The sequence below is a fragment of the Rhopalosiphum maidis genome, chromosome 2 (genome assembly GCF_003676215.2).
Source record: "Rhopalosiphum maidis isolate BTI-1 chromosome 2, ASM367621v3, whole genome shotgun sequence".
Taxonomy (NCBI): Eukaryota; Metazoa; Arthropoda; class Insecta; order Hemiptera; family Aphididae; genus Rhopalosiphum; species Rhopalosiphum maidis.
In genome coordinates this window covers 68,118,000-68,249,793 of record NC_040878.1, presented here as the reverse complement: position 1 = coordinate 68,249,793, position 131,794 = coordinate 68,118,000, and the positions used below count along the sequence as shown (strand labels likewise).

Here is a 131,794-nt window from a genome sequence, read left to right as displayed (position 1 = left end):
TATCAAATCACATTTACAAGCATTAAGCGATGAGAGTATTCCATTAGAATTAGCAATGAAACCATTTGTGATATTTGATGAAGGGCATACTGCAATACAAGAATTAACTTCAACACAAACTATGATCACTTCATTAATCACTGATGATAGTGATCAATCACAAACTAAGGCAATCAAAGAACTGAAAATATATTTAGAACAATATGAAAATCTTTTGACAGAATTAGAAATTAATGAGGATAAAGACGTAAGTATAATAATGAATTTTTATACAAGGTGATTCTTTTACCATTGTACACTCATTATTTCAAAAAGTATTCATGTTTTTGAAAACATTTTTTTAAGTTTTTTACTTTTTTGAATGACAACATAGTTTTAATTTCATATTCCAAAGCAAAATAATTTTCTGAGTATTTTGATACATAAAAATCGAATTTTGGACGAGTAGTTTATGAGCTATACGTATTTAAAGTTTTGACAAGTGGAGTAGTGGACAAACATTTTTCGTAGTAACCCCGTACCACTCCACTCCACGCATCTAAACTTTAAATACGTATAGCTCATAAACTACTCGTCCTAAATTCGATTTTTATGTATCAAAATACTCAGAAAATTATTCTGCTTTGGAATACAAAATTCAAACTTTATGTTGTCATTCAAGAAAGTAAAAAACTTAAAAAAATATATGGATACAAAATATTTAAAAATATAGTTTTTTAATAAAAACGTTGTTTTTTTTAACAACTTGGATGGAACTATGTAAAAAAATGTTTTCAAAAACATAATACTTTTTGAAACAATGAGTGTACAATGATAAAAGAATTACCCTGTATACCTATTTACTTAAATTTCACATAATATGCAATAATGTATATTATAATTAAACTATTAAAGAAATACATATATATTAAATATAATGTAGGTGTATAATTTTATGTTTTTTTCAGGAATTATATGATTTAAGTAATAAAATTATAAAACTAAAAGAAATCATTATTAAATACAAATTCTATGAAAAAATAGAAGAATTTCAAATACTAATTGTTCGTCTTGGAACCATCGTTGAGAAACTTGAGAATTTAGAAGAGATAAACAGAAATAACATGGTCACTCAGGTAAATCAAATAATTTTAATAAGGTATTTTTTATTATATACATTTATGGTATTGCTGGTATTTATTAAATAAGGTGCAATAAAAACAATATTTTCAATGCTACATTCTATGGTGTTTGTGAATTTTGTTATTTATAAATAATAACTACTGTGATTGAGGTTGTAATACATGTGTAACAAGCTATAATATAATATGCATGTATTGAAATCGTTGTCAATGGTATCGCCGACTACAAATCAAAAGCATGATCTTTTGTTCAAAATATTATTTTTCGTAAAAATCATTCACATTTGATTTAATTTTTTTTTTTTTCGTTAAATAGACGATATTTTTGTATGAAGCTCATTACAGTTTGATTCTTGAATTTTTGATTATATTACTAAACAAATATATTTTTAATAAACAAAATTTTGTAAAAATTGGCTACCTAAATTTTAAATTGTATTACATAACTTGGAATTATTTTTAAAATCAAAGTAAAATGTACTCTGTAAGAATAAGTGTTTCTTTTTTATCCATGTTATGAGGACAAGGCAATGAACGTTTATTTTGTAAGAAATATTTTTGAGCAAAATAGTAGATCATTTGCAAACCTTTAAACTACATGCAATATTTGAAAATAAAACAAATTTTTCTTGCATTCAGTTTTTATACTAGAAAAAAAAAAATATATATATACAAATTGGTTAATACTAATAATATTTGATTATTAATCTTATAAAGTGTTTATTAATATTAATTTGTTTAGAAGAAATTAAAAGATGCTGATGATATCATATGTTATTATGAAAATTGGTTATTATCAACTGAAAACGATGGCCCCAAATATGTGGTAATAATATTATTAAATTTGATAGATTAGCATTTTATTTATCTTTAATTATTCTTTCAACATTCTAGGATAATATTGGAGAAAAAATTATTCAATTAAAAGATAAACTACATCAATTGAAAACATATAAAGAAAATGTTGAATATGAGACACGTATATTAAAACTTCAATATATAATTGAAAAACTTGAAATTATTCAAAATGACTTTACAAAGTTGAATCAAAAGGTATGTTTTTATAATTATTTCATATATTTATTTTATTCATTAATAATTTTAATAAGTGTAAGTGAGTGATATTATACTGTAGATAGATTTTGTATCACAATTTTTTAAAAATGCACGGTATTATTTAGTTGATAACTAGATAAATGTAGTTGATTTATTTAATTATATTAAACATATTAATATATTTTTTATTACTCTACTACTTTTGTGTAATTATGTTGAATACTGAGAATACAAAAATATCTATAAATGTAAAAATATACAAACAAAAATGTTAAGCATTAATTTAAAGACCATAATATTGATAATTTTTAATTTTTAACTATGATATAATTAATCTTAAATGATCTAATATTGTCTACTATTATAAGGCTGAAACTAGTATAATGAAATTCTATAAGCAAACTATATCTAAAAAAGGATGAAAAACTTAAATTAATATATATATATATATATATATTGTTTAAATGTTAAAAATTTTTGAGTAGGTACCAACTGAGTTCAGTAAGTTAAGATGAAATGGATTTTATAAAAATTCAGTGAAGAGCCATTAAAAGATATTTGTAAAAACTGGTTTTTTTAGGATTTAATATATAATATTAAAATATAAATTTTAACTAATAGATATTTGTTGATACTATAACATATTTAATAGGTAAAACTAAAGTTATTGTTTCCATTTTTGTGTGGAAAATTTAATTCTCAAACTTTTTTCAATAAATATTTTTTTTTTGTGTAAAATATTTAGCTCATTATCTCCAGACATATTATTTATGGTATACAATTGCATAATTTTATAGAAAAAATATATTCAAAATATTTTAATTTTGTTTATGTGTATCTTTTTAAAGTATAATTAGCTATGCATTTTTAAGATCATATATTTAGAAATTTATCGGTAAAAAAATAATTAAAGTTAAATAATATATTATACTCAACATAATATTAATCTATAATTTTATTGCGCCAATTACATTTTAAATAATGAAAATAAAAAGTATAAATATTTATGTAGATTAAAAATGCTTTATTTTCAGGACACAAAATACAATGTTGAAAGCACGATTATATCAACTGAATTATCTTGCATGAATTCACCTAAAGATTTATATAATACTAGTATAGATAGCATGATAATTCCAAAATTAAATTATTCATTAAATTACCCAAAAATAGAATCACAGACACAAGAAAAATATTGTGTAACTGTCCCGAGTATAATAAAAAACATTGAAAGAGAGAATGAAATAAACACAATAAATATGCTAAAAGACAGTGACGTTTTGAGAAGTCCAAAGTTAGTGAGGAAAATAAATCAAGCATTTCGAGATGATCGTAAGAATGATAAGACTGAAATAAATGTTGATAGTAGCAAAATATTAGGCTCTTTAAAACAAACTGAATTAGATGCAAATAATCGTTTTGAAAGTGATAAGCCATTAGAGAAAAAGAAACCAATAGATGTAAACACACAATTTCAATCTGAAAAAACTCATTATGATACACAAAAATCAGAATCACCAGAAAAAAAAGAAGACAAAAAATCTAAAGGTTTTCTTCGTTTTAAAATGCCAAATGTGTTTATCAAAAAATCAAAACAAGGTGAAATTGATGATGAAAGTGTATTAAGTAATTTACCGGAAAAAAGTACAGACATTGAAAATGATAATGTCAAACTATTAATGTATAAAAGAATGAGTAGTATAAGTAATGAAACCAATATTTTACAACAAAATGAAAACCAATTGAATGATGAAAATAATAAAAATTATAGAAAAGATAATAATCAAAGAATCCAGGATAAAGAATCATCACATATAAGGGAAGATAATAGTACTACACTTACAAGTATCAATGATAAAGTGGCACGGATAATAGAACAAAACAAATTAAAATACCCAAGTGATAAAATAATTCAACAAGTTCAAGTATTAAAAAAGAATCAACTAGATACTCAAAATCCTGATTTTTCGATCGCATCTGATACACAAATTATAAAAAATGATCCCGCTATAATAATTAACTCCCGCAGAACAGTTAGGCGCATTATGGTGATTGACGGTAAAGAAATCATAGTAGAAGATATTATTGATGAACCTATACCTGGTGAATCTATAAAAAGTATTTTAAGAAAAATAACTAAGGATGGTAAAGAAGAAATTGAAAATATAAGTGATCCAGAAGAAATTGAAAATATATTACGGTTGTCTAGAACAAACGATAATGTACAAAATACTTCTGTAACTATCACAAAAACACATAAAACAATTTTAAGCGGTATAAATGTCGATGAAAAAGAATCTGTTGTTGGAGAGAAAGTAGATAAGCCAATCATTAATGATATGACTAAAACGTTTATTAAAAAAACTTTGAAAGACGGCAATGAAATAACCGAAGTGGTAAAAAATCCAGTTGAAATAAAAAACGATTCTATAACTGATAGTAAAGTAACAAAAACTAAAATCCGAAAAATAATAAAGCGAAGAATAGTCGTCGATGGAAAAGAAACGTTGGTGGAAGAAGTGATGAACAAGACAGAAAACGAAGGAACGTTAGAAAAAGATATCAAAATAATAATGGATAACAAACAAAAAAATGAACCCATAGAAGAAGGTTTTGAGATAATTTCAGCATTAGAATTTGAAGAAAATGTTAAATCATTCAACAGTAATATGGATCGTGACAAACCCTGGGATGATGATAAACCATTGCCAGAGGAACAAGTATCTGTTGAAAATATGGAAATTAATAAATCATCTAAAGAAATTGAAAACTCGCCTTCTTTCTTGAGTAAATTAATGCGTAAAGGTTTTAAAATATCAACATCGAAAAGTAATAAAAAATGTAGGGATACCAATATTGATGAAAACTTGGAAAAAGATGATAAAATTAAATCAGACTTAAAAAATTTCCTTGAAAAAGAAAGGGAAAACAATACTCTGCAATATTCGTCTCAATCAAATAAACCGTCATATGATTTAGACATAAATGTATCAAATATTGAAATACAAGAGAATAAATATCAACTACCAGCCATCACAGAAATTAATAATTTAGACTTTAATGAGAAAACAGAAATTAAAATTGAAGATGTTAACACCCGAGAGAATAAACATGACATAAAAACAAAAAAAATAATGGAAACCGAAAAATTAATCAGTGATACTCAAAAAGAAGATAGTAAAGAAGTAATAAAAACCAAGTTACAAGACTACACTAAACAAGAAACACTAATGGAAGCCGGTACTGAACAAAATGAAAAAATAGGCAAAACACAGCAACATTCAATTAGTGATAATGATAACCAAAAACAAAAAAATAAAAACAATGCTGATCTTGATATTTCAAAACCTATAGAGGATACAAGATTCCAAGAAATTAGAAAAACAGCAAAAGACACAGGTGAAACAATAGCTGAAAACATAATTGAAGTGTGCGAAATACCAATGAAACATACAGAATCTTCAAAAAAACTACAAGAATTAACTGATATTGCTGTTAAAAAAAGTATCAACGAAAAAGAAAACCCGATCATCAAAAATGTAAACACCAAAAATAAAATTAAGAAAAAACGAATAATAAGAAAAGTAATTATATCTAACGGAAAAGAAAAACAAGTTGAAGAAACTATAGAAGAACCTCAAGAAAAAGATCGATCGGATACGACAATACAAGAAATAAATTTAGAAGTGAAAGAATCTAAGTTTGAAAAGGATGAAGATCGATTAGCTACACAAAATGTTAATTCACCTTCATTTCTAAGTAAATTACGTAAAGGTCTAAAAATATCTACATCAAAAACGAATAAAAACTTAAAAGAAAAGGGTGATTCGGAAATCGCTGAATCGGACGATACTACCAAATCGCTATTAAGCGATTTTATTGAAAAGGAGAGAGAGAGCACAGTTATACATTATTTACCGGCCACCGTCGAAAATTCTAGTTCTGAATATCCCGGCTACGACAAACGTCCGAAAACTCCTGTCGAAGGAGACAAATTGATCGTACTACGAAATGAAGAAGAACTCGATATTACTGGAAACGTTGAACCTTTAAAATCTTTTCTTCAGATCAATCGAACCGGGATTGTCACTACGTTGAAATCTCGAAGAGTTTTAAGACGCACAATTATCATCGATGGTATCAAATGCGAAGTGGAGGAAATAATAGATGAACCGGAAGATGGTTCACCAGTTAAGAGTATTACAAGAAAAACCATCAAGAACGGCCAGGAAGTAGTCGAGAATATTATCGACCCGAAAGAGATTGAAAAGATCCTAGGGGTATCCATGCTCAACGATAACGTAAGGAATACCAGTGAAAGAGTTACGACTACGAGTACACGTAAAATAATTAGGAGAAAAATTGTTGTCGATGGAAAAGAGTCTGTAGTAGAAGAGGAAGTTGATGTTTCTGATGGTGATGAAACCACGGATAAAGTGATACTTAAGTCTTCGAATGAGGGTGTAGAAGAAGTATGTCAACCAGAAAATCTAGATAAAACTCAAAAACAATTTACTATCCAAACAACAATCAGTGAATTACCTACTGATTCTAATATAATCACAAAATCTTTTACTAGAAAAGTTATTAGGCGTACAGTGGTGGTAGATGGTAAAGAAAAGGTTGAAGAGGAGGTGGTGGAAGAACCGAAAGGTTTTGGTTTTACTGAATCGTTCCATAGAGAAATTCAAAACGTTGGTGATAAAAGTTATGAATTAACAACGATTCCCCAGGAACCCCAATTAAAAAGAGACTCCGAATTCATAAATGAAACTCAAACCGATCGTACCATTTTCACGACCATAAAAACTCGTAAATTAATTCGTAGAATAGTTATCGTAGATGGTAAAGAAACAGTTGTAGAAGAGGAAATTGATGTGCCCGAGACAAGTGATAACACAGATGTGCTCACGAGTAACAGGGACAACCAGAGACCAATCGGACTAGTTGAAAAACCATTGAAATTGGATAACGTTGAAGTTGATAAATCCCAAACAATATCGACTCGTACTATTAAAAAGATACGAAAAATAATAAAACGAATAACAACAGTTGACGGAAAAGAAAAAGTGGTAGAGGAAATTGTAGATGAACCGGTGGATGATAACACGATAGAAATAGTAAAAAAATCAAAAGACTCCAACGATTTCCAACTTGATAATTCAGCTGATTATAATACAACTATTATCGATAATGACAAACATTCATCTGAAGTATCATCCGAGACCGATTGTACAACTGACAAAACATCGAAACAAAAGGATTCGGTAGATCTTCCAACCTTAAGCATTCCGAGCGTTGATATCAAAACTCCCTCGGTCACGAAAGCGGAAGTTCCAAGTAAGACGAAGGAAATCGACTTACCATCCGTCGATATACACGAAGTGAAATCACCAAAACTTGAAATCAAGGATCCCAAAGTCGATATTAAAACAACCAAGTTCGACTTGTCCGATGTTAAGATTCCGGGATTCAAAACTAAAAAAGATAAAAAATCGAAATCTCCGACGGAATCGGCCACTAACGTTGGTGAAACCATTTCGGTTGACATTCCATCTGTAACTGAACCCATTGTAAAAGTGTCAACTCCAGAAATCGGTAAGACCGATATATCTAAGATTGGCGTTTCTACAAACATCGAAACTCCAGACGTTAAGATAAAGAAAGGAAAATCGCCGAAAGGATCCACCGATATTAATATCGACATCAAAGAAAAGGTTTCGGTAGATCTTCCAACCGTAAGCATTCCGAGCGTTGATATCAAAACTCCCTCGGTCACGAAAGCGGAAGTTCCAAGTAAGACGAAGGAAACCGACTTACCATCCGTCGATATACACGAAGTGAAATCACCAAAACTTGAAATCAAGGATCCCAAAGTCGATATTAAAACAACCAAGTTCGACTTGTCCGATGTTAAGATTCCGGGATTCAAAACTAAAAAAGATAAAAAATCCAAATCTCCTACGGAATCGGCCACTAACGTTGGTGAAAGCATTTCGGTAGACATTCCATCTGTAACTGAACCCATTGTAAAAGTGTCAACTCCAGAAATCGGTAAGACCGATATATCTAAGATTGGCGTTTCTACAAACATCGAAACTCCAGACGTTAAGATAAAGAAAGGAAAATCGCCGAAAGGATCCACCGATATTAATATCGACATCAAAGAAAAGGTTTCGGTAGATCTTCTAACCGTAAGCATTCCGAGCGTTGATATCAAAACTACCTCGGTCACGAAAGCGGAAGTTCCAAGTAAGACGAAGGAAACCGACTTACCATCCGTCGATATACACGAAGTGAAATCACCAAAACTTGAAATCAAGGATCCCAAAGTCGATATTAAAACAACCAAGTTCGACTTGTCCGATGTTAAGATTCCGGGATTCAAAACTAAAAAAGATAAAAAATCGAAATCTCCTACGGAATCGGCCACTAACGTTGGTGAAAGCATTTCGGTTGACATTCCATCTGTAACTGAACCCATTGTAAAAGTGTCAACTCCAGAAATCGGTAAGACCGATATATCTAAGATTGGCGTTTCTACAAACATCGAAACTCCAGACGTTAAGATAAAGAAAGGAAAATCGCCGAAAGGATCCACCGATATTAATATCGACATCAAAGAAAAGGTTTCGGTAGATCTTCTAACCGTAAGCATTCCGAGCGTTGATATCAAAACTACCTCGGTCACGAAAGCGGAAGTTCCAAGTAAGACGAAGGAAACCGACTTACCATCCGTCGATATACACGAAGTGAAATCACCAAAACTTGAAATCAAGGATCCCAAAGTCGATATTAAAACAACCAAGTTCGACTTGTCCGATGTTAAGATTCCGGGATTCAAAACTAAAAAAGATAAAAAATCGAAATCTCCTACGGAATCGGCCACTAACGTTGGTGAAAGCATTTCGGTTGACATTCCATCTGTAACTGAACCCATTGTAAAAGTGTCAACTCCAGAAATCGGTAAGACCGATATATCTAAGATTGGCGTTTCTACAAACATCGAAACTCCAGACGTTAAGATAAAGAAAGGAAAATCGCCGAAAGGATCCACCGATATTAATATCGACATCAAAGAAAAGGTTTCGGTAGATCTTCCAACCGTAAGCATTCCGAGCGTTGATATCAAAACTCCCTCGGTCACGAAAGCGGAAGTTCCAAGTAAGACGAAGGAAACCGACTTACCATCCGTCGATATACACGAAGTGAAATCACCAAAACTTGAAATCAAGGATCCCAAAGTCGATATTAAAACAACCAAGTTCGACTTGTCCGATGTTAAGATTCCGGGATTCAAAACTAAAAAAGATAAAAAATCGAAATCCCCTACGGAATCGGCCACTAACGTTGGTGAAAGCATTTCGGTTGACATTCCATCTGTAACTGAACCCATTGTAAAAGTGTCAACTCCAGAAATCGGTAAGACGGATATATCTAAGATTGGCGTTTCTACAAACATCGAAACTCCAGACGTTAAGATAAAGAAAGGAAAATCGCCGAAAGGATCCACCGATATTAATATCGACATCAAAGAAAAGGTTTCGGTAGATCTTCCAACCGTAAGCATTCCGAGCGTTGATATCAAAACTCCCTCGGTCACGAAAGCGGAAGTTCCAAGTAAGACGAAGGAAATCGACTTACCATCCGTCGATATACACGAAGTGAAATCACCAAAACTTGAAATCAAGGATCCCAAAGTCGATATTAAAACAACCAAGTTCGACTTGTCCGATGTTAAGATTCCGGGATTCAAAACTAAAAAAGATAAAAAATCGAAATCTCCTACGGAATCGGCCACTAACGTTGGTGAAAGCATTTCGGTTGACATTCCATCTGTAACTGAACCCATTGTAAAAGTGTCAACTCCAGAAATCGGTAAGACCGATATATCTAAGATTGGCGTTTCTACAAACATCGAAACTCCAGACGTTAAGATAAAGAAAGGAAAATCGCCGAAAGGATCCACCGATATTAATATCGACATCAAAGAAAAGGTTTCGGTAGATCTTCCAACCGTAAGCATTCCGAGCGTTGATATCAAAACTCCCTCGGTCACGAAAGCGGAAGTTCCAAGTAAGACGAAGGAAATCGACTTACCATCCGTCGATATACACGAAGTGAAATCACCAAAACTTGAAATCAAGGATCCCAAAGTCGATATTAAAACAACCAAGTTCGACTTGTCCGATGTTAAGATTCCGGGATTCAAAACTAAAAAAGATAAAAAATCCAAATCTCCTACGGAATCGGCCACTAACGTTGGTGAAACCATTTCGGTTGACATTCCATCTGTAACTGAACCCATTGTAAAAGTGTCAACTCCAGAAATCGGTAAGACCGATATATCTAAGATTGGCGTTTCTACAAACTTCGAAACTCCAGATATTAAGACTAAGATAGATAAATTACCTGCTGTCTCCATTCCACTTGCAAGTATCATGTCTACATCGACTCCTAATGTAGATGACTTAACAAAAGATAAAGTTATTGATGTCCCATCTTCGAGTGCTTCAGTCGACATTATTCCAGATATTGGTGATGTTGATCCGAAACAAATTCAAGATTTTGAAAAAGACATCAATACAAAGAATATTAAATCCAATAATCAAAACGTAAATTCTCCTTCCTTCCTTAGTAAAATACGTAAAGGTCTAAAAATATCTACATCAAAAACGAATAAAAACTTAAAAGAAAAGGGTGATTCGGAAATCGCTGAATCGGACGACACTACCAAATCGCTATTAAGCGATTTTATTGAAAAGGAGAGAGAGAGCACAGTCATACATTATTTACCGGCCACCGTCGAAAATTCTAGTTCTGAATATCCCGGCTACGACAAACGTCCGAAAACTCCTGTCGAAGGAGACAAATTGATCGTACTACGAAATGAAGAAGAACTCGATATTACTGGAAACGTTGAACCTTCAACATCTTTTCTTCAGATCAATCGAACCGGGATTGTCACTACGTTGAAATCTCGAAGAGTTTTAAGACGCACAATTATCATCGATGGTATCAAATGCGAAGTGGAGGAAATAATAGATGAACCGGAAGATGGTTCACCAGTTAAGAGTATTACAAGAAAAACCATCAAGAACGGCCAGGAAGTAGTCGAGAATATTATCGACCCGAAAGAGATTGAAAAGATCCTAGGGGTATCCATGCTCAACGATAACGTAAGGAATACCAGTGAAAGAGTTACGACTACGAGTACACGTAAAATAATTAGGAGAAAAATTGTTGTCGATGGAAAAGAGTCTGTAGTAGAAGAGGAAGTTGATGTTTCTGATGGTGATGAAACCACGGATAAAGTGATACTTAAGTCTTCGAATGAGGGTGTAGAAGAAGTATGTCAACCAGAAAATCTAGATAAAACTCAAAAACAATTTACTATCCAAACAACAATCAGTGAATTACCTACTGATTCTAATATAATCACAAAATCTTTTACTAGAAAAGTTATTAGGCGTACAGTGGTGGTAGATGGTAAAGAAAAGGTTGAAGAGGAGGTGGTGGAAGAACCGAAAGGTTTTGGTTTTACTGAATCGTTCCATAGAGAAATTCAAAACGTTGGTGATAAAAGTTATGAATTAACAACGATTCCCCAGGAACCCCAATTAAAAAGAGACTCCGAATTCATAAATGAAACTCAAACCGATCGTACCATTTTCACGACCATAAAAACTCGTAAATTAATTCGTAGAATAGTTATCGTAGATGGTAAAGAAACAGTTGTAGAAGAGGAAATTGATGTGCCCGAGACAAGTGATAACACAGATGTGCTCACGAGTAACAGGGACAACCAGAGACCAATCGGACTAGTTGAAAAACCATTGAAATTGGATAACGTTGAAGTTGATAAATCCCAAACAATATCAACTCGTACTATTAAAAAGATACGAAAAATAATAAAACGAATAACAACAGTTGACGGAAAAGAAAAAGTGGTAGAGGAAATTGTAGATGAACCGGTGGATGATAACACGATAGAAATAGTAAAAAAATCAAAAGACTCCAACGATTTCCAACTTGATAATTCAGCTGATTATAATACAACTATTATCGATAATGACAAACATTCATCTGAAGTATCATCCGAGACCGATTGTACAACTGACAAAACATCGAAACAAAAGGATTCGGTAGATCTTCCAACCTTAAGCATTCCGAGCGTTGATATCAAAACTCCCTCGGTCACGAAAGCGGAAGTTCCAAGTAAGACGAAGGAAATCGACTTACCATCCGTCGATATACACGAAGTGAAATCACCAAAACTTGAAATCAAGGATCCCAAAGTCGATATTAAAACAACCAAGTTCGACTTGTCCGATGTTAAGATTCCGGGATTCAAAACTAAAAAAGATAAAAAATCCAAATCTCCTACGGAATCGGCCACTAACGTTGGTGAAAGCATTTCGGTTGACATTCCATCTGTAACTGAACCCATTGTAAAAGTGTCAACTCCAGAAATCGGTAAGACCGATATATCTAAGATTGGCGTTTCTACAAACATCGAAACTCCAGACGTTAAGATAAAGAAAGGAAAATCGCCGAAAGGATCCACCGATATTAATATCGACATCAAAGAAAAGGTTTCGGTAGATCTTCCAACCGTAAGCATTCCGAGCGTTGATATCAAAACTCCCTCGGTCACGAAAGCGGAAGTTCCAAGTAAGACGAAGGAAACCGACTTACCATCCGTCGATATACACGAAGTGAAATCACCAAAACTTGAAATCAAGGATCCCAAAGTCGATATTAAAACAACCAAGTTCGACTTGTCCGATGTTAAGATTCCGGGATTCAAAACTAAAAAAGATAAAAAATCGAAATCTCCTACGGAATCGGCCACTAACGTTGGTGAAAGCATTTCGGTTGACATTCCATCTGTAACTGAACCCATTGTAAAAGTGTCAACTCCAGAAATCGGTAAGACCGATATATCTAAGATTGGCGTTTCTACAAACATCGAAACTCCAGACGTTAAGATAAAGAAAGGAAAATCGCCGAAAGGATCCACCGATATTAATATCGACATCAAAGAAAAGGTTTCGGTAGATCTTCCAACCGTAAGCATTCCGAGCGTTGATATCAAAACTCCCTCGGTCACGAAAGCGGAAGTTCCAAGTAAGACGAAGGAAATCGACTTACCATCCGTCGATATACACGAAGTGAAATCACCAAAACTTGAAATCAAGGATCCCAAAGTCGATATTAAAACAACCAAGTTCGACTTGTCCGATGTTAAGATTCCGGGATTCAAAACTAAAAAAGATAAAAAATCGAAATCTCCTACGGAATCGGCCACTAACGTTGGTGAAAGCATTTCGGTTGACATTCCATCTGTAACTGAACCCATTGTAAAATTGTCAACTCCAGAAATCGGTAAGACCGATATATCTAAGATTGGCGTTTCTACAAACATCGAAACTCCAGACGTTAAGATAAAGAAAGGAAAATCGCCGAAAGGATCCACCGATATTAATATCGACATCAAAGAAAAGGTTTCGGTAGATCTTCCAACCGTAAGCATTCCGAGCGTTGATATCAAAACTCCCTCGGTCACGAAAGCGGAAGTTCCAAGTAAGACGAAGGAAATCGACTTACCATCCGTCGATATACACGAAGTGAAATCACCAAAACTTGAAATCAAGGATCCCAAAGTCGATATTAAAACAACCAAGTTCGACTTGTCCGATGTTAAGATTCCGGGATTCAAAACTAAAAAAGATAAAAAATCCAAATCTCCTACGGAATCGGCCACTAACGTTGGTGAAAGCATTTCGGTTGACATTCCATCTGTAACTGAACCCATTGTAAAAGTGTCAACTCCAGAAATCGGTAAGACCGATATATCTAAGATTGGCGTTTCTACAAACATCGAAACTCCAGACGTTAAGATAAAGAAAGGAAAATCGCCGAAAGGATCCACCGATATTAATATCGACATCAAAGAAAAGGTTTCGGTAGATCTTCCAACCGTAAGCATTCCGAGCGTTGATATCAAAACTCCCTCGGTCACGAAAGCGGAAGTTCCAAGTAAGACGAAGGAAACCGACTTACCATCCGTCGATATACACGAAGTGAAATCACCAAAACTTGAAATCAAGGATCCCAAAGTCGATATTAAAACAACCAAGTTCGACTTGTCCGATGTTAAGATTCCGGGATTCAAAACTAAAAAAGATAAAAAATCGAAATCTCCTACGGAATCGGCCACTAACGTTGGTGAAAGCATTTCGGTTGACATTCCATCTGTAACTGAACCCATTGTAAAAGTGTCAACTCCAGAAATCGGTAAGACCGATGTATCTAAGATTGGCGTTTCTACAAACATCGAAACTCCAGATATTAAGACTAAGATAGATAAATTACCTGCTGTCTCCATTCCACTTGCAAGTATCATGTCTACATCGACTCCTAATGTAGATGACTTAACAAAAGATAAAGTTATTGATGTCCCATCTTCGAGTGCTTCAGTCGACATTATTCCAGATATTGGTGATGTTGATCCGAAACAAATTCAAGATTTTGAAAAAGACATCAATACAAAGAATATTAAATCCAATAATCAAAACGTAAATTCTCCTTCCTTCCTTAGTAAAATACGTAAAGGTCTAAAAATATCTACATCAAAAACGAATAAAAACTTAAAAGAAAAGGGTGATTCGGAAATCGCTGAATCGGACGATACTACCAAATCGCTATTAAGCGATTTTATTGAAAAGGAGAGAGAGAGCACAGTTATACATTATTTACCGGCCACCGTCGAAAATTCTAGTTCTGAATATCCCGGCTACGACAAACGTCCGAAAACTCCTGTCGAAGGAGACAAATTGATCGTACTACGAAATGAAGAAGAACTCGATATTACTGGAAACGTTGAACCTTTAAAATCTTTTCTTCAGATCAATCGAACCGGGATTGTCACTACGTTGAAATCTCGAAGAGTTTTAAGACGCACAATTATCATCGATGGTATCAAATGCGAAGTGGAGGAAATAATAGATGAACCGGAAGATGGTTCACCAGTTAAGAGTATTACAAGAAAAACCATCAAGAACGGCCAGGAAGTAGTCGAGAATATTATCGACCCGAAAGAGATTGAAAAGATCCTAGGGCTATCCATGCTCAACGATAACGTAAGGAATACCAGTGAAAGAGTTACGACTACGAGTACACGTAAAATAATTAGGAGAAAAATTGTTGTCGATGGAAAAGAGTCTGTAGTAGAAGAGGAAGTTGATGTTTCTGATGGTGATGAAACCACGGATAAAGTGATACTTAAGTCTTCGAATGAGGGTGTAGAAGAAGTATGTCAACCAGAAAATCTAGATAAAACTCAAAAACAATTTACTATCCAAACAACAATCAGTGAATTACCTACTGATTCTAATATAATCACAAAATCTTTTACTAGAAAAGTTATTAGGCGTACAGTGGTGGTAGATGGTAAAGAAAAGGTTGAAGAGGAGGTGGTGGAAGAACCGAAAGGTTTTGGTTTTACTGAATCGTTCCATAGAGAAATTCAAAACGTTGGTGATAAAAGTTATGAATTAACAACGATTCCCCAGGAACCCCAATTAAAAAGAGACTCCGAATTCATAAATGAAACTCAAACCGATCGTACCATTTTCACGACCATAAAAACTCGTAAATTAATTCGTAGAATAGTTATCGTAGATGGTAAAGAAACAGTTGTAGAAGAGGAAATTGATGTGCCCGAGACAAGTGATAACACAGATGTGCTCACGAGTAACAGGGACAACCAGAGACCAATCGGACTAGTTGAAAAACCATTGAAATTGGATAACGTTGAAGTTGATAAATCCCAAACAATATCAACTCGTACTATTAAAAAGATACGAAAAATAATAAAACGAATAACAACAGTTGACGGAAAAGAAAAAGTGGTAGAGGAAATTGTAGATGAACCGGTGGATGATAACACGATAGAAATAGTAAAAAAATCAAAAGACTCCAACGATTTCCAACTTGATAATTCAGCTGATTATAATACAACTATTATCGATAATGACAAACATTCATCTGAAGTATCATCCGAGACCGATTGTACAACTGACAAAACATCGAAACAAAAGGATTCGGTAGATCTTCCAACCTTAAGCATTCCGAGCGTTGATATCAAAACTCCCTCGGTCACGAAAGCGGAAGTTCCAAGTAAGACGAAGGAAATCGACTTACCATCCGTCGATATACACGAAGTGAAATCACCAAAACTTGAAATCAAGGATCCCAAAGTCGATATTAAAACAACCAAGTTCGACTTGTCCGATGTTAAGATTCCGGGATTCAAAACTAAAAAAGATAAAAAATCGAAATCTCCGACGGAATCGGCCACTAACGTTGGTGAAACCATTTCGGTTGACATTCCATCTGTAACTGAACCCATTGTAAAAGTGTCAACTCCAGAAATCGGTAAGACCGATATATCTAAGATTGGCGTTTCTACAAACATCGAAACTCCAGACGTTAAGATAAAGAAAGGAAAATCGCCGAAAGGATCCACCGATATTAATATCGACATCAAAGAAAAGGTTTCGGTAGATCTTCCAACCGTAAGCATTCCGAGCGTTGATATCAAAACTCCCTCGGTCACGAAAGCGGAAGTTCCAAGTAAGACGAAGGAAACCGACTTACCATCCGTCGATATACACGAAGTGAAATCACCAAAACTTGAAATCAAGGATCCCAAAGTCGATATTAAAACAACCAAGTTCGACTTGTCCGATGTTAAGATTCCGGGATTCAAAACTAAAAAAGATAAAAAATCCAAATCTCCTACGGAATCGGCCACTAACGTTGGTGAAACCATTTCGGTTGACATTCCATCTGTAACTGAACCCATTGTAAAAGTGTCAACTCCAGAAATCGGTAAGACCGATATATCTAAGATTGGCGTTTCTACAAACATCGAAACTCCAGACGTTAAGATAAAGAAAGGAAAATCGCCGAAAGGATCCACCGATATTAATATCGACATCAAAGAAAAGGTTTCGGTAGATCTTCCAACCGTAAGCATTCCGAGCGTTGATATCAAAACTCCCTCGGTCACGAAAGCGGAAGTTCCAAGTAAGACGAAGGAAATCGACTTACCATCCGTCGATATACACGAAGTGAAATCACCAAAACTTGAAATCAAGGATCCCAAAGTCGATATTAAAACAACCAAGTTCGACTTGTCCGATGTTAAGATTCCGGGATTCAAAACTAAAAAAGATAAAAAATCGAAATCTCCGACGGAATCGGCCACTAACGTTGGTGAAACCATTTCGGTTGACATTCCATCTGTAACTGAACCCATTGTAAAAGTGTCAACTCCAGAAATCGGTAAGACCGATATATCTAAGATTGGCGTTTCTACAAACATCGAAACTCCAGACGTTAAGATAAAGAAAGGAAAATCGCCGAAAGGATCCACCGATATTAATATCGACATCAAAGAAAAGGTTTCGGTAGATCTTCCAACCGTAAGCATTCCGAGCGTTGATATCAAAACTCCCTCGGTCACGAAAGCGGAAGTTCCAAGTAAGACGAAGGAAACCGACTTACCATCCGTCGATATACACGAAGTGAAATCACCAAAACTTGAAATCAAGGATCCCAAAGTAGATATTAAAACAACCAAGTTCGACTTGTCCGATGTTAAGATTCCGGGATTCAAAACTAAAAAAGATAAAAAATCCAAATCTCCTACGGAATCGGCCACTAACGTTGGTGAAAGCATTTCGGTTGACATTCCATCTGTAACTGAACCCATTGTAAAAGTGTCAACTCCAGAAATCGGTAAGACCGATATATCTAAGATTGGCGTTTCTACAAACATCGAAACTCCAGACGTTAAGATAAAGAAAGGAAAATCGCCGAAAGGATCCACCGATATTAATATCGACATCAAAGAAAAGGTTTCGGTAGATCTTCCAACCGTAAGCATTCCGAGCGTTGATATCAAAACTCCCTCGGTCACGAAAGCGGAAGTTCCAAGTAAGACGAAGGAAACCGACTTACCATCCGTCGATATACACGAAGTGAAATCACCAAAACTTGAAATCAAGGATCCCAAAGTCGATATTAAAACAACCAAGTTCGACTTGTCCGATGTTAAGATTCCGGGATTCAAAACTAAAAAAGATAAAAAATCGAAATCTCCTACGGAATCGGCCACTAACGTTGGTGAAAGCATTTCGGTTGACATTCCATCTGTAACTGAACCCATTGTAAAAGTGTCAACTCCAGAAATCGGTAAGACCGATGTATCTAAGATTGGCGTTTCTACAAACATCGAAACTCCAGATATTAAGACTAAGATAGATAAATTACCTGCTGTCTCCATTCCACTTGCAAGTATCATGTCTACATCGACTCCTAATGTAGATGACTTAACAAAAGATAAAGTTATTGATGTCCCATCTTCGAGTGCTTCAGTCGACATTATTCCAGATATTGGTGATGTTGATCCGAAACAAATTCAAGATTTTGAAAAAGACATCAATACAAAGAATATTAAATCCAATAATCAAAACGTAAATTCTCCTTCCTTCCTTAGTAAAATACGTAAAGGTCTAAAAATATCTACATCAAAAACGAATAAAAACTTAAAAGAAAAGGGTGATTCGGAAATCGCTGAATCGGACGATACTACCAAATCGCTATTAAGCGATTTTATTGAAAAGGAGAGAGAGAGCACAGTTATACATTATTTACCGGCCACCGTCGAAAATTCTAGTTCTGAATATCCCGGCTACGACAAACGTCCGAAAACTCCTGTCGAAGGAGACAAATTGATCGTACTACGAAATGAAGAAGAACTCGATATTACTGGAAACGTTGAACCTTTAAAATCTTTTCTTCAGATCAATCGAACCGGGATTGTCACTACGTTGAAATCTCGAAGAGTTTTAAGACGCACAATTATCATCGATGGTATCAAATGCGAAGTGGAGGAAATAATAGATGAACCGGAAGATGGTTCACCAGTTAAGAGTATTACAAGAAAAACCATCAAGAACGGCCAGGAAGTAGTCGAGAATATTATCGACCCGAAAGAGATTGAAAAGATCCTAGGGGTATCCATGCTCAACGATAACGTAAGGAATACCAGTGAAAGAGTTACGACTACGAGTACACGTAAAATAATTAGGAGAAAAATTGTTGTCGATGGAAAAGAGTCTGTAGTAGAAGAGGAAGTTGATGTTTCTGATGGTGATGAAACCACGGATAAAGTGATACTTAAGTCTTCGAATGAGGGTGTAGAAGAAGTATGTCAACCAGAAAATCTAGATAAAACTCAAAAACAATTTACTATCCAAACAACAATCAGTGAATTACCTACTGATTCTAATATAATCACAAAATCTTTTACTAGAAAAGTTATTAGGCGTACAGTGGTGGTAGATGGTAAAGAAAAGGTTGAAGAGGAGGTGGTGGAAGAACCGAAAGGTTTTGGTTTTACTGAATCGTTCCATAGAGAAATTCAAAACGTTGGTGATAAAAGTTATGAATTAACAACGATTCCCCAGGAACCCCAATTAAAAAGAGACTCCGAATTCATAAATGAAACTCAAACCGATCGTACCATTTTCACGACCATAAAAACTCGTAAATTAATTCGTAGAATAGTTATCGTAGATGGTAAAGAAACAGTTGTAGAAGAGGAAATTGATGTGCCCGAGACAAGTGATAACACAGATGTGCTCACGAGTAACAGGGACAACCAGAGACCAATCGGACTAGTTGAAAAACCATTGAAATTGGATAACGTTGAAGTTGATAAATCCCAAACAATATCGACTCGTACTATTAAAAAGATACGAAAAATAATAAAACGAATAACAACAGTTGACGGAAAAGAAAAAGTGGTAGAGGAAATTGTAGATGAACCGGTGGATGATAACACGATAGAAATAGTAAAAAAATCAAAAGACTCCAACGATTTCCAACTTGATAATTCAGCTGATTATAATACAACTATTATCGATAATGACAAACATTCATCTGAAGTATCATCCGAGACCGATTGTACAACTGACAAAACATCGAAACAAAAGGATTCGGTAGATCTTCCAACCTTAAGCATTCCGAGCGTTGATATCAAAACTCCCTCGGTCACGAAAGCGGAAGTTCCAAGTAAGACGAAGGAAATCGACTTACCATCCGTCGATATACACGAAGTGAAATCACCAAAACTTGAAATCAAGGATCCCAAAGTCGATATTAAAACAACCAAGTTCGACTTGTCCGATGTTAAGATTCCGGGATTCAAAACTAAAAAAGATAAAAAATCGAAATCTCCGACGGAATCGGCCACTAACGTTGGTGAAACCATTTCGGTTGACATTCCATCTGTAACTGAACCCATTGTAAAAGTGTCAACTCCAGAAATCGGTAAGACCGATATATCTAAGATTGGCGTTTCTACAAACATCGAAACTCCAGACGTTAAGATAAAGAAAGGAAAATCGCCGAAAGGATCCACCGATATTAATATCGACATCAAAGAAAAGGTTTCGGTAGATCTTCCAACCGTAAGCATTCCGAGCGTTGATATCAAAACTCCCTCGGTCACGAAAGCGGAAGTTCCAAGTAAGACGAAGGAAACCGACTTACCATCCGTCGATATACACGAAGTGAAATCACCAAAACTTGAAATCAAGGATCCCAAAGTCGATATTAAAACAACCAAGTTCGACTTGTCCGATGTTAAGATTCCGGGATTCAAAACTAAAAAAGATAAAAAATCCAAATCTCCTACGGAATCGGCCACTAACGTTGGTGAAACCATTTCGGTTGACATTCCATCTGTAACTGAACCCATTGTAAAAGTGTCAACTCCAGAAATCGGTAAGACCGATATATCTAAGATTGGCGTTTCTACAAACATCGAAACTCCAGACGTTAAGATAAAGAAAGGAAAATCGCCGAAAGGATCCACCGATATTAATATCGACATCAAAGAAAAGGTTTCGGTAGATCTTCCAACCGTAAGCATTCCGAGCGTTGATATCAAAACTCCCTCGGTCACGAAAGCGGAAGTTCCAAGTAAGACGAAGGAAACCGACTTACCATCCGTCGATATACACGAAGTGAAATCACCAAAACTTGAAATCAAGGATCCCAAAGTCGATATTAAAACAACCAAGTTCGACTTGTCCGATGTTAAGATTCCGGGATTCAAAACTAAAAAAGATAAAAAATCCAAATCTCCTACGGAATCGGCCACTAACGTTGGTGAAAGCATTTCGGTAGACATTCCATCTGTAACTGAACCCATTGTAAAAGTGTCAACTCCAGAAATCGGTAAGACCGATATATCTAAGATTGGCGTTTCTACAAACATCGAAACTCCAGACGTTAAGATAAAGAAAGGAAAATCGCCGAAAGGATCCACCGATATTAATATCGACATCAAAGAAAAGGTTTCGGTAGATCTTCCAACCGTAAGCATTCCGAGCGTTGATATCAAAACTACCTCGGTCACGAAAGCGGAAGTTCCAAGTAAGACGAAGGAAACCGACTTACCATCCGTCGATATACACGAAGTGAAATCACCAAAACTTGAAATCAAGGATCCCAAAGTCGATATTAAAACAACCAAGTTCGACTTGTCCGATGTTAAGATTCCGGGATTCAAAACTAAAAAAGATAAAAAATCGAAATCTCCTACGGAATCGGCCACTAACGTTGGTGAAAGCATTTCGGTTGACATTCCATCTGTAACTGAACCCATTGTAAAAGTGTCAACTCCAGAAATCGGTAAGACCGATATATCTAAGATTGGCGTTTCTACAAACATCGAAACTCCAGACGTTAAGATAAAGAAAGGAAAATCGCCGAAAGGATCCACCGATATTAATATCGACATCAAAGAAAAGGTTTCGGTAGATCTTCCAACCGTAAGCATTCCGAGCGTTGATATCAAAACTCCCTCGGTCACGAAAGCGGAAGTTCCAAGTAAGACGAAGGAAACCGACTTACCATCCGTCGATATACACGAAGTGAAATCACCAAAACTTGAAATCAAGGATCCCAAAGTCGATATTAAAACAACCAAGTTCGACTTGTCCGATGTTAAGATTCCGGGATTCAAAACTAAAAAAGATAAAAAATCGAAATCTCCTACGGAATCGGCCACTAACGTTGGTGAAAGCATTTCGGTTGACATTCCATCTGTAACTGAACCCATTGTAAAAGTGTCAACTCCAGAAATCGGTAAGACCGATGTATCTAAGATTGGCGTTTCTACAAACATCGAAACTCCAGATATTAAGACTAAGATAGATAAATTACCTGCTGTCTCCATTCCACTTGCAAGTATCATGTCTACATCGACTCCTAATGTAGATGACTTAACAAAAGATAAAGTTATTGATGTCCCATCTTCGAGTGCTTCAGTCGACATTATTCCAGATATTGGTGATGTTGATCCGAAACAAATTCAAGATTTTGAAAAAGACATCAATACAAAGAATATTAAATCCAATAATCAAAACGTAAATTCTCCTTCCTTCCTTAGTAAAATACGTAAAGGTCTAAAAATATCTACATCAAAAACGAATAAAAACTTAAAAGAAAAGGGTGATTCGGAAATCGCTGAATCGGACGATACTACCAAATCGCTATTAAGCGATTTTATTGAAAAGGAGAGAGAGAGCACAGTTATACATTATTTACCGGCCACCGTCGAAAATTCTAGTTCTGAATATCCCGGCTACGACAAACGTCCGAAAACTCCTGTCGAAGGAGACAAATTGATCGTACTACGAAATGAAGAAGAACTCGATATTACTGGAAACGTTGAACCTTCAACATCTTTTCTTCAGATCAATCGAACCGGGATTGTCACTACGTTGAAATCTCGAAGAGTTTTAAGACGCACAATTATCATCGATGGTATCAAATGCGAAGTGGAGGAAATAATAGATGAACCGGAAGATGGTTCACCAGTTAAGAGTATTACAAGAAAAACCATCAAGAACGGCCAGGAAGTAGTCGAGAATATTATCGACCCGAAAGAGATTGAAAAGATCCTAGGGCTATCCATGCTCAACGATAACGTAAGGAATACCAGTGAAAGAGTTACGACTACGAGTACACGTAAAATAATTAGGAGAAAAATTGTTGTCGATGGAAAAGAGTCTGTAGTAGAAGAGGAAGTTGATGTTTCTGATGGTGATGAAACCACGGATAAAGTGATACTTAAGTCTTCGAATGAGGGTGTAGAAGAAGTATGTCAACCAGAAAATCTAGATAAAACTCAAAAACAATTTACTATCCAAACAACAATCAGTGAATTACCTACTGATTCTAATATAATCACAAAATCTTTTACTAGAAAAGTTATTAGGCGTACAGTGGTGGTAGATGGTAAAGAAAAGGTTGAAGAGGAGGTGGTGGAAGAACCGAAAGGTTTTGGTTTTACTGAATCGTTCCATAGAGAAATTCAAAACGTTGGTGATAAAAGTTATGAATTAACAACGGTTCCCCAGGAACCCCATTTAAAAAGAGACTCCGAATTCATAAATGAAACTCAAACCGATCGTACCATTTTCACGACCATAAAAACTCGTAAATTAATTCGTAGAATAGTTATCGTAGATGGTAAAGAAACAGTTGTAGAAGAGGAAATTGATGTGCCCGAGACAAGTGATAACACAGAAGTGCTCACGAGTAACAGGGACAACCAGAGACCAATCGGACTAGTTGAAAAACCATTGAAATTGGATAACGTTGAAGTTGATAAATCCCAAACAATATCAACTCGTACTATTAAAAAGATACGAAAAATAATAAAACGAATAACAACAGTTGACGGAAAAGAAAAAGTGGTAGAGGAAATTGTAGATGAACCGGTGGATGATAACACGATAGAAATAGTAAAAAAATCAAAAGACTCCAACGATTTCCAACTTGATAATTCAGCTGATTATAATACAACTATTATCGATAATGACAAACATTCATCTGAAGTATCATCCGAGACCGATTGTACAACTGACAAAACATCGAAACAAAAGGATTCGGTAGATCTTCCAACCTTAAGCATTCCGAGCGTTGATATCAAAACTCCCTCGGTCACGAAAGCGGAAGTTCCAAGTAAGACGAAGGAAACCGACTTACCATCCGTCGATATACACGAAGTGAAATCACCAAAACTTGAAATCAAGGATCCCAAAGTCGATATTAAAACAACCAAGTTCGACTTGTCCGATGTTAAGATTCCGGGATTCAAAACTAAAAAAGATAAAAAATCGAAATCTCCTACGGAATCGGCCACTTACGTTGGTGAAACCATTTCGGTTGACATTCCATCTGTAACTGAACCCATTGTAAAAGTGTCAACTCCAGAAATCGGTAAGACCGATATATCTAAGATTGGCGTTTCTACAAACATCGAAACTCCAGACGTTAAGATAAAGAAAGGAAAATCGCCGAAAGGATCCACCGATATTAATATCGACATCAAAGAAAAGGTTTCGGTAGATCTTCCAACCGTAAGCATTCCGAGCGTTGATATCAAAACTCCCTCGGTCACGAAAGCGGAAGTTCCAAGTAAGACGAAGGAAACCGACTTACCATCCGTCGATATACACGAAGTGAAATCACCAAAACTTGAAATCAAGGATCCCAAAGTCGATATTAAAACAACCAAGTTCGACTTGTCCGATGTTAAGATTCCGGGATTCAAAACTAAAAAAGATAAAAAATCGAAATCTCCTACGGAATCGGCCACTTACGTTGGTGAAACCATTTCGGTTGACATTCCATCTGTAACTGAACCCATTGTAAAAGTGTCAACTCCACAGATCGGTAAGACCGATGTATCTAAGATTGGCGTTTCCACAAACTTCGAAACTCCAGATATTAAGACTAAGATAGATAAAATACCTGCTGTCTCCATCCCACTTGCAAGTATCATGTCTACATCGACTCCTAATGTAGATGACTTAACAAAAGATAAAGTTATTGATGTCCCATCTTCGAGTGCTTCAGTCGACATTATTCCAGATATTGGTGATGTTGATCCGAAACAAATTCAAGATTTTGAAAAAGACATCAATACAAAGAATATTAAATCCAATAATCAAAACGTAAATTCTCCTTCCTTCCTTAGTAAAATACGTAAAGGTCTAAAAATATCTACATCAAAAACGAATAAAAACTTAAAAGAAAAGGGTGATTCGGAAATCGCTGAATCGGACGACACTACCAAATCGCTATTAAGCGATTTTATTGAAAAGGAGAGAGAGAGCACAGTCATACATTATTTACCGGCCACCGTCGAAAATTCTAGTTCTGAATATCCCGGCTACGACAAACGTCCGAAAACTCCTGTCGAAGGAGACAAATTGATCGTACTACGAAATGAAGAAGAACTCGATATTACTGGAAACGTTGAACCTTCAACATCTTTTCTTCAGATCAATCGAACCGGGATTGTCACTACGTTGAAATCTCGAAGAGTTTTAAGACGCACAATTATCATCGATGGTATCAAATGCGAAGTGGAGGAAATAATAGATGAACCGGAAGATGGTTCACCAGTTAAGAGTATTACAAGAAAAACCATCAAGAACGGCCAGGAAGTAGTCGAGAATATTATCGACCCGAAAGAGATTGAAAAGATCCTAGGGCTATCCATGCTCAACGATAACGTAAGGAATACCAGCGAAAGAGTTACGACTACGAGTACACGTAAAATAATTAGGAGAAAAATTGTTGTCGATGGAAAAGAGTCTGTAGTAGAAGAGGAAGTTGATGTTTCTGATGGTGATGAAACCACGGATAAAGTGATACTTAAGTCTTCGAATGAGGGTGTAGAAGAAGTATGTCAACCAGAAAATCTAGATAAAACTCAAAAACAATTTACTATCCAAACAACAATCAGTGAATTACCTACTGATTCTAATATAATCACAAAATCTTTTACTAGAAAAGTTATTAGGCGTACAGTGGTGGTAGATGGAAAAGAAAAGATTATAGTAGAACTCGATGATCCTGAATCTGATGTTTCAATAGGAACTGATTTTCATATTTTTGAAAGAGATTCATGTAAATTGGGTTCTAAAAGTACGTCTAATAGACTAGAGAGTTTGGATTCAGTTGAAAATTCAACACTTGATTCAGGTTCAATGAAAATGGTAGTTAAGAAGGTAATTGGTGATAGAGTTAGAATGAAATGTATGTTGGATAAGGTTGATGATAAATTAATTAATATAATACCTATTAATCTAAGTGATTTATCTATTTCTTCTACCTATATTAATGGCCTTAAAAATAATATTATTAAATCAGACATTAAAAACAAATATACTATGTACCTTACATTCTATGAGGAGATTGGGGAGTTGTTGGATATTATCACATTCTACATCTCAAAACAAAAAGTAAGTGCTCCTTTTATTACTTAGTTTGTTTTTTTTCTTCGTTTATTATATAGCTAACCTTATTATAGTTTTTGTTGGGATATTCTTTAGTGAATTAGTTGTTTAGTTTTGCACATTTCGTTCTAATTTTCTTAAATTGTGTTCTTGCCGAATCTTCCTTTTTATCCACAACTATAATATTAATTAATTATATACCTTTTACATAGTTTAATAAATGAGATAACAAAGTTTTTACCATTTAAATTATTTTTCCAAATTATTTGATATATAAACACATATATAATATATATAACATAAATGTTAGCGGGATATCATGTTATACTTTTATAACTTATTTATTTTACTAAATTTTAATAATTTGTTTTCTTCAATCGTTTAATGATTTATAATATAATGTTTATTTATTTAAAATAAATATATATATTTTTTAATATTATTCTTTTAGTTAGTCTTTAAAATTTTTTTTTATTATTTTCAAAATTATAATTACATTTTTTTTTTAATTATTTTTTTAATTACTTACTTATTGATCTATTTTTAGTTTCTCATTTTATTCTAATTTAATACTGTAACTATTTTATTATTGATGATATTAATTATAAAATAACTCTAATGGATATAAATTAATGTTTTTTTTAGCCATGGGAGATACATTTATGATATTATAGGATATTGTTTATATGTTTCAATATTTTTATTTAGAAATTCAGTGACGCTGACATGGAATTTTACTTGGAAGAACCATTAAATTCAAAACAAATTCTAAATCAAATCGAATCAGTTGTGAAAGATGTATCCAACATAAAAGAGAAACATACTAATACTAATGAAGAATATGAAACTATTATATCGATAATAGAAAAACTTCAAAATAAGACAAAATTAGTTAAATGTCATATTGATACTTTCAACAAAGATGTCGATTTAGTGGATTGGCAGAACCAAATTTTGAGAATTGATGATGCTCATAAACAAATAGAACAATATAAATCAGATTTTGAACAATTAAAAAAAGAAAAATCATCATATCAAGTGAGTAATTAATTAAAATTTTGATTTTACTATTACGTATTTTACACCATTTTTAAATAGAATATTCGATATAATATTTAAATGTTATATTTTTTTTCTTTAATACCGATTTAAGTTATATTGATTATTGTATTATTTAGGACAAACTTAACAATTTGGAAATATTATTAGCTCATAATCAATTAGTCATTGAAGAATTATATGATATTATAAGTATTTACAAAATAAAATACAACTCAAAAAATAAATTACCAGACGATACGTATAAATATTTAAAAGCTGCGATTAAACTAGATAAAGAATTAGAAAATACAACCAAACTCTTTATTGATGAAATCGAAAAAGATAATTTCACCAATATGAACTCTAAACAATTAGAACTAGTTTGTGGAGCAGTAAAAAATTATAATGAAAATACGAATAAATATTATAACATCAAACATATTCTGGTATGGTAGACTTTAATACAATTTAATTTAATTTGTAGTATTAACTTTTCGCTTAATGCAATATTGTTCTAGGAGGAACTTGATAAATATCACCATATCGCTACAAAGCTGACAAACTTAAAAACCTTATCGGAATCTCAGAAACCCGATAAAAATGTCATAAAACATTTGGATGTGGAACTGAATAATACACAGTTAAATATAAAAAAACTTTTAACCATTCAAAATGAGTGGACTCGTATAGAAGATATTTTAACAGCTGAACAAAAATGGTTAGATGAAGTTGGAGTGTCTATTCTGGATCTAACGAAAATAACGTCAATCAATTATGTTCAAACGCTGTCTAACACACAAGTAAAAACTAAAGCAAATAATTATATTCTAATTTTATTATCATTTTTAAAAATAACTAAAATCGAAAATTTATATTTTAATGAACTAATTTAATATTGTTTTTACTACTTGTTTGTAGAATACAATCACAAATGTGGCTATGCATTACGACAAACTTATTTATTTGAAAGACATAATAGAAAAACTCCAGAATCAAATTGATGTGAAACCTTTATTGTACGTATGTGAACAGCATACGAATGATACGTTCAAATTGAAAAACAATTTAAAGGCAAAAGAAATGCGCTTGATAACATTTAAGAAACAATATGACAAGTACAGTGAACTCAAGAACAATATTGAATTGAGTTTGTTACGTATTACATCTAATTTGGAAGATATTACACCAAGCCAGGAAATCGTCGATAACAATGTAAGAATATACAACTAATATAACGATGCTATGTATATATTTATTTGTAAAATGTTTTATTAGATAATTGGATACGAGTTGGAAATTTTAGAAGAATCTATTAGAACTTGTTCTGACAGTTTAAATGAATCACTAGATATCTTGCCTATATCCGATGGACAAAATGAAATAGAAACCATGGGATCGTTTACAACAGAATGTAAGGCATTAAAAGATAAACTGTATAAAACCAGGTCTACTGTGGACAATCGCGAAATTTCAAAAATATTTAAACACCTAGAAACCGCTTTAGAAAAACCGAAAGACACATTATTAGACCATATTAAGACGCTCAAAGTATGTATAAACAAGTTATTTTTATTTTTATTTAAATTAAATTTTTTATTTCGATTTCCAGGGTATTTCATATGAAATAATCGCCATTGAGAATCTTGAGAATAATGACCAACAATTAAGCGCCTTCAAAAGTCAATGTAATAGTCAACTAAAAGATTATTCAGATTTAAATAAAAAAACTGAAATATTGCGTAATACACTGTTCGAGCTAACTAACGATATTAAAAACGCTGATTTCACTTTGTCGGAATTGGAAAATGAATCACATAAAGACAGGCACACTTCTGAAACAGCAATTTGCAAAACTTACCATGTAAGTTTTACTATTTAAATATTTAATTATTTATTAAAAATGATTAACCGAGTCTTCGACTTACAGCAAATTTCGGACCAAATGAAAAATATGCAACAAATGCTGTCATCAACTTCTCAACAGTTGAAACAATTAAAAGATAGTCTTAAGCATTTTAAAAAAGACAGAAAAACATTGGAATCCGAAGTGAATGAAGTTGAAAAACGATATAAACAATTAAAAACAAAACATCAAAGTGCACTCAAAACGTTTGAAAATAAATGCAACTATTGGACAATGGTCGACGATCTATTACTAAAAATTATAATAAAAAATAACCATGTAAACAATTTAACTATAATCCCATCAGACTCGGATACCTTAGCTGGAAAACATTTAGAAGCAATATTGAAGCACCTCAAGGTATATATTTCAAATTTTTAATTTATAATATTATTAGACATGACTGTAAATTTTATTTAAGTTGATTTTTTAACAATTAGGTGGTGGTTTTAATCTAAATCTTAGTTTGCCGTAAAAATTATTTTTTTTTTACAACGGTTCTCTTAATAAATAATTTCATATTTTATTTGTTCAATTTTTGCTTTCGAAAATCGATCTACATAACATGCATAAATACAAGTTGATCTTTCGTCATAAAACACATATAAATAACGATTTATATAAATTGTGTATATTGTATACTATGTTAACTAACAATATATAGGAAAAAATATGTTGGAATTATTAAAATGAAAAAAAAATATCTGATACAGGAAATAATCACAGATGTATACAAATTATAATACTTTTATATTACAATTTATCATTCATCCCTAGAAAGTTTTCTCATGAAACTATACTATGAAAATCAATTAAATAATGTCAATCACAATAAAATATCATAAAATCGATAACACTATAAACAATATGTATAAGTAGAAAAACCTCCATTACAACAGCATTAAGCTATACCGTATACCTTAATCAAACAATAAAAAAAATAGAATTTAAAAAAATATCACTGTAGCGTGGTTATGTAAGAGTACATTATATAAAAGTACAGAATATAATGATATGGAGGCTTTTTATAATCATCACAACTTAAATGTAACCAAATAAACAATTTAAAATCTTTAAATTAGTGATTATTTTTCTTCTATATCCCAAATTACTAATTTTTAGACAGACATCTATGTTTTATCTTGTCTAACTATAGTGTTGTGCAAGAAATTCATAGGACACACAATCTTTCTTGATTTCCCGCGCGCAACAACAATAATATTGCCTCGTTAAACAACGAATGACGGCGTTATATTCGCTGGATACACCAGTGTATGTGGTGTCGTAATGTGGAACTCGGTGATTCAAATAGTAACATTTGAAGAAAAAAAATGTCACTGGCTTATCGAATCATTTCCATTGACGTTTTCTACCGACGACCTACGGCCAATGAATTCCGTTGATTTTCGATATTGTCGTACGCGGCACATTCTTCCGACATCAGCCAAGACCGAACGACATGTGTATACAAAAATAAAACAGTTCTATTTCCGGCACACGTTACCGTCCCGTGTACATATGCATGTGTGTGTGTGTGTGTATTATAACATGACTGTCGGTGTAAGTCCATAGTATTTAGTGCTCGTATATGACCTTTAGTCGGCCACTACTTCGGAAAACGATGACCATGCCCCCAATAAATTGCAGTATACGTGAGATTTTTGCAGGTTTCATTGAACGCTTTGTCGCTTTAGGCCCCAAATCGTCATCAATTCCACCCGATAGACTTTTTTACTTTATAAATATTACATATGTAAATTAATCATAATATGTGATTTGTAATAATCATTACATTTTTATTCTCCAAAATCTGAATACATTTAGTAAGTTGTAGTCTAGTGGTCGATTGGGGGAGGTAAGGGGACTATAAGTACTCTAACTAATTGTTCAGATATTTAAACGTATCCTACTTTTTATTAAATGACGAGTTGAGCACTAAATGTATTGATTTTACAATGATGTACGTTTAATGTTTTCACACGATAAATTGGTAATAAAATATACTTTCTGCAGAATAACGAATTAAATCTAATTTATATTTTCAAAATTAAAAATTCCTAATACCTTTTAAGGAAAAACTGGAATTTACGCACAACCAATTTTTGACAAATTCGATTTTTTGTGTTGGTATAACTCAAAAACATATATTTACCTAACTATACTCAGCATTTTTACTAAAATTCTTAAAAAAATGTAAACAAGATTCCTTATATAGAGTCAATTTATCAATTAAAAAATATTGAAATTACATAGTTACAATATTTTTCATAAGCATTAAATTTAGAATTTTGACAAGATTCATAAATTATCGGTGACTTTATAATTATTATATAGTCAGAAATTCTTAAAATATTTTATTAATAAGAGGTTATTTTGTACAGTCAGATAAAAATGTAAGCTTAAGAATGTAGACACTTTGTACTATTATATACATAAAGTATACATTATTATCTATAGTTATATAACTAAGTAGTAAGTATATATAATGTAAAAATGAAATATAAAATAAAAAGTAAATTATAAACGTTATAAAATATAATATACTAACATTCAAAATAATCAGTTTTTTTTAATCATTAGATTTTAAAAACCCTAACAAAAATACTTATTTTGTATAATATGTAAGTAGTACGTACCTATAATATTTGTCAAAAATATGTACTCAATATTATACTGTAGAAAAAAATATTTTTAACAATAAGAAATATACTTTAGTTATTTAAGCATATAGGTACAATTGGTAGGTACTTACTGGTTCTTTATGATTTGTAGAAATTTAGAAGATACTTAGATTTACCTATTAATATTTAAACTTAATAACATTTTTAATAAAATTGGTATTGACTTCAGACTAATTTATATTATATGTATTATGTATACTTTATGTATATTATAGTACAAAATGTCGGCGTTCTTCTAAAGTTTTACCGGACCGTATACAAAGTTTCCGTGTTCTGCTATCTTAATTTTTACCTGACCGTACAAAGTGTCCGCGTTTCGAACTTTTAATACTCGACCGTACAAAGTGACCTAGAACCATTTTATTTTATATTTAAGATTAAAAAAATTAATACAAGATTCCTCCGTAATAAGTGAGTTGATTCACGAGACCTACCTTATGTATTAGTTAATTCCCTATTGTTGTATACCTATCAATAGCTAGACTGCACGACCGTAGAGCTCGAATGCCACACATAACGCGACCTCATGTCCAACGAGACCACGCAGAAATTTTCGAAAAAAAAAATAATCATTACATATTGTGTGTGTATTTTAAATTTTTACCTGACTACTACATATTTATACTAATAAATAAAAATTGAATGATTTTCAAAATATGAAAAGACAAAAAATAACAACATTTTTGAGAAACTTATCAGCCAACCTCCTCGTGATATCTCTTGGGTTACGCTAATATGCTGAATATTTGACTAAACATTGAAAGATATAATAAACCCGGGGATCAACTCAACGGTATCGGTGTAAGTAAACAGGTACCCGAGAATCAACTCGTGCGCAGCCGATTTAGTACTCTTTAGTTTTACTACATATATTATAAAATAAAAGTTTATTGGAAACTTGTATCAATATTTTATTATTTTAAAAACATTTGAAGTTCTATTTTATTTTTTTTGGTTATTTTTTCTAAATAATAATAATAATGTTTCCATCGTTTGATAAAAAAAATTGAAAATTTTGTACAATATTCCACATAAGTTGTTTTTTTTGGAAATACAAAAATATTTAAAAGAGACGCGCAATTTATTTTTATAGGCATTTGAAGTTAAAATTTGAAAATTATTTTGTTATAATTCAAAAAGATTATTTGTGGGAATTTGTAACTTGTATGTATATTATAAATTGATAGGTATGCAATTAAATTTTCAAAATATGTAGATTGGTTATAATATAATAAAATAAAAATTGATCACATCCACTCGAGACTCGACACTTCCGTACAGTAGAGTGATACCCTCAGACCTACCATTTTTGAGTTGATTACATAAAATGGTTTGCCAATAGGCTGACGAAGATATTTAAAAATTGATCACTAAGCAACTAAACCTTGACCTACTAATACTATAATTTTATAAATTACTTACTATAATATACTTTAAGGGTTATTACACTTGTAATTGCACATGAAATTATATTAAATCAACTAGGCGTTATTTATTGTACATCATTCAATGTTTTATGATTTTGCACATAAATGAATTTCATTATAAATTTAACATAAGTGAAACACAAATTCGTTTCAAGACATCACTAATCGAAGTATAATCTTTTATTTTGAATATAGGTACTTATATTTTAAACATTAATACCTAATATACTTTTTATACAGGCGTGCATAAATGCTGATTTTCCGTATTTTGGGAAGGGTTGACATGATTTATTTAGACATATAATATTTGAACATAATGAATTTTAATATAAAAATTAAACTATAAAATTTATTTTGCATACTTCCATGTATTTTTTTTTATAATATAGGTACTTATATATATATTTATTTTTTCACAGTATATTTATTTATATATATATATACAATTGTATTATTCTATGTTTACCTTTTATTACCTTTCAACACCACTTTTCAAGTCATATACATAAATGTAAGAAAGTGTTATGTGGCTTATTTTGCATATTATGTTAATATTTTTAATACATATTTCTTTTTGAGTGTACAAATGTTTGCAAATTTCATGGGTTCCAATGGTTCTGTTAGTATGTCTAGTTCATTAAAATCACAATCACTGAATTAATTTAAAAAAAAAAAATGATATTTTAATTTGTAGTCGAACTTCCATTTCCGTATAGTTGACGTGCTAACGTAACACTTCATTTGAAACTTATGAGCTCGATTGCATTTATATAAAGAAAAACAGTATTTCAAAAATTTAATCCAACCGTAACTATAAAATTTTCTATTTGAGAAACATGATTTTATTAGAAAATGTATTGCCATTTGCCAATATGCACATCCACAACTACAGTCGTCACACACGCGTTCGAAAAATAAAACGTAGCTATAGACGTAATGTTGTCGTACTTCGTTAATCGCGCCATTTATCCGTGTATTATGACGTGTGTCGAGGCGACAGCGACGACGCTACCGCCAGCCACACGCGATAGTCTCGCGCCAGCAGTAGTACCGCGCGTACGTGTCGAATTTTTTTTAAATTTGTTTCCGCGATCGCCGCCGCTGACGTAGTTGTTGTACGGGATTCGCGCCTACAACAGCTGTGCACACCCAAGCACTGAAGCTCAGCTATAGAACCGAATAAAAACGATTGGGTAACTACGACAATAATATTAATAACGATAAACATAACAATATTATTGAGTACCATTAATGACGGATTCTATCGAAAATAAAAAAAAAAAAAATTACGCGAGGTTAGGTTAATAGTTAATAAATATATTATATTATAAAATTAAATAGCTCGTACATAAAGATATTACCCAGTGTGCTGTACCATAATTTTGAAAGCAAAAAAAAAGTATATAATAAGTAACCAATTTTAAAGAAATGCACGAACAATATACTATTAAAACCTTAGGAAATTGGTTTTTTTTTTTAAACATTGACTCGACATTTATAACTGTTGTATTATATCTGATTTGTTTTTAATAAACAAATCAATGGATAATAATTATTTAACTCATAAATAATCAAATTGTCAAAATATTAATTTTTCAATACTAAAAATGCGTAGTAATTAACAATAAATACTAAACCTCCATCTAGGAGGACTAAAATCTCCTATTTCTACTTATTTATACATAAATTCAACACTAATAATTTTACCAACCATTGAATAATTATGTTTACAATCTGAGTTAATAACGAAAGGTAATCACTTAATATCATAGTAGGTAATAAATAATAATTTTGTAATTTATTGAACTAATAAATTTAATATTTTAGTGAGTACTACTTTTGTTATTTTAACGAACATTATTACGTGTTTAAAACTTTAAATTTCCATAAAAATTGAAGTACTAAGATAATTTCATACTAAAATTATCATTATTAAAATGATTAGTAAATTATTAGTAAAATAATCAATATTATCATATTGATAATTTAAATATATTAAAAATAAAAATAATTTCTATGTTAACCACATGATAATAATTCACATACTGCCTATTTTTTGGATTAAAATATGAAAAAATGGTATTTAGTAATCGAACTTTAGGTTAGTGGTTACACGATTTAACTGTTTATAATACCAGTTTGTGGAACAATGATAACCTAGGTACCTATATTGAAAATTAAATAACAAAAAGTAATTTTCACGCTTTAAATTTTTCATGTCCTTAAAATATTAATTAATTCTAATAAAACATAAAATTACACTTAAACTTTGGTTATCGAAGGACAATCTTATTTTGTCATTTTCAGTATAAAATAAACAAATATTTAAATCGAAGGTCTTGTGTAGACTAAGTAATATTTATTTTACTGGGTTTTTCTCTAGAAGTTTATTATCTTTTAGCTAACCTTAATATTTCACTTGCATTTCAAGTACAGTAATATTTATTTTTTTATAGTACATCATAAATCGATATCGATATTGATTACATCATGTTAATAATTATTCATTTACTAACATAGTAGCTTAATCACAAAACAATAGTACAGATGAAGTATCAATCATAAAAAAAATATTTTGATTGAAATAACTATTTAAAGAAACAATGAACATTATTTAAAATAAATAATTTATTTTTAAAAACTACTTTCTTTTATTATTTTTGATCTGATTAATTGATTTCAAAAATATATTACACTCATTGGAGATTATACTAATGAAATAAAGGTATCATTATCTCTCTATTATTATTATTATTATTATTATCCGTGTTTTAATAAAAGCGTTTTTAATATTTTTATTTTTAAGAAAGCTATTTAGTGTTTAATTTTTTTTTTTCAAATGTTGTATTATCTATGATTATTAATAACTATTTTTAAAAATATTAAAATAGTTTCTGACTATTGTTTATAATGGCTAAAATAAGTAATAATACCTTACCAATTTAATCAATGAGTGAAATACAGAATACCTATCCTAAATCTAAATAAGTATTAGCTATTATTACTCGTATGTAAAGTAAAGAAAACAATTTCACTGGTGTACCTTCTCATATTAATAATAAATATAAAAATACAATCACCAATATTTCCAAATTCTGCACTTATTATTATTTAATAATCATAAAATTTAATATTTAAAAAATAACACTATTTTATAAAATATTAATTATTATGATTTTATAGCTTAAATAGTTCTTAAATATCTGTAAATAATAAACATTTTAATTTTTTTTAAAAAACAAAAATATTTTAACTAATTGTAAATTTCATAATTAACTGTAATATTTTTTTAATTAAAAATAAAAGGCCACTTATCACCATGTCTATAATAGTTTTATGTTTTCTTATGTATGTAGTTTTCCATTTTATTTTTTTCCATAAAAACTCCAATTCAAATTAACATGAATTTGAATAATAGTCAAATAAAATCGATTATATATTGGATAAGTTTTAAAAAATACAGAATATTGAAGCACAACTACTTAAAAAAAAAAAAATAATGATAGACATTAGTTTATATTGAATTTCAAATGTCTAGTACAAATTTATTATTGTAATTTTAATCTGTTCTAAATATTAGGTAAATACTAGGTAGTTATCAATAATATTATTTTACATTATTCAGTTAACAAAATGTAAATAATAACAATCCTAATAGTCCTATAATGAATAGATATTTGTAATATTATTTTTAATTTCATATACAAAAATTTTTCTTTTGGAGCCATTAAGTATATATATTTTAAAATGTTTTTTTTTTATTTTCCATAGTTATTTACAATACTTAATAAACTCAATTACATAATAAGTGTTAACAATATAATTTATTTGCTGAAATGATAACTTCAATATATTATACCCACAAATACCACTAAAATGTATATTATGCATTCTGATCATACTAGACAACATCAGCATAATGAATAGCAAATACATATAACTCTTATAATTTAACTTGTTCAATGCCATATAGTTTCACTGTATAAATAACTCGTGGTTTAAGTCATAAAAACATACTGTTATATCATAAACTTAATAAATATAAAAACCATTCAAATATTTCTTAATCTATTCAAACTCAGTTACACAACATAATTTATGATTTTGGATGGATTCTGAGGAAGCTATTTAATATTTCTTTTCTTTTTAATGGTTTGTGGGACGTTTAAAAGCCAAAAATTTAAGTTTATTACTTAAATAGACTGTATATTTACCTACACATATAATACCTTTAAAGTAATAATTATTTAAACTTTACGTTTAGTTTTCAAGAAATTGCAAAGATTGTGAAAAACTATGAGAACATTGAAAAATACTAGTAAACACTGCTTTAAAGACAACATTTTTAATAACTTTCTAAAATAAATATTTGTTGTTGATTATATATTTAATGACTTCTAACTCATAATCCACCCAAAATTACTGTATCACATTTTTTTTTTTTTAGAACTATCGTATTAAATATAGAATAACGTTAACAGTTTATATACATATATATATTACTCTTATAATTAGTATATTTTAATTGAATATTCATCGTTACTTTCACTAAACTGAGTATTAAAACTTCTGGGAAGTGGGAATCTTATAATACATTCGCATTTATGTTGCAAAATGTGACTGCAATACATATGTGAACAATATGGTTATGTATATAGTTAATGATTAAAGTATTTAATATACTATTGAATTATGTATTGGTTAAATGATTTATTTGAATTATTTAACCACAACAGTAATTAGTTCGTTCGATAAAATAAAATACTGCCAATAATCCATCATTAAATATTTACTATATAATTTAATATTAACCACTGCTTTATTTATAGGATGTACGCAGCTTATATGACAAGGAAAATAAAACTATTTTGGCTGACGTTGAAACTCTGCGTAGAAAAGGAGACAAAGACCAAATTGATGAAATAATTGACGGAGATCTGAAGCAATGGAATGACACCGGTGTGGCTGTAAAACAATTGGTAGAACGTTATGAAAAGGCATCAAAAACGCTTCACAGTTATCAACAACTAAGAGAGTCTACGAATAATTGGTTGAATAATAAACTTTTGTCAATCGAAACTACAGAAGATGTATCAGATAAGACAAAATCAATTGATAAACAAAAAGAAAATCTGGTCGAATTACGGAAGATGATAACAGACGTGGCTGAAACCATTGGACTAAATCTAGATGATGCGCCGCTAAACGAAATCGAAGAACTTAGTTTAAAACTAGAGAAAGTCCAAAAAGTTCTCGCTGCACTCGGAGATGTTGCGGACAAAAAGAACAAAATGTCGGACAACATCGAAGATGCGAAACGACTTTTACATGATATCGAAAAAGTATGTTCTCAATGTTTATTATAAATTATAAAATACATTTAATAAAAATTTAGTAGTTATACAAAAACTATAGGTATCTTTACCACTTATTGATTTGCCCTCTTTACTAATAATCCGATAAAAAGTTTTTAATGGTTCTTGAAAGTAAAAACAAAGGCGTGCGATATTCAACAAAAACAATTTACAAAAACTTTAACACCTTTCCAGCGTTGGTATTATAAAACTTTAAACGTAATTACTATTATTCTCATCTTAAAAAAATAAAGTTATATACAATAAATGTATAATATACTAATATACCTACCACAAAATTTTACAATCAAATTATTTATTATTTTTTTTTAGATAATAATAATAAATGTAATTTATAATTGTGTTAATAACCTTTTCAGAATTCATCAAAATCCACTAAAAACAATGACGAGAACCTAAAAGAATTAAGAATGAAATTATTAGATTTAAACAAATCGAAAAAAGAGATGGACGAATCTTTTGACATAGATAACTTTGAAATACCATTATGTGAAAAACGTACATACTCTATCATCGAAGTATTCCAGGTAAAATCAATTAGACGAGACTTTATCATAGAATGTTTATGAAAATATTTTTATTTTTTTGTTTTAGCTCTGGCAGCAAATATTCAAAGAAACTTTCAATCAATATCGTAAATTATCGTGTTCTTTACTTGAAAATGAAAACAACATCGCTGTATTTGAACTATGGCACGACTATTTGATGTATGTACAAGAATTTTTAAAATCTCCTGTTCCTGGTGACTACCATTCGTTAACAAGTCATGAACGACTTTGTCAAGTACACCAAGAAGTATTGATCAGTCAGATGGATACTATACCCAATTGTATGAATAAGCCAGACATCATCTCTGAGCCAGAAGCAATGGAAAGATTTACATCGTTAATGGATTTACACAATGCAACTATGACAGAACTCGAAAGCACTCATCAAGAAGTGTGGACCAAACTAGGCCACTGGAAAGAATACAGAACAAACGTTAAGAAAGTTTATGAATGGTTATGGAAAGTTGAAAAAGTTCATTCAAATTTAAATCTTAAATTTATTAACACTAGAAGACTGCCACAATTAAAATCTCAAATAACTGTAAGTATACAACTATTAAACTTAATATTACCCCGATTGAAATGTAAAAACCATAAATTATCTACAATTTTATATTGGTACCTTTTTTTATTGTTTGAAATTATTTTTCAGAGTTTATTAAATAATTTAGCCGTAGAGCGTTCTCAAATTAATGATTTAGAAAATCGTCAAAATACCATCTTCGAGTTCTGTGATAAACCTACAGAAACTGGCTACAGAAAAGAACTGATAGCAATTAGTCAACGAGTCAATGAGATCCAAGCATCATTAGAAGTTTGGAACGGTTACCTAGAAAACATAGAAAAGCTTACTACCTCTTTCGACGTTCAAAGCACGGAAATAGATCAAGTATTGCAAAACGTGCAAACTAAACTTGATACACTGAAAAATGAATTTGGATCGAATGAGGATATAGTGCCATCAGATAAACTGAAAATAGAGTCCAATAAAATACAGGAATTAAATAACAGCTTGAAACAATTAGATCCGCAACTTTCGTCTACCGCGGATATACGAGACAAGTTAAAGGATTCCTTAGATCCTATAGAAATTCGTTCATTTGGCCAAAAACTTAGGTTTTTAATTTATCATCAAAAGGATTTGCAATATCAATTGTTCTTGTACTCTTGTCAAATAGATAATTTGTTATATAAGCCCCAAGAATTCACTCATAGGTAATATATACATAATATTTTATTTACATTTTATTTACAATATTTTTTGTCAATAGATACACTAGATTTAGGAATTGGGCTATTGATACAGAAACTCAGTTGAAAAATTTAACTAAATCTTTAAAAGATCCACAATTCGCTATTGATGTGTTGAAACCTGAATTTGAATCTCAGATTAATTCTAAACAAAAAGAATTTAATTGGTTAAACGGAGCTGGAAATCAACTAATTAAGGCAGAATCCCAACTGAATCCTCAACTAGTAAAAACTACTGAATCTAACTTGAAAGAAATCAATGAAAACTGGAATAGTTTAAATGGTTCATTGTATAAATATACTGTTGAATTACCTACAACAATTTTGGTAAGTTTAAATTATATTTATATTTTTATTTGTTTATCGTCTAATTCGTTGAAATATTTATTTTAAGAATACAAATAAATTATTCGATAAACTCAATACCTTTAAAATTTGGATCAACGACTTAGAATCAAAAATAAACAATGCAATTGTTTTTAACGATCGTTCAGAATATAACTTAAAAGAAGAATTAAAGAGTTTAGATGTAAGTAATATTTTATATTTATTTTTATTTGTGATTGAAATTTCTCCAAATAGGTAGTCCAAATAGAATTGATTGTCTACTCAAAAAAAATTAATGATAATTTTTTAATGGTTCAAAAAAACTAATATGCTATAGTTCTTATTCAATAAATATAAATGTATTAATATTTAAAAATGTAATTTTAAAGGCATTAAGTAACGCGTATAAAGAAAAACAAGGTGAATATAACGAATTAATGGCTAGATGTAATGAACAACTAGAAAACGATAAAAACACAAATGATTCTGATACCACTCAAGATTTGCAGTGCCCATCCAAAACCTTACCTATCAGGTATATATTACAATAATTACAGATCATAATTTAATTTCGTAATTACTTAACTAATTGATGATATACTTATTTTCAGCTGGAAGAACTTAGAAAATAAAATTAGCGACAAACGTGTTCGCGTATTAAGTGCATGGGAGGAACTACAAACCATACTTGGTTTAGTCGATGTAGAGACTAAATGGTTAAGTCGATTGAATGTTGACGTTGAAGAACATAAAAAAAAGAAATTCGTAGAACATAAAAGTCTGTCTGGTTTAATCAGTAATTTCGAAGTAAGTAAATAAAAAAAAGACCTTACGTAATTTATTCTAAACATTTTGTATTTTTTTTTTTAATTACTAATACTTTAAAATTGTATTTACTTTATTAGCAAGAACAAAAAAACGCAAAAGATAAGTTTTCTAAGTTAGAGCTCGCTGTTTCTATATCTCGTTCTACATACACTGCAAAGTTCATTGACGAAGAAATAGAAATAATTAGTAAAAAACGAGAATCCCTGTTGGAACAAATTGATATGATACTTATCATTCTTAAAAAATCATTAACACTATGGAAAGACTTCATTAATGCACATGGAAGGGCTGTAGTAACTTTAACTCAAGTCGATACCAAACTGATTCAACTTGAATTATTAGATAAATCTGACAATGGTGAAGAAGGAAATGCACGTGTTATGGAGAAAAACCTTGGAAATTTACAGGTAACATACTTATATAATAATAAATAAAACGATTTTATTACATATTATTTGCATCGGGTGTATAAGATTTCATAAAATTAACATTATTTTATTTTATTTAGATATTAGAAATGGAGTTGAAAAAATATGGAGGACTACTCGAGAAAGCAGATGCATTAGGTCTGCAATTAATGACTAATAGTACTCCTAGTGATATAAAAAATATTCAAGAAATGATTGACGAGTACCAACTTTTATGGAAGGATATCAACAATCGTATTGAAAAATTGAAAGTGACGTGTGTTCAAGAAACTTCGTGTAGAAAGAAGGTAAGCATTTAGTATACATATAAAATATTTTTTCAATAAACGTCATTGATTAAATTGTTTGACTAACAGCGATCAGTAAACGAAGAAGTTCAAGTAGAAACATTAAAGTTTGGCAAAGATTCACAAATACAAGTCGACACTCTTCCTACTGAATTGCTCAGAAAAGATTCATTCCAATATGAATTACAAACAGCAATAGCGAACGCTACTACCAACCTAAACGACTTGGAATTAGCTATACAAAAGTCTGACAAAAACTTATCGAAAAATATTGCGACGTGTCAAATGTCCATAGACCTAATCAAACATCTCAGCGTCATATTAAAAACACAATGTGGAGTATCTGAGTCCGACATAACCATAATCAGGTCAGAAGAATTATTGGCCAAGTACGAGGAGCTTCTTGTAAATTTCCGATCACAGCAGCAAGTCGGTCAACCAAAGTGAGTAAACCGGCTAATTTAGTTGCAGTACATGATTGGTCATGATTGTCTTAATAAATAATAATCACCATACTTGTTTTTAGAACTAGCAATTCGGCCATGTGTCCACTGTGCTCCGAACAAAACTGGTCACAGTTCGAGAACGACATGTGGCGCTTGGAACACTGGATACAGTCAACCGAAGCTAAGTTGAGCGTCCAACCGATGGTGCCACCATCGAAGATTGAACAACTTGAAGACGTCATACAGGAGCATAGGGTGCGCAATACGCATAGTACACGAAATAATCGGAGTAACGTGAACCATAATTATTAACACTTGCACGATCTATTTCGTTTACAGGAACTCCTGTTGTACTTGGACAGTCACCGCAATATTGTGCAGTCATTGAACGTAATTGGACACCATTTGGCCGAACATAGCAATGATGAGGAAAGAGCAGCTCAAATCAAAAACCGTTTATCTGCAACCAATTCCAGATGGGATCGTGTCTGTTTTGCGTGCACCGAATGGCAGACCAAATTGCAAACTGCACTTATGGAGGTATCAATCGTAACTAATTATTTAAATGCAATGCGTTATGATAATATATAGTATGCCGATTACACGTCAAAATTATTCGATCACAACCATAAAATCCGTATTAATATATACTTATTTTCTTAAAAATATATTTTTTTTTATTAAAAAACATCTTTTGCGTATTTGATATTCAAATTGGTACTTTATCTTGTCCCATACGTGAATCGTCGAAAATAATATCATACAATTCATATCCAACACATTATACACCTATCATTTATGAGCAATACTTTAATGTAGCGTAAATCCTCAAAATAACCGTAGTCATAATAATATTATTGCATTTAACGTACAGATCGTTCATAAATCATACTTCGCGTTTATTTCAGAACGATGAGTTTTATGGCGTAATTGACGAACTCGTCGATTGGCTAGACGAAACAGAACGAGCGATCAAGACGACCGAACCGGTAGACTTGGCCGAAGACACGGTTATCATAGTGGACAAATTCAACAAGTTTAAGGTATATTATTAATACACGTTTGAAATATTAAAAAGTTCGATAACGACGATAACCCAAAAACAGTTAACAGCGGAATTTCGTACCGGACAATTGTTTATACTTTTCTTTCTTATCAGAACATGCACGCAGAACTGGAGAGATGTGAACCACGAGTGGTGTCGCTGCTCGAGGCAGCCGACTGGCTACGACAAGCCAACGAGAAGACTGGCGCAACGACGCGCTCAACTTCCGCCGCCACCTCCGCAACCGATCAGACCATCGTCGACTCTCACGCAAGACTGTCACATCTCAGGGCTCGGCTTACAGTGTTAATAAACATGACGGCTAGTTACGCGACGAAACTGGGCACGACCTTGGGCTACGACATGTCGCCGGACAGCGTTTGCATAAGACTCCACCAGGTACGATGCACCGCGATCCAGCCAAAGCCAAATATCGTGATTTTTGCGTATAATAATAATTATTGTAATACATATTATACTTATAGAGGCAGAACAATGCGTTTTTGTCGGAGTAATAGCTGTGAGGACGGATAGATCCGCCTCTTTCTTTGAGCATTTTTTAAAAACGATTTCACATCATTTTCTCGTATTATCTGTGATCTCCGTAGCTATTTAAAATATCAACATTTAAAATGATTTGAAAAGAACGTATTTTTATAATAAAATATACCACGTGTATTAAATGGAAGATAGAAATTTCTGTGTCCATTTCATAATCCTTTCATTACATCGTATTACTTAACTCATTTTGAACGAGCGCAATTAAAAAACGACGGTTCCTATATTTATCTTATTTCTTTGTTCTTGAGGGGTATTCATACGCACGACCCGACCAGCGCTTCATGGCAGCAAGCATTATTGTCATTTTCGTATTATTTTTTGTCCCTGTTTCATTTTCATATTTTTATTCGTTTTACGATCTCGATTATTATTATTTATTTATTATATTATACATGACTATTTTGAAAATAGATGTTTCGTTATTTCTACTATAATATTATTTACACGCATTTCGACGGGACCGCGTTTTCACACACGTTCGCTTATATTACTATAACATTTTATAATTAATGCTTATTATATTTGTTACATATATTTATACTGGACCACCAATAGACTGTAATATAATATATATTCTATAATATATTAATATTTTCATAGAACATGATCAACATATTTAACTGTTGTACGTATATATATATATAATATAATATATAAATTATATATTATACTGTATTTTCGCGTAGACCGTAACGTTGTTTTTTACATTTATTTTACTATTATTTTTTTAAGTATTTTTATACATATATATATTTTATTTTTGATACACATACGACATATACTGTCCTGAATTAGTCTGCACAGTTTTTTTGTATAATTTGTTGTTCCCGTTTTAAAGGTGGACGATACCAGCACTGCTATGAATCGATCCGACGAAGAAGAACCGAACACAAAGTAAATATTTTTGCACACTTTTATTAGTACATAATTATTATTTATCAATGACACTTTTTATTATTTTTGGCTTATTTAGTGCATTTCTTACTGAAAAAATAATAATATTAAGTATAATACAACTAAACAAATTATAAAATTTATATAAATAAAGCGGAACCTAATTCAAATGGGTATTCTTAGATATACCCATATATTTACAATAAACGGATGCAAATAAATGGGTTAGGTACCTAACCTAAGATTTTAATTTAATTTTTATATAATATCAATGTAATATATTTATCAGGAACGCCAATAACCATTGCAGTTAATGTCTATAAATAAGTAAACAATAATTGGGAGAGGAAGTATAATTAAACGTTAAATTATAGATACGTCTAAGTATAAAATTTAATTCTTTATATTCTGGTCGTATTACACTTTTGAGATACATCTCTTCTCTTAATCATTTCAGATATATATTGTTTTAACGGTTAATCGTATTTAAGACCTTGCATAGATTGAATTTAATAATTTAATCATGTGTACAAGTTTCGTTTAGGCGTTATGTAATCATTGAGCAATGAATATTTTAAAATATTTATCAACTTTTCGTTTACGTTTTTTATACGTGTCAACTCCAAAAACAATATAGGCACTTACATACATCTGCGACATTTATGTACACGTGTATGTCTATAAACTATATATATTTTTAGACATATTATTTCTGCGGGGATGAAAACGTTCTGAATTTAGAATTTGGATGCAATCCAATCTACTGAATTTCAACTATTTCCGTGTTAGTACCATTGTAGATCAGTATCATAGTTAAACCTGTAATTTCTTACAAACATAGCGCTTACGTTGCGGATAACTGAGAGTACCCTAGATATATCAAGGTTAGGTTAAGTTATATTAACAGTATAAACAAATATCAAATAAAAAATAATTAATAACCAAAAAAATATTATTTTAAAAACACACAGATTTAGTTGCGCATGTGATGGTAATACTTTTTTTAACTAATAGGTACTCGTAGTTGATGTATATTTGTGCTTGATAATAAAATCTAGAAAAAAAATATACTGATGTCAATCATCATATACAGGTCGGTGTCTATTTATTGTTAACTTTAACTTGTATAGTATTTAAATTATGGGATTGACCGTGGTCCGAGACAGAGTTGGTGTGTTGAAAATAACAGTTTGAAAAATGTATTTTTATTAGATAAGTAGGTACATTTAAAACACACATTTCAAAAATCTTTATCCAATAACGATTAAAATTAAAATATTGTCCCGTTCCAATTTACATTAACTCAAGTCATCGGCGCTTATGAATAAAGTAAAAGCCTACAATTTAAACGGTTTCCTAAAATAAACATACCAATAGATAACAATATATTATTATGTATTTATTTTATACATTTTATAGTTTCATAAAATAGTGTAAAATAACGTGGGTATTAAATAAAAATAATACCTAATGCCGGATCTAGACATTTTACTCAATGCAAAAAGTAAAATTATGACTTTTTATCCCTTCCGCATCAAAAAGTGTAAGCCAAATAATATGCATAAAGATAAAATTCATATTTTCATTGATTTATATTTAGATTATGATATTTAGTAAATGACTAAATACTTTATTTGTGTATATAGACACAATATGAAATGAAACTAATCTAAGCGTATTATACACTTTGACGAAAAAATATTTAGTTTTAAGTAACTATAATATAACTTATAATATATCGATATAATATTAATAACCATACATTTTAATATTTAGTCATAAAGCTTCAACGATCTGGTGTTTATTTTTATTTTATTTTTTTTTTTTTTTTAGAAGTTTATTTTTATAAATTTTATTTAGTGAAATCGTTTATTATATTTTTATATTCTAAACTTTTAACAATGTTATTATCTATCATAATAATTAACTGCAAATTGTATAGTGTATTTTGAATTATCGACGATCATTAAAATAAAGACTTGATTCATTTCGATTGATAAGAACTTACTGCAGAGGAATTTTAATTATATTTGATAACATTTTCTTTTTTAGTAAGCAATATGTATAATCATAGTAGGTATTTACTACTTATCATTGACATTCCTATTTCGTAAATTATGAACTCTTCGGCGAAAGTCGTACGTGAAAAGTATCTCCCGCTTCCCGTCCTGTATAAACCATAAATCCGGCACTGAGTCGAATATACATTGGTCCTAAATAACCTGTTTGCGACTCGGCGGTTGGTATTTTACTTGATAAACAACAGTCGCTCAAAAACTTGTTTTAGTGGTACTATATTATTATGTAAATATACGGATAACTTATTTATTAAACGTCACGCGACGCGCGGTTTTTCAACAGTGTTGGCGGAGATGAGACGGTGCTGAGACGCGGCTACAGATTCTTCGGACGGGTGATGCGAGCGTCCCTGCCGTTCCAGGTGCTGATGCTGCTGGTCCTGGGTGCCGCCTCTCTGGTTCCGATCGTCGACGAGGAGTTCAGCTGCATGGAGTCTAACAACATCGCCTGGAGCCTTTACCCGTTGCTCCGCTACCCCGGCGGACCGCCACCCGTATAGAGCGACCACGATGACCACCCCACCACCAACGTACCACACGATCATATGTGTCCCTTACCACCCCCCCCCCACCACAATCATTCACATCGATCAATATTAGGATCATTATTGTCATTATTTTTTTATTATTTTTATTATTATTATTATTACTATTATTGTTGTTGTTGTAATTACTGTTATTTCTAAACACACGCATACACACTACCCGAGTTGAAATCGTTTATGATATTATTATATTGTTGTGTTCGCCGTTTGTAACATTGTTTGGGGTATGTACCTCGTACTGCCGTTTTCACGATGAACGAATAGCGATGACAGTGATTAACCAAAACCTATGCCATTAGAATATTATATGCCCGTTTCGAAATGTATTTTAAACATACGAGATATATTGTCATGTAAAACAAACGCTTTAAACATTTTCCAAGTTCGTCCCTCGATGAAGTGCTTCGAGTACTTCATGCAGCGTAACCACCTGCTACCGTCACCGATTTTTGGTTTTGTTATTGGTAATTTAGTGTGACGCGTCCGTCTATTTAATAGTAATTGACAGTAATTTAATTGTTAGAATTTCACTCTAATCATCTTGATATACGACGTTAAATCAAAATTTAAACTAATTTGATGTTATAAGAATACGAGACTGTCAAAGTGCAGGGTACAAAAAAAATAGTCATTAATAATTAATAAAATATAATAAAAAACCATGTATTATACTGTCTGTGTTCATTGTTGAAAAAATATAAATACAAATTTATTGTGAACACGTGTGAGTTGAACGTTTTAAAATTACTGTCAATTTATTAATGATAATTTATCTTTAAAAAATAATAAACATATTTATATTGAAACGTATTGCGTCCGTAAGAAAAAAAATCATTAATAATTCGTTTTGTTACAAATTATTAAAGCGTTGTCGTTGTTAAGGTTAACTAAAACATTTAAAACTATTATCTAGTACTATATCAATTTAAGTTTCGTGCTTAATATTAACACTACTAACTCTCATATTATTGTTACTTATAAAAATATAAAGTATTTTAACTTATGGTTAATTTAAAATTATTATATGTTTTATTTTTGATTTTAGCATTATATACATAATATATTTGATATTGACTATACCTATAATATATAATATATTACTATGGAAATTGTATTTGTTCGTTGATTTAAAATGTGTTATTTTATATAAATATCAAATATAACTAATATACAATACAGTTTTACATACGAAATTGTTACTTGTCTTATACCACAAAATAGTGAATATTATAAATTTATAATTTTCATAATCTATACAACTCTACAGAGTTTAAAAGAAGATACACGACACACGTGTTTATTTACCTTCATGGTTCATGGTTCATGGTTCATACCTTCATATGTAGATGCAATTTTGATCAGTGATGTGCTCGCAATAGATATTACTGTATTAGTTGCAATAGAATCATAATAAACCAGAGATTTAATTTATTAATAAAATTAACCTCAAATATTAGTTTCAGTTATCAAAGTTAAAAATTTTAAATTAATTATGTCATACAATGCTATTTAAAAAATAGACTAAATATCTATTTAAACGCTATTTAAAAAAAAAAAAAAACTATATCTCTAAAATTATATGTGTTAAACTCTTATAAAAAAAACCATTTTTATTTTGATCTTTAAATGCATCAAATTTAAAATATTTCATATCCAAAAAAAAAATCATTTTAAAAGTTACTCCATTCTATGTATTATATTCTACTCTATATAGTGACAATTTTGTTTCCTAAGAAATAAACTATCGGATTAAATACAAGATAATTTTAAATTCACGTGAGAATGATAGTGATGACTGGTATTGATATTATGTAGTCGTAAGCTTCACTGCTTCAGTCGAAACCATAAAGTCGGGTAGATCCACAAAATATGCGTACAAACTCAACTTCAACTTGCATTTGATATTTATTATTCACTTTGAACAGGTAAAAGTAACAATAACATGACGTATACTACACTTCGCAAATGATGAGCTCCAATTATATGACGAATGTATATATACATATATATATATATATACGTTTATTCACGTGCTGCAGATTGTTGTTGATCGCGTTATTACATTTTCAGTACTCGGGCCTATCTTTGAACATATCCGAGACGTTTGCGACGACCTTTAATTATTAGGATGCGGTACGCCGTCGAGATTCAGATTCATAAATAGTAGCTTCCGGTTTGTCTAAAATAAAATATTAAAACTGATAAAGTATGAGGCATTGTTTCGAGTATAAAGTACGCGGTACAATCCAGTGGTATCCGACACATTTCGACCGGTTTTTGTAGAAGATATTTTTTTTTATTGATGTCCGCGGTGGACTCGACAATATTTATGTAGAAATAAAAGAACATTTCTGATTATTAATATATCCATACACAGCTAATAGCTGTAATCGAACAGAAATTACGTACTTTTTGTCCACATGTTCGCCCATGTATGTACTGGCGGCGGATTCGCCACACTTGTCCGCTTTGTACGCGTTCCAACTGATACATCGGAGCGCCTTGCATTCTTCTCTGTTTGATATCGAGTGGGCGAAATAATCGAAAGCTTTGGCGTGACTGCACGCGCCACCTGTAACTATACACAAACGATGTCGACAAACTATGTATTACACTTTAATATCTATTATTAATGTTATAAAATGTTCTATACTGTATTATTACATATTTATGAACACCGCCGTTGATCACGAATACTAACATCCATATAATCAGTGATTTTACTACAGCATTACTGTATTAAAACCTGTTTGCGATTAAAATTTGCCAATCACTTAAACGATAACTGTCGAGATTTTGATCAAAGCCAGCGCTATATGCACATACCGTTGCTCTTTAATACACTGTTACGGTTTGACATCGTTTTAAAATATGTTATCAACGAATATTGAACAATTCTAAGAATGTATTTCCAATAGTATACGTGTTATTTTTGACGATAATAAATGAATGAAAACAATATTTTAGAACTGAAAATACCAAAATCTCCTCTTGCTCCGTCCTTTCTCGACTATATTAAAACTGAGATAGCAAAATTTAAGCAAATATCTAAATAACTGATCTGTTCCCTATTATCTTAACCGTTAATGTTATCTATTTAACACAATAATTTGTAGTATTTTTTTTTTTTTTTTTACAGACGAATAATCTAAATTCTAAATTAGTAGCAGAGTGTAAATGAATTATAATTAGAACATTAAAAATTTTAAAATTAATAATTTCGCTATTACTCACGACAAAATTTAGTATTATGTTTTGCCTGATTTATTATTTACACAATCTAGGTGGATATTATTTTTTTTTTTACTTTTGTTATTAACAATAACATACCTTTATCTAATATTGTGCAGTTCGATTGCACTTTTCCTCCGTTTGGGTAAAAATCGATATGACCGAGTAACTTAAACAATCCTAAACTATTTCCGTTTGTATGTATGATGTCTACAAAGGCCGCATCGTTTTTATTGATCCTGTACTTCGGATCAGTATTTTCATAAAGTGGCATCGCAGGATCTAAACCTTAAACATACAAAACAGTAACATCTTCTGTATTAGTTTAATAACGAAAATACGGTGATTAATATTACAATACAGCGGCAAGCAACATTACAAAATTATATCACATCGGATGTATTTAAAAAAATTACTTTTATTCTCCGATAAACTAGACGATTTAACTGTTACATTTCTTAAAAAAAAAAAAACACGGCATATAAGTACCAGTTATCCGAGGAATTTGACCGTTCAACTTTTTCCCAGTGTATCCGACGATATGGGCTCCCAAACCGTGACCTATCAAGTGGATATTTTCAGACCCTACTTCCATGTTATTTGTTAAAATTTTTAAAACTTTAGCTATATCGTAACCGATGTATTTGACATTGATTTTCGCCGATGCATATGTTAAATAAAAAGATAATTGCATCCAATCCACGCAAATCACGTTGTACGATTCCGCTTGTAAATAAGCTGCGAACAAACAATGTACATAGTAAACAACGTGTATACCTATAGAATGGCAAAAAGTTCGTAATTAGTCGCTTATAGTATAAAATGGATTTCACCGTATAATAGTAAACCTTGTGTGTTTATGTAACGTTATAGATTTAACGTAACCCAATAAATTAAATTTTAAAAATAGTTCACTGTAGTACAAATGAAGTAATTCCATACCTTTCATTACGTGAGCGCAAAAACATTCTTTTTCATAGAAACTACCAAGCCAACCATGTACGAGAATTTTTATTGGATTTTTGACATTAAAGTTTGTCGATTTTATCATGGATGGATCACTCCTGTTTAAAAGCTGACCGTTGGGCTGTTCTCTGAAAGTTATTAAACGTGTAAAACGTGTTTAATGATAAATGGACACGAATATTTGATTGGCACGTTATAAAAAATATCGAACAATAATACGTTATTTTACTCATGTGAAACTTTACCTGGTATAGAGCCAATAAATCACGTGATTTGATATGTTGTGAATCTTGAATTTGTCGTAAGAAAAATGCATTCCCTTTAACGTTAGATCTTGATTTTCGATCAACTGATCAACAGCGTGGACCGATCCTAAACAGTTACCTATATACATTTAAATGCTATTAGATACAATTATTTTAAAACTATTTTTAATTATTATCATTAAAATATAATATTATTAAAATTTAAAACTGCATAAACATTTATTAGTATTTTTGTGGTCATAAGCCGTCATTATCATCTGGTAAGTAATCTACGAGATAAATATTTCGTAGAGTAAAGTTTTAAATAGATACTAATAAATTACAATTAATAATTGTAACAGTGTAACAAGTAAACCGTGTGATCGACTTGCGATGGGGTACTGTTGAACTGAGAACCTTATTGCTATTTATCTTGAATGAAACAAAGGGGCAGTAAATCTTTTATGTTCAATAGCCTTACAAATTTTAATTAATCTAAACGGGACTCCGACCAGGATGACTTTGGAATATTAAACGCCATGCATTATTAATAATAATAATTTATTATTATTTATCGCCCTGCTACAGTAGTGCAACTAGGAGTGGCTAAGAGGGTCAAAGGTGATATTGACTAAGATCATCTACCCCTCCATCCCCTCTAACAACTATTGGACTATGAAATAATATATTTGCATGTAAATACATTTGTTTTACTATATATATCTAATCAATGTTTACAAAACTTGTAAGATAATCGAGTTGAGTGAATTAAATGTTAAGTAGACCAGTTATAGAATTAGCTTATACTCGACTCACAATAAGGTATGTCAAATAAATGAAAAAAACTAATAATGAGTAATGACTGTAGCCTAGTATGAGTGTAGCAATTGGTTTTGTTAAATAGATATACTTTCTGTGGGTTATTTAAAAGCTCGCAAAACTAAGTAAACTAACGATTTTTGATTTTGTTGCAATTAAAATTTAATAAGAATTTACGCCTATCCCGCGAGGTACTCATTTAATAAATAATTACGTACTATGATTAAATTTTCATTGTATGATCATAATGCACTATATATATATATACACGCAGAGTATATTTTATACCGTTATACACGTTATATTGTTGGTCATTCTAGAATGAATTACTTATTTTTCAAATAGTTGATAATTAAATCGACCGACTTTGTTTGACTACTATATTAACTTGTGCATGAAGACATCGTGTACAAAATATATGTTCACACACATGTGATCCCTCCGCTTAACTAACGCTGCACATACCAATATTGAACATTTAAACTTTCAGTAGTTCCAATGTTACGTCCTTAACTCAAATAATAAAATGAATTGACCTATACGGTCAATAATCATCATTCGTCCGGAATCGGTACAAAACTTTCTTAACCGTTTTTAATAAAACGATGAAAACCCACAGCAAGACCGTATACTCGACTGTACAATTTTGAATTCGAGATTTTTCGATGAAATCGATTTTGCATTGCCAAACAAAACGTGTAGTAAATGCCCGACTTGGCACAAATGAAAAGTACTCACCGCTTAGCGACACGATGCCAAAATGCAAAATAACTAACAGCGTAACGTTGCTACAACTCGTGAAATACTTTGATGTAGTTATCATTTTTACACAATTACATTTCGAACATACGAGATATTTGTGTGGCGTTTAATAGTTTGATTGAATTGAATGTCATCACTGCTTTAACGTACGAATAAAGGAAAAATACTCGTAAAATATTATAGAATTATCTAGACAGTTGTCAAATAGTGTCATAATAATATACTGAATGAGGCAACGCGCGCGACCGACTCATACACTTATTATGATGAAGAATCATATCTCAAAAACACTTGATATAATTATGTGTGTGCGTGCTGTGTGTGCGTGTACGCGTGTGTCTAAATGTAAAAACAAACGTTTTATTTACTTCAGACGAGGTTCGAGTGATGTAATTTTATCGATTTTTGGCTGTCGACCCCGAAATACCAAATCTCCCAGAAAAAACTATCGCCTATTGGCCATTTCTATTATATGAACCTACCTATGTGACACTGTTCATCAATAAATTATGGCATGTATTATACACATTATCAGTATATCATCATTAGTCAATGGTTATATAAACACAATTATATCACCAATTATATACACTTTTTCATGATGACACGTTGTATTATGTGGTGCACCGTGAAAAATGAGTACCTAATGACTATAATATAATGATTAAATAAAAAAATCCTGATAAAAAAAAAATGAAATTATTTATTGTGTGGTATCTTTTAGAGTGATTAGTGATCAATTATATAATTTCCTGGTTAGTAACGTATTCTTAGTTTCGTGGTGAACTTTATCGACTCGGGTCTTATGTTTTTATAATACTATGCTAACGTCATAACACAAATTTCAAATTAAGTCTTTTATGATACTTTTATAAAATATAATACAGCTCGTTGATAAAATTCATCTTGCGTGAGTGGAAATTTATATCAGTCTTTAGATAATTGTATAATGTACATAGTTAAAAAATATCGTAAATATAATTGAACGTAACATAACTATAGTTATTTATATGATTCTTCAGCAACTGATACTTTAGCTTCTTTTAATCAATATTTTAGTAAGCCAATGTATACATATAATTATGTAAACATATTTTATTAGTCATTAAATAATGTATTTTTAAGTTAATAACTTGACACAAATTATCATCTAGCAACTAACAATTTTAGAAAATAATGTTTTAAACAAGATTTTAATAATTCAAAGATGAATACTCAATTGTGTGCATAAAAAGCTAATAACAACCGTTTGCGAATCTATTTCCATTTTTTCTCGCAACAAAAATTTTTTTTAAACCACCGTTGAGTATATAATAATATAAATATAACTCTAGCTGTTAACGAAAGAAAAAAATTAATTCAAGTAATAATATAATATATTAATAGACCTAAAAAGTAACCCCCACAAGTGCACTGTACTTAAAAATTAAATATATAGATCAACTATACATAGAATCTATAACTCTCAATAAAACCACGATTTGTAATTTTCAACAAGTCAAATATATCTTAATTTATTCTTCACTTATTCGTAGCCAAGAACAGGTCTACGGATCGTCTACGTTTGTTTCCAAAAAATAATCTTCGGTTTGGCTAAAAAAATCAATAAATTAAATTTTAATTTCACGATGCAAATCAAATGAATACGTTCAAACAAACTATACGAACTCAATGTCCACGTGTTCACCCATGAAAGTACTTTCATTGTCGTCACACTCGTGCGCTTTATAGTCATCCCAACTAGAGCGTTTGCGCGCTACATAATCTTCCTTGGCCCATATGGAGTGTGCGCAATAATGATAGGCTTTGATATGACTGCACGAACCCGTAGCTAAAAGCGAATGAAATGGCAAGATTATATTAATATATATTATATTATTACTGTTATCGTATGCTTTGAAAATTTTAAATCACTGCCTAAAATAGTTGGTTGGTAAGAATTGTTGTACAATATTATGTACGACCGACGTCTTTTATGAAGCAATAACTAAAATTATTCAATGTTGTATTTATTTTATTTTTAATTAATATCAATGTAAATTATCGTACATAGACGAAACATTATTTTAGTTTAGAAATTATTGTTTTCTCGAATACAATTTAGATCGAAGCTGATGAAGATGAATGTAATGGTTAGGTATGTGTAGTTACTTTTTCTTTAGTCTGTCATCGTGATCCGAAGCAATAAATATGCTCTGGTATTCAATTTTAAGGTGGTTCGTGTTACAAAATTGAATCTAGTTGATACATATGAAAAGATTTCCTAATACTTTTGAAATAATCGAAAAAACAACAAAACAAAAAAAAAAATCAAGGAAAAATTTGAATACACGGCAACAGTTGTTTTCAACAAAATCGTTTTTTTTATAACTGAAACATAAATGGTTATTCTACAGTTATAGAATGAGTAACTTGAAATGTACACCAAATATTTGTACATATTTGTATAAGCACTTTCTAAATTGGATATATATATAAAGTATTAACAAAATTGTTTGACTTTTTTAGTATTATTTATTGTCATTTGAAATTTTCAATTGAGTAAAAAAAATTACATTTGCACATTTTTTTTATGATTATTTCAAGTTCAAATATCGACTTTATTAAGTAAGTTTTTATTATTATTTATTATTCACAAACACAATTGCATTTTTAATATATTTAGATTAATAATAGTGACCCATTTAATAACGAGGTACTATCGACACATACTTAACAGTAGAATGACTTTCCCGGTTTCTTAGTTTTTATTTTATGTAAAAAATCAAAATCGCGTTTAAATTTTAAACATTTAAAAAAAGTGATCGAATAATAAAAACCTATGATTTTATCAATAGGTTAAAACTTTTAAGGTTATGAATTTATGACAAATGTTAAACATTGAATAAGTTTAAACGCATATTATTTTTGAATAGCACTACATACTCTATTGTTTATAGCTAATACCTAAATCATAAATATATTAGATATTATAGAACAAATATTTTTGCGTTATTAACTCCTAATTTCAAATACATTACATTTATCTGAAAATCAGCAGTCGGGTTGTGACTTTCCTCTGTTTGGGAAGAAATTTATATGACCGATTGATTTTTTAAACCCATTTTTGGCACTATTAGTATGCATAACATCTACAAAATGGGCATCAGTAATATATAGCCTATCATCTGGGGGTTAGTTTTCATACATTGGTTATGCAGGATCTAATCCTGAAATACATTAAATAAAAATTCAAATGTTTATATATATATTAAATTAGTATGTATTGTGATTATTTAAAAAAAAAAAAAACATTGCTAGGAACGTTTACAATAAATACTTGTAATTCTAGAAATCGTATCGACCTAATTTTTCCCCACGAATCCAACAATGTGGGCTCCCATACTGTGCCCGGTCAAATGCATATTCTCAACTCCTTCCGTCAAGTTATTCGTTACCCTGGTCAGAACTTTAGCTATATCGTAAGCGATGTGTTTGGCTCGTGCTATTGCGACTGCGTATGATAGATCAGTCGAATACTGTTTCCAATCCACACAAATCACATTATACTCACCAACCTTTGAAATATTTTATGAATTAATATATTTTTAAAAAATGAAACCAATACTTATTGGTTGTGACCATATATTAAAGATTTGTTAGATCAATTGTTAATATCAAAATGTTATAATTATTCAATGCAACATTAAATCATTTTTTATAGAATCTTAATATTTAAAAAAATAATGATACAAATTGTCATAATATTATATAACATTAAATATTATTTATAATATCAACTTATAAATTATTAACGCTTAATAATATGTATATATATAATCTAAATATAAAATAAAATAGACATTTTTGAATAAGATAATTAATAACTTTATAGGAGGTATCTTTTATTGAAGTCCCTGGCCCCAAAATTTGTAAATCAGGCTGTGAATAAAGGTGAATTTTCTATTATCAAACATACATACAAACAAATTACGCATCATACAAACAGGATGTTACGTATTGCATTATACGTTTATACTCGGTGCGGGCGTTAGTACTTATTATTTAATAATGTGGTTTGTTGTACTCGCACCTGTTGTACCTAAACGAAATCATATTATATTCATGGCATTGTTTTTTAAGCAAACATTCAAGGTTATTGTTTTTATTGTTAAATTGGATATCGGATAAAAACGATTGTCCCCGTAAATTATTATGGTCTCCAAGCCACTAGATAATTCACGATTTTATTATAGGCACTTATTACAAACCTATCATAATTATTATAACGTCGTCATAACAAGCGACAATATTATGAAGTAGAATATCAAAAGTTATAAAATAATATAATCGATACAGACTTAATTAATACTTTTTCTAATTTATACTTTAATATGTGCTATGTGTACTAATAATAAAAACTTATCGCTTTCCAATAAAATATCGCTAGCATAAACAAAAACAATCAACAAAATGTTGAGAAAAATAAAATTTAAAAAAATGAAAATTTCTGCCAAAATTTTTCCAAAATAACTTAATATAATATAAATTATAAATATTATAATCAACAACTAATGGATGTGACTGTCGCAAAAACCACTGATGAATAACACTAATTTCTATTAAATGATTATGATTTTATACTCTAATAAACATATACTTATAAATTATGATCATGTCAATAGCACTTATTTTTTTAAAAGCTATTTTATTGAATTTATTCTAGTAAATAATAAAATATAGAGAACATCGTTTGATAAAATATAATTACTCAAATTACTTTATATAATTTTAATTAATATTATATACCAATATGTTTAATTTTAATCAACACTTATTTTTTAATGAATGAATGAATGTTATATGCCACAGCGTATCTAACATTTATAGGCAATAACCTTGTTACAAAACAATGATATAGCTGAAAACAGAATATTATTTGAATAATCCAAAAATAATGTGTTGCACATCAATATATGCAATGGCTGAGGTATAAAACTATAAACTTGAAGAATATTTATTTGTAATTAACAGAATTTCGTGTTACAAATCGTGTGATATCACTGATTACTAATATCGTCTTCTGTAAATATAGTATATCTATATACCGCCATTTATCATTTTACTAATTTATTTGTAGTATATTAATATATATTAATCTATTATACCTACTTAAATAATTGTACAAAATACTTATGTGATCAACTTATCATCAGAAACATAACGATATGGATAGTCTTAGTCACTCGCAGATCATCACGGCCACTGAATGATATATTATAATTCGCGATTTTTTGTGATCATATTATATTTCCATCAGTCAGTAATAACACAGCTAAAAAACAATGAACGGTTTAAGTATGACTATATGAAATTCTATAGAAAAATGAACTTTAGAATTATACTACAGACATAAAAACCGGTTATCTTATCTCAAGTGACTTTCTGCTCCGTACTGCACGTGACTTATACATTCTGAACAAGCCGAGAAAATATATGTAGCCAGATTACGACAATGTATCAATATTTTTTTATATTTTTTATCTATAAGAATATTATTAATTATATAGTTAATACTAAACTACAAAAGAATAAAAAAATAAACAAAAAAAAAAATTGTACGTTTCGAGATATTTTGACAATTATTGTAGGTACTCTTAAAAAAGAAGAAAAACCACCAAACATTTAAATTTACAGTGTTAAAATTTTTCCAATATTGATTTAGAATATTTTTAGCTAATTAAAAATTACGAATTTTTGTGTTACTCCACCCTCGGCATAATTTATTTGCGTTCATTTATTTATAAGAATTTGATGACAACCAACTGTATCAAGATTTGATTCAATTTATTTCATTAATTTTATAAATATTTTAGAAAACTTAATATTTATTATCCAAGATGTTGTTTTTCAGTTATCAGTTACCGGTTTTTACACATATGCAAGTTATATGAAGGCAATAGCAAAAATGTCTGAATCCTTTTTTTTCTTGTGGTATCGCCACATGAGGGTGAACCGTTTGCACAATATACTTACCCCATTGCACAATACTCGCCTTAATAATATAAATCTGTATATCATAGACTCATAATATTGAATCAACTGCAAGCTCATTGTATACATAATACATATCATAGGTATGTCTCGGTGACTAATTGCAAATATTGAATCAATAACGTAAAACAATATACGATATCAAATTATATTAATATATTTAACTTAATCCGTTATACAATTATATAAGTGAGTAGTATGAAAATAATTTTATTCTATCACAGCGAGTCAATCATAAGATCAAAACTTATATTTATGCATGTTGTAAAAGGTATCAATGTGGTAAATATTATACAGCTCTACAGAACATTAATATACAATTCAAATGTATAAAACTAACAGTTAACGCTTATTTTAATAATATTATAAATTCAAAATTTTATTCAGAAACCAATTTGTGCATCGCTTTGTGTTCTACTAATCTTGAACGTCCGCTTTTAAGTAATAATCGCCGTTTTGCCTGAAACAAAATAAATGTATCATATTTTATTACCTATTTAAACAACGGTAAGAAAAACGTGTACAAATAAATCACGAACCCATCCATGTCTACGAATTCGCCCATGTAAGTTCTGTTAGCGATAATACACATTTTTGCTTCGTAGTCTTCCCAGCTGGGACACTTATATGCGATATAATCTTCTTTGGCCCAAATGGAGTGTGCGTAGTAATGATAGGATGAAACGTGACTGCACGAACCAGCTATAAACACACCATATCACTTAAATATAATATTATGCACGACAAGTCACCACTATGGCACTGTATGTATATACGCTAAAGGAGTTGTAGCCTACTATTTATCAAGGGGGGAAAATTTCCAGGCAATTCCCAGTTACGTGGCAATGTAGCCGTACTGTAATAGACCACACGAAAAAATAAAGTAAAATTATTTCAGCGTTATAGAAAAAATGACTTTCCAGTAGAAACGATCAAGCCTCGTAGAATTATCGAAATTTTTGTTTTTATGTAAGAATAAAACTTTATTCAGGCGACGTTGGACCCACATTTTTTAATCAACTTAAAGTAATGCCTGAAAAATATATTTCCAAATACTCAACATATTTTAAAATACATATAAGCGTTCAATATAATTTCTGAAAATATATTTTTGTGTATGTACACTAATAATCGTTTACGACTAACATAAAAATCGCGGTTAGCGATGACGAAATTTATAAATTGCCTAAATAAGACACACGATTTAAAGAGTTTCATCCAGATCATTTTAATAAAATGTTGTAAAAAATTAAAATGTTGAACAATAAATATATTTAAATATTGAGTTCAAAATAACTTACGTGTATCAAGGGCAAATAGATAATAATATAATATATTATATTATCCACTCCATACCGTTCTTAGGAATATTAGATAGGCAACTTATTATACGTGAACTTATTGTGAAAAAATATCTTATAGTATAATAGAACTGTATGAGTAAACTCATAAACACAAGTCAGTGGTCTTGGCCCAGAACCAACCACTGTTTGAAACTTTGAGCGTTACGAACACAGGCTTTAAAAACATTTATTTTAAATCTGATAATAAGTCAAAACGGTCGAGTATAATATAGCTAGTATAAATAAAGCTAGTTTGATACTCGAAATTTGACAACCGATCTGTAATATAGACATTTTCCTATTTCTAGTTAAAAGAAACTTAGCCTGACTAAAAAAACGTAAATCTTTTCAGAATAAATAGACCAAAACGGTTTTCGTTATCTGATTTGAGATAACTACTAACAACAATATTCATATTAAATTATGATATTTTTTTTCTTTTAGTTATCGATTAATATTTTAAGTGATCACATTTATCCAATTTTTCGCAATTTGGTTGCTTTTTTCCTCCATTTGGATAGAAATCTATATCACCAATAGATTTGTCAAGTCCGTTTTGACCAGCGTTAGTATGTATTACATCAACAAATATCGCATCAGTCTCGTCTAGTCTATCTTCTGAACTACTTTTCTCGTACATCGGTTTTGCGGGATCTAATCCTGAAATATATTATTTAATAAAAACGTAAATAACTAATTATGAATTTTGAAAGATTTTCAATTAGTAATTGATTGAAATAACAATAAAAAATACTACAAATAATTTATATAATTAATTAATTTATGATTTGCAGTATTAATGAAAATTGCATTTATAGAGTTGGAGTTACCCTCCAAAGATTCTTAGTTGTTCATGATTTGTTCATGTAAGTACAATGAGAACTTGGCTAACAATGCGATTTAAATTATAACTATAATAGTATAATATTATTAATATTATATTATGATCATATATTGATCGATTCGATATTAATTATTTAAAAGTATTAAATATTTTAGCGTGCATAATTTTGATTACCAGTAATCCGAGGAAGGGCGGGTAAATTTTTACCAACGAATCCGGCAATGTGCGCTCCCATACTGTGTCCTATCACATGCACTTTATCATAAGCTATCGTCATGTTGTATGTAATCTTCGTCAACACATGGGCAATATCTCGAGCAATGTATTTGACCCTTGCTTTAGCGACCGCATATGTTATGTCAGTCGAATATTGTTTCCAATCCACACAGATCACATTGTACTCACCCACTTTAAAATACGCTGAAAAATATTTTATAATAGAAATAAGTAATAAGTAATACCTAATAACTAACAATTTAGTTTAGGCCTTAATATTGTAAAGCTTAAAAAAAAAACACAATATTTATGCATTTATAAACGGCTAAAAATCACCTGTACCTACATATTTTTATTGAATTACATTTATATTTATTTTTATACAATATTAAAAACAAAATTATAGTATTATGTGTTTATGTTTTATCTTCTATAATATTATACTACCGCATTGCACAATCTAAGGACTGAGTAAAACAACCAGATTAATTAATTTTTTAGTACTTTTCGATTATCGTTTTCTATAATTTTTAAAGAATAAAAATGCATTTCAACATTTTATGCAGATACATATACAACATTTTGAACTTTGACTGTAGAACAAAATTAAAGACCAGTAACTCATCGATCGGTGTTTGATTCTCAAATGACAGCAGGTATACCTATATATATAGGTATTTCCTTTGAGACTACAAAGTCCAATAATTGCAGTTTATTTAATTAAATTTCAATAAACCATCACTGTTAAATGCATATCTCCTTCATAAATATCTTTATTTTATATTGATTGATATATTTTTATCGTACATTTATTCATATTTTATTAAAAAAATATATATTATTGTTATATCTAAGATCTAACACCTATATGATTATAATTAATTTTAAAACATTTTTTATAAAATAAAAAAAATTTTATTGTAACACAATTATTTTATAGTTTTAATATTATAAACGGCGTGGAGTACGATAAAAGGATATCCGGTATTTTCCAGTCACCACCGGCAGTCATTGAAGTATGATAACGAAAAAATACCCAAACTTTTCAGGACATGCTTAAAACATTTTTTAAATTTTTAAATAAACTAGAAAAAAAATTTCAAAATTGTATAGCTCAAATTACTGTACATTAAACAATACATAATACTCTTTAATTAATAACTTAAAAATATATAATATGCTTATCCTGAAATTTAATAAACTAATCTGGTTGTTGTACTTATCCCTATACAATTCAGTGGCGTATATAGAAATTAATTTCAGGATTTTTTAAAAAAAAATTTCCATTTTTAAATTCCAATTAATTATACAATCAAAATCAATGCCCGTACCAATCATACATTTCAGAGGGGTTTGACCCTCTAACCCCCCCCCTATATATGCCACTGATGCAATTAGTAACTTGCTCAAAAGTGTATAGAAGTTATACAATATATTATATAAGACATAGATTTATTTTTTTTAAACTAGTATTTACAATTAATAAATTATGTTTTATGAATAATCTATAAGTAATAATATAAAAAAAGTAGAATACATTAAGAAAAAATAGGTAAAAAAAAATAATATTAGGTAAACTAAGTATAAACTATTCATTAATAAGCATTAGGAAAAAATCAAAAATTATATTTTTCTAACTACTGTTAAAAAAAAATGTTGAAACTTACATTTTACGTTATACGAACAAACGCCATCTTTTTCTTGAGTAGTGCCAAGCCAACCGTGAATTATAACTTTAATTGGATTATTTTCGTTGTACGTCGTCGACTCAATCATGTGTTGCTCACTTCTATTTAAAAGTTGACCGTCGGTGTTATCTCTTAAATTTGAAGAAAAAAACTTTCAATCAATTTTATTTAATAATCGAATTTAGCTGTTAATTATTATATATTATATTTTATACTATTTAACCATTCAACCTTGTGTAAAGCCAGTAAAATACATGTTTCGATGTTTGGTAAAGTTTGTATTCCTCACGATGAAAGTCATTATCGTAATAATTTCCTCGTCCGGCATTAAATTCATTGGATTCATAGACTGAATCTGAAAAAATATAAAAACGAATATTTATTCTAAATATGTATTTGATATTTAACAATATTTTAATCTTTAATTATATTATTATTGAAGTGCATGAATTCACCTAAATTTAGTTCAAGTCAAACCCGTTTTTGTTTGTATCTTTTCATCCTGAATAGCATAACTATTTTTACTAATAATAATAAACTTATAATAATATTGAAAAAATTGAATTTTTTACATAACATGTTTATATATATATAATTTGTTTTGATGACTATTTTATACTTCATACATCAATAAGAAAAACTTTTTTGGGATTTAATATTAAGTTTTCAAGGATTTTGAATGAATTTGAAAAATAATTTGAAATGCTTATTTTTTTTTATTTTTACAATTTAGGTACAAAGAACCTTTTTAGGTTAAATTTTGGTCAAAATTCTCATTTTCCCTTGATTTTTTAATTTTTATTCTTTTGTTTTACCAAATATTAAGAAAAGTACTAGGAATTTTTACTTTAAACTCCCCAAAGTACCAACTCTCAAACTGGATATTAACTACCAGAAACTACCACTTAAGTTAAAAATCAAAACATTTTTACTCCTCCGAAAGGTAATATCACGAAAAAAAACATACATTATTATAAAATCAATACATTCATAGCTCCGCTCAAAATCTAAGATTTAAATCCAAAACTTAAATTATCTGATTCAAAAAATATGCTAATTTTATTTGATACAAATAGGATTATATTAATAAATTAATTCGCATTAACTACTGCTCTTACAATTCATAAAATTATTATAAAGTAAACATATTAATTTTATAATATAATAGGTGCATAAAGTAATATCAAACGAGTAGTACAATTTATACCGTACAAATGTGGACTAAATAATAGGTACAACTTACCGCTTCCCGATGAAATATCTTGGGTAAAAACAAAAATGGTCAACATGCAAAACAAAATTGTTGTTGCAATTGGATACTTTAAGATTGCAGACATTTCGTCAAAATCGTTTTCACAGTGTCTAAATATTAAATTGTAGTCGGTGATAATCAAATACCTACAACAGTTATAAATACGACTAAATACAAAAACACTAATTTCAATTGAACGGTCTTTTTAATACGCACTTGTGTTTATGTCAATAATATGAATTTATATAAAATACTAGTATATATATATGTAAATTATATACCTAAATAGTATATATATATATACACCTTTATTAAATTCTTATACAATTATAGATAATATTTAGATAACATTATTTGATCAAACAAGGAAATTCATTATAATTGCATTATATATATAATGAAATTATAACAGTTTTAAATAGTAATTACTAATGCATATACAATGTAGAAAATAATTAATTTAGAATTTTTCTTCATACACACATTTTATTATTAAGTACATTTTAAGATAAGCATTGCGTATTGGTTTTACTCTATAACTATTCTAAAAAAAATACGACTTATACTGACTTCAAGTTATGTAAAAGATGTGTTCAAAAACTTTAATAATACTTTTCGAGAAAATGAGTATTTACTTTTAAAATAATTGCTAAAAATATTATGTACACAATACACACATCATATCGTTACGTATATTATTTATTTCATTATTTGGACATATCTGGGCTTACGGTACGCAAATATAGAGATTCGCTATACCTTCTCAAAACACGCTTTTCAATCTATTACTTCTCGCCTAATAACCTGCGCCTGGTACGTAATAAATGAATCTTTACACAAAGACTTGAAAACTAAAACTGTTGTTCAACTAACCAAAAACCATTACCAAATATTTCACTTAAAACTTCGTCACTATCCTAACTCTTTAGTCTCTCGCCTATCATAACACACTCTTCCTGCCTCCTGGCAACCATCCATGCCACCTCAAAGCGCACTGGTGCCGAAACTAAAACTAGTTAATAAATAAACTGATTCTTCTGAAAGGTTTCATCACTAGATAACTTCCCTCGTAATGTTTTCATATATTATTTTTTGTGTTTATTAGATTGTCATCTTATTTACTTATTGTGTTAAATAAATACAGATTTAATTGTTTTTAAATAAAAATATAATAATTTTCTAGGTGAATGATAAAAACTGATTTTTTACAAAAATTCTTTATAAATTGAATAACACTAATTTTCAAGAAATTCGAAACAAATTTACAACTTTTCATACAATCATGATGCTAATGTACATATTTAACTTATACTTTTTAGTACATATAGGAAAATGTTTTAGGCTTAAATCAAAACTAGATTGATGTTGAATGAAAACCAGAACGTTCGTATAAATATGACTCAATTAGTTATAACTTTATAAATATACGTGGTCCGAGCATCAAAAAACCAATAAGAACAGAAAAAGTAATTTTTACTAGTGCATGTAAGATATTTTTTCATATTATTAACAAAATATAATTTAGTTTGGAAGTTTCTAGATTAAATTATAGATATTTGTTAATAGATATACACAAATATAATAATTGTATGTATATCTATTTTCAACCTACTTGTAATATCACACAAATATTTGTTTTCTAAAATTGTCTTGATAAGAACTGAGTGGTGAAAATTATGTGATAGGCAATATGTATGATTTATATTTTAATTTATATGACTAAAAAATGTGAATTTAATAAATAAGATGGACAATATAACCTGGCCACTCGGAAATACATAATATAAATAATAAATATATAATAATATAATATTAGTACCTATTGCAGAATAAATATACCACAGACGGGATGATATAATTGTCCGTCTATCGGATAGATCACTACGAGTATTATAATGATGATCCGTTGGACCGGTGTAAAAATTTTTTTTAGTCATTGTGCATTGTGACGGATTTTTTAGCTGTGATAATAGAAAACTGTGCTGTGTGGTTCATTATAGAATGCAATTATTTTTAAAGAATCTTTATATTAAATATAATATAAATATATAGTTATTAGTATACATTACAAATATTTTATTATTGCAAATATGCCATTATATAGTTGATGTATAAACCTCCGTTAGAATGAACATTCGACGAATAATGTATAAATATAAATACAACGTGAGTAACCGATCAGCCAATCCATCATTTTCATCCGTACGAAAATCTTTTATATTACGACTACAACGAGATTAACGATGGTGTAACGAACCCAAAGTATAAAAAAATCATATTTAAATATTGACTTTTTAAATAAACAATAATGAAATCTGAAAAACTCGCTTTGCTGTAAAATAGGTATCAAGTGTACCCCGTCATTGAATAGGCTATTGTAATATACATAATAAATTGCATCACATTTGGTTAAAATTTTAAGTTGGTACGATTATTCCCTTTTGAATAATTACAACAAAAAAATAAAATAAATTTATGTATATAAATTAAAAGCTTCATGCAGGTATTGCGTAATTATTTCTATTTTCCCACTGTATTTTATTGTTAATTTTTTCTAATTTTTGAAAAAATAACTAGACATCTCCCGATTTTGATCTCTCTTGTAAAAAAAAGGAGTTTTTTGATTTGTATCAGAATTCATTCTCTATATTGAAATTTGGAGCAAATCATCTGAACCATTATCAAACCTTGATAACAGACAGTGGCATAGCTAAGGTAGGCTAAAGGGGTTATTAGCCGTATTTTTTATATTGTTTTAAAATATTTAAATTTAAAAATGGAAATTGTCTTACAAATTTTAATTATTTAAAATATTAAATACGTTAACAACAAATAAACGTTAATATGTTATCAATATTTTTGTTCTGTTGTTGTATTTGATTGTCAATAACTCAAGTTAAAAGTATTTACCCCCCCCCCCCAGAAAAATCCTGGTTACACCTCTGATGACATGCACAAAAAATAAACATCGTTGGGTAAGACTATAATAATATAGGTACATCATAAAAATGTGCGCACTGCGCATGCATTTTCTTTAATGTGATAATTATAGGGCTGGGATTTTGATGCAATATTACCTTGTTTCTGATGTCCCAAAATGTAAATAGAAAATATATTTTGGGTAAAACTTATTATTTAAATGCAACTTTTTTTTCATACTTGACAAATTTAACTTTTAAAGACATTTTTGATATTTTTCTGGCATTTTTTGAGTTTTTAGAACATTTTTTACAATTTGTTTATAAAATGAACGTAAATTCAATGATTTTCGGCCAACAACTCGATTAACGTAATACGATATTTCTGTATAGTTATACATAATTAATTATAAATAATCACAGTTGTTGAATACGAACTTAAATTTATTCATCTTTTCTACATTATATACGGATGATAGATAACGATTGAAGCCTCATTAATACCACCTGCCGTAAGATATATACTATTTAAAAAAAACAATAAATACACTTTTATGCAAATAGCATATATTTTTTTCATATTTTTTAAGCTATTATTAATAACTAATGCATTTCTAACTTGCATCTTTTGAATTTTTTAGGTAATTTTCGCATTTTTTTGGATCATTAAAATCCAAACCTTAGTTCATCGATCATTTGTTGATTTTACGCACTTCTACAAAATATAATAATTATTATTTATAAGTATATATATTATTTTATTAAATAGCATCATGAGCAATATTATAATAGTATAATGAATAATGATAAATGATTATACAAAATCAATAAAACGTCAAATATGTGTATAGAACATACACTATAACATTGTATCGTTAAACTATTATATTTATTACGAATAATATATTAATCAATATATAGACAAACCTAGTTCAAAAAAAAAAAAAAATAATAATAATAATAACAATAATATATTTGTATGACGTATGATGTAACGATCGGTGCCACAGCTCAGTTAACCGTCAAATAATAAGTTCCAGAAAAGCTGAAAAAATGTAAAAAAATATGTGTTGAATTCACCATCATTATTTGCTTTTAATAGTATTAATAAAATTATAGTATGTGTTAGAAATAGTTAGAACAAATAATAATAATAATAATAAAGGTATATATGTATCGATAACCAAAAATAACGTTTATAATAACTAAAATTCGGCAATTGGGTAATAAAACATAGAATAATACATCTTTTATTAGCTATTATTACAAAAGTTCAAAAGGCTTACTTGGGATCCACGTATTCACCCAAGTACGTGTAATTCTCAGGATCTTTGCATTTCGACTGCTCGTAATCTATCCATTTGTCGCATTTGATCGATTTGAATTCGTCTCTTGACCGGATGGACCGGGCATAAAACTCATAGGATTTAAAATGACTGCACACCTCGCCGTACACTAAAAAATATGTGTTATTGACATAATCTCGACAATCTACAATTTTAAACCGGTTTAATAATAATAATAACGGGCGTCTTTCACTGATCAGTTCGCATTATGTGTCCATCAAATAAATTATTTTTTTGATTATTTAAAGTTCTGAGACATTATTTGCAATCAGCACATCTTACGTGCCATTTGCGGTTAATTTACTTTGACCTATACGAGTATCAATGCAATTTGCGTTTAAGATGCCATGTATATACTATATTAATATTATATTATATTTATTATTTTATTACAAGAATATGTATACTTGTAAGTTCAAAAGTGTATTATTATTTATTGTTGAATAAACTTACAGATTTATTAAATTATTATTACACTTTTGCGGACTTAAGAGTTATGACTGACAGTATTTTTTACTGGTATATTTAAAAGCTTATTATTATTATAAATCATTTTTATAATAACAATAGTAATATAATTGTTAATCATTTCGGTTAAATTTACATTTGTTAATTTGTATAATATTATATATACAATAAAGTGTTATAATATTTTTTGTTGATGGTTCAATAAATGTACTTATTCTAGATATTGATTGTTGACTATAATCTTTAAGCATTTTTTTTTTAAATCTGTATCTAATTTATACACATCTAATGTTTTTTTCTCCTTTTGCCTTCTATATTTTAATAACATAATTTATATAAAAGATCAAAATGTTCAGTATATTTTTTAGATTGTTATTTAAACTAATAAAAAAAGAGGCTGAAAAATCTGATCTCTTATACAAACGCACTTATTTGTAATGCAAGACATAAAATGTGTATGTAATTAGATCAAAAATTAAAAAAAAAATTAGATGCTTGTAAAAATACTGCCAGCTCTAAGCCTGAAAAAGTGTGAATAAAAATTTAAATATATCCAGTAATAATAATAATAACTTCTAAACGCCAATATATAACACTGGCAACAAATATTTATAACATTATCATAATATTATTGGTATAGAAGTTTTTATAAATAATAAATATTATGTCGATATACATGGTATCTTCGATTTCAGGTTCTGTAGTATAGGTATATACATGGTACAAGTTATATATGATGCATATGTATACTATAAAATTGTAATTGATCCGTAAACACGTAAGAAATGTAGAAAATCAATCGCCAAAAAAAAAAATTTGGTTGCTATCCCTTTGCCTTACGAAATAATCTTGTTAATATGTACTACGATGGTTTATCGATTAAGATATTATATACGTAAATTTTATTATTTATCAATATTATTGACCATTGTACACTTATACCGTAATCGTATCTGCAGCCCGGTTGATTGGATATGCCACCATTTGGATAAAAATCAATATTTCCTATCGGTTTGTGCTGCCCCAACACCAAATTTGTCGTGTGCACTACATCCACAAATTGCGCGTCGGTTTTGTTAAGTCTGTCGGCAGGCCGTTTACTCAAGAACAGCGGTTTGGCGGGATCCAAACCTGAAACGTGTATATACACATTATAAATAACACATTATACTTTTTTAAGTTTTCAATTGGGAAAAAAAAACCATTTCCGTGTACGCACTAAGTCAATGGGGCTGCAGGGTTAGTCGAATTTTTAAACGTATAAAAAAATGTCATTGGCAATAGCTCTAATAATAATATAATACTGTACATCGTGCAGAGAAACGAACGATGCTACGTTTTCATAATAGTATTCATAGTAAAAGTATAAACTTTATCATTACAGACGTAGGTGTATTCCTATTTGTTTTATATGTTTCGGGTATGTAATATATTATAAGACTATTCAATTTGGAATATGGTTCTGTTCTATAGGGTTTCGATACCACCTTTAGCTTTTGTAAAATTCAAAGTGTTCAACCTATAATGTTTTAAAATGTGTAACCTGTAAGTGAATGGTAATATACATATATATAAATATAATACGTATAAAAAAAATTTACGATTAACTTCCCTACACTAACCCTATATATATATATTAATGAATTTCGTCACAAATGAATGTCATTATATAAAACTAATTTGGACTTCTTTTTCACTCATATATACATTTTCATTTATTACACATAATTATTCTTGTTGAAATTGTTGTTATATTATTGCATTAGACTTATCATATCAATCAAGTGTACTGCTAGAAACACCCATGTATGCATGCGTAGGCCGTACAGTATACAATTTCGGAATAAATGAATAAAACACGATGATTTACGCGTTTTAAAAATGTATGAGAATGAAAAAAATGAGTTAATAACTATATACGTGTCTATATAAATAATATAAATGTATATTATATTAATAAACAATATCGGTACAACTAGTACAAGTGTGTAACAATTAAATTAATCACAACTACAAAAAAGTATACGTGATTTGTCCGTCACAGCTGTAATGTTTAAAGTCAGAAATATTTCACAAAAACGTGAAACATTAATTTTCTTATTAGAAATATTGATGGTATTAATGCATTTATCACTATAGTTTACATATTATTATATCGAGGTATTATGTACTTTGTTTAAGTATAAAGGTATAAGATGCATTAATACTAATAGCCAATGTAATGTAAGTATATTCTATGGTTTTGTATGTTTTTTTTATCAATATAAAAAGAATTGTATATACTTTTATAATATTACATTTCATGAAATTTGCAAACACTATGTCCATCAGTAAATTAGATTTAGAAAGAATTGTATGCGTGTATGTGTGTGTGTGTGCGTGTGTGTGTGCATTGTATTTATTCCGTTCTAATTTAAAGCCTCGAACCTCATCAATGAGGAATCCATTCAAGTGGTCTATTGTCTATATATATATATATATATATATACGCACATAACAATGACAAATTATTACTGGTCGAAAAATGTACGGCTTGTTTAAAATTATAATATATGTACGAATACATTTTCGTTCGAACAAAAACACGGAATACAATTATCAAAACATTATTGTAACAATTACCTAACCCGATATCTTACAAAGCAATATTATTATTTTAATTTTTTAATTTTGCCATTTGTTATTAGTGTTGAGTTAAACAGCTTAATCTTTTGTCAAGTATCCACTCAATATAGGTATTGAATAATTATCAACAATATTTTTAAGTGTATATACCTATCTATTACACCCGCACATGGTTTAACACAAAATCTGCTTCAAGTATTCGAGTTTATTATTTTTATTATTATTATTCACATATCCCAATGTTCTTATTGGATTAAAATATAATCATTTCGAAACTTCTTATTTGTTCAAAAATACTCATGTATTGATGTACTTAAATAATATAAAATGTAAAGTAATATGTGCAAAAGTTATTGTTTACAAAAAATTTTAAACAATCCAATTTCCTAGAAAACGATACATATTTGTTCAAATACGTAATACCAGTGTATAGTACGTATTATGCAGACGAGTACTTGTAAGGTCTACTTTGATATTATATAATATAATATTATTACTATTATTATCATCATAATTAATCATTATACTATCGAAAACCGTTAATATCACGTAAAAAAAAATTATTAGTTATTGATATTGAATTTACATTCAAATTATAATATAGAAATTATATTTACGAGTACATACCAGTGATCCTGTGTACTTTTCCCCCAAGACGTTTACCGGCGTAGCCAGCAATGTGGGCACCCATGCTGAAACCTATAATGTGTATATCGTCGTTGCTCTGAGACGTGTTTTCCGTCATCGTCGTTATCATTTCACCTATATAGTTTCCGATTTCTTTGCAACGTAACCGGGCCGTAAAGTACGGAAAATCCAACGCAATCACGCTCCAGTCCACGCACACCACATTGTAATCGTACAACGCAAAATATTCTGAAAAAAATTGAAAATTGATCAACATTTTTTTGAAAGGAAATTCCGGAAAACTGCAAGCCATATACATGGTGAATTTATAGATAAATTTCTATCACACTAAAAACAAAATATTGTTTTGCTCTCCACCCTAGCCATTAAACATCACTTAACATAACATTTTAATCGCGTCATCCACTTATTCTTTTTACAAATATACTATAAACGGTTCAGTAACCTTAACTCACTCGTTTAGGATTTAGAAGTTGAATCCCCAATACATGAAAATTAATAAAATAAAAAATATACCTACAGCCAAATGTTTGTAATTCCGAGCTAAGGTCAGGAATCGATCTATATTTATTACTTTATTATTCACCACTCAATATAGCTTCGTGCGATATTTTTTTTTTTTTTAATTTTTATTACACATTCTGTTACTTAAATACCTATGGATTATGATATCAAACAAAATGAATATGATGATGTGTATGGAAACAAGACATGATTCATTGCAGAATGAAGAAACCTCCCACCGGAAGAACATCGAAGTCCAAGTATAACAAATCGTCTGTCTTACCTGTTTTAATTATGATATGAATTGTTTTAGTATATAATTATTTGAATGTCATGGATATAAGTCGTGTTAAATATGTATACGTGTCACCTTATCACCTCAACCAACGGTGAGTAATCTAAACCAATTGGTATTAAGTACGACAAGTGTATGCAATTCCGATAAAATCCCATTAACACTCTTTTATGAAGATAGGTCATATTTTTATAATTATTTTTTCGAGACGTGTATTTTTTTTTCTTTTTGTAATCACTTATTATATTATTGGACGAAGTATTATAAATATAATTATGCTATGGATACTGTACAGCGTTTTTGACGGTTTTCAGTACATGATGTTGACACACATCTCCATTGAACGAGCAACCTTGGACGTTTGGCGCACTCAACCGGGTGGCCTGACAACCTATTCTCGGTAATGATCGAACTAATCGACGTAATTCGCCGAATGTATCTGTATGATATATATGTGTTGTATAGCCCGAGACTTAAATTTATTGATTGCGAAATAATCTAGTTTTGTCACGAAAACCACGGCGCAGATCGAATTTTCCAACACGCCCATATTCCGATATAATCTGTAGTGGAAAGTAAAAACCAAAAAATCGTAATAAATCGGAACCACATGCAAAGTACAGCGATAGGCGCTTACCTAAATTATCAATTCATCGTATAGGGCGTGCGATTTATTGTCGGCGGCCAAATAAAATCGTTATTGACACTATCCCGCGATCCTATAATTACATCCGAGCGAAGAAATCGCGCTTTCCACGTCGTAGCTAGCCGTTCCAAAAACTGACCGCAATGCCGACGACTGTACCACACCCCCGTGTTGGAAACACCCTGTCGGCCGTGGCTATTTTTTATATGAACGGTTCCCGAGTTTTTACACGAGTCAAGAATACACGAATACTAGCTCAACTTGCTGTATAAATAACACACGCACCGTGTTAAACGTTCAACTGCTGTTCGCCGGTTGAATTAGGTACATTATTACACCGATCTTAAACCCGACTCAAGCTTGGCTCCTATACGTGCACCTCTCACTGTTAACTAACAACAATGTTATATGTTTTGGTCTACAAGACTCACCAGACTTCAGAGTCAAACAGACACTCTGTTCGCTTTCGCCGTTGCCCAACCAACCATGTATCACGATTTTGGTCGGTTTACTGCCGTCGAAGCCCGCTGACGACAGAGATTTCGGGTCGCCGGGCACCAGCCTGAGGCTAGATTCGGGGTGCTCTCTACAAACAAAATACAAAGACGATCAAGTGATGCGAAACCGCGCCCGCGACGTGTAGATAGCGCTAGCCGTTCCAAGAAACGTCAATAAAAAGGTTATCCCGTAATTTATCGTATTCAGCACTTTAGCGGTAAAATATACTTCCGTGTTCGCGTGCGTCTGTTTACAGGTAAGAAGTTACTACGTCGTACACTTGTTACTCTACTACCAAGTGTAAGCATAGCTGGTGCACTACAGTATTACACTGTCGTACGTGACTAAATAGGCTAGGCTAGGTGACTAAAATATGATATTATATTATTAAATTGTATTATCGTTTTTTCATTCAATATCGCATCTCTGTATACGTAAATACTGTATTTTATATCGTGTTCTTTCGCCAATTTCGATATTGATGGACTTGATAAACCAAAAACGGAGAAAATCGACTCGGGGTCCAACAAGACAGATGACAAATTCGTCAAATGCGCGTACCAGGTTATTGAAAGGTGTATCGCAACGAGATGCGCGTATACTATTTTTGCAATACGCATAAATAGTGAGAGTAAGATTTTTTTATAGAGGTCAAACACGTCTGTCGCATATTTATGTTCTGAAAATCTGAGCTCCCGTGACGAAGACGACGCGATAAATAGGTACCGTCTACACTGTATAAAAATAAATCGTGTGGCCACGGATATTATAAATTAAAAGAGGAACTATGACGATCTGCTACCGATCCAAAAGAACACTATCACTCTATAAGCTTTCCCATATGGAATATATAAATATTATGATAACTCGATTAGATTAGCTGGTGAAATTTAAACGGTGTATTAAAATCGGTTTAAGCGATGACTAGTGAGCTAATGCGCGTTCGACTACAGTGAAAAGGTTAAAAAAAATATTGCGCATATAGGAAGAAAAGTTCAAAAATGCTATCTAGCTTGCTGTTATCTATAAATTGAAAATTGAACATAAAATCTTATTATTATTATTTCTCGAACAGCGTAATCTAAATCACAATTTAATTTGTTAAAATAATCCTTCTTGTACACTCAAATCGGTTACTTTGTAGTGTTCCCAATAAATCGTCCTAAATACTACTGTGGTTTGATCCAATAAACTCCCACTTGTGAAACAATAACGTTTTTATTGACATCTTCTGCGGTTAGGTTAGTCCTTACGTGTGTCTTGTTATAATTATAATTTTAGGACTGATTTAGATATTTTGACAATAACATATATACGTATTAGGTGCATATATGTATATATCGGCATAATATAGAATATACTACAATAAGAACTTGGTAACTTAATTAAAACATTTAAAACTATACTTATTTATTCATTCAATACCAGTATTACCTCAATTGCCTGTAAAAATTTACCGCTTAGGTACGCTTATGAGATTGAAACTTTTAAAATTAATATAATATGTGTTTTTGTTTATGGTAACTTGTTTGAGTGTGTAAAAAATGGTTTTTGAGGTTGGGCAAAGCATCTCACAATATTATCTTTCGTATATTCATTAGCTTTATAGGGATATTTTTTGCAGTCAAATACTGCTTTAAACTGTATTGTTGATCAATTAAACCTATAAAAAACAGTTGCCAAACCAAACAACGATTTTATTTCATCCCTATCTCTTACTTCGTATACAACCAGAACGTCACAGATTTGTTTACTTCTAATAGAAAGGAGTCCGTCATGGAGTATTGGTTTGATTCGTTGCTTCCTGTTATTTTTCCGTGAAACAAATCGTCAAATGAGTACACTTGAGTCGACGACGCTGTAAGAATAAAATAAACATTTCACTATAATGGTTTGTACATAATATTATAGTGCCGCCACAATCGCGTGTGTGTGTTCATATACACAAAATGTCACATTTATATAATTAATAATATAATACATTCGTATTTCGTAATATATACGATTAAATCTTTGTATTCTGTTTAATATTATGAAAATGTGCATATCTGCGTCGACATTTTTAAAAACGAAACGAACCTCTCATATACACAATATGTATCTCGCATGGTAAACGACACTTGTTGAGTATTGTCAATGTCGCGTTCGATGAATAGTTGTGCGAATGTGCATAATATATAAGATATTATATAGTGACAATGTGCGTCACCCACGTCCCATTACCGCCTCCATTAATATAGCGATGACGAATGCCAATTCGAATTATATGCCAAAGAAGTATTTTTTTAATTTTTTTTTTTTTTTAAGTAAAAAATATTAAAAATATTTACTATCTCTATCATACATAATCGATGATTATAAATGTATAATGTAAATTTAAGAGGAGATGACCAATTTCTTTTGAGGATGCGTTTAAAAATTTAACTCACACACAATGATCAATAGCCTAACAGTGTTAAACAATATTTAACTTGTATGCCGTTTTCAAATAATAATATAATATATTAGTGAAACATTACGTTAATATCTATACAATCTCTTAGTAGACAAAAAAAATATTTACTGAACGACATATGCATGCTAACGGCGTAGGCAAGGGAGGTAGCTGCCCCACCGATAGATTTTTCTTTCCCCTCGTCGAAATTTTCTGCAGACCTGCAGTCAAAGTAATTGCTTTTTTTTTAATAATTTCAATACGCAATCAAAATATTAATATATAACAAAAATATATAATATTCTTTTTTTCTTATGATAAAACAGCTTCAGCTATGGTTATACTAGTTTGTTTTATGACAATACCGATAGCACATTCAGTATATTATCGAATACGCATATAGTGTATACTATAATATAGTACCTAATCTCAAACCGGTCCAACATTCGAACTTACCAATAATACAATTAAAGCGCCAGAATATTGTTATCAAATGATAAACAACATATATGTTATAATATGGTAAAAAATATTATTTATAATAAACGGTATTGTTATAATTATTATTAATGATTTATATTTTGTATACCGTTTATAAAATTCATTGTAAAAATAATAATATTAATTTAATAATTGTCTGTATTATTGTATTATATGATTTTATTATAAGCTAATAAACAATTTATAAGTACAAAGAAATTTAAAACGAAAACATTACAAGGTTTCTTTAAACTTAAACCTAATCCTGACAAGTTTAAATGTAGTTAATGCATTAAAACTTTAAAAGCTTGCAATTTGTATCTGTAGTTTACACCTACACCCAAAACTAAGTTAATTGTACCTACTTATAATTTTTCTTATATAGGTATTTGAGTAATATGTAACACACCATTATTATTTATTACATTATTAAATTTGTTTTATGATTATGATACACATTTCCTCTTAAATAATTGTACATATTATTAGAATAAATACCTAATTAAATTTATAATAATCTATATTAAAACTGATCATATACGCCTTATTTTAATGAGTTATGCTAAGGAGTAGGTAACGATTAATTTTATATTTTAAGTTAAATTTAAATATTTAGTGGACACAAATCATTATTATTATTATTGCATATTAATTTTATTATTTTATAGAACAATTTAATGCGAATCAGTTAAAAAAAAAATGGGGTATTTGAATTCTAGGATGTCACTTCCCAGTCCCCAGCTATACAGTATTGCTTCCCTTGTCAAGGGGACCTGCGCACCATCTATGATGAACGATATTTATCTTGTAATTGGAAATATATGTGTTGCGTTGATGACTCGTGATGATTATTCAGATGACAGCACAATATCGTATAATAGACGTGGGTATAGTCGCTTTATTTGTCGGTATTGAGGACTGAGGTTAAACATTTTGGTATTTTCACTGCCACAATTTCGCATCGAGTGTAACGACTATTATTACCTATAACATATATTTTATGATATGCCTAATGTTTCAGAAAGTTTTAGTGATGAAATGATTTTTTTTTCTATCAACAGTTTAAATGGTCATTGACAAAATTATTATAATAATAAGATCGTCTTTTTTAAAAACACGATTATATTTATTTTATTTATGAATTTATACCTTTATTTGAGTACTTTCATGTTTTATCCGAATTCGTTAATTTAAAAACGGATTTTACATTATTATCTTTTAGTGTGGTATGATATCAATTATATCACTGCGTTTGTACGCTTGGAATTCAATATTATTATTTTAACTATTATTTAAAACGAATGAAAGAAGTGAGAAAAACGCAATCTGAAATCGTTTCAACTTCCTGGTTTCCTTACGCGTAATATTTATTAATCAAAAATACGATAAGACATATTATAACCAATCATATGATAATAACATACCTATTATGCTATTTCCCAATCGGATTAAAATACATTCAATTCGTTCAAGCTTTATAATATACTATAGCTATTATCCCCGTGCACTTCATTGCCCGTACAAAATGCATCCGTGTCAAGTTTGGTTGCCTAATGCTAACATTTAGCGTGAGGATAAATACTATTTTTGGTTTTCTGATTTGGTGTATAGATGATATTTCCGACATATCAACTTATGTCCCGCCCAGCATTGCATTTTTTTCAATCGATTAACCAATTATGTATTAGTGACAGTATTATCATACTATTATCTACATAATATGTATCATTTTATACTATTTGTGAATGTGACGAATATAGTCGATGTCCGGCTCATATTCAAACACAAGGCGAAGAAGTGATGCACGTGTCAATACGCGATACACTTGCAAACGCTGTTTGTTTTGACTTTCATTAGCACGTGTGATTGCAGCCTGGTTTCTTAAATTTTCATTGTCCGTCAATTGATCTTCTGCCGATCATTTAACCGACGATTCTAAACTAATTGAGAACTCCGAGTCCGTCGACCAATATTTCCTCCTCGTCCACGAAGACGTGGCATTGTTTTATACAATAAGCTTGTGTACTTTTCTGGCTGTTTACTCAGTGCCGTACATAAGATAGGAGAGCGAATTAAATAAACAGGCACCATCTCCTGTAATAGGTACAACGATGTGTAGTACCATTTCCGCATTCACATTTAAATATTCTAATGTCATATTAAAAATTAAAAATCTTTAATGATAAATATGTCAAATATGCACTCAAATATATCTGTTTTTTTTTTATTGATATTTTTAGTATCCTAACAATCAAAAATCTTTAATGATAAATATGTCAAATATGCACTTAAATATGTCTATGTTTTTTTTTTTTTTTTTTTTTTGATATTTTTAGTATCCTAGCAACTGCTTAGAAAAATACCGTGAAAAAAAATATATATAAAATAAAACCATAAAAATATGGTATTTTCCCCTATTTCAATCCCTTACAGCCCTTTTTTAGTATTAAAAAGTAGCCTATGTCCTTTCTCAGTGTCTAAACTATCTATGTACTAAATTTAAATCGGTTCAATAGTTTCGAAGCCTATTTAATACAAACAATCAAATTTGTCCTCTTTATAATATTAGTATAGATTATTATGGTATAAGCTATAATAGATGCTAACGAAACGATGTACACGAATATGCATGATATATAATATGCACGAATAACAATTATACAAATAAATAGCAGTACATTAATTAAAAATTATATTTTGTACCGTGCTATGTATATGCATATTAAGCGAAATAATAACAGTAAAGCGTTAAAAAACGCTGCAATGACACCTCTATTAAGTATTTAAGTGTGTACAAGGGTGGCTACACAAGTGGTGGTAATTGTGGTTGAAGCCCCCCTACCATTTCAAGGATTCTTTCTCGTTTATATTAGTTAATTTACCAAAATAACATAGTATACTTAGGTACCTAGTATTCCTTAACAATACTTGATATTATATTTTACCTAATGGTTTATCACTTGTTAGAGCACTGCAATCGAATTTTTAAATTATGTTTATATTTAATAAGTAACTCAAATGGTATAGGTGAATAATTTTTGTCTAGCCCTTCATTTTTTTCATTCCTAAATCCTACATGGTGTGTATGTACGAGACAAAACTTATTAAGTCCCATTGTAACACAATATAATGGATATATCTACTGTGATTATATCGACAACGGCATTGGTAACAATAATATATTATGTCATATACTCGCGCGTATAGTGACGAAAGTCAACACGGCAGGCAAAAATATATTTTATACATTATCTAGGTACTTGGAACGGTGATGTATGATTGATTATGTCAAGGTTACATACTACCGGAATGGATTTATACGTATCGTATATGTGTTAAAAGTGAAATGTTACGGTCAATTAACAAGTACCTATTATGGCGAATATCATATTATATTATGTCTATATAAAATATGTTCTCGCAACGAAATATTAAGCTGAGATAAGTTTTTGTACAATTAAAATAATAATAATAAGTAACAAATGTTCCTGTACAGAATCTACACAATTTTAGTTCGTAACAAGATAATTATTATTTAATTAAGTTGGTTATTTGCAGCGTGATCATTTTGCTCATGTTTCAGCGTGAAATGTACTAATGCATTAGTTCTTGTTTTAAGAACCTCTATAGCTGCCTATTACATAGATATTATATTATATTATACTTAAATTATTAGTCGGCTGATATCGAGAAAAAATTAAAATGTCAATATTCTAATGAACTTCTACTCTTATGAAATACAATTATTCGAGTATAAAATAATCCTAAATAATATAATATATTTATTTTAAATGGTGAATAGTGAAGGTATAATGTGTTATATCATGCGGATTTTAAGCGATATTACTGTAATTAACAATAACACAAGTTTCGGAAAACCTACCCCAGAGTTATTGCTATCAGTAATCGAGACCATCATGAAAACTATGATTTTAAATTTCAAATATAAACATTTTTCTACTAAATAAAATGTGTTCGGCCACCGATAGAACATACTAAACTGTTGACACTAAATCAAACTCATACCTATAGTAATTCAATTACATCATTCGGTTAGAATTTGTGACAAATACATTGACAGTATTTTACGCCTTCATTACCAACTAATGACACGCCATAGTAAAAATAACGACTCGTCGCATTCTCACAATAATTTTCTGTATTGCACCTGATAGCTATTTTGACGTGTGACTACATATATATATATATATATTATATAATATCCTATTAGCAATCATTTCCAAAAATTATAAAAAAAAATTCCTATCGTCAATCGCCGAAATTGAAAATGAAAATGAAATGATACGTATGCGTATAATATGTATGCACTACACAGTATACTTGATCGTGCCTCCGATATCATATAATAATATAATGTATATACACGTTTTCCACTATCGTCTGCAGTTTACTGCGTTTTAAAAAGTCGATAAGGCGTTGGGTTACGTGCGTTGAGGTTACCTATATAATATGTTTAACGTTTTTTTATTAGATATATAGAAGAGGAGGAAGCGAGTTCTGGGTTTCGGCGAAAACAATAATATAAATGGAAGGTGTTATTATAAACGCATTCGGGACGGACGTGCAAAATTCCTCGTTTTTATAAATACTTTTTTAAAGGTTATGTTTTTTTCTGGTTTTATATTTTTGCGAAACAAGTGTGTGTTTATTAAATTTTTGTCGGTAGGCCTACTTAGCCATAGTGAAAGCAGTTTTCCATTACGCGTGCGGAAACCCTAAAAAAAAAATAGATTATAATAACAATAATAATGATGCATATATAATAATATATTCGCAAACTATATACTACACCTGCACGTACGATAGTAATATTTTTTATTAAGTACGACCATACTCGTCATAATAATACGCTCATATATAATATATAATATATACATATATATAACATAATAACATTATGGTAAATACAGTGGTAATGCGAGGCGGCGGCGGACGTGAGAGTCGAAGCCTTCGACACTGTATACGCTCACACGCCGCTCGGTAGATCAATAACGCACACCGCACCGACATATATAATATGCGGTACAACTATCGCCTATTTTTAATTTTTTAATACAATAATATTATCATAATTTATGGCGGCACGCGTTCGTGTATGAATGTGTTGCTGCGTTTGCGCGTTTGTGCGCGGTTTGTTGGTTTTAGATATATTCGAAAACGCTCAGCATCTACCGAACTGTGTATATATATATATATATAATATACGTCCGACTCGCGTAAAGCCAATACACCGTGCGCGTGTAAACGAATATAATGATGATAATATTTACGGTGTAATAATATATTATTTATGACATTAAAATATCATATTATGTATGTAGAGAAAAATACAAATCGCGTTGATACGTCACAATTTATAGGTAGGCATACACGCTTTTACGTGTGCGGATACATATTATTATTATCACAGTGATCCCCGCTTATTCCGGGCAGATAGCTTTTTGTTCGGAGTATACACAGACAAGTATAAAGCAACTAGACAGCCGATTCGATTTCGTCTCTGATGCACGGCCGCCATTTGTCACGCACTGGTAATATTTAAATAATAATATACGCAGCTTATCACAATTCACAGTCAGAGTGATAGCAAAATTAATGCAGTTCATACAAAACATGTTTATCGACTATCGATCTTGATTTATTATCAAAATAAAAGCAAATGTTATCGTGGTGTTCTGTGTAAACATTGCGAGTGTGACAAATGGCGGCCGTGCATCAGAGCAGTTCATGCTGTAACATAACGGCTATTTAGTTATTTTATAATATTTCTGAGGGAGTATGCGATGTGCTTTTAGCGATAACGTTTGATTCGGTCCAATCGGCCCAAGGTCCTCAAAATCCTTAAGAATTTTGCTTACAATATGAGACGACTGGATTATACTATATATGCATATGTCCTTCGATGGTTGTGGACCTATGCAATTATACTGCAGTGGTTTACCACTTTACCAGAGCATTGTATTTGCGAGTGTACCTATAAGAATTTCGAGACTCGTAAGATCGTTTTGTAAGTCGAAGGAAAGTAATGAAGAATGAAACCCTAATCATCGAAAAAGTTAAATTGCAGGGACGAAGTTATGACAGATAGGTATGCAATAAAATGGAAGAACAATACACCCATCTATATAAAAGTGCGCTCGCATACATGTAAAAATATCAAATATGTTTGTAATTTTAAAAAGTGATTTAAAAGTCCATAAATAATATACATATATATATATATTGTAAATATACCTAGCTACCTCTAGTATAAGAACCATAAATATTACACCTTCAAAAAAATGAATAATACACGATAAGGGTATGTGCTTGGAATAGTATTTAAGGGTGGCTTTCGCACATATAGCCTTTAAACCTTTTATTGCCCTTTCCAAAACCTATATTGGTGTCTAGAGGGGCTACGGGCTACATCGTGGATACACCACTTCGATTTAGTTTTACGAAAAAATAATTTAACAATTAAATAGTACGAGTTTTGTCTAAATTGTATATCTATGATTAATATTAGTATTATTTATTATAGGGCGTTGGCAATTTGAACACATTTACCATTTCTTCCAATTATCATAGATCTTTGAGCTTGGTTTGTAAGGTCTATTTGAACGTGGAACCAATTGGCAACTCATACAGTAAAATGGGGTTTTATCCGTCTTGAACTATACACTTTTTTCTGTTATTACTAAACATATTTTTTTAATCTTCCATTGTGAATTTAATAATATTATACTTATAAACAAAATAAACTATAAGTATAACGACAGATGAAATTGTTTAATAACCAAAACGTAAGTACACCAAATATAATTATTCACATATGAATTTTTTTCTTGTACTTGTGTCGACACAATATACAATATAAATATGTGGTAGTCGATAAGCGTACTAGAAACTTAAAGCTTAAAGCCTCATAAAAAAGACTAGTTATACCTATAAATACTAATTCGAATATTATATAATTGCAATATTTGGGCTTTGTTATTTATTTCTTTTTATCTAACTGAATAAAACAACTTCCTGACATAGAGCACTCAAATTAGTCATTAAAATCGCACTTACTCTTGATTGCAGACGATTTTATCTAAATACTCTCAATTATCTAAGTTCCATTTATTATGTGGTAAAACTTAAGTCCCTATATTTAAATAAAAATATATAATCATTTCTATAATTTATAATTAGGAATTAAAATGATTCATGCTGAGCATTCGTCAAGAAATAATAAAAAAAAACAATAATCGATTGCTTTGTAAATTAAGAAACTATAACGAGCAACGTCAATAGATTTCAGATCCAGAAAACCATGATATTGAATTAATCGTAGAAGTATATAAAAAAGAGAGGGAAATGTATTACATATATGATAGGTACTTGTATATAAAGTATTCAAAAACGTATGGGGAAATGTCTGTGCATGGTCTACATTTTAAATTGATGACCTCTTCCCGGATCTATTCGTGCCCTCCAACACGGCGAATCGCAACCACGTTATTGTTTCAGAATAATTCAATTTACCCGATAATATAATAATATTATGCGCCGGGACGATTATAATATTATGACCAGCAACAATATTACTACATTAGAAGTGGCTTTTGTGAGGTCGACAAAATGGTTTAGAAATTTGTTTTGGAAAAACGCTTGGAAAATTAACATTTTAAAAAGGTTGTATTATATATATAATGTAATGTACATGTATAATCTACTCCATATATATAATATATGTATAGGTACGTTACTCGCATGCTATACTATATAAGTACAACAAACAAACGCGATAATCCCACACTCTCGCCACTCGTTATTCCTTCGTAGATTTATCTCTCTTCGGTGAATAATATACATTCATAATGTTATGTAATAGCGGTGAAGTAAAAATTTGCCATGCATTACGACCGTGGCACATTATAGGTAGGTACTGTAACTATATGTATAAGTACTGATTCAGTTTCATCGACCCGATGCGTTGAGAACAATGCCGTGTTAACATTTCGTGTGTGTCGTTAGTTTTGATAAATATATAATTTTTTATCGGAAAATCGATGTGTCGTCTCATCACTCATCAGTATATTTTTTAAACATTTTATTTTATAAAGAATTTGTTTTCTAGTTGGAATAAATCACCATTTTAATAATGAAAACGTACCTCGTTATGAGGTCCGAGAACGAAAGTCGAACTTAACGATTATTACTTACCGAAGTGCAATAACTGCAAACAAAGAAGAAAAAACTGGACGCGGCCGAATGACGATAGTATCTTGTCAAACATTGTGATGGCAAACGCAGCTGGTTATACTAAAGAATAATTCGTCTTTCGAATCGCAAACGGCAAATGCACATATAATACAATATATCGTCAGACGACTGGATGGGTTTCTAATTTATACTATTGTAATTTATAGTAAGTACTATAATACCTACGAAAGGCTTGGATTACCGCACTCGAACACGAAACGACGCCGTAATGAGAACAGATAAAATATCAATTGATCAATAAACCTATAAACCAATAGCAATTTATAGCTAAAACACGAAAAATCAATTTACTCTCAAGAGGATGGTATAATTTTTAACTATATTTATTATAATAGAATTATATGAACAATAACAATAATTTTGAGTGAATCTCGAGCTTAAATCAATAATAATATTATTATACCGAATAATAGGTACAAACGCACTGTTGCAAATTATTTACATAAAAATTCGAAGGACTGTAGAATGATGAAAGTTCCATTTTAGCGTACTTAAGTTATTATGTTATTGTGATTTATGAACACAATAATGTAATATACTTCAATATATGGTGTGCGTATTTACATTTTGTCAATTTTGTACCGGCTGTAATCATATATAATATTTTTTGTTTATTTTGTCTTTGCAGAAACATAAAATATAAACAAATACAATAACTCAACAAAGGTGTTAATTTTCCGGGTTTCTACACACAGTAAAGTAGGTTTGTGTAATTATCTTAGTTACATTTTAAGTTTTAAAAATCACAAACCACCAGGCTGCGAGACAACGGCTGTGGACACGAAATAGCCACATTTCAGGAAATGACCCAGTACGGGATACGATTCATTAATTTCATATTAAATGCAGCAATGCAAATGCAATATATTCTTCCGATTCAATAAACCTAAAACCAAAAAGTTCGAGCTAAATCTATACAAATAACGTGAGCATTTAACATAGGCGGATATTTGGTCACATCCATGAGGGGGGGGGGCTAAACATTTTTGTCTTATCCATTTGCGTAAACAGACATTTTTAGACGCTTCAACCTAATAACTAGTGGCTACTCCTACTTTATTCTAGCTGAGGCAACAATTAAATTTGTATAGGCAAAAGGAATATAAAAAAATTAAATATTGAATAACTACTAAATTTTTTTTTTTTTTATTTTAATTGAATAAACCTATAGCTTTGTGCAAATATTTTAATAATTGTATCGGTATCAAAAGATTTCAATAATTTGTTTTCAATATACAAAATTGAGGTGTTTTTGAACATTTCTTGCAGCATTGAATTTCAAAGGCAATTTTTATTCAACGCATGGCCAAAAAACTCCTTTCACAAGTGGAGGAACTTATAGGTATTGTTAAAGCAACTTGAAATAGTTTTTATAAATTAGGAAAAATCTGTTTTGATAAAATCTTGTCCACATCATTTAGAGTTATATACTTTTCATCAGTAGACTGCAATATACAATTCTTTGCCATTACGGAAAACTGCACGTAGATATTAAAAAAAAATTAAAGACGAACACGCCACACACTCCAATGACGTAATCGACATTACTGCTGCGGCAGTCTGCAGCTTACTTATTTATACTTTATAGGTTCTAATTTATAGGTTAGAATATTCGCGATTATCAATATATACCTACAAAATAATATGGTTTATTTCAATAACCATAGACCATTCGCGTATGATCAAATTCCAACAAAATAAAATAAAAATTATAAATTTCAAACATTAAAATAGGTACACAATTTTTATTTTGATGTTTGGTGTGATTTGATAACGTTACGTTCTTAAGCTTAAGCTCCCCCAATCCCCCCCACCAATATCCACCTATGGCATTTAAACACAACCAGACAACTTGATGAAAACTAATTTGTAAGATGAAATTTAAGATGAAGGCTATGTACTCGTCTATTTTTCGTTTTTTATAAATAATATAATAAATTATCAAGAAAATGTGTTTTTTTTTTTCAGTATTCAAACATTTTATGTTTCACTGCACTCCACCACTGTATATAACTGCAATCGCTGTAACTATCTTGTCGTTCTCAAAATCTTTATTCGTTTTTAAATCAAACTGATTTATTTTGTATTTGCCTATTATACAAATATCAATATTTACTACTACATATTTATACAACTTTTTATAGCTTAGTGTATTATAATAATATACGCTGCATCAGCTTCAATTTATCATCAGCATGTACATTTGTGAATTTTTAATACGTTATTTTGTGAACAAGTTTTCAATTTCTATGAACATATTTTATTTTTTTCGTACTAAAATTTGAAAATCTAACAAATTATCCACTAAATTATCATGTACTGTAAAATTGGTAAGGTGAACTACTAATAGCCAACTGTTTTAATTTTCACCGCATTTAACAAGCAACTAATCTTTAAAATTTCGCAAAATGTCTGCAAAATAATGTTTATGAAAAAATTTAGAAATTTTCAAATGTTCACGCTTGATGGTAAAGTTGAGCTCGCTACGTCGCTGCAATAACTACGATTCAATTGTTTCTTAAAATGCAAATTCTATCCTCAATCACTAATCTAAGATCCGTACGCATTCAAAGTATGCTAAAAGTCTGTTGAATGTTTTTAAACAACGCTCGTAAATATATGAAAATTATAAAAATCAAAAAACGTCTAAATAATAGATTTGTATGTCACGCCACGACATTGCGCGGTATAGTATGTAGGATATAATAGAATGATCTCAAATATAATATTATAAATATATAAATACTTATTAAGCTATTGTAAATTAACCATTCTTTTTTCGAATTATAATATACTAAAAGATTTTATTTATGGCCCGAAATTCTTGGCAGCGTAATCTTCAAAGTTTATAAGCTTAAAACACTCGCCATAAATATTTATTCAGTTATTTTACCGAATATATTTTTACAACCAGAACGTTGTTTCAAAAATTGTTTTCATAAAAATTGCGTGGACTTTTCAGATTTTATATACTGAGAACAAACTACTCTTTTAAAAGTAATATTTAATAATTTTTAATATGATAAGGCGCCGCGTAAATGTAATAAATATCTTATAAACTAATATAATTATTATTATATTAGTTATCTATACTTGTTATTATTTTTTTTATTTTACGAATTTAATATATAATACACCAAGACTAACACAATACGCTATATAAAATGTAAGTATAAATACCTACGACATAATATACAAACTGGCCAACATATCATTGAAAACAATATTATATTATTTTTATTTAATATTATTAAACGATACGTGGATAACTCAATTAACATCATTGTAAAAAAATCTTGATTAACAAAAAATTATGCTGCAAGATTGACAATAATCTTGTTGTTATTAGGTATAGTCAACAAAGATATTTTTTGTTAATAAGATAATAATACCAACAAAACAGCATTGTATTGTCGACAAATATATTGTTAAACTGTAGATATTTAAATTTTTAATTAATTATATTTATTAGCATAACATAAACAATTATATTATCATCGTGATGTTAAATATAACTAATTTATCCATTTTCCATTGTTCGATTAACATTACAAAATAATACTTGTTGTTCGGTCGGCCGTCAGATATAATATTATTATTTCAACAATTATATCGTCGCAGTAACGTATATATAACATTATACTACTTACTATATATATTGCACCGCCACTGTTGCCATTGATCACGTTTCAATTTATTTATTTGTAAAACATTATCACCAACGTGAAACGCAAATTTTTCGTCGCCATTAAATGCACTACAAAATAAAAAAAACTCGTAAACACGCAGTCGAGTGCTGCAATTATATTTTAAACCAGGCATACATAAATTATACACACTGTGTACATTACATTACACAGCCGCACTCGTAATAATACTGCAACATACAATATAATATAATATATTATATTGGGTGTTTCACTATAACTATATGATCACCACCATTCTTACCTTTAATAATGCGTTTATTCAAACTCCGGTTTTGAGAACTTCTAGTATACTTATAAGTTATAAGGACCACAATATTTACAAATACTTAGATGTTTATATACCTATCATTTAATAAATGTTTTGGACCAATTCAATCTTCTTATTTTCAAATGAAAACTATCCTTCATCATTGTAAATTGTTAAGCAGACGATTTTTTGATAGGAATCTCAGTTTAAAATAGTTTATATTCAAATTCTCAAATTCGTAAGTATATAGTTTCTTAATAAATTATTGAAATTTATGTATACTTTGAATTATTGGCCCTATATCATGATTGCACAAAAATATCAATATTTAGTCAAGTTTTTTACTGAAACATTACATATATTATATGTAGGTATATTTAGTCTAATACTTATTATAGTTATTATAATCGAACAATTTATAAAAATTATAAAATAATTTTATAGTAATAATCAATATGTAAATAATCAAATAATCTGTGTTGTACACAGATAACATAAATAAACATTAATATTATATAATTACTATAATTAAAAAAAAAAACAAAGTGTTCCTATTAATCTAATAGTCTATTATCCTTATGGCTTATTAGTACCTTTTACTTAAAGTTTAATAGCTTAAAAGCGACTCGTTTGAAATCGTCTGCTATGAGCAATATAATAGAATAAAAAAATCTCTATATATTATTAACTCATTGGATATGATATAAAATTCTAAGTATTTGAAAATATAATATTTACCTGAGTATGATTAAAAATTCCTAGAATCAAAATTTAAACAAGTACATAATTAAAGGAAAAATTGATGGTAAGCAGTGAGCACACTTAGTGTACCACTCCGTGTAAATAAGTGTGGTACTCGAAAATATACAGTGCGGTTCTTGCGGCCGATGACTCAAAACGAGGGTAGGATACAATTTTTTATATTGTCAAATACAATTATTACATTGATTGTTTAACATATCATTCTTATTTTTTTATCAATCCATCATCAATGTATTTGTTTTGTATCGACAATAAACAATGAAGCAAACAGCACGCGGGCACTATTTTATATATGTATCTGTGTGTTTCTCAGCGTTTTGTTTATTCAAATATTATAGGTAGGTATAATACAGACCTTATATTTATTTATTGTCATTTTACATGCTTGTATTCCGTATTTTTCGATAATAATATTTTCTTTATGAAAATATCATTATACTATTATAGACGATTATGTCTTGTTTACGGGTTCTTTATTTTTTTTTAATTCTATACATTTTTTCGTAACAAAAATCAGATGTTATAAAAAAGGCATAGCAAGATATACATTTTTAAAAAATTAATAATATCCTGTAATGAAAAGGTAATTATTTATATTGAGATCAATGATGGTGATTACGGTAAACTAACAATAATATCGATTAATTAAAACTTGGGTTAATAAATAACTATTAGAATTAATAAAATTATTCAAGATAATTTATAAAATATAAAAATAAACTAAAGTTAAATTGATTAATCTAATCCTTAAATATTAACTCGAGTATACTCGACTTTGCAATGTTGACTTAAATCGTGTATAAATATTAATTGATTATAACTCGAAAATGGTAATAAAATAAAATATGAAAAAAGCTCTCAAGGGGGTTATTTTCATCATGGGGAACTTTGTCTTTAAATCCTTTTTTTTTGATTTCTCATTCTCGAGAAGAACATATTTTTTCAAAGTATACACAAATATCAAACGTTGAATCAATACTCAAACTTTTTGTATAATTTATAAAAATACATTTCAAGTTGTAACAAACTAGAAATAAGACGATATTGGGATGGTAACTTTTCTGTGCACGAGCGGGAAAGATCCTATATTTATTTTACAGTCTCTCCACATAATATTATGATATACTATAATGATCACTTACTAGTTAGTAGTTACTATATTATGCACACATTTAAAAAATACCAGCATGCGTGCAAGCATCAGACAAGTATTCGTTATTGTTGTTGTTGACATGTTATTTACGCGAGCTGATGACCTATTTTTTTTCTTATTGTATTAAACGCTGAGATTGTGAATCGGTGTGTGCAGCTAACAATATCCGCGAAGACTGTTACGTCGTATTATCAATGGTGTAGCGAGTGAAATTGTTTCAATCAGCAAAACAAAATTTACGTTAAATATCATTGCGTTTATCATATATTTGATCAAATGTTATTATACAATATACCTCCTATGATTAATAAATTATCATACACAAAAATACCCGAGTATGTATGATATGGACAAGCCCCTCTTTCCAAGCCATGCCAATTCATTTTCCAAAGCTCCAGACAAATGCCCCCATTTAGACCAATTCAAATTTACCACTAACTGCAGATATTAAGTACGGTTCCGAAGTACTTGTTGTACGACTGCTATTGTCACGGTATTGTGACCAGTTGATCCAAACCAATTAAAAATAAATATATATTGCAAATTTGTAACTATAGTTGGACGATCGTATACTTTATGGCTATTTCCGTCAGACTTTGGAACGATTTACTTTTGGTCAAGCGTATATGATTCATATATAATATATATAGACAGGTAAACTGGCGTCTTTATATAAAAAGAAGTATCATCAAGGAACAGACCAATTAAATATTCGCTCCCAAAAAAAAAAAAAAAAAACAGGAAGTATCCACTACTTAATATATAGCCATATTGCATTATGCAATGATAGATTTAAAAAAACATGAGTTGATATTATAAACCATCGCGTGGTGTGCTATTTAAAGTGAATAAAAAAATCGTCTTCCTCCGATTCCCAATACAACTTTTTCACTCGTCCGCCGTCGCCGGGTCGTGGTCTAACACTCTAACGTACACGCGTGATGTAGTACCTATGTATATATCATAATATTTATCATTGCGTACTTATTTTTCATCATACCCAAATTACCAGTAATCGCAGATTTTTGCGCTACGATTTCGTTTCGCGTTTACTACGTTATTATCTATATATATATAAACACACACACACATTATACACAATGTCACAGTAAAATATAATATAAATCGATAGAGGACTATCATAAGGAGAGGATAATGACGGTTCTCATTTTCGCTACCGCGTAAATATGTAGAAATAAATTAACAAAACACAGTGTTTAAGGAATAACAAAATGTATTATATTATCATTCGCAATATTTTACACAAAAAAAGTAATGTTCAATCGAAAAAAAAACAATTTCTATTAGCGAATACATATGTTTTTTTTCATACATAATCAGTATAATAAAGCTCTAAAAAAAATACAATATAATTTTTTTTATTCGTATCGTAATATATTAATAAAATATATTCATATAATTTCATCATTATATAAACGTATCTACGGTTTTACCAATTTTTTTTTAGCTTAAAAAATTGTATCATTTAATTATTATTTCTTATCACCCGGGTAACATATTTTATACTCATCAAATATTGTTGATAATCTCACGTTTTAAAAAAAAATAATAATAATAATAAAAATAAATAAAGGAAGACTTAAGTAACGGAGCCCAGACGAGTATTTTTTATTAATTTATTTTATTTTTGGAGGGGGGGGCGCCTGTTTCGGTTTTGCGAATTGTACAAAACGAACGATTATTAACAACACATAATGAAACGATAAAACGAAATGCGCGAAAGACCGCTGCACTTTCTCCTGCACGCGTAATGTGTATAGTAGGTTAGGTTATGATGGCGGTTTTGTATTATTTTCTTTTTAACGAAACAAAAAAAAATTAACTAACATAATATAACATCAATAATTAGCCGCCCGGACAGTGTTCATATTTTATTTGTTTATTTATTTTCATCGCGTTTCTATTACATCTCGTTTTATACAAAATTTTATGCTAAAGTCGCTAAAATAAATATATTATTATCACACAGTAAAAAAAAATTAAGTTTGGAAAAAGTCAGGAAGACTGTTCCTTACATAGCTTAAACGTAATAATCGCACTAAAAATTTTTTGTCTAGTAGCAGCGAAACACTAAAAAAAATGTTAAAAAACTTTCTTTTATCATATTATATAATATTAATATAATTAAACCATATAATATTTATATATTATACGTATTTAATATAGGAAAACAATGTCTATACGGCCGCCGAATATGAGAACTCGCGTAAAGCATTCCCCCTCCCTTGTGCTCCTGATTCTACAAGAAAAATAACGAAAACACAAAATAAAAACAATCTGTTAGAATTTATCATTTTTTTTCTTTTTTTTTTTTTTGTACTATCACTACCGATTAGCCTATACCCCAATCGGTTTTCTATAAAATTGTCTACTTTAATAATATATTGTCTATGTTGTTTAATATCATATAATATAGTTAAACATTCTCATAATATCATATTTTAATTTTATACATACATATTATTATATAATTTTATTTTATACTCTTTTCGTTCGATTAAAAAAAAAAAGAGACCGATTGGATGAATTTAACACAGCCCTTGTTTGATTATCTACAGTTACGAAAAACAAAAATACATTCATAATTATATTATCATTATCTATGTACACGTCACTTTCGCGATACACGTGATTATGCGTAAAATGAATAACATAATCAAATGTAAACTTATTCGTAAGAACGTTGAAAAACGTTTTAAAAACAAAAAAAAAGATACATTTCATATATATTTATAATAGTAATATAAAGTAATAATAATAATAATAAAAAAAAAAATAGATACAGAGAGAAAAACGAAAAAAACATTTGCGCGAATTGGTCGTTTATTGCACATAAAATAATAATAAAAAAAAAAAAAAATGGTCATTTTTTGTATAAGTCTCCCGGACTGCACATAAAATAATAACACAATCATATCGGACGTGATTATGTGTACAAAAACGTGATAAAAGGATAAGACGTACACAACACACACGCCGTTGTTAAAACAGGTGTGTATTCGGTTAAATGAAATAAAAATATACTTTAGGAGACAGTCGTTTAAGTGAAAACAAAATTATACGTTTTTGTTAGGTTTGTCGACCGCCTTTTCGGTGGTCGGGGAACGACACCAATGGCGGTTAAGACTCGAGCGAAGCGATCAGGTTGCGAAACATGGCCGATTGCATCTCGCTGAACATGGACGCCTGTCCGCACGACAAATTCGTTGGCGACGTTGACCCAGTGGCTGATGACGACGATGACGTGGCCACGCCGTAATGCTGATGCTGTTCGTCGAGCGACGGGGTCGGCGGCGGCGGCGGTAGTGACAGCGACGAACAGCAGTCTACCGACGTGGTGGTGGGCTGCAGCAACACGTCCTGGTGTTCGACCGCGGCCGGCACCTGGCCACCGTACAGGTCGAGAGAGTCGTCGCAACACGTGTCCATCAACGACCAACAGTCGGGTGAACATAGGTCGGTGGCCGAGGAGGCCGCGTCCGCTGACGGGGTAGTGCCCGCAACAACGGCCGCGACGGCCGCTGCGGCTGCAGCGGCGGCTGCCTCGTCCGTCCTCAGTCTCTTGGCGGCCGGATACTCGTGCAGGTCCAAGTCCACCACGTTCACGTCCTCGTCCTCGCGTTGGTTGTTGTTGATGAACTGCGACAACAGGTCATCCAGTGGTTCGTCCACGCACCGCTTCCGCTTACTACGGGGTGACGACGACGGTAATTGCATCATTATAGACGCGATCGTGTCGTCGTCGACTTCATCGTCGTCGACTTCTTCGTCATCGACTTCTTCGTCTTCCACGTCGTCGTCGTACCCGTACGGCAACGGTCCACCGGGCGTGGCTGCCGAAGACGACTGCTGCTGCTGTTGGTGATGGTGGTGATGGTGAAGGTGGTGGTGGTGGTTTTGCTGTTGTTGTAGTTGGTGGTGGTGGTGATGATGATTGTTGTTGTGGTGGTGGTGTTGTAAATGATGGTGGTGTAGTAGGTGGTGGTGGTGGTGGTGGTCGGCCGCCGCCAACAACAACGACTGCGCTTCCGTCAGCGGTTTATTGTTGTTGTTATTGTTGTTACTACTAATATTATTGTTGTTGTTGTTGTTGTTGTTGTTGTTATTGGTCAGGGTCTTGCCACCCGCGACCGGGTTACCGCCAACTCCTACGCTCCCGGTACCATTGGTGCAGGACGATTCCCTGAGGTTGGTGATGTCCACGAGTTGTGGATTACCTCCCGGACCACCGCAGGGTTGCGTCTGCTGAGGACCATGGTAACCGTAACCGGCGGACGTCGGTGAAGGCGGCGAGGCGGGTGACGTCCGTCCCGTGGTCCGATCGTCCCTGGTCTCGGCCTGCAGCCTCTTCACCGTGTTGTTGATCAACACAGACCGGCACAACGAGCTCTCGGCGTCGTCGATCTTCTTCATCTTGTTTACAGATATCTTGAGCACCTTGCGCCGCTCCTCTTTAAGCCGGTACTTGGCGCTAATCATCGATGGCCGCGAACCCGAGTTCCAGCCATAACTTCTCCGGGTGCCCAACAGCTCGTCGATCTCGTCCATAATCGTAATGTTCTCGCTGGACTCAACGGGTCTCATGTCCACAAGCATTTGTCGTGATTCACCAATAGCATATCATTCTGAAAACGAAACGGGGAAAACAATTGTTAAAAATCGGTTAAAAATAATACCGAATAGATAATAATATTTTCTATTGTTGCAACAATTTGGAATATCGTGTTAACAGATAATTTCCGAGGGACTTTTACCAATTCGATTCGTAGTTGTGGTCGGGAAGGGAATTAGGTGAAGCGAAAAAATGACGATCGGCACTCATCAATTTTTACATCTCAAAAAGGCTTTGCCGACGAATGGCATAAATTATATTATTCACGAGATTATTTATTTTTGCCTACGGGTCAGGTAATTTTTTATTATAAAGACTCCCTCGGCGTTGTCGACGTCACAATGTTGTGTACCCATGCATGCCGCACCCCTATGTGCGGGAGACACGACTGCGACGACTGTCGTGGTTAGCACCCCTCGGGTGTGTGGGAAACAAACCGAAATCGGACGTCCGTAATACAAATACATAAAGAAGAGAGAGAGAGAGAGATTGCCGCTGCGCCGTGTCAAATAAACACAAGACTCTAATGTCGCGTGTAAATATTATACAACAATAATAATGAATAGGTTATATTATTATACATAGGTACTTGTGGTATATAATAAATTTTAAGACGATGAGTAAATGCGCAGTGACGATTGCGAGGCCGAGACAATATTGTCGTTCGACATCTGCTGCGAAACGAAAATAAGATTGTCTTTAAACCAACGGAGCAACGCCGTTTTTGAAAATGTTATCATCACGACAATTTCACAGAAATCGCCGCGTCGTAACATTTATCGAGAGAAAATTTAACGCGTAAATATTAGTCGGGAGGTCATCGCGTGTCGTCATCGCCGCCGCTTGGAGGTTGCCAAAGCAAGGCCGAGACGATGTACACGACTTGCACATCATAACATACACAACACAAGTCTACAGCAAATAACTGACTCCGTGAAACGCTGTCGTTGCAAAAATTTGTAAATGCCTACAAATTGTACACCAAATTGGCCTTGAAAATTTCCAAGTACGCGATGAATATTATATTTTCAAACCGATTATGTAGATTTCAAAAGACTTAGATAAAAACGATCTATTATTCATAAAATTACTCTGATCGAGTATTTTGCAGGAGTTCACGACGGTTTATAATATACATTACGGTCTTAATAGGTATATTATTATTTTCGGATTGTGAATGAATCCCAATGTCAAAGAAAGTAGTCCGCTGTCAAAACATTAAATACACATCAAAAACGTAATACGGCGTTTTATTATTATTATTTATTTTTAGTTACAAACGTAAATACGAATTTACCGGAAAAGCTTTTCATCGACGATAGATATACCTCGGCTTCAAGGTAAACTATAAAAGGACAAGACCACAAGGTCGTAACGAAATACTGTTCGCAAACGGTTACAGCACAACCATTGGTAATCGGTACCGACGACATAATATCGTGTTGTGCAAGTACGAATTATTGTTAATAGTTATCACAAACGAACTAATTACAGTTAAACGAACTGATGACATATTATTCAATTATAGTTATGATATTACTGTTAACGGAGTGGACGATATAATCCTACCACAATTCTATGCACTATTCAATCGGAATTCGTTCTTAGACGCGATTTTCGCGAGATCTAAATATACCTATGTGAAAAAAAAAATAACAACACGATCGCAAGTCGACAACACTTTCTCTAGTCCGTCCGAGCGGCTCGGCGCTGCGCAGTTGCCATTCAGACGCGTGACGAATGATCCAAACGAAATGTAAAACCGCAAGCACGGCGACTAACCGGTGGCGGTGGCAACGATTGAAAAATCTAGTAAACGGGCAAACGGCCGATGGTTTTTGGGAGGAAAATCACGGCGCACACGCGACGATGCATTTTATCGAAATGTATTTTAATCAAAACACACGATTTCCGACTGGAGAAATAACAACATAACTAACCTAATATATAATAACAATATACGTTTATACGACACAGCCGCTAAAACGGCAACGACAGTCCCCCCCAGCAGGCGGGCAGGCGGGCAAGCGCCCGCGACATTGACCCAGATAATAAAATTTGTTATTTTTTCGATTCCCCTCCACCTCGCGGAGATCACTTCTCGCAGGAGCACAGTACAGCGAGCGCGCACGCTCACACACGCAACCTTCGCGCGTGCCGCGACTACGCCGACTATGTTGTTATTATTATCGTATTAATACTTCGGCGGATTTCCGCGCGACAAGGCAAAGGAGCCACCGCTAAAAGAACTTGGATGAAATTATTTGATTTATTTACTTCCGCCAAAGGATAGGAAACGTTATGGAAATACTACGACGGGATAATTTTGTGGCCCGAGATCCGCGAATTTAATACCTGCACGACCACAATAAAATTGGTTTGAAAAAAAACAATAAGCCTAATAATATGTATGAACGACGATTGATGTGACGACCGGTAGATCGATGGCGAATATGTAGGCCATCTCACCGCGGAAGACCGCAATTCGTGACACGACGGCGGCGGCGTCATATCCACGAACGCGGAGGGGCGGCCGGTTTTACTAGTCTTTGGCGGTGGCGGGGGCGGATACGGTAACGACACTGCTCTCCGCAGGCAAGGCCGCTTATTAGGCCGCCACCGCCCACAGGTGTATAATAACATAATAATCGTATCGATATCGTTTGGAAAGCAGTACTAATAATAATAGCACGAACACACGCGGACCTAAGTCGAAATGGAAAAAATTATCCATATTATCGTTGGCATAATGACAATATACGCAATTCGTCGACCGAAGACATGTTACCGTCGTACGGATAAGAAGTGATTAGCCAAAAAATCAGTCGGACATATATATGTCACATTTGCGAATTTCGAAAAAAAAAATAAAAATTAAATAATTCAAATTGATGACTGCTGTTTTTGTGCGAAAAAATTGACTTGCAGCGACACCACCACGTGCGACGAAACTTTGGCGGCGCCAAAAGGATAGACGTATGCGCGATGATCGGCACCCGTACACACGCAACACATGCACGTTCGGGGCGCATTGACCGTTTCGCGGGCGATACGGTTGGCACGCGGACATAGTCGCGGGGGAGTGGTATTGTAAATACAAATCCGACTTACCGGTGAATCCGGAGCGGAAGAACAGTAATCCAAAAATATGACCGAAACAGATGACGTGCACCATTAATATCGTCAACGATCTCGGCACGAACCGGGTAACCGATAATTGATTTTTTTTATATTATAAAAAAAAAAAATAAAAAAAAAAAAAACGAACACTCGTCAATAGTCGGTAAAAATTAATGTTTTCTGTGGACGGTCGCGAAAATTAATTATTCGCACAAACGCGCCGTTCAAACGTATGATAGAAAAAAAAAATTAGTAATATCGATAAATAGTCGCGTGCGATTTTTGGCGGTCGGTCGCTGGGACGCGAGAACAACGCACCGCAAACACCAAGACGGACGGACACTGCGACGCACACGGACGGGCGCGCGAAATTAGACTGGGACAGATTATGGAATCAATTACACACGCGCGCGCTCTCGCAATGGGCGCGGGGCGGGGCGGCGACGGCGTCGGTGGTCACGGAGCGAACGAGCGAGTAGCGACGTCGTCGTCGGGCGGCGGCCGTGTGATGAACGAGCGAAACGAACGCTGGCACTTGTGGCCGGCAGACGGGCAGAAGGCGAACTGGAGAATGTGCGGCGCGCCGTGCGCGCGTCGTGTGCGTTTATTCGTTCCCCCCGCCGCCTCCATGACCGCCGCACAGCTGTATCCGTCGGTGGGGGGAACTCCGTTATGTGAGTCGGCCGCCGCCGCCGCCGCGTAAGTTTGTGCGTGCGTGTGCTCTCGTGACGTCACGCCCGCCGCCGACGGACGGACCGTAATGTGGCGCCGCCCGCCGGCGCGCCCGACAACCAAACGCGACATCGGCGATGACGGGCGAACGGGCGCCGCTCACTCCTCTCTCGCCGACCCCAACGCCGCCGCCACTCCACCACTACGATAGCTGGCACGACGCTCGCCAAACGGATTCAAGTGATTTGACTCGCCGCGCCAAAGACAATAATATTATATTATAATAATATTATCTTTTCATTTGTTTATTATTAGCGCAACATAATATAATAATTACTAAATCGTATTATTTTAATTAATATTTTTATGAATAATGTTTTCGACGAGTCGGTGTGGCTTTGCAACACGCTGACGTTCCGTGTAAAAAAAATCGTTTTCGTTTCTTCGTCCGTTGTTTTTCCGGTGTCGTGCCGAAACACGCACGTTTCGAAGTCGACTTCTCGTAATGGCCTTATTACGACGAGTTCCGGGCAGGTGCTTATTCTGGCGTTTAAATTTCAAAATATTGTATTTTACAAGCTCGTGTGTCACGTGTACGTACGACATACGAAATGCTAAAATAAAATAACACAACCCATAAGTAGAATGTAACGAAAAATTGAACGTAATCAGTAATCGCGTTGTTAGTCGTCATTTTTTATATTACTCAATCTTTAATTTGTTGTGTTCAAAAATCGAACAGGATTTGATAGAATAAAGATCAATAATTCTTAATACGTCTTATCTAACGTACCTATCGTGTTGTTGTCGTTAAAGTTTTTTTTTTTTTTTGTTATTATTCCATTTTGTTGTACTACAATCGTATTCATATATTAATTACATTTAAATAACTATTTTGAACTGTTGCACCCAGCTTAAACCTATTGCTTTTAGGAATAATCGTCTCTGTATTTTATCAGTTTATCACGTTTAATTTTCTCGATGATTATACTGTTTGGAAAGTAACTTTTACGAAACGACTTTTAAAAACGCATATTCAAATTTCCCATTTGTTTACACATAAACATATTAAAACAAGATTGAAATTACAATGTATTCGGCACGTCAAATGTAGTGTGTATTTCATTTGCAGATCGTGGTTGTTTTTATGTGTGCTAATTGGTTGAGTATACATTTGATTTTAGATTTAAATGATCATTAGGCATAACGAGCACACAAATCGCGAGACAATAAAATACGCGTCAACGAATAAAGCAAACACTTCAACAACTGCATATAACACATAGTACTTGGTATAACGTTTAATGTAGGTACTTTTCTCTGTGAAAATTTGTTTTTCTCTAAAAATAAAAATACGGATAATTATGAATAGCCTTACAATAAACCTATATAATTAATGTTTCCAAGACAACAATTTTACAATGTATTGCGTAAAAAAGAGCCAATTGTATAAAAATTAATTTAAATTCTCGTCGTGTTCGTGAAAATAAAAATTGAACGTGAATAACTGAATTATTCAAACCATATACTATACAGACAACAACGGTTCTAATGGATTTTCGAGATAAAAATCAGACTTATACTTGTTGTAGTTGTTAATCACAAGCTATATGGCGTCGTCGTCGTCATTTACCCAGTTTGAATGTTCGATATAAAAAAATAAATCTATATATAATAATATACTTATAGTATTTTAAGTATTCCAAAGGAAAAAACACGGTGGAATGCGATTAGTTATAACCAAGCCAGCTAGTAGTTATTTATCTTTTATCGGGAGTATCTGCGGTAGTACATACAACATAAAATATTATTATATTATATTATATTATTATATTATTTTAATCACAGTAATTCAACTAAACACAATTCCGTTGAAACGCGATTTCGGAAATCGTAACGCGTATTATTCAGCAATAATAATAATTATAACTTGTGTTGTCATACATAAATATATATATATATATGATGCATTGCAACAGTTTGTGTTATATTTAATATTTACAACACTAATAAACAATAATGGTAATGTAAGTAAATATGGTCATAAAGTCGAATAGAACGAAATGTGAACGGTAGATATTAGCCCGTTGCTCATGTGATATATATTACAATATTATACTTATTAGTTATTACTTATGTCCTTGCGTTTCAACAACAATAATGCAACATCGAAACGAATAATAATCCATCACCGGTTTTAGAGGACGGGACAATAACAAATGATGGTATCCGGAAATCGCAAGGTGTCTCTTCATGCATCTATCAATTTTTCAAAGATTCATAAATTATTTTTTTTACTATAATAATTTATACAGTCAAAAAAAAGAAAACTAACAATATTTGACGCGTAAAAGTGTCTTCTTATTTATCCTGCGTTATTTAAAGCGTCACACATCCACCTCGTACGCGGATATAATACGCTATTTATACACCCCCATACCATTGTAGTGATGATAGTGATGATAATAATATCATACAATTAATATCCGTCTCCGCTGTGTTATTAGATATTATATTAAACGGGTAAGAAGAGACGAAAACAAAAGACATGCGTCCAACAAATGACAAATTTATTATGGCACATTTTAATCTTCCGTCGTTTATCCGTGTGATGTGTTTGCATGTATTTCTCTTCCTCACTCAATCGGTCTCTCTCTTTCTCTAACATTATCGCTCTCTTTCTCCTCTCTCTCTCTCTCTCTCTCTCCATCAACGACGGTGTATACATTTTTATAATAAATACCTGTCGATTTTCTTAATTCTCGTCGGCACACTCTTGTAAGTTTAAATGATAATAACAATATTCCTATTTAATCGACGGCGGCAGCGGAACCATAATAATAAAAATATATATTATTATGTTTATTATTTTTATCGGTCGGTCTTTCGGGTCACGAAATATGTACGTATACGTCGAACACTCCGATACGCACGCACGCTAACTCCGATCCAAATGAAAAACTAAAAACCGGACGACCGCTTTCATAAAAATAATAAATAATAATAATATAATATCATATTATTATTTATTATTAATTATTATTCTATAATAATATTATCGTGTGTGTACTGTATACGGTCAACCTTGCCGTCGCCGGCTGAGGGTAGCCCGACACTGTCAGACCGATCGGCGTACACCCCTATATTATATTATTATTGTTATTACGAAAATTCGACGACGGGTGTCACTGCAATGGCTGTGATGAGGGGGCGACTGAATAACAAAGACGACGGCTGTCTGTTCCTCTCCGACGAGTGAATCACGTGTTTACTTTTACGACACCACAAAAAGAAGACCTGCCGCAGCTCCCGCTCCTGCCACCCATTATTTACAACAATTTATAATGTGTTTCGCTCGGACATTTTTGTCACACAGAAAATCAAATCAATGGCCGCAATAACAATAATCGATTGTGTACAATATATTATTATGTTGTAGAATGAGAATTAAAAGATTATGATTATTATCCGTTTTTAGCACACATTACACGATACGTACAACAGCAGCTGATGACGTAAATATAATACAATATGCTGCAACGTATAATGTATACACAATCACACAAGCGTGTTCGCTAGTATTGCCCGTGTAGAATAATATTATATTAACCATGCACTACCTGTATTATTAACAAACTTTTTTTTTTATTCTATACAAACGTATATTATGTTTTATTAATAAAAATATTCGAGATTTAAATAATTTACCAATACACCGTTTATTTTTTAGCGTTTTAATGTGGTTGATTACTCTCTTTTAAATATTTAAATAAGTTATTAAATATATTGTTATTTAATTATCGTTTTCAGCTGTCAATATGATTCAACAATTACGGTAAAAAAGTTAAATTGTAAGTCGTCTATATGATGCATATGCTTTTTAATACTTTTTTTTTTGTTTGATCGAACAATATTCTTTAACACGGCCGGAAAGATCATATACTTTTAGTATATAGTCATTGAAAATTTGTTTCGCATCATCGTACGATTTACGTCATGGCGTAATCTCGGTAAATACACACTCGCGTGCGCGCACGTTTATCGACTCGTTAATATATGCCATATAATACGTTATAGAATTACGAATAGGTACACTGTACGGACAATATGTGTAGCGAGCTCGGTGCTAATTAAATTAGCTTACTTATATATAAATGTATAATTATTATCGTATACCCGCAAATACATAGGTACTTACCAAGTGGATTACCTAGGCACCTACTTGAAAAACATCACGAAGAAAATAATATTATAACGTATACAGTACACATGTACAATGTATGTTTGTGTGTCTGTACGTAGTGTGTATTCAAGCTAATGGCCACCATAAATCATTCAAACGTTTTATAAAGCAACTGAAAATATGTTGTTCGTGATGCCGCGGTTTGAAATATTATAATATTGTTCGCCGGCAACGTTCAAATTACAACAATTTAAACAACTGAAATCAAATCGACCATAAAACGTAGTCATTGTGGACACGATTAAAACTCATTCATTACCAATTAAATACGTCTACTATTGCGTTACAATAATAATGTTGTATATACACGTGCGCAATTTAAAACACAGTTTAATAAATATTTTATTATTTCTGTTTTATACCGATATTTAATAAAATAATATATATAATATTATAAAAACACGATCATATTACTACACTATACGTATTATACGATCACAAATCAACCATGTTATATTATTCACTGTTAAATACAGAATATTTATACCGAATATACCTGTTCATATTATATTAATATATATAATATTGTTCCTATATAACGGTGCATTTAAATTAATATTTGCCCTCGTTAATCGACTGTATATGTGTTTTTATTGTTTTCCTGACAAACATGTGAGTTCAGTTTGAAAAATTAATTACAATAAAAGTATATAATATAATATTATAATAGGTATACAACCCATGTCTGATGTCTAGTGAGTGTTAATAAAACTCGTTTGGTCGCGTTTAATAACGATGCATTGAAATATGTCGCCGCGATGAACAAACCGTATTTTAATAATATTATTATCACACGGTTAAAAAACTGAGCGTAAACAGAATTACAGCTCAAATAAAAATCTATTAGCGTTTCTCTCCGAGTAGCTGCGGGCCTCATGAATACGCGACAACAGATCAACACAGTTCGAGAGATTATCAAGACACCCTCTTGTAATTATTATTTCTGCCGGAAGACATATATACGCAACGGCGTGGTGATATAAGGTTTCGGGGTTTATTGAACATAATAAATCAGTTTTTATTTATTTTTTTTTTTTTGTTTAACGAACATTAAAAAAGTATTCATCCAAAAGGAAGTGGTGTTTTATCGACCAACAACGTCGTCATGGTCGCCGTGACTGGAGCAGTAGGGAAACGAACAATGCATGAACGTCGCTACTCCCAATGTGATGACCGTCTTTGATTGTTAAATATTTTCGAGAAAAGAAAAATTCTAAACATATACCTACATACATTTATGTATACAGAGTGATTCTTCTACACTTCTATTGATACAGTTCGATATACATACTCGTACATAATTGTAATGTCTTCTTAACGTTTAAAATTTTAATATCAATAATGTGTCGACAATTATAAGATTTAAAAAATTATATTAATAAAAAAGTAAATTGTATTCGTAAAAATATATCAATATAATATATTTATATATATATATATAATTGTGGTTGTCGTTTGACAATCAAAAGTAGATGCCATGTCATAGCGCCGTTTGACATGCATCATCTGAAAAGAGAACTCCATTTTGGTACCAGTGTGCAAACAGCATAATCATAAAGCTGCTGCAGTATACATAAACAGAATATATATAATGATTTAAACATTATTAGTTTAGACATAAACCGATAGATTCGCATTAAATGACAACGCTCCGGTCGCTCCGGATGTGTTTATAAATAACTATAATATCCAGTGGCGTTTTGGAAAGTATATAATATATTGTGTATACTGTATAAACATTTACCATTTGGTGAATGTATATACTATTAAAATAATACAAATATGCACATATACTTTAAGACAGCGATCCTCAACCGGCGGAAATTTAGAGCCTGCTCGGGGGGGAGGGAATATAGTTGTAAAGAATAGTATAGAATTACGAAAATAATTGTTATTTTACAATCTTTTTGTATTCAATAATTTTTTCTTATACTTAATATTGTTACTTTGTAAGTTGATTTATAATAAATGTTTTAAATTATGAAAATAATAAAAGTCAATATTGTGTATTGTTTAATATATAGTTGTTATTTTGTATGATTTATTTGTACCACTCGCAAAAAAAAAAAAAATTCACCTATAAACTCTAATTTAAGGAACAGGGGGAATGAGATTTTAGTAAATTTACAAGGGGGTGTAAAATAATAAAGGTTAGGAACAATGGGAACCACTAACCACTGCTTTAAAATATAAAAAAAAATGTAATAGGTTTTTAGATTTAGATTTAAAAACAAAGCTATATCTGTATTCTGATATTATTTTTGTTTTTTATAGGGTTGAACCTAATTAATATCACAATATTCATTACATCGTTACCTTAAATTCAAAAATAAGCGTGCCTATATATACCTATATAGACCTATAAAATAGTTAAACTAATTCAACTTAGTTTATAGGTCTATGTATACACCATATAGTTTTTTTTACGAAATCATTTTTGATAATATCGAATAACATATATGTGATTTAGGAGAGCATCTTAATAGGTAAACATATACCATATTATTATATTTTTTTTTCTTTTGAGGGATCCACTAAAACAATGGATTTCAAGTATATAATTTGATGTATGTAATAAATAAAACAGTACTTTTATTTTGCATTTATGGCATTTCTGAGTTTTCGAGTAAAATGTTGTAATTCAAAATATTATCTCTAAAGACGTATTAGTTTTAATGTGGTGCTCACAATTTAACTGCAAGTATAACATATTTTAAAGAATAATTATTTAACATAATCTTTGTTTTTAAAAAAATAAATAATACAATCCTAAAAAATAAGATTATGTACGTTTCTCACCAGTAAATACCATCACCAAACAATAATTAAATTTGCTTGAATATTAAACTATGTATGACTTTTATATAATTAAATAAAAAATCATATTTGAGTCATTTTAAGGGTATTCATTGAGTTCAAAAGATGTTCGTAACATTTTTTTTTTTTTTTTAACATTTTCGAAAGTATTTAAAACTATATAGTCGTCAATAATACACCAATTCGTATCATAATAATTCTTCGGTAAAAGCCACTGCAGTAAAAACCGGTTTTGCTCACCTCACACAATACAGCTCTATAATATAGTAATACCATATAGTGGTATAGTTTATAATACTAAAAAATAATCTATACTCTATAGTAGTAGTAGTAGTAGTGGTAGTAGTAGTAGTAGTAGTAGTAGTAATAGTAGTAGTAGTAGTAGTAATAGTATAGTAGTACCGTATAGCGTAGTAATATTATGTATACAGTTTTATAGTACATAATATAATAATAAACGAACGCGACACGACGCAGCATAATTATTACACGTCGCCCGTCATCGTGATAACGAATCGGACGGTTTCTATTTTTTTTTTCTCTCTCTGCGTCTTAATTATAATTTTTATAAATGTACACCCGAATCGATTAACGCCCTGTATACGCGCAATAATCGAACAACACTCGTTGTAATAAAGTGTAAACATTGCTGCGGAAAGTACGAACGAATTTTGCACGCCCGTTACAGTTTTACCGATATACACGTAGATATATAATTATCCCACGCACGTGAAACCGAGTGTCGCGTTATACAAATATGTACACAATAATTAGCACCCAAAAGAACCTCACGCATGCACTATACGTCTATTATAATTTATAATATAATAAACGGCAACACACCATACACTATAGTACACCATCCGTATATTTTATTCTCCAACATATTACATAATATTATGATTTATGACCGATGATGTGTTTTGCGTATTTTGCTCACTCTTATGTCTAGTAGTATAGACACATAAAGTATTATAACTTATAGTAAATTATTAATAATATACTTATTATATTGTAATGGGTTTTTTAAGTATAAAACATTTTTTTTATAAAAAAGAAAGAACTTTGTTTTATATAAGTAACATATGTGATATAAATTAAAATACAAATAGTGCATCTAAATACATCTGATGTAGTACAATGAAACGATATCGTATCATCGTATATCTACAAGAAGAGTACATATATAATATGCGCAGGCGGTGTACACAATTTATTACATTATTATCAACAGCGTTATATCGAAATTTGAGCCTATGAAGTATATGACTGAGTATAACATTTATACATTTAATACTTTAATATTATGATATGTGAATTGAAAACAAATACGCGTGGTTGGTGTTTTTGTATAAAAATAAAATTATCCAATTGACGGGCGTATGAAAAGTGAAACTGAACGTAAAAAATGTGTATGTATGTATAATGTATATGTATATATATATATATATATATACTATAATATACATCGCTGAACAAACTGTGTATAATGACGAATGGACGACTTACATGCCAAGGTTCCCAGTATATATGCGTTTTCGCAATAAATAAATAAAACCTCAGTAGTAGGTACCTCACCGGAATGACATAGTCAATCTTAAAATATCCTTTTACATCCTGAAGTACCTATATATAAACAGCACACACAAATCCACCCTAACGAAGTCAATTGTTGTGCGTTTCGAGGTAACTCGTACGAGTTCATTTCAAAACCGATATTTTTAACGTAATTACAATTATTTGTTTAATAATAATGGTAACAATGACGGTTAGACATTATGTTATAGTCGTTTTACAGTAAGCTAGACACATGCAGTAAGTATTTTGTAAGTTTGTAACGCTCGACGAGTGACGACAAATGCGCGCGCCCCATACATCTACAAAAAAAACAATATACCATTATAACAAAAGAACATATTATAATATTATGCATAGTGTACACACAATGCACACACGTGTATAAATGTTTTAACGATAAGCCAATCACAATTTAATTTCGATTTGTAACTCGTCCAGTCTCGACTATTGATATTATGGCGGTATCATATATATATATATACAAGGGTGTATTAGTGGAGGGTATTTCCATACAATAATATATTTGTAAAGAAATATGTATGCGCATGAAAATGAAGTATTTTATAGATATTTATACATTATTTTAAGTAGGTATATACCTACAGTATTGTCGGTATAACGGAAATGCTTGCATTGATATTTTTTGATTTAATTTTTGTCAATGATTTGTTGACCATACCTAATGATGATTATCAATTGATAGTGATGGTTTTGTAAGAGTAATCAATGATGATAGGAAAGGGGGCCTAGAAAATTGGTTGTTTCACTGTAATATGTAAATATTAAAAAATAATAATTTATGCGATAATAAAGTTTTTTTTAAATTTAATTAAATCATCGTTACATCATAGCAAATGTTTTTAAAAAGTTAGAAAAAAAGTAAATACGCTTGTGGACACAGTCTTCATCATGTCAACCAAAGTTCGGCAAGAGAAAAAATTTTTTTTGTACCATATACTAATATGATACTAAATTCTCTATATATCACCTTAAAGTTTATACAAAACATCTACTAATAATAACCAATAACCAAATCTTGCTACAAACTATAGAGTAATATAATATTAATGTATTTTTAACGCACTACAAATCGATTGTAATTGAATAAATAACTAAAAAATAGTAATTTATAAAACAAAAAATATTGTAAATAGACAATAGTATAATATGTAATTTATATATACCAATAATAACTACATATGTATACGTAATATTTTAAAATTATAATTGTAAAAAAAAATTTAAAGATTTTTAATGAATGTAATACAAAATATTTTTTCGGTAACTTATTCTAAAAAAAAAAAAGTAATGGCCTATATCCAAAAAAAAAATATTAATCAGTGTATCCCAGATTCCGGGCCGTGATATTATTTCGACAAAACATGAGATCATAAATACATAAAAAAAAAACTTATAATATCGGCGGCGTGTCAAAATCATTATATATATATACATAGTATACCATCACCACTAACGGCGCTACATTCCACAAAAAAAAAACGCATCATATAGGTATTTATATTTGTATTGAATATATAGTTATGTATAGGTACAACAATAGTTAATAAACGTATTACGCGGTGATTATACTTATTGTTTGGACGAACAATTAACACACCTATTTAACCAGCAGGCCTGATGCACTATATAGGTTTTACCAGCCTATATACCTATGTGTATTAATTTAATATTTTAATCTGCGTGTATATGCGTGTAGTATATGGACATATTATAAGCATATTACACCGATAATAATCGGCGTTCATAGGGTAAAGTAGAAATTAACACTGCTGAGGGTGAAGTGATAACGGTATATTATACGATCTTCGTATAAACTTTAGTCAGCCATCTTCGCAACTGCCTATAAGCATCAACCAAGCGAAAAATCCCAATCACACACCATCACCGATAACAGAGGAAGAGTATTCTTGACAATTCTTGTATTTATATTTTAGTTATATCATCAATAATATAATACTAATTATTGTGGTCGTGAACGATCGGAGCGCGCCGCCGTATATATGACTCGTATGACTATCTCGAACGTAATATAACTACTGAGTGTGTGTGTGTTAAATACGTGGACGCGGTTATTGCGTTTGAAAAATCCATAACGCTCCGACACAATGGAAACTGTTCAAATTCGAACTTTTTTCCTTCCCTCGTCCCGCACGTACCACTGCAAGTACTCACCCTCTATTTCTTGCAACACGTATCTCTACTACCCCTATTTGCCCTCATACCCCTTCTTTACAAGCAGTCGCAGTGACTATAGTACGGTCGCCACAATCGTGTGTATATAACAAATTGTTGGCGTCTTTTACACACTCTCTCTCTCTCTCTCTCAGCCAGTCCAATCGTATATAATATGTACAAACACGTTGGCTGATGATACTTTATCTACGGCGATTGAAAAACTTTCACGTATCCTAAAAGGAGGTATTTCTATTGAATTTTATTGACGAGGGAATTTGCTCGGAACCGTGTGTTGTCACCCGTCCTCCACCAATCGCCATCTCCGCGGTGAGCGTCGTGATTAACACTCCGTTTCATTACTGTATAGCTACGGCTAGAAGACGGTGAGAGAAAATGTAATTTACAGAATATCTATGTACGTTTTAAAGCGATCGAGAAGAACGGTTGCCTACACTATAGTCATTGGCGGAGTAGGTACAATATTGTTGTCGTTTATAAGCATAAAATAATATAATATTTTTATATCTGCGGTGAAAGTTAGTTTTCTGCGATTTTTTATACGTGTGGGGGGTCAAACCTGGAGCGATTACTAGTTGAAAACTATTTACAATTTAACTACTATATTATAGACGTTTAAGCTGTACTATACTCGTTTTCATTCGTAGTAAATAGTAATTAATAAAGGTTAAGCCTAACTTATAACGGTACAAGCACGCTTAGATTGAAAAAAGTAATAGGTTTTGTAAAAATACAATTATCGTTTTTGATCTTCATAATCGCAATACTATATAATATATGATAGTAATACAGACGTACAGTATATTATGTTAATTGCAACGGACACGCGTTACGTCATTCGTTTAGAACTCGAATAATATTTTTGTTGTTCTTCTAATTATTATTGTTTTTCGGTATAAATGTATAATATTATTATACACAATATGAACATAGACAATCGTGGCAATTCACCAACTACTACTATAAACTACTACCTACGTCGTTACTCGCTACATCTGACACACTTGCGCACACTCGAATCGCGTTTTGTGTTTTTCGACCGCACACAATGGTAGTGTATTGCGTGTAAATAAACCGTAGGTATATTATAAAATTAATATTTATTTTCAAATAAATAAATATTGTTATTATTATACTACTGCCGTCATTGACGAATCCACCGTAATCGTATTATCGCGTATTGTTGCATATTATTATTTTTTTTTACACGCCGTACATGACTGTATAGTTCGCGATCGACAGCAATAACAATATTATACAATAAACGCTGCTGCCCGTTGTACGACCGTAATATGACCATTACACGAATAATAATAAAAAATAAAAAAAAAGATGACAATATATATAATAATATGACAAATCACGAACGCGTAATAATAATAATATCATCATCATTGCCGCCACCGCGTGAGTTGTGAGTTGTAAGTAAACTATGAACGTACTGACGTACGGTGGAGGACAGAGTACACATGTCATGTATATTAATACGATTTCAAATAGACGTTCCGCACACTGCGGGTAAATAAGTAAGAGCGCGAACGGATGCAAACAAAAAAAAAAAAAAAATCAGTGTAATTCGATAATTGTTTTCCGCAGACGTGTAATAATAAGAGAAAAACATCTATACAACTCTATAGCTATAGCACACGGCTACCAATACTTATAAACTATACGCTCGCCGCCACACGCGCACGTCGACTCCTCCTCCTTCTCCTCCACCTCGTCTGTATCTTCCTCGCCAATCTCCGAGCGTAATAATTTCACAACGGTTCCCCGATCGATATGCGTACACACGCACAAAGGATAGAAGTTTATGGAAACGAAAATTGTATCTTACGTCGTACCGCTGTTTCCGAAAAAAAAAAATATTATATAATTTCGTCGGAAAACTATACAAACTGCGAAACGCACGACAACAAATCAAAAACTCTGTGCATGCGACGAGAGAAAAAAAATGTATGTAATTAAAAGGCACTTGGTTCTCTTGGGAGGGTGGGCCGCTCGTTAATCCTGTATAGGGTGGCAGGGGTGGTGTAAACTAACCGTTTCCGGTGTGACCGTCGCGGCGGCGGTGTAACGTTGTCCGACTGTTGAGCGTCATTGTTGCAGTAATGGACCGTCGTCGTCGTCGTCGAGTTATTTCGAGGCGGCTTAATCGAATCTGCTGGCGCGCTGCCATCGGCCATCGGCAAAAGTCACGCGCACAATCTGGCTGACAAAATTCGTGACGCGTATCCGGATTATTGATTTCGCACTTCGTCGTTGACGCCACCGATCATCGAAGTTATGTATCATAAAGTCCACACGAGATCTAATACCGAAGTAGCTAATTGTACGACGAAACGTACAAATTCCGTACACGATGCCAGTGCGTTTATGCACTGTGAAGTTTGTCGTAGAGGTCTTCCTTTCCGTTTGGAAAAATATCAATAATTTAAACTAATAATTAGCGATTTGTTTATTGATACTTGATAACAGGTATTACTGAAATTACTGCAATTGAATTGTGAGGATAAAATCCATAAATATTGTATTATGTGGTTTTATGGACTTGTACTTTTCTTAATACACGATTAATACCGAGAGATAGATATTTTGTTCAACGAGTCAATGGCAATATGTCTTTTTATCGAAACGTACATCTCGCGATGCCGTTCGGATAGTACCCTAGTACCTACCAATCGTTTCTTGTATTACGTGACGTAACAATAAAACGTCACGGAGCGGGTTCCGCAAAATCTCGACAAGCAATGTTTACTTTACAATCGAACGCGTTCGGTGGCGGGAAAATACCAAAAATACAATATGACGAGGATGACTTACGGCAACGCGCGTACTAAAATAGTGTAGTACCTATAAACACTATACATATTCTACATCGTAGAGGTAGGTATATTAAACACATCATTATTTATTACAGCGAAATACGTTGCACATGATATTATTATTTGATATGAATATATAATATTTATAACATCATGTATTAATGTATTATACAGCGAGTGCGACGGCTCGCGGCGGGAGGCGGTGGATAGAAGTTTAGAACGAATGCGTGCGTGCGTGCGTGCGTGCGTGCGTGTGCACGCGCCCGCGCGTCAGTGTTGCACATCGACAGCGACGGCGGCTGCGGCGGCGGGGGGGGGAATACAGACGCACGCACGCACTCACACCACCATACTTATCGTATTGTTTGGCGGAAGGGGGAAACGCAGTGTAAACTCACTCGGCGCGACGGCAGCGAAAATAATATATATATAATAATATAATACTGTAATAAGGCGTCCCTTGGTCGTCGTGTGTAATGGAACAACCCGATAATGATATGAAACAACCACACACACACACACAAACGCACTCGCACATAAATGTACATAAGGCGCGCGCTACGGCACCGTACGCTAACGGCGAGACTCGACGGTGTGCCGGAGGAGGAGCAGTAGGAGGGGAACAAACACATCGCCGCGGGTCGTCAAATTTCGACCTTTTTTTTTTTTTTTATTTCATTTTTCACTACTCTGCGTAGTCCTGTGTCTCTTCACGACTCTCGTCCGGTTTTTCGGATAAACGTTTTTATAACTAATATAATACATTATTATTATGTTTATCATCATTTTCATCGTTCACCGTGTTTATTGTTATTTGTGTGACGTACGACGGGCGTGCGCTGCCGCGAGAAATCATAATCACCGCGGCGAGGACAGTAAAATATAATCATATTTATGGAAGTACTGTTCGCCGGACCTAACCAACCTACCTACCTTGGCTACCTTTACATTGACGGTGACGACGAGACACGCACACGCCAGTTTAAGGGTTTATTTTCGGTTGTAAATCCCGATTTTATTTCGATAAGTGTTTTACTTCAATGGTCGACCACACAAAAATATCCGCTTGATCTTCTGTAACCGCCTTTTGAAACGCCGACGCATCGTTGGCCCGACATACGTCAAACGGCGCGTTGAGCGTCAGTTGTAGACGATCGTCAATCGCGAAAAAAATAACAAACCGCCGCGGACGTTGGGTTCGTAACTCGTAAGAAACGACAATGGAATGTCTTCCGACGAATTACAAGGAAAGAAAATACAAAAGAACGAACAAAGTGACATTCCGGCCGAGAGTCGAACACGCAGTAGTGTACCATAGTGTGAGTGGATCGTGTCCGATTTCAACTCGAAAACCAGTTCTGCATAAAACAAAACTGCACATACACACCTTTATTATTATTACCTGCCTAGTCGGTCTATACTTGCAATCGATAAGGTCGGCCGGTGCAGCAACGACGACGACGACGCGCATTTTATACATATTATTTTCGCTATGTTTCGCCGATTTAAATTGTCAATAATAATATTTTTGCGCGCCCCTCACATAGCTATTATTAAACAGAGTACACACATTGTACCCGGTACTATTATTATTATTATTATCATTTTTATTATTTATGATATTAATTATTACTGGCGCAGTGACAGTGTGACGGCTAAGCAGCTACCGCCGCGCGGTAACACCAGAAAACCGTAAAATTACCGTCGATAGGCACAATGCCCCCCGCGACCGGTTTTGCGCGCCAAACCCCACTCCTCGTACTGCTCCGACCGACATTTGTTCGGCGGCGTTCTCTCTTTCCGTTCTCCCCGCTTTTTACCGCGTGTCAATCGCGCCGCAATTTTCCCGTTCGCACGAATAATAATTGTTATTACGTCGCGCCCGACCGACGTTCGATTTTTTCACTGCGTTTTTCGTATAACTCTCTCGCCAGCTATACGACCTACCAACTATATAATCACTACTACACTACGTTTACACAATTACACCTCCGTGTGTTGTACTGTTGTACGCACTTTATACCTACGTAGACACGGCCAAACCATAGAAAAACAGAAATAATTTTTTTTCACGAATTCAAGACACGCGTTGGATGTTTATTCATTTTTTACGTCACGGGCGAGGAGGAACGGTTGGATTGACGGATTTTCGAGCCGGATCCCGGACGGTACGGATTCTGGCTGACACACTGACCTCTTTATCCAGTTTATCCTCTGAAATAAACGTATCATAACTTGAGAAGTCTAGCACTGACGATTGAGGAACATCAATATATCATCAAAACCTTTGCATATCTGTAAGACTATGCACGTCTATATGTGCGTCATATGTTCAATGTTGTCGCGTACAAATTGTTTTTCTTCAAGATTTTTAAAAGTATCATGTATTCTGCTACTGACCTACACGTGCTATCGTCTTTTATTAGTAGATTATAGTACCTTTTTTCAGTAGTGCTTTATATTTTCCTATACATATTATATATATAATATGTTTCAAAAATAAAAAAATGTCAATTTCCTTAGTCAAAACATCAAATTTTCAAAATGTTCACACAAAGTATAAAATCGTTAAAACATAAGCTTAATGACACACATAAAATTAAGATTTATAAATGATAAGTAGATAATTGGAGTATTATTAAAATGTACAATGTAATAAAATATTAAATAGTCACTAATATAGCTGCAAAAATTGAAAACATATTAAACTATGTGAAGTTCGTTTCAAATTTTCGAAACGTTCATTGAGTTGTAATTTCAATATATGACAAAAAGAGCACGGATTTGATCATTTTTTTTAAATTTAACTAACGGGGAACGGCCAAACTACGCAAAGCTTACCGCTCTTTGGTAAAATATCAGAAACTACACCATTTGTTGACGTGTTGCCAACAACGTATTCAATTTTATACCAGTTTAATATTGTATAGTCGATATCTCTAAATACGATATCTCTCACTCGACATTTCGGACGACCTCTCCGCGTCGCTACTTATCAACAAAACTATTTATACACACACACACACACACACACTTGTTTAACGCCACTTGATCGTTATTATCATATGATACATACCACAACATACTTTGTTCGCAACTTGTGTACGCATATTGGCATAATATTCTCGTAATCGCTTCAAACATTTATGAAAATGGTATTATTTTACACAGTAGACGATATGGCGGGAGTTGAGGATTATGTACTAAGAATAGTTCATAAATTATTATCATGGGAATTACTGATTTCGACGTGTGAACGTCAATAATAGTATCGAACGCTCCTGCGGTTCCCGAAACTGAACAAAACAAATAATAAATTGCATTATGAAATTTGATCGAAAAACATATTCGGTAATATTATAAAATTATAATAATATATCATTCAACTTCTTCTCTGAAGTATAAAGTACACTATATATAATTTTCTTTCAACGTTATCGCAAATTACGTAGAAGTTGTTGCTCGCGGCTCTATGCTACACAGCTGATATTACCCGAACGTGCCAAATCCCCAATTTCGCTTAATTCGATTTACGCATATTTACGAGATGTTTATTTATTCGTTTGACGTATGCGTTTGTTACGATTTGATTCGATGATAACCGAAAATAATATATATTTCTATTACATGTTATAATAATATTATCGGTATTTAAATAATGACGCATTCGTTACTATATTAGTCACAAGCTCACAACTTTATAAGAATATATTAATATTATGTTTAACAGTGACGCACAGTAGTATTGTAACAGAGGTAATAAAAAAATGAGTTTTACGGTAAAATACCAAATCTCGACGATTTACCAAACGCCCGCCCGGAGCGAGACAATGTTAGAGAGACACGTCAATAATAATAATAATAAAACAACTCAACATCAAGGATTATGGGTGAACGCTAAGAGTTAATCGTTAAAATTAAAATGATAAAAACCTACGAACCTGTAAAATAACATGGATGGCGTTTATTAGTTATTGTCGAGGCGCTACTGCAGCCAACAGGTACGCAATTTTGATAATCTGCGAATAGGTCGAGTACACTTGTGAGAGACCCTATTTTCGACGTAAAAATTTGTTTCATTAGAAATCGTTATGAAACTATATACTATATTGCAATGATATAAAACGGCGCCGGACGATTCGATTAGTGACTATTTTCAGACTCGTTATCAAGAAGCGCAATACGTTATATGCTGTTATTTCGACGTCGTTATCGTTGGCGGTTTCGAGAATGATAATCATTCGAAAATAAAACTATTTAATTATATAATACTATTAAACAATATTACTTATTAGTATAATTTAATCATGAGGTTAGGATTTTTATGACCTTAAAACCACAAAATACATGCAAATATTCCCAAACAACATTTTATACCTTATAGTATACCTATACCCTTAAAACAATCAAATTGCATGATAAAATGTGTTAAATAAATATTATTCATTATTCATTCAATATAAATTATAATATTAACATACATTTTTAATAGATTATTATTTTATTAATAGAACACGTTTCACATTCGCGCGTTCTCGTGAATTGTGACACCAACAATGCTTACCCATGGTCGATATTGCCTACGGGCGTGTCTCTAAAACTAAAATACCGTAATATTGTAACATGTATGACACGTCTGTGTAGCCGTATCGTCAACGAATAACCTGTACTCGCAAATACAGGTAAATGTAATGATAAAAAAAGATATTTTTAAAATGTTCCTCGAAATTTAAAACCAAAGAAAGATGACCTGCATGTTATAAAATTTATAAAAAAAATTTGTGATAACTGAAAATATGCATTTATGCCGAAAATATAAAAATAGTCAAAATAAAATCGATATAGATATTTCTATGTCGTAGCAAACGGTTAAAGAATTTGATCTTCAGTGTACACAACTCTAGAAGACATAAACATCCGAACCAAAGTGATTATTAACCGTTTGTGTCGATACGAAACGCTGCATTAAAAACGACACGGCGTTATAGAGGGTAGATGAAAAGAACGGAGCACAGAGGAAAAAACGCGACGAGTGCGCTTTTATATTATTATTGTACCCATCGGTCCGTCGACGTCGTCGCCGTATCACCCTTCCCTCCCACCGGGACCAAGATCCCCATCCTAATCATCGTTGTCCGGATGAATGACGACAGATTATAATGCGCACACACAGACCCATAAATACACGCAGACGTACACAAGCAAGCGCGCGCCGCGGGAGACGAATATGACGAACATGGCTGCTGCTCGGGGAGAGCACAATACACACGCACACGCACACGAGGTCCGCCTGCCATTGCCGTCGATTCGTATATTATCGTGTTATTATTATTATTATGTGTTTTAAATAAAAATTATTGTTGCCCGACGACCGAAACGAGTTCTAACATTTATTATACGGATCCTCCGCGAACGCATAAGTGGTAATTTTATACGCACGCTCGAACACTGTAATATTTACTACTACTATACGGTACACTGTTGTACTGAGCAGTGGGCCGGTGACTACCTAATAATAACGATATTATTATATCTGTAGTATTTTTACACTACTACGCAGGAGACGCGGACGGTCAACGGTCGGTCTATGAGAACTATTTCCTGCAGTCCGAGAAATTGGTATTTTATTCGAACCCAAAACGATACGCGTTTCGACTGTTTAAATGTTATTACTCACCTGACCCTATTATTCAACTATTAAACACGAAGAATCGACCTGAACCTGTCACTGTAGAAACTACTTTGCGCCATGTGTAATGTGTTCGTGTCTTCGTCTTACAAACGCACACCATGTCAAATTTACGAATAGCAGAACCGATTAGATTAAATCCAATGTATTAAAATATATTTTCAAATGTCCGTATAGTTGATCGAAAAATATGGGACAATTATTTTCGGCCATATCTCTGGCCTTATCGTTAAACCATTCGAACTTTATAAAAGTGTATATATGTATATGTTATTATGTTATAGTTTCGTTTTCGTACAAATGACACAAAGAGAGCACTTGTGAATCCATTTGATTAAATATTTTTTAAGAATCGCGTGAGTAAACACACGCAGCCCGAGTTACATAAATAAACACAAAACGTCGGATCGTGATAACGTAATCTAATATAGATTAAGTGTTTACGTAACCGAAAGTTTCCACGGGACTAGCCCAAATTAAAATTTAATAGCTGCCTGGTCGTGTAATAATAAGCCGTGTCAGAGACCAAATATAATAAGTTAGACGATTTGCGGTAAATTACAGGATATTAATAAAATCGCGCACGCGAATTTTTGAATAAAAAAATCCTAAAACGGCGTTCTATTCATTGATGCGTGTATAAACTATCTTATTACAAACCATATTTTAATAATCGTTTGTTTGACAAACTGTTAACATTTTTGTCAGTAAGTTTCATACGTTTTAGTTTAATCATAATAATGATAAATGATAATAAATTTATAATAATAATTATTATTATTCCGAACGCCACGCCGTCGCTGTAACAACAAATTAGCACGTTTCATTCAGGCTCGAAGTGGCGTTATTGATTTTTGTATTCATATATAATATGGAGTGAATACAGGAAAAAATCGTAAACAAATATAAATAGAGAAACATTAAAAGCAAACATGATGGAATAGCCAATAGGACTTAAACATCAATTGTATTCTTACATTTTATCGAATGCGACAGTACATTTTACGAATGAAATACGAAATTTCTATCGATCGTCGTTAATTAAAACGGACTTGGCACCGACGACCGTCGATCGTAAGAGCCTCGGAGGAGTTTGGACCGCTACCGAGAACTCTATACGAATGGCCGCGATTATACCTCTATTTAATTATTACAATTAATTATATGCTGTTATGATTTTTCAAAGAATTCCTAAAATATAATTATGTATCATTGATTACCATGGTTATGACTATTATGACATTACTTTATAAGTAATTATGATTATGGCCAATTAATATTAATCATTATGAAGAGAATCCTGGTGGAAGACATTATTTTAATTAATATTTTTTACTAATTCTTCACAAATTCATTCGCCAACTAGTCCAACTCTTCATCAAACTTCGTTTCTGGTTCAAAATTGATTGATAATTAATAATATTATCGTCACAATGTCGAATACAAAATTTTTTCAAATCGTATGTATTTGTGTATCAATATTATTGACGATGCGATCGTATAAAAACTAACGTCCGCCCTTTATCCTTGGCGTGTGTTCAATTTTCTAATTTTTTTCTACACCGTAGACCGGGAACTTGTTACGAACAAAAATTTAAAAAAAAACACGCAACAATGCACACACACGTTTTCGCGCAACGCAGACGGTTTTAAAAACATTAAACGATTAAACAAAATATATTTCAAATAATATTATTGTTTCGTCGGCGGTCCCAAGAGCACGTCGTCCAAATGAACAATAATCGGGTTAAGTATAATATTATTATGAAAAATGAAAAAACGTTAGTCAAAATATTGAAATAATATACAATGGCGGAGGCAACGGCGTGCCAATAATAATTATCATGCAACCACCAATAAAATTATTCGAAAACAACTGAATCCTTGATTTTTTTGAATAGTAATAAAAAAATAATATTCTCGTTTTCGTTTATTTCTCTGCGGCGCTCGTGTATAATATTATATTAATAACACTCCATTACCTTGTGTAACCACTCGAAATTGTAGGTTTAACACTTCATAGTGTAGGTATATTATTGTTACACACTTACACGCAGAACACACACAAATGCACGCATGCACGGTGGATCGTTGGCGTTTCGATTTTTTTTAATAAAAATGTACGAGAATAATAAAAAGAATACCTGATTTGTGCGCAAACTATCGATCTACCGTAAAGCGTGCAGATCACCACCACGTTTCAATTATTATCAACTATCACGAGACCTATAAAAATTAAAATCTATAGATGGGTGTGGTATTAGTCTGGTCATTAGAAATAAAATCCATACGATTTAATTAAAAGCCTTATGAAGTTATGACATAATTAAAAAAAACATGATTTTTCAAGGAAATAATTTGAAGTTTAAAATCACTGCATTATGTAATATAATATATTAATTTTAAATAATCGTTTTAAAATAAAATGTATGAATGCTTGAAAATTTAATCTGTACCATTTTTACAATACGCAATTACTTATTAAGCTGAATATTAATTATATTTACACGATAACGTGAAACAAGAAACAACTCAATAGTCACACTTTATATTAATGTAGGTACTGGACTTGATTTTAGTTGGGTTGAAGAGATTTTACTATATTTTTTCTTGTCAGGGCTCAGGAGTAAGATTTTGTAGCTGTTTTTCCTTTAAATCTTCTCGAGGAGTTTCTTGGTATTGTGTTTGAGTTAAGTTCTGAATTCTGAAATCCAGGAATTTGGATAGTTTTTACGTATTACTTATTAGTCAACCGACAGCTTATACATTTGTTATATAGTATTCTACTTACCTACAACTAATACACATTTCATCATTTTATGAAATCAACTTAAAAATCACGTTTTTTGATTTTTCTATAGCTGATATGTTAACGGTCTTAAGTCTATATTCTATACTTTAATCATCAACCATAAAATTCATATGGTTCTATAGAAACGGGAAATAGTTTCTTCCTGGAAACTTTCAAAACGTCATTGACTTTGAGAACAAAATATATATGTAATTTGTCGCGCTCCGCGTTATACATTTACGGAAATAGAAATAATAGTATAACTTCGTTATCGGAAAATATTTATTTAATGATTTAACGCCATTGAATACATATAATACCAAAATTGGAGAAAATGATTTGGATGAATATTATTTTGTATAATTCATTTTTATAAATATTTTTGTATCATCAGTCATTTGGATACTGTAGGTTAATTGAAATAAAATTCAAACGATTTATAAATCCATAATTGCATACGGCTATAGATATTGATGTCTGCGAACCTCTACAAACGTGGTCGTTAACTTTGAGAAAATAATTGAAATTTGGTAATCCTTGTGTGCCGAAATCGTGCGATAAAATAAAAACTATCAACACAGTAATATACTAGTATATATGATCTGTATATAATAATAAAATCATAACGCCTTGTTCCAAACATTTATTTACGTATCCGAACGAATGATAGTCGTGCATATAATTTTATTTTATAAATATTTTGATATAGGTCACACATTGATACACATGATCTAAAATACGATGGTCTGGCACTCCCGGTTTTTGAAATTCAATAATACGACACCGCTGTCGCCTTCGGGTGGAACCGCTCGTCAGTTGGTTTTCTCTTCGGCCTCTGTTCTGTTACAGGTGCTACTGGACAGACATTTTTCACCGCCAAACGATGCATCGATAAGCCGTTAATATTTTTTAAGTGAAACGTTTGAGCCAGGTTTGATTATATTTACTAGCTTCTTCGTATTTTCCCGAACTTTATCACATACACAAACTCATGTTCCACCGATGATGTACATTTTAATCGATCGTCGAATTCGTAGGCATATATTCGGTAGTTGGCACGCGATGTATCCCAGTAAGATCGTACAAATCGTTTTATAAGAATATTTGAATTATTGCATCATATTTAAGGCATTATTGCATCTCATATAGAAATATAGCCATTGTACAGTGTCCAGATCACAGTGATCTAAATTTCTAATTTCTTTCTGAAATGCGACTTAATATTATTCTTGATCACCGCTCGAAAATTCAAGATTTGCTTATTAATTGAAATCAACGGAAACGCTTTCAATATTTTAATCCAGATAAAAATAATAACGACCAAATGATGCAAATTATTCTAACAGTAATGTTATACTGTTATTGTTATTACTTATCTGTTTTCACACAATTTGTATTTATTTATTTCTTACCGACACACGTTATCGAATATATTATTTGTATAGCGCACGATATGTGTATGTGTATAATTATAAAATTATATATATACTTAAGTTTGTCCACCGTATACGGTTTATTTAATTCGTTTAAACACGTTGGGTTAGGTTAGGTTAACCCACCTACGTGTTTTATTGTTTGTACATAATAAATATATTGCAGGCGACGAGTGAATATGATAAAGCGTCGGTTTTACATAATAATATTCTCATATAACGAGTCTCGCCGTTATTAGTGTGTGGGCGGAGGTAACTCTATGATAGCCGACCGAAAATAATTTCTACACAAAACGTTTCAAATAATATTATTATTATATTATATTTTGACGATTTTTTCCTTTGCTCTTTAAAAGAAGATTAAAAGTTAAAATACTCGATTACACTATACACACGAACGGCGCGCGGTGATCATTTAGAAGTGACAAGTGGTCGGTAACGCCGTAACGGCAGAATTATTGACAATGTCGTACCGACTGTAGATATTTTTTTTATCTCAACGCTATTTTTTTGTAAAATATTTGTATTCATAACTATGAGTAGCGACTAGTGACGATAGTAATTATTGTATCACAAAAATATTAACAATATGATGGAAAAATGTCAGATCAATGTCAACGAATGGTTCGACGACGTGCGGCTACTGCGGCGGCGGTTACACGAGCGGTGCGCGTGAATATCATTATTATACGGCCACTACAACACGTGATGACTGTTACAAAACCACAATTAATTATTATTTATTATTATCCCCGCCGCCGAGTCGACGGGCCCTGTGCCTTGTTCAACATAAACGGATTGTTACTATCATAATATCATGTTTGTACGCCGGAGAAAAAAAAATGAATTTATTTTCAGTCAATCACTCTGTTTGAATGTTTTTATTTGTATTATCTTTTTTTCGTTGTCATAAAATTTGTTATATTTTAGGCACTACTATTTTTGCATACCGTTTTACGCAATGTTGATTGCTGGCGCAACAATCTCGTTTTTAGATATTATTATATTTAGTATATGTGTCCATATAGTAAATCGGAATATATATTTTTTTTTCGGCAGACGTCGCGCGCAGTACACATAGTTTGCGGTTTTGAGTTGTAATAATTTAGTACTGTTTGTACCTACACGGCCGTTCGTGTCGGAATGGATTTCGACTCGATTCGGCCGCGGAGGGGTATTCGATTTCAATTGATCAAACGAGAGTTTTTTTCCCGTGTACCAAAATTAACATAACTCGTTTTCAGCTGGTACCGAATAATATAATAATATATTAAAATAGTGTACATACTCCGCGATAAAGACATTGAGAGGACTTTCTCGAATGAAGAATAATAATAATATGTTTCATGCAATTTCGACAGCAAGATACGATATTATTAATAATTAATTATATTGTTTATTATTATGATGCATTAACAAAGAATTATTATTACCCTAGTTACTATATTATTATTAACTATTTCATGTACCATGGTGGATCCTGATCGGATATCTAGTCGTTTTTCGTGTATCATGATTCATGGTAATATTATTATAGGTAGTTGTAACTTCTATGACGCTCTGTATGGTAAATCGGTATGGTTAACATAGGAAAAATGGAAACCAACAACTTTTGATACTATTTAAATTTTAAGGGTATAGTAACGAAAACTTATTGACAATTTACTATTTAGTAATAATATGGCAGAAAGTTTATGCTATTTGAGAATTTCTGATAGTAAAACAAATTAAAAACTATAATCTTACACACATTTTCACATAATATCTATTATTCAATTCTATTTACAAATTTACAATTAAACACGTCCCAAATTCTTACATACAATTATTTAATTATACAAATTACCATTGAAATTCTAATCTTTTTGATCTGGTTAATCGAATCATATTTTTTGTTTTCCATTTTCTTCTGAAATTAAATAATGTTTAAGAAATAATTTCAATACATATGGCATTAATAGTGATTAGGTTTATTGATTCGTTTAATTTGCATATTATGTTCTTTAATAACAAATAACGATGTCCCTAATCGTTTATTTTAAATAAACAAAATAATTAATAGTTGTTATTCCTATTACTCATTAGTCATTAGTCACTACATAATATACATACACTGCAGTCACACAGATGTATTATACATGCATAAATATCACTTAAGAATTAAGATTATATAGATTTAAAAAATATGATTATATATATAAACTTAAAAGTATCTTACAGTAAATTGTATACTCTTTAGAGTCATAACCGTTATTAGATAATTTAACATTTAACCTGTTCGTCTTAAAAGTAAACTGTTAAAATATAAATAATAAATATATCAAATATATCTCTTTTAAAATATACACCGAATCATTAATGATCGTACAAAGTGTCCGCCGACCGCCATAAATTATTATTATTAATTTTACTTTTATTTTCAACGTAAATTATGTCCGTTAACGATTTAGATGATAATCTATTAGCATATTTATTTTTAGCATTATCGTCATCAGTCGAATTGCGACTTCGGAACATCGTGTATTCGGCAAAAAGCGCTGGTCACCAGCTCTACAACCGGGCTCGGCCGGGGAGGGTGAAAAGTCACTGGGTCTCTCGCGTCCCAAATCGATTATAGACGATGTTATTATTTTTGTCTGGTAAAACGTGTAACCAACACGACGCATGGAATAATATATCGTTTATCCGATGTTATGCACCGTGCAGGGCAGATGGCTGATCGCGCGTGTAAAAAGACTCGACCGCACGCGCAACGCTCCGCGCGAGACCAGACTCGTCGCACGCGGACGCGTATTCCACGTGCACGTACACACGCGCAGGCGCACTCGTCACACACATACACACATACATCTGTCCGTACAAACGGCTCTCCGGGACGACACCCTCTGGAATCTGATCCCCAGACACCGTCTGCAGGTTTCTTACATTTTTCTCTTTTTTCTTTCATTCGTCCTCTCTCAGTTTGATTTTTTTCTACAGAAAAAAAAATTACTTCTTATTATTATTATAAATTATAATACGTCGTACCCACACCTATCCTACCGGCATCACTATAATATGGCACTAACGCTGTCGGCGGTGGTTATTGTCCTCCTCGACGACGGGTAGTGTGTGCGCGCGTGTATGTAATTTATTATTATTTATTACGCCATCCCGGAACGTATTGTAGCTGGTCAGCCGTCCGACCGATCAACCGGCCGACCGACCGACCGGCCGACCGACTACACCCGATCCGACTCGACCGATTGGTAGTGTGGGACAGGTATATCGTGTGTACCGAGTGTGTTTGTGTGTATTGTGCGTGCGTGCGTACGTGCGTGTGGCAGGGAGACGACGAACGCAGACGGTCGACGACGAGGGTCTCTCTAAAAATACGATAAACACATGTCGGCTACGGCGGCGGCGGTTCAATAACCGCTTGCGGTGGTCGACCGCGGCGGATTCCCCCGGTCCGGCAAGAAGTGTATATGGTTGGGGCGGGCGTTCACGACGGGGTAGCGGCGGCGGTGTTGAGGTCGGATGTTTTATTATTACTTTTTTTCGTTTTTCATTTTTAAACATTTTACCGAAATACCACCGCAGCGACTGCAGAATAGCGAGAAAAAGGATGAGGCAGTGTTTTTTTTCAAAAATTTCTAACCATCCGTCAAATAAACCACACCGGACGTAAACCGACCGTAAACGGCGCGTGGTACATAAACCTACTTCGCGATTGCGATGTCAAGACCCAGCGCTAGATACTAATCCGATAAAAATATTGAATATCAGTACCCGCACATATTATATTATATCGTATAATAATTATTGTATTATTATTTATTAGTATACAATATTATATATATATATATATCAGAATAAGTCTACGAGGTGAGATGCGATAACAGTAATCATTTATCGCCGACGTTGAATTGATAAACTACGACCGCGACGGTCCGTAATATTAATAAATATTATACTGCAATATTAAATTTTTTTCGAGGCACATCGGCGACAGCTGTGCACAGTAAACACTAAAGAAACAACCTCCTGAATTATTTTCAAAGTTATGATAGTAATTTCTATATTTTCTTTGTTATAAAGAAATAATAACAAGAATAATCATTAAATTGCAGGTGTTTGATTTTAACATATACTTAAATTGATTTAGAGAGAAGTTTTAATATTAATTGCAAATAAAGCTATAGGTAATCAAGTATTTAAAATCATTATATTACGCTAAATGAAATTGATATTTTGTATACTATTATTTTAATTAGAGATATATTATTTTATCAATTTTGTACTAACAAATGCTCGTAGGTTATATTGTGTGTTAGGTTATCTATAGATAAATGTAAAATGATGTCGTTAATATTATAGGTTAGGTATAGTAGATAAGTAGGTGTAAAAACATTGTATATTATAAACTTAGCAATCAAATTACAAAATTAATAGTTATTTTTTAATTATATATAGTTAAAAGTAAAACTTCGATGTCTAAAAAATATTTGAGAGAGATGTCCTTATATTATTACATTTTTAAAGAAAAAAAATTTTTTGCGGGGGAAATGTCACGGATGTAAATGTCCTTGATTCGCCATGCCGATTCGAAATATACCTGCGTTGAAAAACACATTTCAATATATAACGATAATTTATTGCTTGCCGTAAAGGTATGTATATTACACGTTCCGGTGGGTAGGCGACGCAGTGGTAGTAGTGGACGTGGAAATTGTATACTTCATGAATTATTCTCATTTACATGTCGCAAACAATAGGAAAAAAACACGTCGAGTATTACCTTATTACCTTTATAATAATATAACACAACGCGCTGTTATTATACTTATCAGTTCTTGTTTTGTAACAATAATAATAAAATATGGTAACGTTAAGTTCACGTTGATGTTCCGTCGCTAAGACTGCGCCGTGTCACCGTGAGAATAGCTATATTTAATAAAATTTAAATGTCTGATTAGACAAATTCAATAGTACGGCTTAAAAGTGTACAAACTCTTTCATAGTCCCATTATACTTAAATCAAAACTTGTTATCGGTATTATACCCAACGAACGATTTATTACACATCCTACAGCTACACGTGCGATGTGATAGCTCGACTTATTACAAAAGTCCTACTTTATTCAGCACGATATTGCACGATCAAATTTCAAATGTGCGTTCGATTTACCACAAAACCAAAAAAATCCACTGTATTTTTCGATGATAATTTTGCGTTTTGACCGTTGTACCCGCACTCAAATGTAAAATAAATGTACACCTGATAACAATTACAATACTAAAAGATACCGCTTTTCCGCGTAAATACGCGTCTCATTGTGTATACGATAGTATTTTTTCTACATTTTTGTGCAGCGCGTATGACGCGTGTAATAAGTCCCACCGAGTCATTAAAAACTAATGAACATTAAACAACCACATAATATTATTATTACTATTAATCAGTCATAATATACGCGTGTATTATAAACCTCTGGCTACGCCTAGTACCGTACAAATGCATTTTGTACGTTTCGAATTAATTATACGACGAATACTTTATACAATATTTCGTAATGCGTACGTAATATGATAATAATATTTAATAACGATAATAAACTGGAACGCGCGGGCTATGTAGCCGGTAGACACGTACGGTTGGGTATGATATACGGTTAAAAAGGTCCGTACGATTTTCCCGACAGAATCATATTATTACATTAAACACAATAATATGATATGTCCATGCAATTTCGACGGCCTATTCAAAATTCTGTAATAAATTCTTAAAATTGAACCATATGAAGTCCAAAAATTATGGACACTGGACACCTGTGATTACTTAGCGAGTATTTACATCCGTGCAAAAGAGTAATCTTTGCGCGCTGTTATCACATTACAAAACATAGTGAAACAGACTTTCTACACACGCTGCTGACGCTGCTGTTTATTTTAGCGGCGGCTAGTGAGTTGGATGATGCGTCTGATGAGATCTAACGAGTAATGACGTGAGGCCTCGGGTTCAAAAACCGAAAATGCTTGTACATGTGCCTACTAACTGACAATAAAATAGAGACAATAAAATACTGGGTTTACGATATTATTTTATCTAGTCATTAGTCAATGTGAATAATAATCGGCAAAAGGCCGATGGTATTTAGTTGTCACCCGACCACCTGCGAGCAGGCGCAACCGGTGACCTGTTGTACAGAGACATTATCACGGGAGTAAGGAATAAAGATACTGTTCGGCGTCCGACAAAATCATAACATCGATTTAACCTTAACGATCAAAAATATATAGCCGACCACTGCAGTGGCACAACCAGTGGAGGGAGTCCCAGGGTCCGGACCCCCCCTTAAACTGTGTCGTATTTTTCTAAAATAATAAAAATGTTTGACAAAATTAAATAATTAATTCGATTTAGTACTGAGTACATCTTCTGTGATATTGTGATAATAAAAACGCTTGATAGTTGATACGAAAAAATCACGTGCAAACTCGGAACGAGAATTATATTTTTTTTTTTACATTTAATTACCATTCAATTTACCCCCTCCTCTTAAATAAAACCCTGGTTGCTCCACTGGACCATTGAGCAAATAAAATGCCAGCTTCGATCACTGGACGTCTGGACAATGGTACTTTGAGAGAGAACGGTCAGAACGGGTCGTTATAATTTGAACGAATCGGTCAAAAATTGCGTACAACGAATACCAACAGATACGGTTCACCGTATCAATAACAATAATCGAGAAACGGTGAAGACCGTTGTTACTATATTATATTATGCACCAATAAACGATACTCGAATAAAATAAAGAAATTATCAACATGGGTATTATTGGTTTTAAATCGTGTTATTAATTTATTATGTTGTGGCGTGAAAAACACGAGTTCGGCCGCGGGTACAGTCTGTACCGTATATTCAGGTATATTATTATAATGATACGGGTAATACAATATACCTAGGTCACGCGGTGACGTGCTGCCGCCGCGGCCGCGCGTCAATTAAATAGAAATCCGAACGAGAAACGCGACTGCAACCGCAGGTGTGATAATACACGCGCGTTGCAATCGACGACGATGGCATAATGATAATAATTAATAACGTATCGTTAATAATTACGATTGCAATGATTACGACACG

The 131,794-nt window shown here is 31.7% G+C and overlaps 5 protein-coding genes and 1 pseudogene across 6 annotated transcripts; 1 reads left to right on the top strand and 5 right to left on the bottom strand.

Annotated features, from left to right (window-relative positions):
- Window positions 1-10,539: 10,539 nt before the first annotated feature.
- On the top strand, window positions 10,540-49,212 carry LOC113552228. Its single transcript, XM_026954984.1, has 28 exons — window positions 10,540-14,473; window positions 16,616-18,439; window positions 20,582-22,405; window positions 24,548-26,584; window positions 27,287-27,616; window positions 27,757-28,065; window positions 28,138-28,419; window positions 28,538-28,831; window positions 28,895-29,167; window positions 29,229-29,480; window positions 29,547-29,882; window positions 38,460-38,972; window positions 39,365-39,532; window positions 39,600-40,094; window positions 40,206-40,768; window positions 40,825-41,131; window positions 41,199-41,333; window positions 41,521-41,666; window positions 41,743-41,938; window positions 42,037-42,366; window positions 42,468-42,674; window positions 42,744-43,117; window positions 43,201-43,375; window positions 43,460-43,660; window positions 44,029-44,163; window positions 44,280-44,564; window positions 45,565-45,620; window positions 47,982-49,212. The coding sequence occupies exons 1-28, from the start codon at window positions 10,619-10,621 to the stop codon at window positions 48,196-48,198; spliced, it is 16,119 nt and encodes a 5,372-aa protein (XP_026810785.1). The 5' UTR covers window positions 10,540-10,618; the 3' UTR covers window positions 48,199-49,212.
- Window positions 49,213-50,129: 917 nt separating this feature from the next.
- On the bottom strand, window positions 50,130-55,375 carry LOC113552229 (pancreatic triacylglycerol lipase-like). 2 transcript variants are annotated; one of them, XM_026954985.2, is made up of 7 exons: window positions 54,243-55,365; window positions 52,686-52,824; window positions 52,417-52,568; window positions 51,964-52,212; window positions 51,574-51,762; window positions 50,653-50,821; window positions 50,130-50,422 (listed from the first exon to the last, which is right to left on the bottom strand). In XM_026954985.2, exons 1-7 carry the CDS (start codon window positions 54,325-54,327, stop codon window positions 50,398-50,400), a joined length of 1,008 nt encoding a protein of 335 aa, XP_026810786.1. In that variant the 5' UTR covers window positions 54,328-55,365; the 3' UTR covers window positions 50,130-50,397. The 2 variants fall into 2 exon arrangements, 1 of the variants encoding a protein (XP_026810786.1); XR_003405166.2 differs by lacking the exon at window positions 50,130-50,422 and adding an exon at window positions 50,908-51,264 and having other exon boundaries at window positions 50,690-50,821; window positions 54,243-55,375.
- A 249-nt stretch (window positions 55,376-55,624) lies between these two features.
- LOC113552565 lies at window positions 55,625-60,359 on the bottom strand (annotated as a pseudogene).
- A 168-nt stretch (window positions 60,360-60,527) lies between these two features.
- LOC113551859 (inactive pancreatic lipase-related protein 1-like) lies at window positions 60,528-65,862 on the bottom strand. Its single transcript, XM_026954404.1, has 7 exons — window positions 65,634-65,862; window positions 64,622-64,745; window positions 64,370-64,521; window positions 62,661-62,906; window positions 62,114-62,302; window positions 60,839-61,001; window positions 60,528-60,759 (listed from the first exon to the last, which is right to left on the bottom strand). The coding sequence occupies exons 1-7, from the start codon at window positions 65,725-65,727 to the stop codon at window positions 60,717-60,719; spliced, it is 1,011 nt and encodes a 336-aa protein (XP_026810205.1). The 5' UTR covers window positions 65,728-65,862; the 3' UTR covers window positions 60,528-60,716.
- Window positions 65,863-69,337: 3,475 nt separating this feature from the next.
- On the bottom strand, window positions 69,338-86,948 carry LOC113552351 (pancreatic triacylglycerol lipase-like). Its single transcript, XM_026955209.1, has 7 exons — window positions 86,719-86,948; window positions 77,310-77,448; window positions 75,524-75,678; window positions 73,627-73,875; window positions 71,317-71,505; window positions 69,847-70,015; window positions 69,338-69,605 (listed from the first exon to the last, which is right to left on the bottom strand). Exons 1-7 carry the CDS (start codon window positions 86,789-86,791, stop codon window positions 69,572-69,574), a joined length of 1,008 nt encoding a protein of 335 aa, XP_026811010.1. The 5' UTR covers window positions 86,792-86,948; the 3' UTR covers window positions 69,338-69,571.
- A 7,245-nt stretch (window positions 86,949-94,193) lies between these two features.
- On the bottom strand, window positions 94,194-100,974 carry LOC113553036 (probable serine/threonine-protein kinase DDB_G0282963). The gene is made up of 2 exons (XM_026956151.1): window positions 100,395-100,974; window positions 94,194-97,296 (listed from the first exon to the last, which is right to left on the bottom strand). The coding sequence occupies exon 2, from the start codon at window positions 97,265-97,267 to the stop codon at window positions 95,792-95,794; it is 1,476 nt and encodes a 491-aa protein (XP_026811952.1). The 5' UTR covers window positions 97,268-97,296; window positions 100,395-100,974; the 3' UTR covers window positions 94,194-95,791.
- Window positions 100,975-131,794: the final 30,820 nt, after the last annotated feature.

What these genes read in the sequence shown, in the direction of transcription:
- LOC113552351 (XM_026955209.1), bottom strand. Translation starts at nt 86,791, where the DNA reads ATGTTTGACAAGATACTATCGTCATTCGGCCGCGTCCAGTTTTTTCTT. An exon ending in CTGTTTGACTCTGAAGTCTG is followed by an intron (nt 73,876 to 75,523) that starts GTGAGTCTTGTA and finishes AATTTTTTTCAG; the next exon opens with AATATTTTGCGTTGTACGAT. An exon ending in AAAAGTACACAGGATCACTG is followed by an intron (nt 71,506 to 73,626) that starts GTATGTACTCGT and finishes TACACGTTTCAG; the next exon opens with GTTTGGATCCCGCCAAACCG.
- LOC113553036 (XM_026956151.1), bottom strand. Translation starts at nt 97,267, where the DNA reads ATGCTTGTGGACATGAGACCCGTTGAGTCCAGCGAGAACATTACGATT.
- LOC113552229 (XM_026954985.2), bottom strand. Translation starts at nt 54,327, where the DNA reads ATGATAACTACATCAAAGTATTTCACGAGTTGTAGCAACGTTACGCTG. An exon ending in ATTTATTGGCTCTATACCAG is followed by an intron (nt 52,569 to 52,685) that starts GTAAAGTTTCAC and finishes AATAACTTTCAG; the next exon opens with AGAACAGCCCAACGGTCAGC. An exon ending in TTGCGCTCACGTAATGAAAG is followed by an intron (nt 52,213 to 52,416) that starts GTATGGAATTAC and finishes GTTTGTTCGCAG; the next exon opens with CTTATTTACAAGCGGAATCG.
- LOC113551859 (XM_026954404.1), bottom strand. Translation starts at nt 65,727, where the DNA reads ATGTCTGCAATCTTAAAGTATCCAATTGCAACAACAATTTTGTTTTGC. An exon ending in AGATATTTCATCGGGAAGCG is followed by an intron (nt 64,746 to 65,633) that starts GTAAGTTGTACC and finishes ATATTTTTTCAG; the next exon opens with ATTCAGTCTATGAATCCAAT. An exon ending in GAATTCGTAGACATGGATGG is followed by an intron (nt 60,760 to 60,838) that starts GTTCGTGATTTA and finishes ATTTTGTTTCAG; the next exon opens with GCAAAACGGCGATTATTACT.
- LOC113552228 (XM_026954984.1), top strand. Translation starts at nt 10,619, where the DNA reads ATGTCTACATCGACTCCTAATGTAGATGACTTAACAAAAGATAAAGTT. An exon ending in CAATATTGAAGCACCTCAAG is followed by an intron (nt 29,883 to 38,459) that starts GTATATATTTCA and finishes CTTTATTTATAG; the next exon opens with GATGTACGCAGCTTATATGA. An exon ending in AAGAATTAAAGAGTTTAGAT is followed by an intron (nt 41,334 to 41,520) that starts GTAAGTAATATT and finishes GTAATTTTAAAG; the next exon opens with GCATTAAGTAACGCGTATAA.